The sequence below is a fragment of the Hermetia illucens genome, chromosome 1 (genome assembly GCF_905115235.1).
Source record: "Hermetia illucens chromosome 1, iHerIll2.2.curated.20191125, whole genome shotgun sequence".
Classification (NCBI taxonomy): Eukaryota; Metazoa; Arthropoda; class Insecta; order Diptera; family Stratiomyidae; genus Hermetia; species Hermetia illucens.
The window spans coordinates 209302825-209424720 of NC_051849.1; the positions used below are offsets into that span (position 1 = coordinate 209302825).

The 121896-nt window shown below is 42.5% G+C and overlaps 1 protein-coding gene across 1 annotated transcript; it reads right to left on the minus strand.

Annotated features, from left to right (window-relative positions):
- Positions 1-19597: 19597 nt before the first annotated feature.
- On the minus strand, positions 19598-102126 carry LOC119661130 (sialin). Its single transcript, XM_038070329.1, has 9 exons — positions 101263-102126; positions 77163-77269; positions 45646-46059; positions 44192-44275; positions 40066-40152; positions 34236-34519; positions 21448-21580; positions 21143-21384; positions 19598-21078 (listed from the first exon to the last, which is right to left on the minus strand). Exons 2-9 carry the CDS (start codon positions 77200-77202, stop codon positions 20887-20889), a joined length of 1476 nt encoding a protein of 491 aa, XP_037926257.1. The 5' UTR covers positions 77203-77269; positions 101263-102126; the 3' UTR covers positions 19598-20886.
- Between the last annotated feature and the right edge of the window lie 19770 nt (positions 102127-121896).

The following is a 121896-nucleotide window of genomic DNA, read 5'->3' on the forward strand; positions in this document are numbered from 1 at the left end:
TAAAAATCAAATTTTACAATAAGTTATCGGGAAATGGTCAAAAACCCGACAGAATTCACTTAGTGGCCTTAGTGGCAAATAAAGAAATATAAAAGTAATAAGAAATATTTGATCGCTTCAAAAAATACTTTTAACTTAAATTATTGCTCTTAAAACTATCATAATTATATATTTTATATTACACATTTTTTCTTTTTTTTACAATAACATCCATACAAAGAAAACAAAGAATAATAACGTATGTATTTATAAGTTACAGCTGGAGACAAAATCAGCACCCGTTCAATATGTACATATTTACAAAGCCCCACCAAGAAACAAATGGCAGAACTGAGCACGGCCACCGCTAACCGGCATCCCGCAGCCACCAGTACCAAGATTTCTCTTTTTCATCCCGCTTAATGTCAATTGCTCTCGCTCTGGAGTATCTCCAGTCGAATCCCGGAGCCCCCACTGTCAAATTCGGGGGGTATTCTATCCTTTTGTCCGTGGCCCGTCTACGTATATGATACATAACCGGATCACCGGCAGAATTAAGAATTAGACCATTCCTGTCAAGATACACGAACGCTTCGGGAGGAATGAAGCCTGTCGTAAGAGTTTTCTCGAAATACCCATCATTTGGGTAGAACGGCTGCGAAACCCATGGGTTCTCACCATGCGAAGCAGATCGCACTATATGATTCCGAATCAATCTGACGATAACTGTGTCGATTCTTGACACAGCAGCAGCTGCATACATCACTTCATTAGTTATATAGTGCTCATAGTTTGACGAAGCGGTCCTATTAAGCCCCGTGCAAGCACGCAGACATTTCCTTTCAAAGATCCTTATTTTCTCCATTTGGCTAGCACTCAAATTAAACCAGATAGCACACCCGTAGGTGAGCACCGGTCTAACCAAAGTAAGATAGCAAATAATCTTAACCTTCCGACTAAGATGTGGAGCATAAAAGAGTCTTCGGAGAGACATGAATGCCTTGCGAGCGCTCTCTAGCGCGACTTTAACGTGCTCGTTAAATTGGAGACGCTCGTCAAGACGCACACCCAGGTATCTAACGCACTTCTTATGAGGAATGCGCTCAGAACTATCTTCGTTCGCGACAATGTGGAAATCTCTCCAATTCCTTTTCAAGTTCCTACTGGCATACGCCAAGGAATTTCGAAACAGAATCGTTTCACACTTTTGCGCATTGATTTTCATCCGCCAACTGTTCGTGAAGAACTTAATATCATTGAACATCTTCTGAAGTTCAACTTGCACCTCAGTTACCTTCTTGTGCGCCGTGTAGGCTATCAGATCGTCAGCAAAGGCAACCAACGACCTTTTAGAAAATTTATTAAAATCGAAAGAATTGAGCAATTCGCCGGCAAATACCGCAAAAAGTGTAGGCGCAGTCACTGTCCCTTGCTGTAATCCATTCAGAACATGAAATTCTCTGCTAGTAGTGAGATTTCCGTCCGTAATGACAAAGCACTTGCCATACAGCATACTACACATCATCGCTACGAGGTGACTGGGAAACTCATTCTTCAGGAGCCTGAAAATCAGTCCATCCAACCAGACGGTATCAAAGGCTTTCTCCATGTCTATAAGGCAAGCGCCTACGCACTCAGCATTGTTAATCCGCCAGCAAATATCAGACGTTACCTTCGTTATTGCATGTATTGTCGAATGTCCAGATCGAAATCCGAATTGGGCGTTCGGCAATAATTCCTTCTTCTTGATATGCCCGTTCAAGGCTTTCAATACCAAAACCTCAAACACCTTGCTGATGTTAGGCAGCAAACTGATTGGGCGGTAGCTTTGAGGGCTGGATGAATCCTTCCCTCTCTTTAAAATCGGGAATACTCGGGCTTTCTTCCATTGTCCTGGAAAGAAGGAATTGTCAATAAATTATTGAACAAAATGCAATAATTACGAATGGCAATGTCTGGTAAATGCCTGAGGACCACGTTGGGAATGCCATCCATACCGGATGATCTCTTATTGTTTACTCTTCTGAATATGGAAGTTAACTCTACACATGAGACAAAGTAATCAAGCAGATTATCACTCGGTATGAGATCAGCCTGCAACGCAGAGCTAAATTGGAGAACTGTGGTGCCGTTCAGGCTATATTTGAAATTGTGGACATCTCGTTCTACAATTTCCGAAAGTCGCGTTGGCTCTAAGTCCATTCGATTCAAAGTGCTCCCTATAAGTTCAAGTTTCAGAGCATCATCCATCACGATGTAATTGCCTTGCGCATCAGCAGTTACACTATTTGTGTCTATACCTGAGTCAATAAGGTGTTGTATCTCGCTGCCACCGACTTTAATTCTCGGTACAGTTATTCGTGACTTCTTCCGGAATAACGTATTTATCTTAGTAAACATGGAATCTGGATCGCTTGGTGAAATACCCTTTAACTTCTCCCGCCACTGGGAGTTCACTTCATTTACGTAATGTTGACGGATAAGATCCCGCGCGATCTTTAGAAGTGATTTGAACTCAACCAATATGGGATGATGATAGTCCCCATATCTTCGATAGATTTTGTTGACGCGAGTGAGCAGAAGGCTTTTCACTTTTTTCAACCGTTTTATGGCTGCAGTTTCATATCCTTCCATATTATTGCGAGGTTTAATCTTAGGGACGACTTGTTCAATTGTTTGCAGCGTCAAGTTCTCCAGCTTGAGAAGATACTGAAGTATTTCCTCGTTGCTCAAGTTCCTGTCACCTGGTGCAATTGTACTATCGTTTTCCCCATCAAGAGGTGGGCATTCCTCTCGATATCCCCGAATAAACCTCTCTTGGAATTTCTTCCAATTTGTTTGTTTAAAGTTCAGCCTGTCGACGCCACTGTCCATCGGCAGAAGGCGAACTCTTCGTCCATCAAACAGAACTTCAATAAAAATAGCGTTATGGTCGCTATCGTAAGGAAGAGTCTGTAGTTTCCGTTGAGGATTCCTAAAATTAAAGTTCAAGCGCGCGTCAGCAATGCACAAATCCAGATAGGAATTTGCCCTGGGCCAGGTTGGACTGTCTGACCCATATAATTCGCATTTATACTCTATCTGGTATTGCTCTATCCAAGATTTGAGGAATACCCCTCTGGGATTGTTTGTGGCGTTTAGCCACGAGGTATGCTTAGCATTCAAGTCGCCAGCTATAATATAGTAATTATGCAGCCTATTCAGTTCGAGTATCGTAAACAGAGAATGGAATTCCTCCCTGAACTTGGCTCGGTTGTTTCCCACTGCATAGACTGACAGAATGTATAAATTCCCTCCTCTAGGCAGTGAAAAAAGAATACATGAGACTTCGATACACTCAAAGGTTTCAAATTCAGGCCTATTAATATGCCTGAAACGATATTGGCGACCCACAAGTATTCCGTTACCACCTCCCCCATCACAATTTCGTCTATCGTTCCTCACGAATTCAAAATCCTTGAATGTTATCGAATGCCTCGGATTGAGGTGGGTTTCGGAAATCAAGACTATGTCAGGCTGTTGTCTGGCAGCGAAATCAAGGAGCTCCGCTCTTCGATGGATTCCTATGATGGAATTCACATTAATCGCGATGATCCGGAGACCATCCAGTGGTACGGCTGTGACTGCAGACCTAGCAGCGGGCATGCTGTTTGTGTAAATATTCTGTTATGCTATTTATTTTTGTATTGTGTACGTGTAGTGTATGCTGCATGTTTTCACGCATGGTTAGTATTTTATTGAGGATAGTGTTCATCCCGCCACTTGCATCTTGTTGGGGCTTCTTAGCTCCCCCTTGTCGAACTACTTCTGCAAATGGGATCCCCGAGACGATTGGTGCCGAAGGGACGGTACTGTCCAACGCCGCTGACACCTTCGTCCTTTGGGCCGATCTCGGTGCCTGCTGCCTTGTGACCTTAACATTGCGGTATGTAGGACATCCACGGTACGAAGCCGGATGCCCTCCGCTTCCGCAGTTAACACAGAAAGTTTTTTCCTTGCCATCTGCTTCAGTCAGCGAAAATTCAGCTGCGGTATGGTCTTTCCCGCACTTTACACATCGTAAGGTCATTTGACAGTTCACTGCCGAGTGACCATAGCGCTGGCATCTTCGACACTGGACTATTTCGCCCCTTAGCAGGCGCTCAAAACGAATGGCCTGGTAATTAAGCGACCTGATGCCGATCAGATCGCTTCCCCGGCTCTCCGGGCTTATCTGCACGAGGAAGTGCGGCAGGATTCGCTTTTCCAAAACGGATCTCCTCGTACTAAACCGTGACACTGAGAGGAACTTGACCTCAGTTCCCGTCTCCCGGAGCATTTTGAGCACCTCATCGGGCTCTTCCTCCGCATCCAAGCCTTTCAGAAGGAAGGTTTCCTTTGGAGTGTAGGTGAAGTGAGGAGCCTTCACTCGCTCGAGGACCTCCCGTGCTTTTTTATAGTCTGCAATTTTATTACATTTGACTTGGGCTCTCTCGGCCCCCGTCTTTTTAATAACAAAATTTGAGAGCCCCGCGCTCCTATTAAGTAGAGTGGCTAAATCTCTACCACCTAATTTATAAACATTAATGGGGGGCACCCTTTCCCCCTTTTCTTTATTTCAGGTGCTAATTGTATCCCCAGTCGGACCATTTTTTAAATTTTCACTCGTACTTGCATTATTTTTTAAATTTTCACTCGTACTTGCATTATTTTTTACATTATTTAACATTTTTTCTTGAGTTTTGTTTTTTTTCTTTAATTTTTTGGAAACATACACCAAAAACTCACCCAATTTTCCATCTTCACTACTGCAACTTGCCGGGTTAGCATCCTCTTCTGGGACATTTCGATCGCCACCGTTGTCGCTGACTCTCGTATCGTCTGCTTTACTGCTCTCTATGTCCTCCATACGGACAGATTCGCTGTCGAGAACTTGTTCGCCCTCAAGGCAGCCCGGTTCCTCCATGATTGCAAAAGTAGTCGAAGATAGCTTAACCTTTTTTCTGGCTACCTTTGGAGACGGCGGGCCCGCCTCCCCAGCCATTAGCTGCTCTGTAAGCTTTTCATTTTTTTTTATCAATGTTGTCATTTGCTTTTTTAAATCCTCGAGTGTCTTCGCCAGTTCGCCATTTCTTCTTTCAAGATTGGCTATCCTCACTTTGGCTATTTTCAAGTCTGGATCCTCCTCGTTGCGGACTCCACGACCGATCCGAGTGCCTCTAGGCCTTATGGTGGGGGCCGGTCTGGTCCGCCACCCGCCGGCGGCTCGCCGCTCATTCCCGCCAAGCCAAAAAAAACGAATTTTTTCTCAAAACTTTTTAAGGAAAAGTAACTTAGATAACAACTGAAAAGTAAATTAGTTTCAATTAAGTTTTAAATTATATATTATTAATTAGGTAATATAAGTATCTTTTTATATTCTTGATAAAAGTTAATTTAATTTCAATTTTAAATTATTTTTATTAATAATATCAATTTGTAGACACGTCCGTTCTCTACAAAAAATATGGTCTTGAGAGTGATCCTGCTGCTTTTATCTGGCCTCGCACATTGGTCAGGGTCAGCCTAGTCAGTCTTACCAGTTTCGTCGGGATACCGAATTCTCTCATTGTCTCGAATGCCGATAATATAGGCTGATATTGAATTAAATGACTCAGGTCATCGATTGGGTGACCAAGAAAATAAGCCGTTCTATTTTTCTCCGGAATTTTAAGGCCTTTCTGAGAATCTCGAAGGACCCTTATTACAAACTAAGGTGAGTGAATTACTCCTATAAAGAACTTATGGTTGTAGCCTGAATTATTTATAAAGTTTTCCATACCACATAATACAGGTGTCGCCTTTCTAAACGAACTATGAACAATTCAAACTCCATAATTCAGCATTTCGTAACCTGGAAACATGAGGTCCATTCCCCAACGCTTCTTACAAAACGCAATTAATTGCATAGCAAGCAACCTCCCCCTTCCATTTCTTCATCTTCAAACAACTTACATACAATCTATGCATGTGCAAAATCGATAACTATCCCTACACCGTATTTACCTTCTCATACGGTCACCTTAATTCACCCCCAAGACATTACTATCGGAACGTCATCCCTCTCACTGTACTTGGCTCCCATTCAAATAACAATTCTCCAATTGCATCCCCAAAAAGTCACAAGGAATGAGTTGGTAGTCTGGAACGTGTGCGTCCAAAGCCCTTCTTGCCCTACACAAATCGGCAAGTATACATCCAGCTGTATCTAAATATATGCATATAATGTAATGGCACCCAAGATTTACATCCCTTTCTGCATAAGAATACCCTCAACCCTTATTGGTTAAATTATAACTTAGTTTGCACCCTCGGGCAACGAAGCTGTGACTAGTACCGCTCACGTCTCTCTCACCTCCTATTTTTGATCCAAAGCGAACAACAAACCCTGAATTGCACGTACGCTAGAAGCAATTTAATGGGGTGCTTTTCACCCCTTTTTTGTCATATCGCTTTATGTATGCAACCAACAGCAATACGAATTATGAACATGCGCATTCCACACCACTTTAAGATGTTATGGATGGCATTTGTTTGAAGGGTTGATCGGGTTGAGGTCTACTCTCACCCCCTTTTTAAATATTATATATTCTTATTTTTTGAACGAGCATATTATGTAAATGTAAGAAAAGTGTTGCCAAGTTCAAAGTCAGGGGATAAACAGAAATATTCTCCAGGTTAAAGAAATCAAATCTTGGACAGTGGAAGAATACATGCTCTGGGTCCTCTGGGACTCCATTGCAGTTTGGACAATCGGGTGAGATATCTAGTTTAAACCTGAACAGGTATTGGGGGTATCCTCCATGCCCCGTGAGAAATTGGGTAAGATTTTAATTAATCTCACCGTGGCATCTCTACAATCATTCCTTGATGGCAGGGATGAGCCTGTGTGTCCACCGACCCTATTCCCGAACGTTCCCAACGCTCTGGCCATCTATTATATTTAGAGATCTCTCCCTTTCGGCGTTCTTCGTCTGAGAGGCGGGAGAGATAGACTTCGCATTGTATATATTCCTCATCTCATCTGCCAGATGTCAATAAGCATCATTCCAAAGATGACGAATGCTGCATCATCTGAGACCGTCCTGAATGCCAAGCACACCCTTAGGGCTGTTTGTTAGCGTTAAATATAACCGACAATGCTTTTCCGCAACCTGGAGCTGCATAGAGTAGGATCGAACTCAGTACCCTAGCAATAAGTAACCTGGAAGCATCCCGTGATCCTCCCAAGTTCGGGATCATCCTTGCCAGGGCCTCACTTACGGTGGATGCTTTGTCATAAGTATACTGCACGTGTTGCTTGTAGCTAAGCTTCCCATCTATCATCACTCCCAAGTATTTGATGACAGGCTTAAAAGTGGTTCCCAATTTTAATACGGCCATAATTTCTTTTACGGCGCTTGCTGATGAGGACCGCTTCCGTTTTTTCCTCCGCAAGTGTCAGATCGGAACTCTCTAGCCAACTCTTAACAGCACTCAGCATCTTCGAGATCCTTTACGACTACAACCAGCGCTATACCGTAGGCGTAACCGCCTTCCTTCGGAAAGGGAAAATTAATAGCATCATTGTACATAATGTTCCACAGCAGTGGGCCCAGTACAGAGCCCTGTGGGACACCCGCGAAGACAATGTACTCCTGGGGTCCATAATCAGTGTCATACCAAAGCCTCCGTTCTTGTAAATAGCTGTTGACAATAGCTGCAAGATAGGCGGGAATACCAACCTTCGCCAGAGATTCCCGTATTAGGTTTCAATTGACCGAATTGAATGCATTTCTCACATTCAGGGTCACCACCACGCAAGCTTTGCAAGCTTCTTTATAGGTGCGCCCTTTTTGCTTTTTGTCGATTCTGCCTACTGCCCTCTGAGCGTCTCTTCTGGCTCAGTAATAGGCTGATCGAAGGCTGGCCAATTCAGTATTCCACCAGTAGTTTGGTGTTCTACTGGGAAATGAGCACCTCCTAGGCATGGACGCGTCAGACGTTTTGGTGATGCATTGGGCCACATGGACAGCTTTTTCAGTAGAGGCCTGCTTTATTAGATTGATCTAGCCATACCTCTATGAAGGTCTGCTCATCCAGAGCTTTTGCAGACCAACCTGACATCTTAATCGATTTCGGACATCACGGTCTTCCGTCCGGTGACTCCACCCATAGTCCAAAGAAGATTGCCTGATGATCGTTGTGAGTGTAGTCCTTGCTAACGCACCAGAACACATCACGTGCCAGTAGAGAGCTAACAAAAGTTAGATCTACGATTGAGAGAGACCCCCATTTTCGAAGGATGCTTACACAAACCTTGTTGGCCAAAATTATATCCAACTGTGCAAAAGCGTCTAGTAAACTGCGGCCCATTGAGCCCCAAGCGTTGAAGTCACCAGCAATCACCCTTGGATATGACCCCTTGCGTCGAGAACAAGACTGTCATGCATTTCCTCGAATTCGGACAATGTCAAACTTAGTGGGGCGTAACAGCTATACACATATACCCCATCTATATTAGCCCACACATAGCCGCTGGCTGTCTGACTCCCAGTACATTGTATGGCTTGTCGACTGCATGCCCATATGGCCGCTCCACCAGTCGAATCTGTAACCCATACGTCACCGTGACGGTTTCTATGGGGTTCGCAGAATGTCAATTTCCACCTGGGATTCGTAGGTGATCTACTCGAGTAAATCCTGGGCGACCTTGCAATGATTGAAGTTTATTTGAATAAACTTCATTTTTTCATTGAAGTCAGCGCCTTCCTAATTTCCGGCAATATGCCGGTAATCAATTCCTTCGCACAATAATCATTTGGGGTCCCTATCGCACTCTTTGGCAATAAGGCCTTTCTCCTCATACCGGGCCAATCAAAGCCGCTGGTGCATGCCTTCGCGAAATGACCAAACGCGGGGCACTTGAAGCACATCTTTAGAAAAATCTGCTCTCTCAGATGGCAAAAAACCCATCCGATTCGAACCTTCCCGGCCGCCAATAACTTCTGCGTTGTGTCCACAGGTAATCGCAATGTGGCCGTTTGAATATTGCCATAAGCTTCCCGCAAAGTCACAATGAACTCCTCCGCAAGTTCCTCCAACTTGAACTGTTCCATCAAGGCAATGCGAATTCCTCCTTTGGATGTCACTTCATCGAAATCCTTGCAGTGTATATAGACCTCATGTTTTTGGGTCCGTACTGTGACATTCTCCCCAAGTGAGTTCTTAACCTGAGTTCGGAAGCCATCAGTTTTCCCAAAGCTGGTTTTTTTCAGTTTAAACATGAGGTCACTCCTCTGGGTCCTTCGAATCTTGCTGACATTTCCGCCTAGATCTTTTAGGTCGGGGTCAGCTTGGATCTTTTTCAGTATCTCTGCGTAGGACAAATTTCTCTTACTAGAGATCACAATTACTTCTGGGCGAATTCGCACTTTTGCCTTTTTCTTCGCCTATTTATCCATCCACCGTTTTCATTACCCTTGGATTATATACCACGGCATATACAAAGCAACGTAACAGTTTCCCGATAAAATATTCCTTTACTCAAATTTAGGATTTTTAAGATGAAAACATTATTTCCATTCTAAACAACCATCAAAAAATAGCACCTACGTTTACAAACGTATATATGTCCGCACATTAAAAACATACATCAAAAATAATATAAAATAAAACTATTAAAGAAAAAGTTTCGGATTATACTAAAGATTTTTTTTAAGTTTTGAAAAATGCAAACACGAGTTTCGGACCCAACATGCGTCCTTCTTCAGTGCTGGCTCTGATTAGTACAAAGCCAATAGTTTTATTTAAACAAACTATAAAAAACAAAGGAACTGCTTTATAAAACCGATAATATTAAAATTTTTCTCACAACTTAGTGAGAAACGTCAACTATCTAAACGGTAACGTTCTGTACTGCAGTGATACTAAAACTGTTCTTGTACATGGTTTAGATACACACAAACGGCCTAGTCGAAACATAAACCATTCATTATTGCATACAAAACCCGGTTACGACGATTTATATTCCAGATGAACCAAAGTGAGAGATAGTCACACACGAAACAAAACGTTCGAACATAATATTTTAACAGCTGAAAAAAATAAGAGGTATTGAATCAGTGTTTATTATAATAGGTTCCACCGGCTGGATGGGCTTCCAAATTCTGTTTATGGTTCTCCATACAAGTTTTGTGTTTATGACCCAAAAGGATTTGTTTCTATGACCCCAAAAGCCCATTTTAGGTGAAGTCAGAAATATAGTTTTTGTAAGCACAGTTGCGAAAAATTTTAGCCAATAGGGGAAAATTCTCTTTAACTTAACTAAATTTCAACTATGGCGACCAAATATTTTGAACGTCAATTGCTTGCGAAAGTACCAAATAAGAACTTTAATTTGTTACCCGACACAAATTCATTTGGAGAGAAAAACAACCAATGTGCGAGGCCAGATAAAAGCAGCAGAATCACTCTCGAGACCATTCAACATCAACAACGGTCTAAGCCAAGGGGATGCCCTGGCCCTGGAGAAAAGGATTCACGATGCAGAAGTAAATGCGAGAGTCACCATTCTCTTCAAGTCCACCCAACTACTAGCCTACGCTGACGATATTGACATCATGGGGAAAAGAACCCGAGATGTAACGTCTACCTTCATCTAGATTGAGGCCCTAATTGGCGCGAGATCTTGGGCTGCACATTAATGACGGCAAGACGAAGTACATGGTGGCAACGTCAGCGCCAAAACCGAAAGAACAAACAACATCGAGTCGTACTGGTCAAACGAAAACAATAAAGACAGGAGTCTACCACTTTGAGACCATTGAAAATTTCTCCTATCTAGGGTCGAAAATCACAACCGATAACAGCTATGACGATGAAATCCGCGGAAAGTTGTTGGTAACTAACAGAGCCTATTCCAGCTAACAATAACTGTTTCACTCGGAACGTCTCACCATAGGGTCAAAGCTCTTACTGTACAAGACTATGATCTTGCCAGTCCTTATTTCTTCCTCGGAGACCTAGGTTCTTAGCAAAAAAGTCTTGGCGGCGTTCGGGAGAAGAATCCCCCAAAAAATGTTTAGGACCTTACATGCGGATGAACTTTTCCGTAGCCTACATATCTACGAAATCTATAAGAAAAGTTTATAAGGGCAATATATATTGTAGAAAAGGAAGACGAGGCAGGCCCTGCCTGATATGTAACGATGACGTAGGTCAAGGCGCCGAACGGTTTTAGGGATATTGAGTTGGTGGATGTCGGCGCGGTTGTTGTGCCGTTGATGGTGAGATAACGAGAACGCGCTCTGTAAAAGAACACATGAATTCTATTACCAGCCTCAAGACTGGTAGGTTGATTAATTTTTCAGTGGTTTCTCTTTAGGTATCCCACCCCAAAAGGTTATTATATTAATCTCCACAGGTCTTTGGTAAGGCCCATGATAGAATATGCTCCTACTTCCACTATGAACCCTCCAAAGTACCTTGAAAACAAACTCAAATCAATATCTACTTGTATCCTGAGAAGATCTTTGTGGTTGGCCAGAATCCGCCCCTTACACCAGGTCTTTGCTTTGGCCAAGAGCCGCCACTCCGTTTCAGAAGGCCTTTTTTGGCAGCCAAAGAAATCCTTAAATTATAAGAAAAGAATCCGAAAACCTATCAATTGGTGGTGCAAAAACCTGATGCTGACAACTGTCTGTCCATGACCTATGAGTTTTTCCGAAGCCTGCTTGATACTGAAATTCTCAAAGCTATTTCCACAACTTCTTTAGGATTACTAACAAGCTTTAGGTTATCCTGTCGTATGACTTGGGTGTCGCTGATAGTGCCCATGTAGCGGTTGTAGGTGGCACAGCTGTGGAGAGCCGTAAATCAAGAGGTTTTCTGGTGCTTGCGTAGGACACTACTTTCAGGAGGGAGGAGTTTGCCTGCGCTATAGTTGGTCCTGAGGGGACGCATTTCTCGCGTGCGTTATCGCATCACCTAGTGGGTAAAATACATGCCCTTGCTTCTGATCCCTTTTTTATGATAAGTCAATGAAAATTCTATGGTACCCGGCTGATGCGGATAAATGCAACATTTGAAAAGTTAAGGAAACCAAAGAACGAACAATTTTTTGTTGTAATAATCCTTACATCGGTTTCGGGTTAAGTGTGGACGGTATAAAATGTTTTTTAATCTTAAACAAATCTTCTTGAGCAGAGATCCCTGCATGATTGATAACCTTTTATATTTCTTTAATGAGGCTAGAGTCAGATTACAACACATAGGGGCTCTTTTACATTTTAGCGGCACAGCATTTTCTACCTTCTCTTTCCCTTTTCTCTGCACCGACCTATATGTACCCCTGGCGCTCCAACGGGATCACTGTGGTTAATAAGTTCGCGAAGAGGTATCAGACCCACACCGTGTTAGCTACCTGTGCCTAGCTTCTACGTGTTCATGCGTCAAGTGCCTACCGGGGTTTCTGGGTTTGGGGTGATGCCCGTTTTGCATGGAAGCCGCAGCCAGCCGGCTGAGCCGTTTGTATGTAAGCCGCGGTCAGGAGCTCAGCACTCGTATACCCCGGATTCCACGATGCATTCCGTTTTTCGGATCTTAACATTTCGTATATTGGAACCTAAACACAACCTATTTAATCATGACCAACCACTAGATTGACTTAAAGTGCTCACCTATATTAACCCCTATTTCTTTCTTTTTCTTCAGCCTTTGCCCCGTTCACAAGCGGGGTCGGCGCGTCGTCATCAGTCTCGCTATTTGTTTCTATAAAATGCCTGAGTCGGATGTAATCGCAGGGCTTTTAAGTCCCCATTCTGCGTATCAAGCCATTCCACCGAAGACGCCTCCCTCATAATTTTTTTCACGATCGGTGGAATCCCCTGTCGATCGCGGATATCCTCATTTCGGATGTGATCAAAACGCGTGTCTCCCACTTCACTTTTCGGATCGTGCTAGAGCAATTGAACGCACGAGTTCTGCTAGCACTAAGTGTTGTCGTAAAGCATACCAGATGCGCTCGTGTGGCACACGGTAAAACGCCTTCTCCAGATCCAGAAATGCAATGTAAAGAGGGAGATGCTTCTCACGGCGTTTCTCCATGAGTAACCGCCCAGAGTGTATTGCGTCAGCAGTTCCGCAGTTTTTGACAAATCCGGCTTGGTTCACGGTTACTTCAACGATTTCGATAATTTGAACATTCTGCTGGACTACTTTTCTTTTTCCATATTGAAACAGTGGTACTTTCTTTCCAGTTAGATGGTGCTCTACCTTCCTGAATAACCCGATTAAAGAATTCACTGAACCCCGGCAAACCAATGTGATACAGCGTCTGCCGGTGCCACCACTATGGAGGTTCTCTTCGGCTACTTGGTTTTGGTTCAGCCGACAGGCTGAGGACCAGTTGCGCTGACAGTTAAGTCCTTAGGTGTTTAACGTAGGTACCTGTCGTGAAGACTTAATCCTACGGTCTTCTTAAGACACGGATTGATTTTGTGAACACAATCAGAGCCCCGCTGTGACAAGCAACAACAGTACCAGTCTATGCCAAGTGCATGGCTTAGCATTCATACTGGTGGATGCAAGACCTGCCTAAATCTCTACCGAACTAAGGAGTACGGCACCCGCGTTGAAACGCAACACCACGCCGAGGCCCGAAGGTCTCTTCTCGCTTGAGCATCACCACAGCCCCCATGAAGCTCCCACTAGGGGGCCAACCGCAAACAACCGAGCTGTACTTATATACGACAGGAATTCTCCCGAAGTATATGAGTCCAGGGGCTACCCCGGTTCCCATGGGACCATTATACCCCTGGTAAGGTTTCGTGGCCGAAGCCACTTCAGATGAGTCCCCGTGCAGACTCGGGTCTGATCGCCCTAATTATGCCTTGGAGTATTCGCCTACTGCATTACGGCCGGCAAGCCAATGCGATACAGCGTTTCCCGGTGCCACCACGTGGAGGTTCTCCTCGGTCACTTGGTTTTGGTTCAGCCGACAGGGTTGCCGCCACCTCTGAGATCCAGTTGCGCTGAGGCGGAACTGGTCCAAATGTCGGCAATGATTGTGGAAGTGCCATCTATCAGTCGCGGCTCGACAGTCGGTACCGTTCTTGTCATTAACGCAACAGAAGTGTTCAATATCCTGTGTGCGTTCGTTTTGGCTTTCGGCAAGTCGATACAGATTTCTCTCACCATCCCGAGTGTCCAATTTTTCCTAAAGATTTTTGTAAAGTTCCGCTCGGGTGACTGCGATCACTTTCTTTGCTTCTCGGTTGGCATTCTTATAAATTTGCCAATTGGCATTTGCCAATTTTGGTAGAGGCGTTTCTTTTCACGGACCTTCATTTAAACATCGTCATTCCAAAGCTAAGTATCTCGGTTAATGTACCACTTACCTGGTGACCCCGAAGGTTGCAGAGGCCGCTTTATGGATCGTGCCTTTTATTTGGTTCCACGATTCTTCCGCATTCGTAATGGTCGGCAATCGGGCAATGATGACATAGTCATCAGCAGGCACGTTACGGGTCTTTTCATCGAGAAGTTGTGCAATAACCGCGGCTTCACGACGGGAGCGGAATCTCATTCGCCTCTTTCTGAATTAATGTGCTCAAATATGCATTCCATAATGTGCAATTACCCTAATGTTCGCCGCAAATAGAACATTATTGAATGCATTCGGACGAATTGATCTTGACAGAAGGGAATGATTTACCGCATCCGTTGGCGTATACGCATGTGGCTGCAACATGAACTCCCGTAGTTCAACCGAGTTCAAGGCGAGCATAGCGACATGGGGACCGGCTCGTGGGTGAACAGCAGATCAACGGCCGGTGGGATTTGAAAATGGTCACTCGCACCTCGAACAGCCGGGAAGGCGACACTGTGAGGAACGATCTCCGAATGCTGAAGCGACTTTCACCTGTGCCCGTTCCGCGTAACAGCCAGTGATTTTCGGGGAGAGGATTTGGTTCTTTTGGAAGAATTGGAGATTTATAGTGCGAGAAGCGTTGACATGAGAATAAAAATTTAAATAAATTTGTGGAATTTGAGTTTGTTGGTAGCCAGTGTGTGTTTTGCGATTCACAGTGCTAAGCGAACACGATTTCAGATGGCCAGATTTCTCGAAGAAAGTACTGTAACCAATTAACGATACCACTGTATCCACCACTGCTTCTTTTTGGACAGACGAAATCCAGACGAATTTTGGGAACGGACAGTAAACATTAGCCTTCAGTTTAGTGCATTTTATTCGACTAAGTGCTCGGTACGATGCTTTACACAGCCTATTCCGGCCCACCCGCCAGCCCATTCCTCGGATTTGATTCAAGGAAAATATCTTTCAGTCAACCTAATGAAGTGATATTATTTCCAAAATCAGAGGCCAAGTGCAGACATTTTGAATTAGTATAGAATCAAATATATGCAATTAGTGCTTTAGTGATCCAACTATTTTATCAACAGGCAAAAACAAACGAACAACAAATACAGGCTACGCTGAGCTCGGAGTGAAACCAACATGTAAGTTTTATTTTGGATTAATCTAATTTTTTTTTCAAATTTTGATTTAATTTAATTTTTTTTTCTTTTATATATTTTTACTTTTCATTTTCATCTTTCTTTTTTTTTTTTCTTTTTTTTGATTAAATGAATATAAAATGAATTTGAGATAATTTCTTTTGATTTGACCTCCCTCTCTCTTCCTCCTTGATCCCGCAAAACCTTACTAGGGACAATAATGGCCTGAGGATATCAAAGATGGCAGGGAACCTCAGGGGCCGCACCTCAATAACAATCTGAGACATAATAAACAATGATCGGGACTGTGATCCATTGTAAATCTTCCCTCTTGATCGCGGCACTCGGGTCCGGAGATTTACGGCTCCAGGCGCGCGGTCGAACCGTTTTTTTTTTATTTTCCAGTTCTTATCATTAGGCCGTCACGAATTCCTTTGTCTGTTGTCTATTTTTAGATCCGGTGCGGACCCACGCATCAGTATAGACACGTTAATTTCGTAGTAATGACAAGTGAGGAATCAAAGCGCTCAAAGGAACCTTCCACACTCCCGAACCTGGCTCGCACAGAGGCGTGTGAGTACGTGTCAACCGAGCACTTTGATGGAGCTTCAGTCTTTGTGGCCGGACTTTCACGGTCAATTTCGCCAATTTTTTAGGTTTCTGGGATAGCTCTCCTTCTAGGTAATCTTCCGCCACTCAGGATGATCGTCTGATCCTCCTATTTCCATTAGCTTCATTACAGTTGCCAGAAGGCATCTCTGTCGGCATCAAATCGACCTGTCTGCGGTGCGTACGCGGTGAAAAAGTGAATAGTGCGATCAGCTGATATAATGGTGAGCTTCATCATTTGATGGCATCACGAAAACCCTCTGAGATGGCAATGCCAACAGTTTACAGCTAGGAAAGTTTACAGCTATTTTTACCGCGTTCCCGTTCTGTGCCGCACCTTTTGGCACCAGACCATCAGGTTGTAAAGCGCAGATATCAATGAGCCTACTCTGAATGGTGTTGCCAATATTTGAACCTGATAACGACGGTCTGCGGAGCCTCCATGTCCAGGAAGACATCGAGGCGCGGCAAACCTTCCATGTATTGGTGGACAGTGGAAATCGCAGAGCTCCGGAAGGAGTGTCATAGGCTCCGCTACTTAACACAACGTCTAGGCGACCGGGAGGAGGCATGTACCATAATGATGGAGTACAAATCAGCCAAAAGGAGACTCCGCAGCGCAATAAACAAGAGCAACGCTCGCTACTGGCAAGATCTGGTCGACGAGGTGAGTGGAGATTCGTGGGGACTCGGTTACAAACTGGTTACCCGAAAAATCGGGGCTCTGCGAAAACCCTGTTCACTTAAGGCCGAGCAGATAGACCGCATTGTAAGGGCACTCTTCCCTGCGCACCCCGTATGGGATGATGATGTCGGCGCGGAGAGCCCACTTTTTTCTATAAAAGAGTTGGAACAGGCAGTCTTCTCTATGAAAAACAAGAAGGTGTCAGGACCCGATGGTATTCCAGCAGAGGTATACAAACTGGTATTCCAACACCGGCCAGACCTACTGCTCGGCGCATTCAACGCTTGTCCGAAAGAGGGTATTTTCCCTGTTCATTGGAAGGTGCGAGGCTTGCGCTGATCCATAAAGGGAAAGGCGATCCCGAATTGCCGTCTTCATACCGCCCACTATGTATGCTTGACACTGCTGGGAAAGTGCTCGAAAAGCTCATCAGTAGTAGACTCGCTGAAGCGATACGCGCTGCCGGAGATTTATCTCGCCGGCACTTTGGTTTTAGAACAGGGATATCGACAATTGATGCTGTCATGGAAGGCGTGGATGCCGTTCGACGAGCAGAGGCACATAGCCGCCGAATTCGACGAGTGGTGCTCCTCGTAACACTTGACGTCAGAAACGCCTTTAATTCCGTAAGATAGAAAGACATTATAGGCATACTAGACAATACTTTCAACGTGCCGAACTATCTCTTACGGATATTGAGGGACTATCTAAGGAACCGCTCCCTGCTCTATGAAACACTAGAGGGTCAAAGGTGGATGAAGGTTACGTCCGGGGTAACACAGGGATCCATCCTAGGGCCGGATCTCTGGAACGCTACCTATGACAGTCTACTTAAACTCGACATGCCAGTAAAGTCGCGCCTGGTCGGCTATGCAAATGATGTCGCAGGGCTTGCTGCTGGACGCACTGTCGAGCAGGCGCAAAGCAAACTCGGCATATTGGTGCGACGTGTAAACGGATGGATGACTACTCATGGTTTCAACCTTGCACTGGAAAAAACCGAAGTAGTCATCCTGACTAAAAAGAGAATTCCGACCCTGCGTTCCATATCGTTCGGCGAGCCGATAATCAGCGGTAAAGTACTTCGGGTTGACTCTTGACTCAAAGATGAGCTTTTCTGACCAAATTAAAGCAGCAACGAACAAGGATGTGGCTGCAGTTTCGGCGTTAAGTAGCCTAATGGCAAACATTGGGGGTCCTACGTCAGCAGGTGACGTCTCCTGATGAGTTCACGCATTCTGTCCTGCTCTACGGCGCTCCACGGCCGTGATGGTGATCGGGAGGGTGATCCCCGTTGCCCTTCTTGCTAAGGAGCGTCAGGCCATATACAAGCGCAGGGGAGATGAGCCAAGGGAGGTGGTTGCTCGCGCGAGTGGCAGCTCCCGTGGCAAAATGAAACTAGAGGCAGATGGACTGCGCGGCTCATCGGCAACTTAGGTGCGTGGCTGAATCGGAAGGATGGTGAGACTGACTATTTTCTTACCCAATTTTTAAGTGGGCAGGGGCAGGGTTTTCAGTCTTACCTGCACAAGATTGGAAAGACGCGTTCTCCGGATTGTATGTTTTGCAATGGAGTTGTGGACGATGCCCACCACACTTTTTTTTCTTGTGGAAAGAGGGATGGGGTTCGTCAGCAGCTCTATTTACACACAGGGGATCTCTCTCCAGACAACATTGTTGAAGAGATGCTGAGGAGTGCTGACAGGTGGAAACGTGTTGCCCATTACGTTCGGGCCCTTCTCGTTGCTAAGAAGATAGAACTCGACCGGTTGAGGAACCGGATGGCAGGGGGTTCCTTGAACTGACAGTTCCCTTCCTCCTCTCCCCTCCCGTTGGTGGAAGAAATTCCCTGATTTGAAGGCTCCGCAAGACGGGAGAGTTCGGGGACAAGCCCGAAGTAATGTGACAAACGGTTCCAGGCTAGCTCTCTGACGATGGGGAGGTGTTTAGTTAGTAGTCCGACGACGTACCGAATCGGGAGTCCAACACTGTGTGCGTAAATGCATTCACCTACCCTACCCCAAAAAAAAAATATTTAGCGTGCAGATACGTATTTTTTTTGCTCGAATTAACTTGCTTGCGTCCTGACGCCGTCCATGCGTCAAGAACCCTTGCCCATTTCTCGACAGGACCGGGGACCGTCCTGCGCGTCGACTACGTGCGATGCCCTAGCATTTTTCCGAGGCTTGTTACTCAATCCGATCATATTGTTTCTAATGACATTGATTGCACTTTCTTTGTCGGCCTATCGCGGGACCTGTTACCAAGAGAGATTAAATAGAATTTAGTATAATGGAATAACTCCAACTATACTTTATTAATCTCTTTCCCTGATCTCAGTATTTTATTTTTTATGGAAGTAACACATGGAAAGTGACCCCTACAGTCAATCGAAGGCTCTGAGCCTATCTGCATCGTATCGGTTAGTCGTATCAATCGGCGCACAGGCCTGGTAGCCGAACGCAATCTGATCGGAAGGCGGAATTGTCAATGAATAGGAGAGACGATAATTGCATTGCTGGCTACGCCATGCTATAGAATCCACTCTCCCGAGATGACCGACAGGTGAGTGGCCCCTAGAGCACTTGAGGCAGGACAGTTAAGGAGAGATGTAAACGTCTCGGAAAGTCCTGGGGGGACCTAAAGCACATGGAGAACCCAAGAAAGCGACGACGACAAGGCGCGCATGACTACGCCCTTGTGGTTAACAATAGTGAACTGGTGATGGTCATTTAATAACCTCCTGCATTTCTGATCATTAGAAGTCAGAGGATGACTTAAAATATTGATTTTCTGAATTGATACAAATTTTACAAAAGAATTCTTTATTTGCTTCATTTCTAGCTACAGTCTACATCCAACTGTATAATTTTTGAAAACTTATAAAAACATTGTCAATTTCTTGCTTCCATTCACTGCAAATGTGCATTACATAATATCATTAATCATTGGAAAATACTTTTTAACTATCAAAAATATTTGTTAATTTCATAATTTATTTCCTAACCTAAATCAAATACTTAGAATACTTTTGCATATCTTTTTTGTTCATTATCGTACTAAAAACTTAAGATATATTTGTTTCCGAATTGGAAATACATTTTTCTATGGTTTTTTCATCAATTCAAATTTGGTGGTTCTCGTTGATGTTTAAATGTTATAATTTGTGATGGCTTCGCAGTTTAATAGTCTACGGTTGAGATGGTGATTTCAAATTTTTCCAAGATTTGAGATTTGTTGAAAACTAGATTTGTGACTTGATTTGGGCAGTTTTACATCCGTTGCGCAGAAATAAATTAAATATACAATAAATTTAAGCAAAACTGCCTTTGTCTTTCTGTGATAGTTTCTTTGCGTCTTTATATTGGTTCATCTTTTACATAATCCTTGCTAAATCTTTTTTGATGCGGATTAGATAATACTATCGCAATGTCTGGTATATTCAGGCCAAGTTGGCAAACTATTATAAAGTTACCATATCTAATTTGATGTCCATATAAAATTGGCCGAATATGTAAATACTCCACAAATAATTTCATCTATCTTTTGCCAACTTGAAGAAAATGCAATTTAGATACAGATACTCTTAACTTTTTTCTCAGAAACGATATAAAACATGTAATTTCCATTTGAAATCGCTTTAAACAAACACGTCAGAAAGTCGCTGCTATTAACCCGATTCGGGACAAAATTACACAAAACAATATAAATTATTTTAAATATTAAATTAGAAGACTGAAAATGCCATCCGATGCCGACTATTCTCAAACAGCCTCTATCACTATTATCAGTTCCTTCCATCTTGTCTTCCTTCTTTGAATGAATCTTAACCTTCTTTGAGTCAATCTTAAACTTTTCTTGTTGAAGTGATGCTAATGCGGAAGCACTGTTGCGACTGCATCATTTAAAAATAAATCCATTTAGAAATATTCTTTCCCTATTTACAGTAAAATACTATTATCGAATAATTCCTGGGACGGAGGAAGTACTCGATTTTGGCAAAATGAGTTGAGTCGTGGTATCAGCCTAGAAAGCATGACGAATAGATAATGGTCAATGTCCTTTAAGATTTTTGGAATACGGTTCAATGGCATCTTTTATGTTGTGATCGATTTGTTCTTCAGAGGAACACCCTCTTCTGTGTCAATATCACCGTTTCGCAAGGTCTTCTCTGGGGGATTGTTCCAGGGTTGAAGCTCGCCGGAGCCGAAGAGTACATAGACTGAAGATCCGAAGATATAAGTAGCTGCCAGAACCCAGAACACTATCTGCCATTGATGATATGTTTGCTGTAACATAAAACAACAAATTAGTGATTCCAAACCTTGATTTATCTAAATATCCCCAACTTACATTCTGGTATGTCAACGCCCCCACCATGTAGGCTGACAAAAATCCACCCATTGACGACAGAGTATTAGCAAGTCCGAAGATAGTTCCACTGAAGTTTGGAGCGATATCTAGACCGTTGCTTAGGTAACCAGCCGTTACAGCACCGTTGAGGGTTAAAGCTACGGTGAATATGACGACAGACCAAGCTTCTGTGTAACCCAGATATACTTGGGCGATCATAGTTAGGCCAGGCAGGCAAACCGCTGTAATCGGAATAAATTTGAATTAGTAAAATCAAAAAATCCGGTCGATATTTTTAGACTCACCAAGTCCAGTAAAGATTTTCCTTGTGGCAGTTGTTGTAAGCTTTCCAGTTGCTCGCAGGTAGTCAGCTAAGTATGAGGCCGCAACTGCCATCACATATTTTCCCAAGTATGGTAGAGATGATAGCAGTCCATTCTGGAATAAATTGAAGAAATGCGTTGAATAGGCTGAAATTATCTTTTTTGTCATAAATATTGAAATCAAAGCTCAATCTTGAAGAAGTTCTAAAGGACTAAAAGTAACGACATCGTTTTTCTCGTTAGTAAGAACTCCTGCTTCTCGTAAATACCGATATTTCGGGAACATCTCATTCCCGTCAGCAGTGCTTGGTGTTGGCCTCCCTCAACCATAACCAACCTTGGGCTGCTAAGGAAAAACCTTGAGAGAACCAGAGGGGTAACGTCAAGGTGAATGGTAATCAAACACCAAGCCAAGGGATGACTACCTGTCCAGCGCCTGAACGGTGAACAGAGGCTATGGACGCGAATCAAGAACCAACAAAAATTAAAATAAAATTTCGAACGTAACAAACCAACCCCAATTGGAGACCACCCTAAGCTCGTCAATGAAGAACCTGAATCTTCTTCTTCCTTTTCTTAAGCCTTTGCCCCGTTCAAAAGTGAGGTCGGCTCGTCTTGATCGTTTACACCATTTGCTTGCTCATAGGCCTAATTAGGGTGAAATCCAGATGCTTTATCGCCACCTGGCGTATAAAGCCATGATTATTTCGACAAGCCTTTTCGTCGTTTTCCATCGACTTTGGCGCTCAGACCAATCTTGGCTTGTAAGCTCTTCTCAGCGCGAATTACAAAACATGTTCATACCATCGAAAACGCTTCTTTTGCAATTTTTGCACGATCGGCACAGTCCCATAGTGGGAACAGTAAAACGAAAATCGACTATATTCTCATAAGACGCCGACATTTTACCACCGTCACTGATTGCAAAGTCGTTCCCTATGAGATCATCGCACCTCAACATCGGCCGTTGATTGCCATCCTACGCCACCTAAGCCACCGATAAAACAGCGTAAGGAACGCACTGGTCCGCCGCTCATTAAATGGTGGCGATTTCGTTAGAAGAAAGAAGAAATGATCTCATTATGAATGTGGAAGAATCGAGGAACCAAATGAAAGCTTCGATCCACAAAGCGGCCTCTGCAACCCTCGAAATCACCAAACCAGGTAAACGGCACACCAACAGGGATACTTGGATTTGATGGCGATGTTGAAATGAAGGTCCGTGAAAAGAAACGCCCCTACCACAAGTTTTTCCACGACAAAACGCTGGCCAATTGGCAAATTTATAAGAATCCGAACCGGGAACCAAAGAGCTTCCACAATCATTGCCGACATTTAGAGCAGTTCCACCTGTCAACGCAAATCAGATAACCCGTTGGGGAGTGTCGTCCCCACGAACTTGAGGAGGGCGATCAAATCGGAGTCTGCAAAGGACTCATCTGAAGTGGCTCTTGCCACGAAGCCTCACCGGAAGTTATCTAGTACCATGGGAATTGAGATGGCCCTCTGAGAGCCTGTGCTTCAGGAGAATTCCTGGAGGATGTGCTCTCAGTCCGAGTATTGGCCCCTTTGTGGGAGTTCATGGTGATTGTGGTTATACCTACATACATCGTGGGCAGAGCTCCTTGGAGCTCAAGCGTGGAGTTGCGCTGCACAACTCGGGTGCCGCACCCCTTAATCGCGGTAGAAGTGTTAGGTAGGCCTTACATCTATTGGTATAAATGTTGAACCTGCACTCAGTATAAATCAGTATCGCTGTGCCAGTCATGGCGGGGCTCTAATTGTGGTCTCCAAATCAATCCGTGCCCGAAGAGGACCGCGGGATTATGCCTACAAGGCAGGTATTCACGTTAAACCCCCAGAAGCTTCTTGTCAACGCAACTGAAATTGAGGAGACAATAAAACGAATGAAATCGGGGAAAGCAACAGGACCTGACGACATTGTATCTGAGCTCTGGAAAGCGAAGGCTTGGGACCCCACACTGTAGCTCAGTGAATTCTTTAATTGGGTTTTTCAGGAAGATGGAACACCATCTGACTGACAAGAAAGTATTACAGTTCCAATATGGAAAAAGAAAGGTTACTTTCTCATACCATGAAAATTTTTGAACGCATTCTTGACAACCGTATTCGCGAAATCGTTGAAATAAATGATCTCAAGCAACTTGTCCAAAAATGGAATGATCGCCTCATGCATCACGGTCTCAGATTGAATCTAAATAAAACTGAAGTTTTGATGACCGATCCCCATGAAACAGGCACAGTCACTGTCACTGTCACTGTCCACAACTGAACGATTTAAATACCTCGGATCAACACTATCAGCCAATGGAGAACTGCGTTATGAAATTGCTTCACGCATTAACGCATCCTAAATGAAATGGCGTTCCATGACTGGTGTTCTTTATGATCGCCGGATCAACAAACGTCTTCCAAACGTCAGGACGTCAGAACGTCTTCCGTCCTGACGCTCTCTATGGTGTTGAGTGTTGGTTGACTATAAGAGACAAGGAACGGCGTCTTGCGGTAATGGAGACGAAGATGTTGCGTTGGACTAGTGATGTAATACGTTTTGATTACTTCCGAAATGAAGATATCCGCGATCGATATGGGGTTGCACTGATTGTGGAAAAATTGCGAGAGAGGCGAGAATTTACTTGCCGAAATTGGTCTGAACATCGAAGTTGATGGTAAACGACCAAAAGGCCGACCGAAAAAACGGTGATTTGATACGCTGGATAGGAATTTAAAAGCCTCCTTATTCCATCCAGGTCAGGCATTTCATATAACCAAATGGCGAAACCGATCACGACGCGCCGACCCCACTTGGCTGAAGAAAAAGAAGAAGAAGCAGCGATCCAACCCTGATTGAGAGGCAACCCTAAGCTCGTCGATGAAGAACTTCTTCTTCCTTTTCTTAAGCTATTGTCCCGTTCAGACGAGGGGTCGACTGGTTTTGATCGATTGCCCAATTTTGTTCGGTCATAGGTCTGATCTGAATTTAGTCAAGATGTGAGAGTCTGGCGTATCAAACCACCATTGTTTCGGCCAGCCTTATGGTCATTTACCATCGACCCTGATGCTCAGACCAATCCCGGCTAGCGAATTCCCTTCAGTGTGAATTACATGTCCATATTGTCCAAAATGCTTCCCCAATTTTTGCACAATCGGCACAACCCCATATCGATCACGATTGTGATTATAGCATGTTACAGCACTCGTCGAATGCAACATCTTCGTCTGCATCACCGTGAGGCATCGCTCATTATCTTTGATAGTTAGTAAGTAGTCAGGAACGCAAAGGACGCCAGGATGAACGAGACTGTGGTAAATTTTCGATTTGAAACGTTCATTGATATGTCCATCGCAGAGACGGTCAGTTGTAGAACGCCACTTTATAAAAGTTGCGCTGATGCGTGAAGCACCTTCACCGCAGCAGTTCACTTTTAACTGATAGCATTGATCCAAGATATTTAAATCACTCAATTCTAGGCAGATCACAACCGCTGACAATGATGTTGCCTGTTTCCTTTGGGATGATCGTTAAAAATTCTGTTTTATTTAGTTCCAATCTCTTGGTGTTTCTTCATGAATAACCGCGCAGTGAATAGGAATATGCCACAGTAATTCCGTAATTTCTGACAAATCCAATTTGACTCACGGTTATTTGAACGACTTCGCGAATACCATAGTCAAACGTCCGATCAAGATCTTCAAATGTGGATCAGCAACGGAATCGGACGGTAATTCGAAAATTCTGCTCCGAACATCGAATCCTTCTCCCTCGACCTTAGGCAAGAACACAAAGTTGAATGCTGTCCCGAACCTAGATGGCGATGGTACCCGGATAAGTCAAGATGCCAGAAAGCTGGGTACTTGTTCCAATATTGCTCGCTGATTAGCACTAGGTCCGTTTTTACCTCCACAGGGAACTGCGCTAGCAACTGGTGAGCGGTTGCACTCGGATGCATGTTAATTTGTAGAATGCAGATTATGTTAGTAGCGTCCTAGCCGTTTCTAATTTCGCCCTAAAGATTAGACGTTACCCCGAAACCACAAAATGTGCAACGCTTTCACCAAACACACCACGATCCAGGCAGAGAACGCAATTTTCGATTTCATTTCAGGTCTTCGCTTGGTAACCTACCTGATCGCATCTACGGTATGCTGTCCTCCTTTCGAGTCCCTTGCAAGTTGCTTACCTGTATCCATAGTAAAGACCCCTGTAGCACTTGGTATGAGTTATCCGTAATCGAACCCTGCAAAGTACCCATCCAATTTTGATTCTCCCGCTGAGTTTCTTCGCATATTGTCCGGTGACTTCCAGCACAGCGTGTTTTTGGCCTCGAGAATTCACACATGCCTATACCGACATTCACGCTTTGCGGTCTCCTCTACCTCAACCTTTTCTATAAGGCAGTCTAGATCAGGGATTTGTAGAGAGTACATGGGCACTAGACTAGAGACGAGAGCCTTCTCTCCCAGTGTGACCTTAACCGCTTTGCAGAACGTACTCTTGTTAGTCGTCCTTGGACCTAGCTCGACGGGAAATTCGCCACTCTTTATTTTCCGTATGGAAGACACTTTTCCTCCATTGTCTTCTGGTTTCATCTTATAGTGGATTAGTCCTAAGGACTTCCGCAAATGTCTTGCCTTTCGTCGGCTTAATGAGCATAACCAATGGTCTAGTTCTTCTTCGTTTCCTCGTCTTTTCTTTTATTGGATTGTGGTTTGTAGCTTGCTTGTCTTTGGATAGACGGGTCTCTGGCGACGTAGCGAGTTCCTTCCTTTTATCCGTCTTTATCTTCTGTTTTGGTTTTGGTTTTGGTTCCTTCAGGCAGGTATTCCTCTTTCAGCTTCTTCCCCAACTCGCTTTGCAGTGGACTATCTGCGATCGGTTTGGCGCTTGCAGTGTTCATAGAGAGAAGTGCGTCCGTTTCTGTTTTCCAGGGTCTTCCGCTGCTGTTCACTTTGGCCTGCAGAATATGTTACGTACGCAACAACTTTGCCGCCCAACGTGGGGGCAGGGTTGTTTCGTACGTAACAAAGTTGGCGCCCAACGTGGGGCCACAGTTGTTGCGTACGTTATAGAGTTGGGCCCAACGTGGGGTCCGAAAGACGGTATTCCCGCTATCTTTTAGGGTTTATGCCCTCCGGGCTTGTTAGTGTTAGGATCAGAGCTTCCTTCGCTTGCGAGTACTCTGATGCCTGAACGAACCTATCCTATCGTCTTGTAAATTCGAGCTCGACGCTCAAAATAGGGCTCTTCAGCGAATTCATCTGCATAGCTGGCTGAAACTATTGCCAATATGCCTGAGTGGAGGATGTAGAAAGAAGTATTATAGAATGGATATTTTCCATCCAAAACACAGAAGCTTCACCTTTTAAATGTTTGCCGAGAAGTTAGCTCAAATTATTGACTCAACATATTAAAATTAAGGTTCATTGGCGCGTTTTGTGGACTTTGTGGGTAACTGGTTTGAATCGTGACTAGCCAAAGCTGGGAGGAAGGCTGGAGTGAAAGGGACTTAGGCTTACGATCAGATTCCCCACAAAGAATTTCCCAACCCTATCATTTTGTTCTCCTAAAAAGCTTTGGGCTGATTAATGTACTTAGTCGGCGGGTGGTCGTTTACTTTCTTCTTCATGGGAGATTTTGTTTATGACTACTAACGTTTTGTGGGAGTGAGGGAAGAGCACAAATATCGCGAACTTTTACAATAAATTTTTTGTTGATCAGTTGAATTCTTTACATTGCTACTATATCGTCGTGGCTTCTAATCAAGCTTCAGTAAACATATACCTGCTGGAGGATGAGCAAGTGGAGTCGAAGCGGGCTGAAGCAGTGCCCAAAATTCCCATTGGGCAAGTGGTCGCCCGACATCAGAAGGAAATGGGAGCTTGAGCCGGCTTTGCAGCACCGTCAGTGGACCTACCATCCAGCGCTGACGTAAAAGCCCCTCTCATCCCCTCTTGGCAAAGACACACCGGACATAGCCTGCACTCTCACAGATCTTCTGCGCTCGTACAGCCGATTAAGCGACTGCGGGAGAAGATTCGAGAATTAAGTTCCCACCGGAGCACACACCGTATCCGTATCCTCCTCCGTATACCTCTACTCCTCATGCTGGAGCATCGCATTTACCATCTGCAAGTTCGGTTCGAAGACTTACTACCGATCTATGCTATCGCCCGGACGACCGCGTGGGTAAGATAGTATCCGGATGGGGCCTGAAATTCTCTCTCTCTCTCGAGCCCCTGACTCGATGCCGATTGACAGTTTCTTGGATCGGGTGGCAATGCTGACGGAAGATACCCTGGGAGGACAGTTTCACTCTTTGGGTCCGCATCTCAACTTGTTGTTAGCAGGACTCTTCGAATGGAATTGGCGCTACCGGCGGGGATGGCAAAGGGTACTTTAACCGCTAATCTTTCATAGCCCTACCAACCTAACTTGCAATACCCACATCATTGCAAAAACTTCGGTTAAGTCCACTTTGGAAATTTTCTATGGAAACACTAAACGACTCTTCAGAAACCAAAGTTGAATTAATTTTATTCCTCAATTCCAATTGGCATCTATGTTAGTTCTAGATGTTTTCGGTAGCAGCGATGTGGCGGTTATTATAATTTCTCCTTACCTTCGCAAAGTATGAATTTGATTACCTTTACCCTTTTGAATGCTTTCACAAAGTATTGATATATGAATACGGCCATAAAGAGACAATTCGCCCTCAGGATGATTAGCTGGGAGCTCTATATTAATAAAATATCTATTTAATTTTATTAAATTTTCTACTCCACGCGGGGGGAGTCGCCTCCTTTAAGTAAGCATTTGCTTCTCGACAAGCTGACCTCAGGACGAATGCCTTCGAGCAAACAACCTTCAGGCAAACCGCCTACAGGTAAACCACAACCCCCAAGTTGTATCAAGGTTTAAGGATCATCCAAGGCTTCTGCGATTAAGGCAAACTGAAAAGAAAGCGATCCTCTGATGATGCCAGCTCCTCACCTTAGAAGGCTCGGTCGACAACGTCTAAGCCAAGGCTATTAAAGCCGATGGATGCGTCTTATATCACGACAACAAACCCAGGTTATGACAGTGAGAGGTGAGAACAACTCACGAAGGAAAGCATTCTAGTTCATCGCCAACCAACCAATGCTTGAATCGGTAGACATATAACATAAATTGTCAGGATTATACCTTGGCGTTGAAAATACAATAGTGCGGACAATTCACTCAGGCGCTACATTTTCTCCTTCCCCGAAAAGGATTTTTGAACTGCTAACGTTCAACAAGCTTCCTCTGGCTTCCCGATGAGGAACATATTGGCGTCTAGGCTCTGGAACAACTTGGCGTCTATCGAAAATGAGATCGAGCTGTCGATCCTCAACTTCGGTAATGGACCAACTTCTTCATTACTGTCAGGCGAGCGGTCATCGACATCACGAGAGCATACGCCAAAATGACAGTTCTTATCGGAGAGATGCAAGTATAAAACAATACCAACCTCTCAGCTTGATTTGATTGATTTCGTAATAGATATGGATCCACCCCCATCAGCACAAAATCCACGAAAAGCAGTTTGACTACGTACAACCTAAATTTAAACGCCCGAGTTACCAATACTGGGTAGCATATCAAATCTATTGCCAACATTGAATAAAAACAACCTGGATGATTACAAATAGTATGAGAATGGCTGTCAAAAAAGCTGCCTCCTTAGTAGGCTAAAGACGCAAAGCACTATAATGGAACTCGGAGTTACCAAAACAAAAAAAGAAGGATAGGGGTATTCATCAACCAAACTCTGCAATCTATTTCAGATGTTGGCTGGGCACAAAGAGGCGCAAAAAGCTTGACTGAACGATAATAATGAAGATGCTTCTACAAAGATACTAACTCGTTTGAGGCGACCTTGAAGTTGAAATGGATTAATGTCAAAGAATGTAGCCATTAGCTAAATAAGCCACTTTTACAGAGCCAAAACTCAGAAACCGCAAATCATCTACTTGAAGTGCACTTCCAAGGGCTCCACCGAAAACCTGGATTTTGGTATACCAAATAGTATCACTTAAGGTTCGTGTGACACATATACGGTTCCCACGACTTTTAACAGCCTATCGTTAAAACGCATCACGCATCACTCACCGTCAAAACCTAGACGGAACCATGCGTGTGTGATTGGCTGTTTCGTTCCTTACAAACGAATTTTAACCGTACTGAAACCTAATAAAACGTATTCGCGTCGAAGGAACATTCGGCTCTATACGGTTTCAATTAGGTGCCGAATAGATGCCGAATTGAAACTTAGAATTGAAACTTAAAAACCGTTCCCACTGAACCTTAAATAAGCAAAATCGGATGGAACCGTATAAGTGTGAAGTCTTAGGGTTTATATCTTCCCTAGGAATAGAGGGATAATTAATAATGCCTCGTTCACGGCGATATATAGCGCGGAAAAACAGTATGGAATCGATCCGCTACTAACCAGTTGGATTCTTTACATGCTGAAATGGAGGAAAATTCACATATTGATCGGATGGTCTATTGTAACAGACTCATAGTGGAGGTTAAGAAGGCTGAACTAGTCACGTTCGCTAAGAACGTTAGGTACATTTTTATGTGAGTTCCAACCAAGTCTGCTCCGAAGGGTGAAGCTACAATGGGCTATGCAGCCCTTGAGAAATTTGAATTCCTACCGATTTCTTTGGGAGAATAAAAGGCGTCTAAAGTGTTATTTTTATTGTCCCTGAAGAAGGAGACATAAAAACCCTATTAAGGCTCTTAACACGACATGTTCTTCAAACTATCAAATTGGAAAAGGTGGAATTGTATTCCCAGCTATAGGTAGCCAATGTGAGAAAGAAGAGGAGATGGGCCTGCGTTTCATATGGAGCTACCTCGCCTCTTCAGACCCTGGATGAATATACATCTTAAAAGTTCTTTTGTACGAAGAATTTGCGCACTCTTTGCCTTAAGAGGTCCTTCTTAAATTTAGGAAGGCCTGCGAACGGCGTAGATGAGAGGCCGCTGAATAAGCGATTTTGGGGGCAGTACAATAAGCCTAATAAAGAAGTTGGATTCTTAGGGCTAAAGTTCCCCTCCGGAATAGACTGTTCCCGAAATCTATTGCGATAATTCTACCCTTCAAGTGCACGTTTTCAACTACTAACTATAAGCTAAACAAATCCCCCGTCAAACCTTATCGGTAATCAATAGATCAGACATCAAATACAAACAAGATTACGTAAACTACTCAAACATATTGTAGTCATGAAAACAAACAGGAAAAGCAACGCAGCTTCCCATAAATTCTGCGACTTGATCAAGTAATTGTGATACAAATCAATTAACATTAACATTGAATCGCAATATTGACTTTCAACTCTCCAATGTACAACAGTATCGCTAATTATTCCGGTAAGTACTATGTATTAGATAGTTGATCTCTACTAATGAAGCGCAATAGACTTAATCGTTTTTAAATGTAGGAAACAATAGATCATTTAAGAGCTGGAAAACGTGGAAATTATTAGATACAGTATGAGGTATTTTGCATAATATCTATTATTTTTGCAATTACTGAAAAGCAATGGCAGATAAAGCGTATTTTTTTTAATAAAATAAAATACAAATGTCAGGTACTTCGCAGTTAAAATATAAACGTTTCCTCTATTCATAAGTCGAATATGAGAGGTAAATTCCCTCCCAGAAATCGCTAATAGTCTTCAAAACAACACAAGGTCGGCAAATTTGCAAAAATTATTTAGCGGAGACTGAAGAAACTAGAGGCTACTAGAGCTACCCTAAAAGAGGGAACATGAAAGCTCTAGTAAAACTTTCAACAGAAGACTACCCTCTCAAATACATACCTCCTGAATAAAACTAAGCGATGCTTCCCTCCAAGTGAAAGTCAAAGGGATATTGGAAGTAAACAAACACAACGGTAAACAGTGGGACCTCCATGTGCTGACACTAGAAACTGCTAAAACAGGCAACAACATTTTCCACTATCCGAGGAATAAAAACCAATTACATATATCATCACGGGATGGCAACCTAAGCCCTCTAGTTTACGGCATTAAGAGGGCTGAACGTTTTACGTCGGAAGGAAATCCCTCAAAACAATTCTAAACGCCCTAGTGTGTTTCAATAGCTTCCGACTGCTTAGGCTCCCTTTTGAGTTCCGTTTCTCATCCGTGTAACCAGGTGGCTAACGTTAGCCTCGCAAGTCCTACCATAAATCATCTTCATCGAGGTCAAAACGGCTGCACAGTTAAATTCCTTAATAATGCAAGAATTATATTATTCGTGGCCCGACCTATAAGAAATCCCAATTATTATACCGAAAAGAATGGTTTCCATCGATTAATCCGTTTTTAGTCTTCCTAATAAATCAATGACTGTTGACCGCCTATTTCCCCATAATGTAACAACCATGACAACCAGATCACCCCCGTATCAAAAAAGTTGACACTCTTGCCCTCTTTGATAGGTATAAGCTTCCCACAATCCCCTCAGCCTCGACTCAAACCTTCGAGTTCATCAATATATCAGCAATTGGTCAGTAATACAATGATAAACAACACTAACTCAGAGTTCCAATTTGACAGGTATTGGAATCACTTGGTCCTTATCTTGTAAACCACAATATACTTAAGGGTTTATGTGGCAATACAAACTCATCCAATAACCATCAACATTTCGTAAATAAAGGGCGATCCCAAAACAAAATTCAGTGGCAGCTGTCCCCACCGTACAAAGTTGGTATCCTACAAAGGTTCGTTCTCTCCACAATCTCATATTCAACCACGGTTACTCAAAAATCCACGCACATACCCAACGCAATCAAAGACCTAAAATATGCCAATTATCTCATAATGTCACTACAAAGGAGAAACTGAGTTAAGTTCAGATTTAAATGAGCCTCACCGATACTTCATCAAGTGAGAAAGTACCTCAAACCACCTAAAAGGTCGTAAAATAAAGATGAGTCCAAAAATGACAGCCAACTTCAAAAGCATATCCGACAGAGTCCATCCATCTTGTGAGAAGTCTCTAACCTACTGAAACTATAAAATCTATTCCTTCCTACATTTACACAATCAAGAAGGTACTTTACTATATTGTCTGTGCAAACAACACGTTCAAATCGGTTTATCTCATTTTCCGCTAGAACAAGCCTGTCCCACAAAGTGTCACAATTTTCTGCTAGAAGCAATCAACTAGACCACAAATCATTTTCAGTTGCATCCTGTAGGCCGATATTTGCCCTCGGAAATTAGGGAGATTGAGAAAACCAGGTCGCGGTAAAGATTTTTAAAGGGTATACCATTAGTTGTCAAGCAGACACTGCTGTGTCGAAAAAGTAAGATCAGTGTTCAACCTAAATCGTGCTTCCATTTTAACTTCCCTTACCTTTTTCATTATAGTTCTCCCAATTTCCCAAGAAGGAACTCCAACATTCCATTTCCAACCATTTAAACTCAAAAATCAATCATTTTATTTTATAAAAATCTACCACCGCCAAGATTTGTTTGTAAAACAAAACTTTTCCCAAAAATTTCTGAAACCCATTTATATTAAATATTTATATACAAATGTCCAATTTCAAATGTTTCGATGTTCAAATATTATAACCGGTCAAAAGAGAATATTGACCTTGCATGCATCTAATAAAAATGCATTTTGCACGTAACTAGCGGGACCGAGACCGGCTGATCGGTTCACAGCGGAACAGCTGGGCCGGGGAATTGACGATTTATGGATTGGCACTTGAGACGGGAAGTTTCGGAGCGAAGCTGATTGATGGGAATGCGAAAAGTCAAAGTGTGAATTAGGTAACACTAAGACTGTCATTGGTATAAATATCAAAGTTTTTCTAGCCTTCTTCTACCTGTATTTATGAGCTAACAATTTTTTGAAGTTTATGTGGTTGGGGCAAACAACTAACTTTTAATTTTTGGTTTTTATTGGTGTAAATCCAAGTCTTATTTCTATCTTTGTTTGCCTTTTTTCAGGTATATAATGGTAAACCCATATTTCATCATTCAACAAAAGCCTCTGGCGAATCTCCAAGCCAAGATATATCTGAGCAGGACAAGTAAGATGTACTTTCATGACTTGTGTGGATGTATGTTGGTCCCTCCAAAGCTCCAATCCTCCAAAAGATCCCTATATTTTTCTCTATGATGAAATCTCAAGGACACTCTTCTCTTTAAAAAAAATATTTCTCCCACTCGTACACCCAAATTTGGGAAGGGTATCATTGTCGAATTGGGTTCTTGATCGAGCTAAAATTTCTGGGAATCTTACTCCTCAATCTAAACAGTTACCTACTGAAGAGCAGACGTGTTAGCACTAATGAAGGGAACAAGTGGTTCCCGAAATATCGGTATTTGCAAGGCCAATGAATATCACTAGCGAATAGAAAAGAGCAAGCCTTAATTATTTCAAAAAATCCTCTATCTGATCTAACTACAGAGCAAAATATTGATGCCACTTTGCAATTAAAAAATTTCTATAGTTGAAGTTTGAAGGATATTGATTAACCAGTGGTTCCGCAAAGGCCAGAAATTCGAAGGAAATTTTCCTTTGGTGGCTAAAGGCTTTTTATATTAACTCACGGTACTATATTTCGGGAACCAACTGCCCCCATCGGTGCCTTTCATGGGAAAAACAACTCATTGATGAAGAAAATCTCATATCTATTGTTTTTTTTTTATTTAAAGATATTCTACCTATGATTTCTGAAATTGAAACTTACCTTCTTAATATTAAAGTGTAGAATATATTTCATGTACGTCGGTAGCTGATTCACAACAGTAAAGTAACAAAATACTGAGCATCCGTGGGTAATAACAATAGCCCAAACTGGTCCAGCGGTCAAAAGTTGACGCCATGGTACATAGCTTGGACGTTTCTTCGATGTCGATGTGCCAATTGCCTCTTCAATTTCATGCCGTTCTTCGGCTGTAATCCTTGGATGGGTGGCTGGCGACTCATAGATGAAAGTGAACCATGCCAGTGACCAAACTACACCAATACCACCTTGAATGAAAAAAAAAATAATAAGTGTTAGAACTTTTATGAAAAAAATGAAAGGGACATATGTGTATGCATAGGGCGGTCATGAATGGAACTCCACATCAATTAGTGGTAATCGGGATCAACCCAGTAAAGAACGCAGAAAGAAATTAGCATACAAACTTCGAAATTATCATATCAAATCTTCTTAGGCAACTTACAAAATTAATAAAGATAGTGCGGAAAGATTTCGAATGATTTATCAACTTCTAGACGATCTGCGAATTGGCATGTCGATTTCCGGCTTTACCTTTATGTACAATAATCACTAGCCGTGCCCTTATATATCAAAATTCTCAATAAATTACTACTGCAAGAAACCAGTCGTTTTGGATCACTCAATTTTTTTTTCCTTCCAATGCATCATTTCTTCTTATCAGCAGAACTGCTAACCCCTTTGAATGTATACCTCCCTCTTCGATCTCAGAATGGCTTCTTCCCCACCAGACGTTTTGACTTTTACATCACGTGGGAATTTTCACCTTTTCGTAACCGATGGATGTACACTCTTCTTGAATGCAACTCTAACCGCACTCAACTGATTTGTTCGGCTGTAACCATCTATATGTTCATCCAGTTGCTCATAATGACAGCCATAGCATAATAAAAACGGTAAGGAATTGTATGTAAATAAATATTTTTTTTTTGTTTGGTAATCTAAGTATTGCTGGTTTTAGCGGGGTTTAAAAAAGACTAGATATCAAACTTCATAATTCTCTTCAGGATAATGATGTTTCCTTCACTCGAAACCCTGAACCTTGGTGATTCATGTATGAAAGGTTTTCTGTATTCCTAACATAAGAATACTTGAATGACAATCCTATTTATACGTTGCTCATACTCTGTGGGTAGTTTGTATATAACACTATTTACTTTAGTGTGATGTTCACACCTCATGTAACAGGTCACAATCAATTTACACGAAGCAGACAATTTTGGCCTTTATAGCTTCATTAATAATACTAGGGCTTCCATCGAACCTTCCGTTTAGTACACGGAAAACAGACAGACAAACATAGCACAAGGCGGCGCAATCTATTATTATTGTGTAGTCCCCTTTTGCAAAAGGGGTGTCTGGCTCAGTTTTTGAGCTGAAGTTTGTCAGTGTGGTATGTCCTTGCAGCAGATAGTTATTTTTTAGTTATGGAAAGAAGGAAGAAACAATAGTAAAAGGCTGACCTGTAAAATCTTTAAGTAAACTTTCTTAGAAATATTGCTAGATCAACCCACTAAAGCTAGAGCAAGTGATGCCTCTATGCCTAGGAGATGTATATTCCCCAGCAGAAGACCCACCTTGTGGTGAAAAAGTAAACTCACCAGTTTCCGATCAGCTGAAATAGCCATCTGAACGGCACAGAGATTTGACCGATCGGGGTTGAAAAGAGTATGAATCAAGTTGGGTATCCAGCCTAAGGCGGATTATTTTAAGGAGTTCTGCTCGGAAGGTGATATAAAATAGGTGGGAGAAGAGCTTATAGAATTGCGATGGAACAACTTAGAGACTGCTCATCTTCATATACCACGTGTACTAATCTAACTACGGGGGATCCACAATAGAGTATGCAATAAGAAAGCTCCGAGCTTAGACAGTATACAGAAGGCAAGATCGAACATATTGGTTAATTTATTCAAACCTTCCATGTTTTGGAGAATATCTTCGACATTGCTTCAGTTTGTTGAGAGCCAGTTCCAATTATTGAGAGCCAATAAGGCCTTTCATCATATCAGCAGTATAGGGTTGGAAAAGCCTGCCGAAAAAGATATTTACAGAAAGGTTAGTACCTAAGTGAAGGAAGATGGTGGGACTCTGAAAAGTACTCCTCTCCCTTTTGCGTTAATGTGATTTTGTACTCTTGAAAGCCAAGTGGTAGCAAATGCCAACCCAGTGTCGGATTGCTTCTGACGACTACAGCAAGGCACTCTCTCCTAACCCGGGAGCCGGTTTCTGACAGACTTCTAAATGCTAGATTTTAGTCCATGTTAAGGAGCATCACAATTGTACAATGCTACGCACCCACAGAGACTTCCAATATAGTGAACGATGCTTTCTACGAGCAATTAAACGCATTTCAGGGAAGGTTTCTTAAAGGTGACATTATGACCGTGATAGGTGATCTGAACGCCAAGGTCTGATCTGACAGCACCTTGCTCGGATACATGATGAGGAAACACGGTCTTGGTGATCGCAACGGCAATAGTGGGAGGTTTGTGGAATTCTGCAACTTCACACGCGTCGTCATTGGTGGCACATTGTTCGAACACAGACAGGGCCTACCATAAAATCAGTTGGATTTCAACTGACCTACACAGTACCTACGCCGTGACAAGAGGGAATTTGCTATTGCGCTGGTCAAGAAAGCGGAAGATACCGCAAATCGCAATGATTTAAGAAGTATATACCGCTTCACGAAAGACCTTGCATGTGATCGCAAATCTTTCGATGGTCCTGTGAAAAACGTCAACGATCGACTTCTTAACAACAATGGTGAACAACTGAAGAGATGGAAAAAACACTTAACTGTATCATATCCAGCGAAGTTCCTTCTCTTGTGGATGAAATGGTTAGTCACCGGAATATGCAAACTGTTCCTCCAAGCAAAAGAAAATTAGTCTCAACCACCAATGCAATCAAACGGAGCAAAGCCGCTGGACTTCAAGATCTCCCGGCAGAGTTATCCATCGCCGCATCAACAGCATATCTGCTGCTTCCACTCGTACGGAAATCTTGCGAGTTCGAGACTTTTCCCAGGGAGTGGAAGAAGGGGATTATCGTGAAGATCCCAAGGAAAGGGACCCGGTTTCAGGATGACAATTGGAGGGTTACTTGCATGCTCTCCGTCGTTGCAAAGAAAATGGCTAAAGACTTTCGCTGTACCTGCCCTTGATTGATTTCGAGAAAGCTTTTGATAGTGTAACCGGAGAGTGAATCTGGAGTGCTCTATGCAGGAGGGGAATTCCGGAGAAACTAATAGCTGTTATCAGAGCGACATACGATATCGCAAAATGTTACGTGCTACATCGAGATAAAATCTAGGAAGATTTTAAGGTTCAAAGCGGAGTTTGCCAGGATGGCATCTGTCACCGATATTATTTCTCCTTCCATGGCGGTCTTCATGCTTTATGGCCCGGAGGACGTGGATGAGTTCAAGGGACAATGATATCTTTCCTTAAACACCTTGACTACGTTGATAACATCTGCTTGCTTTCTTACCGGGTCATAGACCTTAGTAAAATGGCTCTGGATTCGGAAAGAGAGGCAAATCGAGTTAAACTGAAGATATACACCAACAAAATCAAGGTTCTGAGTCAGACGGATCGTCGCACTCTCCCTATCTTCATCAATGGCCGGAGGGTAGAGGCGCTGCAATGTGAGACCGTTTAAAGAAGATTCACGGGAGCTCAACACCGAAGTAGCGCAACAAAATTCATCACGACTGAGCAACCCGAAACAAACCCGCCTGAGCAGCTCGCCTACCTGTCGATAGTAAGATGACAGCCACCAGGCCGGCGCAGGAGCTGCGTCGAGTCATCCTAAAAATAGACCGACCGCCGGCCGCCTCCAAAGAAACGAAATTTAATAAAAAGTTAAGGGGTGAAGGGCAACCACATAAAGGGTTGATTTGGATGCAATCGCGAGGCTTTCAAACCACCATACAGCGTATCAAGCCAACTATGATTTGGTCGATCCTTTCATCGCTTACTGCATGAATTACATGACCATATCATCGAGGACGCCTCTCTCGTAATTTTTCCACGATCGGTGCAACCCCATATCGATCGCGGATATCCTCATTACGGATGTGATCAAGGCGTGCCACCCCACTAGTCCAACGCAACATCTTCGTCTCCATTATCGCAAGGCACCGTTCATTTTCATTTATAGTCAGTTAATACTCAGAACCGTAGTGGATGACAAGGTGGACGATATTACTGTAGATTTTAATTTAACAAAGCTAGATATACTTAAACAATTGCTTCATGTAGAGGATCAAAGGTTGTCAATAATACTACATAGCAGCTATGTAGTATGATATCTTAAAATTTTCAACTTTTGAGCCCCCTTAATTTTTTTTTTTCAACAATATCAGGAAAATCAGTATGATTGATGGTATTGTGGAATTTTCAACACAACTAGCTAAAGCTGAAATCAAAACATCTTCCACCAGTTGCTATTCCTCTAGAGTATTCTACTTCTCATAATTATTCTTCAGTCTTTTCAATCATTCTCAATCTAATCTTCCAAAAGTTTTTTTTACGACTGGAACTACTCATATAAAAGATTGGCACTCACATGACGAAGAAATCCCCGGTCTCAAGTCGCGTGACCATATTATTTGCTAATTTCTTATTTACAACGTACATATTTTTGCGGATAGAAAACACCTTGAATTTGAAAACTATAGATATCTATCTGAAACTCATGCATTCATAGACATACTATATTTGCTATCCTTCATACCATAAGATGTTTACAACTTTCAAAGCGTTGATACCCGTAATAGATACAATAACCGGTTTTTAAAGACAGTCATCATGAATCAAGTACCAACTACTCAATGAATAAATATTTGCGCGCCAAATAGCAACTATACCTAAACAGGGGAATAACGTTCATAGACCTCAGATATTTGAATCTAAATGAATTCGAAGCAGGTAAGGAATAGTTGAGCGTTTTTTGTCAGTTGGAAATTACTAGAGTTCGCAGAAAGTATACCATAAAAAGTAGTTCAGACTTAATAACAAGCTTTTCCCTACAGGTCTGTGTAGCAAGAATATATGTACATAATAGAATGGGTCCTAGAATGATTATTTATAATTATATATTTTGCTCAATTAAATTCCTTTGAAATACATGGAACAGAAGCCAAACACAAAAAAAAATCAACCTAACCAGCATAATACTACTACGCAATTTTTCCCCTTTAATTTTTCGTTTCATAGAAAATATTTGCTTAAAACGTAGTAAAATTGGTTGTGAAAAAGCATCTCGAAAAATTAGATTAAAATCTAATACCTTTTTACTAAATTACCTGCACGCCATATAATTACAATTCGCCACAATGAAAATCGAAAATTTAGGTTGAAAAACTGTGACAAAGATCATCAGAGCGAATAATAAATATTATTAGCATATCATTTTGCAATAACAACATGTTTAGTCACTAAAAAGAAATCAATCCGGTCAGTCGGTATCTGATATCAAATATTATATAAGATTGCAATTAATCCGCTTTAAACTCCTATCATCAAATTACATTGTACACTCATAATTGACTCATCACCTATTATCATTGTTTACCTCAGAAATATAACGACGGGAAATTAATATTAAATTTTATAACTACACAATGGGATCTAATAGCTTTAAATTGAAATCTAAATCCCTAACAATTCACAGTGCTATATTCTGATTTTTAGTTTTCAGTTGTATCTATGATTATCTTGTATAATTCTTTTCATGGATAAGGGTTTTAGGTGGATTAAATGGTGAATGACATAAAACCTCTTACCTGTGACATAGAACACACTGGCCCAGCCAAGAGAAGAAATTAGAAAACCACAAACTGGCATAGTAATTGCAGCTCCAAGTGATGATGCTGAAATAAAAAAAAAGGATTATTTTGATATGATTTATCTCTGCTGAAATTGAGGGAGAAATATATGATTGATATTGAAACTGTTAATATTTCTTAAATGAAGCTAAGAAAGATGACCGAAGTCCTAGATTGGTTGATTACCGTCTGGCACTTGAAATCGGGCTCCCAAATTGGCCAACCTATTGCACCTACACCAGTGTGGTCCAATAGAAGTGGGAGGGGCCCCTTCCCAAATTACGGCGATAATTGCTTATCAACATGTTTATAATTGATATCAAAATAACTCCACTTTAAAGAACCACAGTTGCCCAGACTCGAAAAACAACGACTGCTGTAGGGAGAGCAAAGAAACAGAATCCAGCCGGCTCAAGCCTTCAGAGCCAGCGGCTAGCATTTAGGAAAGCAACTCCTCTACACTGTTACTAGAAATTCCCTTGATGGCCCCATCGACACGCCACCCGTATTGTCATTACCCCTGCTTAGAGTACACCAGCGAATCGTGGAAGATCGTACGGTCCGGCTACACAGTGTGGATCTAAGAAATCTCCTCCATAGACTACGTACACCCCTTTGGTCCGCCGGTGAAGAGTAATGTATCATAACCTTGCAACAAGTCACCGGTCTTCCACTCTACCTTGATTGGAAAATCCACAGCAAAATTCCTCTTAAAATTTGGCATCTTCTTCTTCAATGGCATAACAGGTTAAATCAGTCCTTGATCTCCAGGATAGACTTCCTCCACCCATCTCGATCCTTCCATCGCTTTCTTCAGTTGGATAAGTTCAGCAGTCTTTTGCTAGCCTCATCCACTGAGTCCTCCCATCACTTTCGTGGCTTTCCCACTGGGCGGCGTCCTTCGGGTGAGCCTTTGTTAGGTTTGTAATCTGTAATCTGTTCTACCTGCCCGGCCTACAGTAATGTTGTTAGTTTTGCCAAGTCCGATGCTGCTAAGTTGTCGTAGAACTGGTACAACTCATGGTTGTATCTAATTCCCCCGTCAGCTCCATCTTTTACGGGTCCAAGTAATCGATGTACAACTTTATGTTCGAATGTATCGATGAACTTCCCTAACAGTAGAACAGGCCGTATTATCATCACCAACAACGGCGCAATAACTGGTATCCGGTGAAGGCCGGCCTTAATAAGGAGCTCCAGATATCCCGGTTTTGCGCCGATGTTCACCAATTCGATATCCTTAAAAGCTGTCTGGCGTCTTGGCCTACGCCGTCGGTCTCTCGTTGATGATTATCTACCACTGATGGCCTCTTTTCGCTCACCCTAAGATAGTTTAAAAAAGACTACAAAGCTCCTTTGTAACATTTGACCAGAATGTAGTCTCCATGCCGCACACTTAATTGCGTCGGTGATACCTCGTATAAATGGCAACTCATACTTCATAGACTTCAAAGCGTACAGCCTCCTAAGGACTCTTCAACAAGTCTTCGCCATATTTACGTTTGTTTTTACCTAGTTTTTTTTCTAATTATAATGATATAGGTTTCCTTAGTCCGTAAACTTTCATGCCAATTTCCCATCTTTGATGGGACACTATTGTCAATGTAGAAACTACATACTCGAGACAAAGAATTAAACCCGGCTTTTTGAAAATTAATCCTAAGTCTCTTGAGTTATAACCATTCAGTGTCGGACATTTTGTGCTTGCAAAAATCCCCTAGAGCGGACGCGTGTGAGATTCGCACCCACTAAAAGCCATTCCCTGTCTCTCTATCCCCCCCTACTTTGCAGAGTCCGTTTGCCTTCAGGCACTCGTATTTCTCGTCCTTTCAGCTTTCCTCCTCCTTATTGAAAAGGAACCCGTAAGTCAGTTCTTCTTCGATCGCAGCATCAGCGGAGATATAGTTTCTGGGCTCACGCTGGCTTCCAGTGATTGGTTCAGGTTCCTTCTATCCATCGCCAACCCTGAGCAGTGAAATATCACATTTTTTGTGCTGCTTAAAGCGGTAAAGGTACAATCTGCAGCAACCACCGCATCACGTGAGAAGCTGAGTAATGTCGTAGTAAGTCTATCCATGTTTCCACTTAAGCCTCAACCAAATGTGCAGAGTGAGTATCTGTATCCGCCATCTTTCGTCGGCTCGACCCATCTATGCTGCCAGAAGTAATGTGACTCCAACCTTGTGCGTTTTATGTGCCCCTCCATATATCTGGCATGGTATAGTATACTCGTTTCCTTCGCCAAAATGTGGCTGAGATTATGCCAGCCATCATCAGTATTGACTCATATGATGTGGTTCTAAATTTTATCTCCTTCCGTCTCTGAAAACTTACAAGCACCTCGCCCAAATAGTCGAAGCGTAAAGTAGAATGGACCGGACCCCTTGCGGTTGAAAGCAATCTTCGACAATGTTTCAGCCCATCGACATTAAGCAACATTCTTGCAATTGTCACAGGAGTACTAGATGCACGTACTCTAGTGCTCCCTAAAGATCAGTTTAGCGTCCACTATCACCCCCAGATATTTGATAAACCTCTTAGAGAGGAGGTATATCCATCGACCTCCACTGAAATCGCGTTCTTCTTTCTGCAGTTCGTTATTAAGAACGCCTTCATTCATTTATCCGCCTGAATCAACCCGGTTCGTTCCCGAAAGGACTTTATCCTTCTCACTGTCTCTGCCGCATAGGCCTCCACATTCTCTAAGTGCTTTGTTGTAAAACAAAGCCGACAATCGTACCGTCTTCTGAGCCAGGAAGCACATGTACTCCAATATACATAATTTTCCGCAGCATACAACCCAAGTACGGAGATCTGTGACAATACACTCTGTGGGGCCTCATCTCTCCCGTAATATCCAACCAACATTTTCCGCCGAGTAAAGAATATTCCTTCTTTTCGGAAGGTCTCGAAAGTGTTGACGAAAAGTCGGGCCTAATCTTAACTGATATCTTCAAGCCTCTGATAAGGACGCCATCCAAAGCTGGTGATTTATTGTCTCCAACCCTATCATGCATTTCCCGCAGTTTCTCTTTGGTAACTGGAGATACCACGCACTCGTTGAGCTGGACGTATATTTGCCTTCCGTAGCTTTGGTGGTGAAGAAATTAAGTTCTTCTTGAAAGAGTTAGGTGGTCACACGTTTTTCGATGGTCCTATGAGCAACGTTACCGGTCATATTGTCATCCATAACGACAAATAGTTTAGGAGGTAGATGAAAAACTTAACAACAGTTCTCGACCGAATAACCTCTTGTGAAATTCCATCTCAAGTGGAGGAAATACTAGGTAGCGTAGTATGCGAATCTAAAATGGAAGATTGCCAGGATTCCGAAGAAGGATGCTCATATTGAGTGTGACAAATGGATTGGTGTCTAGCTCGGCTAAAATTATTTTAAAACGTTAACGTTAAAGAGGATCTCGAAGGCTCGGTCGCCAGAGCAGGCGATTTTTGTTCCAGATCCTCCTGCATTGACCATAGTAACAAACCTCTCCGCTGAAGAGCAAGTGCCTCTTCATCGATTTCAAGAGGATTCTCATCATCGTCAACCGAAATTGTATCGGCAATGCTCTACGCAAGAGGTTCCGGAGAAAGTAATGGTTATTTTCAGAACGATGAGCAAATGACTCTGAATTTAAAGAGAGAGACAAGCAGAGTTGCACTGAAGAAAAATACTAACAAAACCAAAGTTCATGGTCAGACAGATCATGGCACACTTCTTATCTGTATTAACGGGTAGAACATCAAGAGCATCGATCAGTCTTGGCAGCTTCGTTTCTGATGTTATGCTAGATCCGCCTTCGCTGTGTTGTCGAAAGGCAGATACCTCAGCAATAATTTCAAGTTGATGTTTTCGCACATCTTTATTCCCTCAGTTACTGGTTGATATGTTAATTAAAGGGCATAAGTGGTAGCGTATAGTTCACACTTTTAGACCGAGTAAGCAAGGGAAGCATCTCCCCCATTTGCCCCCCTCCCCTCTTAAACCTGAAGAGATTATTCTTCTTCTTTGATTCTTTGAAATCCTATTCAAAAATTTATCAAATTATTTGGAGATATCTCATTCAAAGGTTTGTTTACTTACCCATCATGTTTGCAATAAATTTCGATCTTTCCATTGGAGGAATCCAGACAGCTGTCATTGGGTGAATTGCAGGCCATGAAGCTCCTATAAAGGTTAGGAAAGTAAATTTTATTATATTTCATTTATTACGTATTTAGAAAATTAGCATATTATTGAGAATAAAGACATAAAAGTAACGAAATGGTCTTAGCTGGCTAAACAACAACAAAGCTAACATAACTAGCTAAAGTTCAATGTAAATTGTCTACTAAATAAATATATTTTATTCGCTTCATAAGGACACCAACTTCCGATCCATATTTCTTTTAATTATAAATTGTCATTTGCTCCAATGTTGTCCGACTTTCAACTACTTTGAATAATACTGCAATATACCCGTATAACTGGAAATAACTTCGCAAAGACTACACCTATCACTTATCAAGGACAATATATCTATTTTATTCGACAAATTTTCATAAACAAATTATCCATAATCTCACTAAAACTGGTCTTCTTCCGATTTCACTTGCATCCTCTACTTCTAATAAAAAACCCATTCACAATCGTTTCGATAAGAATTGATTAGGGACGTGGTCTAAATTGAAATTATATAACATTTTCTACAAAGTTCTAGTTGAGGAAGGTCTATGCAATCTGCACGCAAACAAGAAACTCTTTCATTTAATACAATGTCGACTAGAATTATACTCGGGATAGCTCCATGAAACTTCTCGATGGACAATAACCCTTTGCTCTGAAGACGCACATAAATTAAGTCTTGACGAAGTTGGTTCAATCCAGCTATTAACCGAATAAATTTAAGCAGCATCGGTTTCAATAAACCAGTGATGAAGATCGAAATGGAGAAAGTATATATAATTAAGAGCGTTTGTGTTGTTAATTTATATTATAAGAATTAATTAATTGGTATATTTGTTATATTTGTTAATTTGAAATCACATCTTATTTTAAAATTAAATTCTTTCGAGAAATTTCTATCTCAAAAGAATCGAAGGATAATACCAAATATCAGTGAAAATATATAATAATAATTATATAAACCAATAATTAGCAGTGAAATTATTTCAAGGATTCTATTACTATGTTATTTTCATTATATTCATTCTCAATATTTTATCAGTTTTTTATATTTCGTCATATTATATTTCGAAGAATTTTAAAAAGTAAGAGAATTAGCATTTTGCTGCATAAAATAGTACTAATTCAAAGAATTAGCAAAGTGCTAATTCTTTGAATACGTAAAATATGTAAAATAAAACTAAAATTGTAAATATAAGATGATTTTCACTGAATGTAATGAATAATTGTTTAAAGGATCAACAAGAAAAGGATGAATACTCTCAGGATATACTCTTAAATGAACTATGTCTTTATATGTATTGTTACTATTTCATTATCTATTTCAAAACAACAGTAACGTAAAAAAGTAAAATAAAGAAAAATCTACTCACCCAACATGAATCCCAAAAGCACTCGAACCATAATCAATGCAACATAATTCATCATAGCAGCAAATGGCGTCAACAGGGTCAAAATACTAGCCCAAAGCATAGAATGTCCAAAGACACGACGTCCTCCAATTAACTCAGCCAACCTTCCTCCTGGCAGTTCAGTTAAAATGTAACCCCAGAAGAAGCTGCCCAGAATGAAGTTCTGTTGATACTCATCCCACACAAATCTCCCAGATACCTCGTCTGATGTATTTGGTGGTGGTATTGTACTATTTCCATTTGTTAATCCTAATTTTGTAACATTTGTTTTAACCATTGCTACAATTGCTATTGTGAGATTTACACGGAGGGCGTAGTTTAACATGAAGCCCGTGATAACCATGAGATTCAGGACTTGCCGACATGTTAGGAAATCTGGAAGAAAATTAAGAGAAGTTGATTTTAGTAATTTTTTTATTATTTAATTAAAATAAATGGTTTTAATTTAAACTAAAAACTAAAATTAATATTTCTAATTTAAATGTTATTAAATGTTTGTAAACATATACAAATTTACTACTTGTTCATACAACATAACTATTTTACTATAACAATTTATGATACTGTCTTGCCAATGAATAATTGAATTATAAATAGAAAACAATCAACTAATTGTATCCCAGGAGCTATGAATGACATACTACGTATCCATGATAAATTGAATTAATACTCATATGATTAAATGCAACAAGGATACACGTTTCAGACACACCCAACACCCAGTCAATGTCAGGGCTCTCGTCCAATAACCTTCGTAATAAACATTGAAATATCTAAACCATAATTGGCTGTATCATAAAATTCGTCATCATCATTTATCAATTATTCGGCTTGAATAAAACAACCCGTTTATTAAGCACAAAGCCATGAAGGTAATTTAATGATAAACTTATATTTTCTGTGTTGTTTATAATAATAAAATTATGCAGGCCCTATTCCTTGTTAGAATTACAGAATAATGTGGAATGCACATAATTGTTCCCTTAGAATTTATTTTCCCTAGTATAATGTCTTTATTAAGATTTATAAATGGTACTACTTTTTTGTCGCAGCTATTCCCACATAAATATACTAAATTTCTTAAAATGTATCTTTATTTGATTACATTTGTAGAATGACAAAACTAAACGTTTTATATGAGACTCATATTCCAGGTTTCAGAAAATATGATGAATCTATTTTTAGATCAGCCACCATTTACCAACTCAAAGGGAAATGTAAGAAAAATACAATTTTACGATTTTTAAAACCGCACATACGGTCTCGGGTGCATTGGTGTGCCAGTGAAATACCGGAAGCTGATGGCTTCAGATATGGTAATTTGATTTTCTTCAGATGACTAACAAGAAACTGATGATATTCTGTTTTTATTATTGAAACTTTTTATTTCTCCCCTTAATACACTTCGGGAAACGGTTATCTATAAAAAACCGATGAACCTTCTTCTTTTTCTTCAGCCTTTGTCCTGTTCACAAGCGGGGTCGAATGCCTGATCTAGATGCAATCGCGAGGCTTTCAAATCCCCATCCAGCGTATCAAGCCACCGTTGTTTCGGTCAGCCTTTTGGTCGCTCACCTTCGACTTCGATGTTCAGACCAATCTTGGCAAGTGAATTTTCGTTGGTGTGAACATACTATCGAAGACGTCTCTCTCGCAATTTTTTTACGATCGGTGCAACCCCATATCGATCGCGAATACCCTCATTTCGGATGTGATCAAAATGTGTCACGCCACTAGTCCAATGCAACATCTTCTTCTCCATTACAGCATGACGCCGTTCATTGTCTTTTATAGTCGACCAACACTCAAAACCATAAAAGCGACAGGACGGGCGAAATTGCGATAAATTTTAGATTTGAGACCATCGTTGATACGTCGATCACAAAGAAAACCACTTGTGGAACAATGGTGTGAAGCTACATTTATGTTGTTATGTATGGAGTAGCAAACCAGACAAATGGGTACCTCTGACCAGAACAATTTTTGATAATTCAATCGAATTTGTACGGTGTATCCCGGCAATAGAGCCTCGAATATTGGGCCTCTAGCTCATCCAAAATGGTTGACTATGCTAGCAAAGCTTAGACCAGGGACTTGACGCAACTTCAAAGAATATAATCGAGAGCTGTCAAGTTGCATGATCACGGCGGTAAATTCACGAATGTTCGCCGCGGGATGACATAACCGCCAGTTTGTGCTTTCATAACTTCAAACGTTTTCGACATGCGTTGGAGCCACAATTTGGATATATCGACGTTGTTGAACTTGACCACAGAAAGTTGGGTAACATCACTGAACGCCTGTGATGGTTACTCTATCACCTTCCCCATTTCGAAAAAAATAAGGACCGATCATGCCACCATACCAAAAACTACACTAAACTGACAATTTTAGTGGATGCATCAATGCTTGGTCGAACACTTCTGGATTGTAATTGGTGCATTAATTGCAATTTTACATGTTTCCTTAGTCACAGAACCACCCGAAGCTAAGATGTGACTACCGTGCCCAAGGCTGAATGATCCGTGAGGTTAATATATAGCAATGAACTGTGGGTACCCGGTGACCACACTTCAACTAGCCTCGTCTCAACAAAAAGGGGCTCCGCCGAAATAAACTTATTTTCCCTAGTAAAACAAAGGCAATGGCCCAAACCCAAAACACAAAACAAAATAAAATCATAAAATAAACTTCGATCATGACGATTCAACTCTGAGCGAAGGGGCAACTCAGAGTTCTTCGAGGGAGAACATGGCACTGGCACCCAGTCATTAATGGACGAGCCTAAGCAGTCCCCTTCTGTCAGTACTCTTGATCCGGACTCCAGTCAGCGCACCGCCTGAAGCTGAACTCTTGCCTACGAGTTAACACCTGCATTCGGGCCACAAACAGCGACCAACCTTTACGCAAGCCGCCTCCGGGTGAGCCGCTTTCGGTGAAAACCCCTACAGCAAAATTCCTTTGGGTAAACCGTCTCCGAGCAAACCGCCTTCGGGCAAAACACAACAACCGGATAGTGCCAATCTGGAAGGGAAAGGGGCGACAGCGGTCTTCTGACAAGCCAACTCGTCGACTCAACTGGGCGCAAAGGGGCAAGTAATAGTCATGTTTTCACGTGCAGCCACAGCTATCGAAGTCGATGAATGGACCTTGTATGACGACAACAATCCATCCGATTACGATACCCAGTTGTGCGAACACAGGAAGAAACTCTTCCTAGTTGTAAGGGCTGCATCCTCGCAAGGTATTAAGATTCGGTTTGAGTCGGTAGGTGTACACCGTAAAATTTTAGTGGCCCAGACAGTACTGCTGCTCCTTCAACGATATATAAGAGGAGGCCCCATTGACCCTGAAGAGGGTTCCCGAACTGTCATGGTTTAAAAGGTGCTTTCTCTGGCTTCCAGAAGAGGAGCGAAATGCTGCGGGGATCTTAAAACAACTTGGTGTCCAGAATTACCTCAACAGCTCCTCCTGAATGCTGTTTTCCAGCAAAGCAGGGGAAGGAGCAGACAGACAGGCGACAACTTTCCTCACTATCGGCGTTCCTGACCAGATCTTAAGAAGGTTCGAGAGCAAGCGGGCTACCGGCTCTTTGACGGCTCTGGGGCTTCTAAAACGTGCAGCCTACGACATCTTCATCTGAATCGCACATGAAGTGTCATATCTCGTCGGACCAATAACTGCAAGACATGTATATACCTCATCCAAGAACCATAGATTTCAGGTGAACAAATTATGGATTAAACTTCAGACATGCTGATTTATTGCATGCCAATGGAAATTATTGACCCCCGCTCCTGCATGATGGTTTCAAAAGACCTCAAAACCATCTTGGTTAATGACCTATGTGATGGTAACAGTCAAACTGGCCGAAAAAGGATAAGATAAAGAGACTCCATGGTGATCTACTTATTTCCCTTATGACGTAGACGAAGTTCCTAGTGGAGCATTCATCAAGGCTAACCAATACGCCGAATGTAAAGATATGGGAATAATAAAAGAATGTGATATTAAAAGCCCACCATATATGATAGAGAAGTTCTAACATCAACGGGAGAGGATTGAAATTATTAAGTATCTGGTAGGAACCGCAGGAATTGCAGATCCTCAATTTGGGTTATAAGATGGATCCACCTCCAACTACCCCATTTCGAAACAGGGGGGAAACAGGGTTGAAAAAAACCTTGAAACGTTTACGATTGTGGTTCTACTACTGGCCTAAAATCAGGTCAGGGATTAAGTAGTTGAAAACTGCTAATCAAACTCAACGTTTGTATATTGGTCTGGCCGATCCTTATCCCAGATCCCGTCTGGGTAACTTTTGTGCCACAAGTGATCTAAACACTTCTTCAAAGTTCACCTTCGTAGAACTGATAAAGTGGTTCATCACAAATGTGATTGTCATATACCGCGGTTCTCTGAATTCGTAGCATCTGAAACGTCTATACGCCTTTATAATCTCCATGGGCGAATCTCCGGATTGTGGGTTGAAATAGCCAATAGTTAAAGATCTCTGGTGCTTTGTGGTCCTTCGAAATATCGGCTTTAGATGATGATGATTTATGGTCTGCTGGACGTCAACCTGGAATTATGTTCGAAATATAAATTCCCCCGTAGAATCCAAGTCCAGAGACGGGGAAGAGGGTTGTATCTGAAGTCTCTACCTCATAAGATTGTTAAAATTCGGTGTCGACGTCTCTTCGGATCCTAAAATACCAAACTTGATGAAGTCATTGCAAAGATTGGGTCAGTATAATGACATGGAAAACTTTTTGAGATACTTCGCTCCGAAGATACATATATCGCAATGTCGTCCGTACTGTCGCCCTCTATGGTTCTGAGTGTTGGTCGACTATAAAAGAGAATGACCGCCATCTTGCGGTTGTGAAGGCGAAGATGTTATGGGGTTGCCCCGATCGTGGAAAAATTGTAAGAAAGGCATCTTCGATGGTATGGTCTCCCAATTTGTGCTAAAGAGAATTCACTTGCCAAGATTGGTCTGAACATCGAAGTCGATGGTAAACGACCAAAAGGCAGGCCGACATAACGGTGGCATGATACACTGGATGGGGATTTAAAAGCCTCGAGATTGCACCCAGATCAGGCATTCGATAGAGCCAAATGGCGAAACCGATCACGATGAGCCGACCCCACCTGTAAATGGGACAAAGGCTGAAGAAAAAGAGGGGGTCGTTTTTCGAAATTTAATCGACTATATTGCCAAGGAATTTGAGAGCAACATGTTTGGAAATCTCAGAGCCACTGTCATGGAGACAACCGCTAAAATTATGCAATGTTTTACGCAATAGGATTCCACCATGAACAAAAGTTGACAATTCTACCACAGGTGACATACGGGTATTAAAGACTATCCCTAAAGGAACTTTAAAACTGGCAGTGATGATTTGGCGGAAAAAAATCTTAGCGGAGCAGCTGTATACTTGCTCCATTGTATACGTCTCCTACCCAAGAGGTGGTTTGCATAAAAATGGGCCCTGTTGTCAACACAGAACTAGGTGTGCTGAAGTGAAAGTTAACGCAAAAAAAAGATAATGAAATCCTGGCCTGAAAGAGCCGATTTAATTCTGGCAGCTCAAAAATTGAAGCGTCCTCCTGATCACGAGCCGTGGAAAGAGACACACGATCATAATGGAACTCGGAGAACATACGGTCACCATGAAATCAACTATGAAATATTTTGGGGAGGTGAGCGGCTTAACAGCGGACAGGCGGCTTAATCAACATAGGAGTGGATGATCCAACCCAGACAGTTTATAAGAGCAATATATATGTCAGAAAAAGGCGACCTGGCAAACCCTGAACCAGATGGAAGGTGATATCAACCAGGACGCCAGGCAGCTGTTAGGGATATTGAAATAGTAGACATCGACGCAAAACCGAGGTACTTGGAGTTCCTTACTAAGGCAGGTCTAGACTATTATCATTGAGGACCTGGAGGACCTGGAATATTTTGAAGATTGGCCGGTCTTCAAACATATTATTCAAAAGAGATCGGAATGAGAGAGAAATTAGGTCTGGGTGAATTGGCAGATCATAATAGTACCTTCTACAGATCCCCGTAAGGGCATTCTGGCTTGTCAATATTGACAGTTCTATGTTGTCTAAACAGTACCTTTCTCAGAATAGATTCGTCGCTACCGCATTGAATTTGTCAATGTTTTGAACTGACTAGCAATGTTATCTGCATTATTTATACATAACATTTATTGGTAAACAATTCCTAGGAATAAAACAAATGTCATTGTCAAGAAAGTACCCAAAAAACACAAGCATCCAAAACCTAACCTAGAAGACAAAGTCGTCCCATATTGTGCAAGGTCAAGATATTTTTCGGTCTCACATTTTACATATTTAATAAGCTTCCATTGAACTCTTTTAAATTTTTTTCTTTTATTTTGATATACTCGTAATCGGACCGAATAAATTCTTGTCTGACTCGTGACCATTGCCAAGATCTCGTGATGCTTTTTAATAGCTCAAGTAACCACAGTAATTTGCATAAACATTTGGCAGATGAGATTTTTTTTTAAACTTTTTTCCTGGCTTTTTTGGTCACCCCCGATTCTTGGAAGCTTTATTTTTCTGGTTTTGGATTTAGGTGGTAGCTATGGGAGCTAGTTGATTTGCATATGCCTTAATGGTGGTGTGAGTAATGAAAAATTGATGACTTTTACGCTTCGTTTGGTAACAAGTTGAGTGGATAATAAAAGATAAACAGAATTGATGGAGAAAACGGTTGCAAGGCGTGGGGTTTGAGTCATCTGATTGATGTTTTAATCGATTTAGGCGCCGAGAAAGACTATCGAAACTGGTTTTCATCTCTTGCTTCGTAGAGGAGATGTTAATTAATTATAACGAGCCTCAAAAAAATGTCGGTCATTCCCCGGCTTTAATAGGTACATTCAATCTTTCATTCTTGCCTCTTCGACTCTTGACCACATCCCATGTGACTTGAATTACGAGCTTACGTGGAGAATCCAAGCTCAATTCTTAATAAACCTTCGTCACTCGTTTATTCGAAATATCTTTTTCCTGTTTTTGGTACTTTTGAGGAAACATGAGGATATTGGTAACATTTTATTGGATGTGAGGTCATACACGTGCGGAAACCCTTCCACTTGACTGTATGATCCTAGGACCGCACTCAGTAAATAATGGACTGCAACAGCTAGGTGGAACTGCTCCCTCCCCTTGTGGGCACCGCGAGTTGGAAACTATGTGGAGGAGCAGAGAGAATCAAAAGTGGTTCGGGCGAACCTGAGGATTCAGGTGGGCTTTCAAGTGCAAGCGGTGATCAAGTATCGTCACTCCAATATTTGTGACCAACACTTGACAGGAGGTACTAGACATAACTCTAGGAAATACTCTAAAGATCGGGCTGGTCAGCAATTGGAGGGTATCGGATGAGCCCTCCATGTCTGATCACAGAATAATCAGATTCGACATTGAGGGTAACTCCGAAATAAAAAGAATAGTAAAGATTCCCATGAGAACGGATTGGGAATCCTATGCAACGCAATTGAGCAACAACATGGCCCACCTTCAAGGGGCCGGTGACATCAGGAGCGAACTGGAACTAGAAACAGTGGTGGAAAACCTCAACACAGTCGTCATTAACGCATATGAGGTCAGCTTTCCGGCTAAGACAGTTAAGTCATCAAGGGATGTACCATAGTAGAACAGGAACCTGGCCAGAATGAGAACAGAGGCACGAAAACTCTTCAACCGAGCAGAACAAACCGGGGACTGGCAGAGGTACAAAAATGCATTGATTGCGCATAGCACCGCGAGCAGAGAAGCAAAGGGAACAGCTTAAAGGAATTCTGTGAAGAGATCGAACAGATCACAGAAGCAACCAGGTTTTACAAGGCTGTAGCCAAAGATGGGGCAATATCCTCTGTCTGTTTGAAGAAGGAAGATGGAACATTTACCGAGAATGACGATGACAGAGTACACCTGCTTCTCAGAACTCATTTCCCGGGGTCCTACCCCACAGCGACAGGTGACAACATTCTGCCTGACAACCCCAAGCCCACAGCCCCAACAACGAATAAACGGGGAAGAAAGGAGAACTGGAAACTAGCAAAAGTGGTATGCTCAGAAGCTAAGGTAAGGCGGGCAGTGGGAACTTCTTATCCGAACGGCAGTGTGGGCTTAAGGACGCTTACTGCTGTGCGGACGTATTAAGCAATCAGTTTTAACTAGTTCTGCACCGTGTTGACGCTAAACTTCAAAAATGCATTCAACTCAGCAAATTGGCAACAAAGAAAAGACACATCAGTTGAAATAAGTGTGCCTATTGTCACAGCGGGTGGGGGTAATAGAAGACTCGATAGTACGCTCTGAATGATGTAAGATGTTTCGTTAGAATGAGGCCGAATGTCGATAGGCCTAACATGTCCGGAGATTACTCATTGGTTGAGATTCATACTACTGCGTACGTTACTCACATGGGGAGAATTGCTGACATGCCCACCGAACCAAAACTAAAATAAATTCAGTTTATTACTTGATATGTGAGGTTTTGCACCACTTTCAGCAGCACACCAGACGGGGCAATGTTTATGATATTCATAATCCCAGTCGACCCAATTGTGTCTACCATTCCAAAGAAAGCGTATTCATGGGTAACAAGCTTAGAACAGTGGAGGGATGCTAGAGGTCTGACGCACTGAGAGCAAAAGTTATGATGAGATGGTCAAATCAAAGGACAATGGGTCGCTTACTACTGTACAATGCTCTCCTCATTGAGTGACCTTCTTCTCACCTTTTCGATTTACCTTTATTACTATATGTCTATTGTCATGTATAAAACGCAAACTGAATAATGTAATAAACTACAATTATTGCATAAACCAATTACGCTGATGCATGGCCTCAACCAATGATAACGATAAGAAGTACAACGATCAATGGATTGTCAGTCATGGACGCAAAACCCCTGAACTTTGAACATTCATTCCGCTCCAATTGGCAAAGTAATAAGGGAAACTCCCATAAAAGAGATAAGAAATTCAGAATGACGAGCCCCTTTGACCTACAACTAGACACCAACATATACGAAAAGAATGCTCTCGGGGAAGTGTTTAATTATAATGTATGTTGTACTTTCCACTATCGCAACTCATAATATTTTATTTGCAACTCAAATTACCCACAACATGTCTTTAATGGTTGTTGCGGAATGATAGATAGTAGATACATCCGGGAATTGAAACTTTTATTCAATATGTATGGTCAAGTGCCACAGAGGCTTGAGTCACCAGCAATCAATATTGAATGCAAACTACTAAATGAGCTGAAGATATAGTTGACAGTTTGATTTGCATATAATAGAAATGGCTTTAAAATTACTCGTGGATTTGATAGCATTAATGTTGACCTATCTGACTTGGCTGGATAGACAAAACTACCCTTCACTTTCCCCTGATCACCATACTAAAACGACTGAGGGATTAATAGGTATATCAAAATTGAAATGTACAACGCCAAATTTCCATTTTTGATCTAGAAGACGGGACACTCAGGATAAGATAAGGAGGCGTAGATCCATGCTCTTCAACCCCAATGAAATTCATAGCGATCAACCTCTCCACTAAGGAACTAGTGTCTCAAGTTGGGTTTTCTTTATGTCATTATGAAATAGTTTAAATTCTCAACAAAGCCTCTGGAAACGGAGGGGATAAGGGTAGGGAGGCATCTGAAATGGACTATTGTTATATCACCAAAGTATGGTTGAATTTGAAACGTTATAAGGAGGGTATGAAGGGAAAAGCGTGAAATTCTCTATCTCTAAACCCGTTGAAAAATCACTGCAGCCACCCATCGCTAGAAAGTAATGGTGCCACAATAGAAAAGAGGATATTTTGACATCGTCAAGAAAAAAATTGGTTTGTCTACCCCAGGATAGGGAGGGGGTAGGGAAGGTATACCGGAGGAAACGGAAAGCCCCCTCTCTAGTTCCCCTAAAAACTAGTGACAGTCAACCCCAGATGTACCGAACTGGGTACTTGCCCACACAAGCCCGGCTGAAGAGTGTGCAATACCCTCTCAAATTCTCAACTCGTTATTTTTTTAGGTACAATACGCAAGACTGAGACTGCTCCAAAGATACATTTTTGGTCAGCAAGAAATCAGTTGGTCCAATCGAATTGGTGGACCTCGGGGCAAAACCGGGATGTCTGGAGTTCCTTATTAAGACCTAGACCGAATACCGGTTGTTGCGCCGTTGATGATGATGATGAAGAAATCAGTTTCTTAGCATACTTGGTCTCAAATGTCGGAAAGCACGTTCTTTTCTTGCCAAAATCAAAAGGATTCCTGGATATGGTAAGCTTTCACAGGAGGTTCATACCCAGAGCAAAAGCAGTACGGGCACCACTCAACGAGACCAAAATCAAAGAAAATTCACCAATTAACTGGACCTGCGAATTTACCGCAGATTTTGAAGCTTCAAAAAGGGCATAGATATAGTTCTAACTAATCAACTGTAGCTGAGATTATTGGTGTTCTTTGTCAAGGAACCAAACTTTGAATATGAACAAGGACCAAGTAAATGCTATGTCTTCATCCGTAACGGTGCAGTCCGAAAAAATCACGACAACTAACGCATCAGGGCATATATCGGTTGATCAACGGAACGGACATGTTTTCTAAAGTGGAAGTTGTCACAGTGGCAATCGACCGACTCAAACCAACTTGAGTAATAACCGACGGCACCAAAGAGAACTAAATCTCGAACCGACGCCCAGAAACCATCGTGACAAACCGCCTCCCAATAGAGATATCCTGAAAATTGGTGAAACTTTCCTTTAACAATCTGTAGCGGCGAAATCAATGCAATCCGGTCGACGGATTATGTTCCCAGATTGTTACCAAACAGAACTTCAATAATTTGGTTAACCACCAGCAGTTCAACACTAACATCACGTCAAATCCACAACTAACATCAAGACATGGTCAGCTGAATCATCGCAATTTCTGTACACTCAATCACTGATAGGGGAATGCTCCGGCGGTACCTAGAACAAACAAGTCAGGAATCGCCTCGAATACTTTAATTACCTTTCTTTTCTACCGGAATAATCTGCCTGTAAGTTACTGATTTCTCAAATCTAGTGCTCTGAGGTGGCGGCGAAGAAGGCGAGGCAACAATACTGTCATCTGGACCAAAACCAAGTAGCCGAGTAGCAGCTCCAAATAGTGACACCGGGATACCCTGTACTCACTATGATTTGCTGGCCGTGATGCAGTAGGCGAATGCTCCAAAGGCCTAATTAGAACGACCAGTCTGCACGGGGACTCATCCGAAGTGGCAATAGGTCACAAAACCTTACCACGGATATACTGGTGCCATGAATTCACATGTCTCAAGAGAATTCCTGTCTCCGCTAGTGGGAGTTTCATGGGAGTTGTGGTTACGTTCAAGCGAACAGAGAACTACGGGCCCCGACGTGGTGTTACGTTTCAACACGGGTGTCCTACTCCTTAGTTCGGTAAACATTTAACTAGGTCTTGCATTCGCCAGTATGAATAAACTGAGGCATGCACTCAGTATAATCTCCGCGGAGCTCTGATTATGGTCACAAAATCAGTCAATTAGTCAAGTAGACAGTGGGGTCAAATCAACTCGAGAGGTACTCAGGTAAAACCACAGAGACGTAATGAAACTTTCAAATCTGATGTTACATATACATAACAAGTATAGTAACTTGGTCCAAAAGGCTCTCATCATTTTCACCTCGGAGACGACCTTGCTGTGATATGGTAGCCTACACTGAAAATATCCTAAACACGGATTTTGACTCTATGGGGTCGCAGATTTCGAATCCTCCCATCAACTTTGAGCAATCATATAGCGGTCAAGGCACGGACTTTGGAAGCTTCATCAGATTCATATCAGCTCGTGTAAAAATCTGTGTAAGAGAAGCTCTCCATTTCACTGGCAAACCTGGGTTTATTGTGTATGGTGTGGCTAGTCAGAAAGAAGTACAACAACTCCCATAATCCACCCGGAAACCCGACTATGGCCGGACTATCGGTGAAACTGCTGCCTAATTCTTCTCCAAAATGGAAGAGAAAGACTCGACAGGAGGAAACTTCAGCCGTAAAAAAGAGAGGACCACAGGTTAAATCTTGTCTGTCAGAACCTTCTTTTCCGCCTTTACCAAAAAAAACTGGAAGAAAAAGAAAGCTGGTGACGTGAACCCTACTGGTATAATACCAGTATGGAAAACTGATCCATATAGACCGGACACCGTGAACCTGAAAAGGCTCTTACCCGACGACAGTTGAAGCTACTGCCAAAGAAGGCACAAGTTCTTGGAAATGATATCCACTCATTAAGGAAGCGGAACTGAGAGATGACTTTTGAATCGTGGTTGTAAAAGCAATTAGGATGAAGATTAGGTCAACTACTGGAATATGAGACGAAAGAGGAAAGAATTCGATACGAGACTTCTATAGAACAAACTGTGATTAAATGAAAGGGGAAAGGGAGACTTCCTGACTGTGCAGACTTCTTAGAAGGGATGAGCTAGAAAACCGGATGGAATTTTCACAAGTTCCAGAGTCTTTGCCTTCCAGAGATGAGGGGAATAAACCCGCAGCTCTCCGAAGAAGCGAAATATCTGGAAGTTATATTAAACAATGATGCAACGAACTCTCCCAGGCTATGCGCTGTTCAGGCGAAATTTTACCTTGACATAGGGACTTAGACCTCATATAATAATAGAAATATGTTCCCATCATTAGGATGATGTTCGTTCTACATCCGTAGAAGGTGAAAAGATAGAGTTGGCGCTATAAACTAGCCTCACTGCAGAGAACTGTGTTTCTGGCTATTACCGGTATCATAAGCACGACATCCGGCATGCTTATTTGTAACCTTTGGATATATATTCAAGGGACTGCAATGAGAGTAACTCACAGACTAATTTGTTTAGATTTATGGAGAAACAACTGACCAGGCGCAGAGGATTGGAATAGTTATCACAACCTATTGAGAGAGATTGGGTAGTCCTTTGATCACCTGAAAAATCGTGCAGGAATATAAAAACCGATTGAAGTCTCTTATCTACATTGGAAATACCCCGAGTACACGGCTATTGTCATCTCGGATGCCTTAGCAAAAGAGGGTCGAAATTCTCCCTTATCAGGACCGGAACCAACAACCAGAATATAACTAGTACTTTCTAATGGTGCTACCAGAGACTGGGGCCAAGTTTACCTTCAGGACAAGTGGCAAAGCATGAATGCTGCTCGATACACCACACTCTAGCTGTTTGAGCAAAACATCAAGCCGATGTGAGACAAAGCCGACTTAAAATGCGGAAACTTCGCGAAGATTCGCCAAAATCTACGAACGCCTCACACAAGTTTTTTCAGGGACAATACAATGGGCCTAATATATGGAGTCTGAGTGCATGGTCCTGCGGTTCTCAAATTTTAACCTAATTAGACCTAACCTACCCAAACAGAAAAGTCGCCAACATTAATTCAAAACTATTAATGGCTTAATTAAATAAAATATTGGGTTGGGGAAAAAGAAATGTCGTATTTGTGATCGAAATTTGACGCCTTATTTAACATACTTAAAATTATCCGATTTAAGTCAAATATGCACCGTTTTGTTCGCAAACTTGTTGCTATTTAGAAGGCAACTTCATTATCCTCCCTTCCGCCTTATAAAACCCCCCCCCCCCCTTATTTGCAAAAAACTCAGACAGCCAGTTTTCGCGAGCCTCTTTTGAGGCCAACTTAGTAGCATCAAGAGCGTTTTGCATGGACCGGAAGAGATGGTAATCACTTGGTCCCAGGTCCGGACTATACGGTCGGTGCGATAGGACATCCCATGCGAGCTCCCGTAGCTTCTGGCGGGCCATCAAAGATGGTTGAAGCCGAGCGTTGCCCTGGTGGAATACAACACCATTCTTATTGACTAATTCTGGCTGCTTCTGGTCAATCGCCTGCTCGAAACGGTCGACTTGCTCACAGTAGAGGACCGAATTGAGGGTCTGGCCACAGTTGAGGATCTCATAGTGGATGATTCCCTTCCGATCCCACCAAACACACAGCAAAACCTTCCTGGCCGTCAATCCGGGCTTGGCGATGGTTTGGGCCGGCTCGCCGCGCTTCGACCATGATCTTTTTGCTTGAGATTATCTTACGTGATCCACTTTTCATCATCAGTCACCATCTGCTTCGAAAATGGGTCGAATTCGTTCCGTTTCAACAGTGCATCACAGGCGTTGATTCGGTCCAAGAAATTTTTTTGCGTCAACTCTTGTCGCACCCAAACATCCAGCTTTTTTTGGAATTCAATCTTCTGCAAATGGTTCCAAATGGTTTCATGGTCTATACCCGGTTCCTGGCCAATCGAGTGGGTGCTCACATGCTGGTCTACTTGGATGATTTCGACGATTTTATCGGTTTCTACGACGATTGGCCTACTAGTACGGGGTGTATCTTCGACATCCACTGCACCAGAACGAAATCGATCGAACCAACGCTGCGCTATGCGAATCGTTACAGTATCGGACTCATAAACTTCACAAATTTTTTCGGCCGCCTTCGTTGCATTTTTACCTCTCAGTTAGTAAAAACGTAAAATATGATGAATTTCTTGCTTGATGGACTCCATCTTTGACGCGCTATAACTTGAAACGGAAACGTACGATCACAACACTGTCAAAGAGACACTTGTGGCGCAGATTGTCGTCTTCAAATCGCCGTATAGTATGACCCGATGCGATAAGTACAACACAAGATATGTTTAAGTGTCGTCATCTATTGACAAAATACGACATTTCTTTTTCTCCAATCCAATATAATGGATAAAATCGACAATAAAAAATTAGCTTCCTAGAAATGAATGTATTATTCAAGATACATTTAATATAGGCATTGTTACGCAATTTTAAGATTTAAATTTGAGCTGAAATATATGCATACCATTACCGCTTGCTAAAGGAGATAAGCCAATAATAGTACACCGTTTCGGCGATGATCTAAAAATATGGCAACACCCACTCGATGGGACCGTAAAGAAGTCAATTTCCCGGCGCCACACTTTCACTTTCCTCTGCCCGCATACTCTTGGATGATACCTAAAATTTTTGCGAAAATTTCAACAAAAAAAAACCCGAAATATTATATATATCACGATATCCCTCATCCAATTTTTCAAAAATAAAAATGTTCAAAATAGCAGACAGTCAACAATCTTTTCTGCATAAATCCATAGATTAAAGATAATTATTCAGACTAGGTATATCATAAAATGTATAAATTTGCATAATGTCCCGTATACGAGGTATGCAAATTGCAGCATTCAAAGTGAATTAATTGAATGAACACTCATTGAACTATGAGAAACTGTTACACCCTTGGGATCGTTGAAAATTGTTTACATAAAACTAGTAAAACGGGCGTTTCTAGGAGAAAAAACTGTACTGATGTAATAGATACAGGATTTGTTGTCATCTAAGATACGCCAATTGGAAGCTGCAAACTACAAAATGCGATTAAAGAAAGAGCGATTGACGCACCGTCTATGACTGCATTAATTTGTTGATACCAATCTGTGGATTTTCCAAACAAATCTGAATTTCCTATGGTAGTAAGTAGTCCAGACCAAACTATGATTAATTTGTTATTTATTCGCACTGCGTATTGGCGGAAAATGATGCGCTACGGATTGAAATCGAGTCCGAAGCTAGAAGAATCTATTTTTCGCGGAAATTCACTTCCAAGGGTATTATTTGCTAAACACATGCAACCAGTGATTGCGAAAATAAGAAAAACAAGTTGGAGGAAAACAACTTCTTATTTGGATAGAATTTACGAGTACTTGAAATTATGCACGATTAACAATCCAATAAAGCCGTCCCATACTCATTACCTATGCAAAACGATTAATTTTATATGAGCAGATAACGTTCACTATTATTTGATATGAGGGAAAGATTCATTAAGTTAAGTTAACGATTCCAAGAGGATATTTTCATATATAATAGTTAATGCATGAATCTATCACGTCAGCGAAGTTTGCCACGTGAACCTACAAAATGCTTCGCCATTAGCAACCAATTAACTTGAATTAAGATATAGGAGGGAATAATAAAGGATGTGGCGAGCAATCTCTCAACAATGGCGATAGTGACTAAGATCCTTAGCCCATTAATTATGGGCTCATACACCATGTGATTTCTGGCGCCCTATTAAGGTATTCATCAAAGATGAATGGGTATTCGTGATAAAATATGATTGACTATCGAATAAAAACGGCGACATAGTCTAAAGATATCGTAGGCATATCTAGAAGATCAAAAAAATAACTCTTGTAAGCTAGCCATGAAGTGAACATTGAAGGTTTATATATGTACATGGAGAGTGATTTCACAGGATAGGATCATCCACAACTCGTAGGCAAACTCCGACCCTGAGAACAGGATGATTTTTTATTATTCCCTGAAAAAAGAAAAATCAAGCAAAACAGATCTTTGCGGAGTCAAATGTCATTAGACTATTGGAAAAATCAAAGCTTGATGTCCTTTTCTACCGTGAAGAACGATTGCCAGATTGAAAACCAATGCATATATGAGCAGCGTAAACCTACGATGTGCGGTCAGAGTCCTATCGGTTTGGCATCAATCTCAATACATAATCATGCTAGGGTCAGTCCATCACATAGCACCAAAACTCACTTTTTATTCGAAAATTAAGAAAATATTTGTCAGCCTAGCCCAGAAATCGCTTCGTTTACATCAGCAGTTTGACACAGTTGACTGGCTCGAGACTAATCGTGTAGCGTACGTCATCCTCTTGCCATTCACCCCTGTTAACCCATTGGGGAGTTCCGTCCCCACGTACTCAAGGAGGGCGATCAGACCCGAGTCTGCAAGGAACTCATTTGAAGTGGCTCTGCCACGAAGCCTCACCGGAGGTTATCTGGTACCATGGGAACCAGGATGGCCCTCTGAGAGCATATGCTCCAGGAGAAATCCTGAAGGATGTGGTCTCGGCCCGGTTATTTGCGGTTGGCCCCCTAGTGGGAGTTTCATGGTGGTTATGGTTATGCCTACATCGCGGGCAGAGCTCCTCGGAGCTCAAGCGTGGAGTTGCGCTGTACAACTCGGGTGTCGTATCCCTTAGTTGCGGCAGAGGTGTTAGATAGGCCTCGCATCCACTGGTATGAATGCTGAGCCTGCACTCAGTATAAACCAGGACCGCTGTGCTTGCATGGCGGGGCTCTGATTGTAGTCCCAAAATCAATCCGTGTCCGAAGAGGACCGTGGGATTAAGCCTTCATGGCAGGTACTCACGTTAAACCCCCAGGACTTTCGTGCCATTCACCCCTCCTCAACCACAGCTACGCGCCATCGCTCGTGATTACTTGAAATGCCCTTCAGCTCTTCCACGACTTAATGAGACGCTCGCACTTGTCTTGCACTTTTTTGCGCCAAGCGCTTTTGAGAAGACCCACTTGTCGGCCATCTTAGGAGATTGGATTCCACTGCATGGCGTAGCCATCAATACAATTGTCGCCCCTCCTTAAGGTGCAACCTATCCACTACCACATCCTATGTGCCGACTCCTTAAAAAGCACGAAAAGTCACCATAATTGAAAGCAATTTGTGCATTAATCTTATGGCATGCAGAGGAACCCCATCATTCTCTCGGATTTTTTTCGGAGGCGCATTTAGTTATCGACATGCTTCTCTTTCCTTACAGCATAGCATTTTTGTCATTCCTTAATTCGAAAACATAGTACCTCTACCCCCTACGTGAATCCACAATTGTTAAATCGGCTTACTTTCCAACACTTAATTTCAAGTGTCTCATTTACTTGTGGGTGAATTATAGATATACATCTTTGTTTGGGAAGTAAGGAATCCTATGACCGAAGTGGTTTCTGAAAATGTAAAAATGTCAGGTACGTTCTACGTAATTCAGAGCCGTATAGATATAATCCGGGCTCGAATGAAAATTTTGTGAAAAATTAATGCGACTCGAATGAAAACTATACGAGCCCTCCTTCTACCTCCTTCTTTCAGTAAAATTTATATTCTGGTCCCCGAAAAAACTACGGTCCCGGAGGAAACACCTCAATATATGTGTATTTACCAATCCTCAAGGTTTTATTTGTTTCTTCAGTGAGTATATTTGAGTGCAGAACTATCCCATTTGTATGTAGCCCACCAATATATAGAAGCAGCTTCATGATTTCTCGGCTGAGTAATGTCTGAGAATGGGTGCGTTAAAGAAATCATCACTTTTGATCCCTCCCACTCCCCGCCTTTCCAACAAATGTTAACACCAACATGCGGGCTTCTTACACAAAAACCCCTGCGGAATTCGGCAATGGTTGCCTAACACAACCAAAGGAGACGACGGCAAATAGTTGCTCTATCTGCCGTCATCCTCAACCACGTTGCTTCACAGAAAAGATCTGGTCGAAACCCGGCTTGGGAAGATTGTTTTACAGCCAAGATTCGAAACCCAAAAACGTGTCAGAGATTCATCCAGGTACCAAGTACCAAAAAAAAACATTTACAAAAGTGAAAAAAGGAGGAATCCCCCGCCAAAATATCGGTCAATGCTGGAATAAAAGGAGCCAACAGCCAAAGGGATCCGAGCCCAAGTTTAACTTTGGTTACATCAAGGAAGGAGCGAAGCGAAACAGGGAGAATAATTACGTAACGAAACCATCAACAAGCGCTGGCAATAACAGCAAAAGAGTAAATGGCCTACGCTGATATTTTACGTAGAGTTGAGGTGTACCCTAAGCTGAAGGATCTTAGCGACAATGTAACCCGAATTAGGCGAACACAAAAAGGAGGATCGCTGCAAGAACTTCTTCTTCTTCTTTTTCTTCAGCCTTTGTCCCGTTCACAAGCGGGGTCGGCTCGTCGTGATCGGTTTCGCCATTTGGCTCTATCGAATGCCTGATCTGGGTGCAATCTCGAGGCTTTCAGATCCCCATCCAGCGTATCAAGTCACCGTTGCTTAGGTCTGCCTTTTGGTCGTTTACCATCGACTTCGATGTTCAGACCAATCTTGGCAAGTGAATTCTCGTTTCCACGAATTGCGTGACCATACCATCGAAGACGCCTCTCTCGGAACTTTTCCACGATCGGTGCAACCCCATAACGATCGCGGATATCCTCATTTCGGATGTGATCTAAACGTGAGACGCCACTAGTCCAACGTAGCATCTTCGTCTCCATTACCGCAAGACGCCGTTCATTGTCCTTTATGGTCGGCCAACACTCAGAACCATAGAGAGCGACTGGATGGACGACATTGCGGTAAATTTTAGATTTGAGACGTTCGTTGATACGTCGACCACAAAGGACACCAGTTGTGGAACGCCACTTCATCCAGGTTGCGTTAATGCGTGAAGCAATTTCATAACGCAGCTCTCCATTGGCTGATAGCGTTGACCCGAGGTATTTAAATCGCTCAGTCAGCTGACAGTTTTGTTTAAATTCAACCTGAGACCGTGTTGCATGAGGCGATCATTCCATTCCTGAACAAGTTGCTCGAGATCATTTTTGCCATCAGTGCTAGGAAAACATCATCTGCATAAAAGAGTGTGTAGGGCGCTAGGCGTTGGATATCCCGTGTGACGGTGTCCATAATAAGGACAAAGAGGAGTGGTGGGAGGGCGCTTCCTTGATGATCTCCAACAGAGACACGAAACGGTTTTGATACACCGGCCATACTTCGAACTTTACTTTTCGGATCGTGGTAGAGCAACCCAGCGCACGAGTTCTTCTGGCATGAAGTGTTGTCGTAAAGCATACCAGATGAGTTCGTGTGGTACACGGTCAAACGCTTTCTCTATATCCAGAAAGGCAATGTAAAGAGGGCGATGCTTCTCACGGTGTTTCTCCATGAGTAACCGCGCAGCGTGTATTGCGTCAGTAGTTCCGCAGTTCTTGACAAATCCGGCTTGATTCACGGTTATTTCAACGATTTCGCGAATACGGTTGTCAAGAATGCGTTCAAAAATCTTCATGGTATGGGAAAGTAACCGGATCGGACGGTAATTTGAACATTCTGCTGGGCTACCTTTCTTTTTCCATATTGGAACAGTGGTACTTTCTTGCCAGTCAGATGGTGTTCTTCCTTCCTGAATAACCCGGTTAAAGAATTCACTGAGCCACAGTGTTGGGTCCCAGCTCTTCGCTTTCCAGAGCTCAGATGCGATGTCGTCAGGTCCTGTTGCTTTCCCCGATTTCATTTGTTTTATTACCTCCTCGACTTCAGTTGCGCTGACTGGTGGAACTGCTCCAAATGTCGGCAATGATTGTGGAAGTGGAGGATGAGCAAATTCTTCAGTTGAAATCTGCTCGAAGTATTCTCTCCATCTATCCGTTGCGGCTCGACGGTTGGTAAGCAAAGTACCGTTCTTGTCATTAACACATTCATCACACGTTCATCACGGCTTTTAGCAAGTCGATACAGATCTCTCTCGCCATCTCGAGTGTCCAGTTTATCGTAAAGATTTTTGAAATGGTTCGCTCGGGTGACAGCGACCGCTTTCTTTGCTTCCCGGTTGGCATTCTTATAAATTTGCCAATTAGCAGGCGTTTTATCGTCGAGAAATTTATGGTAGAGGCGTTTCTTTTCACGGACCTTCATTTCAACATCATCATTCCAAAGCCAAGTATCTCGGTTGATGTACCGCTTACCCGGCTTGGTGACCCCGAAGGTTGCAGAGGCCGCTTTGTGGATCGTGTCTTTCATTTGGTTCCATGATTCTTCCACATTCGTAATGGTTGGCAATCGTATGAGTGAGACCGTTTCTTCTTTCTTCTCACCAAATCGCCACCATTTAATGCGCGGCAGGCCAGTGCGTTCCTCACGCTGTTTTATCGGTGGCTTAATTCGTAGGATGGTGGCGTCGACTGAGGTGGACGTCCTAGCATTTCTCCGAGGCTTGTGACTCAATCCGATCATCATGTTTGTAACGACATTGTATCCATTTTCTTGGTCGACCTGTTGCGGGGCCTGTCACCCAGAGAGATCAGGTAGGATTTAGCAAGAACTATCGAAAAAAAAGAAGGATTACGATGATTTACAAAGAATATTGAGGCTTCACTCGGCGGGCAAGCGACCGTCCGCATAAGTCGGCCAATGGTTACGATAGAGTGTAAGGACCTTAACGAGGTCACTACCGAGGAGGAAATTTGTGCGGCACACTGCAACTGGAGGGCGTGCAAAAAACGGATATCAAGAGCAAACCCCCCCCCCCACACCCGTTTATTAGCCGTTTAAACTCCGAATTGATTTTCATTATGTCGATGTACTCAGCCGCGCTTTTAACATGTCCGGCTTTATCCTTCGTTCCTCTTATCAATTCGTCGATATATAATACATTCCTCAGTCATCCTTTATACATCCTTCGTTCGTAATATTCTTGAATATGCTTCGGTCCCCTTACCATAATTGTGATTGCAATGCAATTGTCTGGCTTTCCTTAACCTGACATCTTTGAAATCCCATAAATCTAACGCATGTGTCCTTTACATACTTTATAATGGCTTCATGCACAACTCTGTAGCCTCCGAAATTCACTACTGTGACCCGTCACACAATATTCGCAACCTTGATATTTTTAAGATTTCTTTCGCAGAGCTCTACTGTTATTTCAACTCTCCCTTGCCTGGAATGTTGCACGATTATAACCGTTTATAGCTTGGTCCTCTGGCTGCATCCCTAACCTATGCCACCAATGAAAAATAGAAAAATCGAGATATTCCAGGCTTACCACGACGGAATTTTATTTGGGCTCTTGGTCCTGGATGAGACTTGGATTCATTACTTTGATTCAGAGACGAAGCTGAGTCGATGAGCTAAGAGCCACAATCGTCACCAATGCCTAGAAAATGCAAGCCTTACAAGCTGGGTTTGGGCATCCTTTCGCGTAAAACATAAGGAGTCGTCTTAGTTAATTACCTAAAAAAGAGGTTCCCGATGGTCCGGAACAGAGAGTTTAACCAAATAACATTATGAAAATTTTCTGTTTGGGATGAGTTCTCCTGCGCCCACCATTTATTTGATGGCCGGCTGCACATATTTGAGAAGCAACTTACTTCTACTATTCAGCCCGCCATCAAGTAGACACTGTGCTCAGGACAACTCATCCCAAACAGAAAATTTTCATAATCTTATTTGGTTAAAGTCTCTATCTCGCTATCTGGCCAACTAGACGTACTGAATTCTGTTGCATGGTTTAACGAACAATGGAATTCAGAATAGGTAAATGTCTCACGCGATATCAGATTATCACTACCAAACGCGATCCAAACATCACTAAACATTCGAACTCTTGTGATAAGAATATTTCATAATGTCTTTACCGAAGTGACATCACATTTCAGGACATCACTAAACATCACCGAGTAATAATGTAACGTGTCGCTCGATACATCACTCTTTTCCTCCTAGTACAAATGTGCATGTCGCTTACGAATCTGTTAGTGTTAAGATTTCCTGCTCTCTTGGCTGTCTTTGGCATGAAAAAATAATATCGAGTTTGTGTGTTATAGTTTTAACTATGGGGATAGATCAAAGTTATAAAAAAAATACAATTCCCGTTCAAAAGAACCATAATTCTCAATTCTCTGTATGTAAAAATATCTTATCTTATATGGGAATCTTTTTTTTCTTCCCCTGAAATGAATGAAAGATGATATTCGTGATATTACTTTGTAATATATCTTTTCTCAAATGTGATGTGATATCACATCACCTACTAAGGTGTAACTAGCAACCATGCATTTCGATAATTAGAAGAACAAGTTGGTAGCAGGTCGCACCGTTTGAGATGAAAGTGTCTACCACGTTTGTCGTGTACGGAGTTTTCTTTTCAGACAAACTGCACCAGTTTTTTAAAACTAGTCAGCATTTTCATCCAGGGCAGCAAAAGCTGCCTCAATTCACGACCTTAGACAATTATAAAAAAAAAACTTGAGCCAAAGATAAATTGGAAGTCTAACCCCATGCAAGGACAGCGTAAAGCTCGAAGTAGATTTCGCTGAAGGCAAGCCAAAAAATTCAAATCATTAACCGAACATAAAATAAGGCGGTCTGACTATATACGCAAGGAAGTATCCTCCTCCGACTAAGTCTCAAAGCTACCTCTAAATTCGTTTTTCATGACTCCAAAAAATTTATACATTTTGTTGTTTAGTTTACCTGAAATATTGAACAATTGTCAATCATTCGTCTATGTCTCTTAGTGGAACTCCTGGCATATCTAATAATAGATAAAACACTATGATCTCTTAAAAATCAATATCTTCTATTTATAGTCATATGGGACCTTCAATGCATCTCGGAAATATACTAAGAACATTTTCCTGCTATTGACGGAGAAATTTCTGTCTATCTTCTATTCAAGATGCTTTTATCTTTTCTATTTTCACTGAGTCATTGAACAAAACCAGCACCCACTCCTTGGCATTTACGTCAACCCATCAACGGACTGTTTCAACATAATATCATATAATAGTGTTCATGCATGTAGTACATACATACGGATTGTATATGTCTGTTGCACAGTATTGAACCATAAACAAATAACAAACTCAAATGAGGCCACTGATTCCAGCGAATTCTTCGCTTAATTTGCAAAAATAATTAGGCTAGACATTGACCAGATCCTATCTCCGATTCGATAGAGGTTAATTGTCATTCAACAAAAAAAGAAATTTCTTTGTAGCTTGAATATTTTCGAGTCAATGTTTAAGATACAATTGAAATCTACAAATTGTTATTAGGACTTTCTTTGACGCAAACACCGATGGCTCAAATGGAAAACTGCCAAAATATATGTGTGTCCACCTTTGAGAAAACTTGAATTTTCTGTATGTACATATCATGCTCTTTCGCTTTTATATTCCAAACTTTTTTGAAAGATTTCCAATTGAATCGAATTATATCTTCAGATTCAAGACAAACTTTTGCATGAAAAGGAAATAAGGAACACGGTGAGGAACGCTTCGTCCTTCAACGCAGTGCGGCTCATAAGCAGCATCAGCAAATCCGGACTTTGTTCGCAGTAAATTTTCAAAAATTTGGTAATGCACTATTATTATCTTTAGTTGAGCAGGTATCATAACGGAGAGTATTTCGGAGCCTAGATACCACGCACATGGACTACCATATTTTTTCAGATTTTTTGGTTAGGTAGTTGAGTAATCCTTGAAGTAATTGAACCCTTTTGGACCTCCGAACTCCTCCCCTTTGTAACCAATGTCAAATTAATATCTGGTCCGGATACTAATTGAGATCTTTCATTTGATACCCCACAAGGCTATATGGACAAAAAGTTTGCACCCCTATATCAGATATATGAGAACCCCCCTTAAGTTCAACGTACAGCAATGTAATTCACCGCATGTGTAGGGGTTCAAAGTTCTAAGCTTTCCGCCAAGTTTTATATCAATAGTGTGAACGTTTCTGAGAAAAGGGTGTGTGACAGACAGACAGAGAGACAGTGGGCCAGTGAAAACCAGGGCTGATCCGTGAAAAAGTTTGAAGAGTATGCTATTGGGAGGCCACAATCCCAATGGTGTGGCTACACAAAAGATGGAGCAAACGATGGGACGCATAATGAGAGCATGCGACGCTGCTAAAAGGCGCTCAAACTATTGGTGGAATGAACAGATCGCGGAGTTTGGGGATGCATGTTTTCGAGCTTGAAGGATCTGCCAACGGTCTAGAGGAATACCAGACTTCGACCAGAAACGGCAAGTATATGTGAACCTTCGGGGTAGGCTTAAACAGGCTATGCGGACCAGCAAGCGAAAATGCTTGAAGGAGCTTTGCGCATAGGCAGACCAAAGAGCCTGTGGAAGAGCGTACAGAGTGGTTATGAAAAAGATGAGAGGACGAACCCCACAACTGACCTGCGCGCATCCTCTGCTGGATATCGTGATAGCGCTCTTCCCCCGGATAAAGGGGAACGCAAACAACATAAGCAAGCATTATATGTCTACACGATACCTACGGTAACTGAGGAGGAATTTGCGCAAATTTGCCGGAGAATTGGTGATAACAAAGCACCCGGTTTGGATGTTGTTCCCAATAGGGCTCTTAAATTCGCTATTAAGACCATACCCGATTAGTTTATCGCCGTATTTGAAACATGCATGGTAGAAAGAGTTTTCCCCGACCAGCGGAAGAGGCAAAAACTAGTTTTGCTCCCGAATCCGAATAAGCACCCAAGAGATACGATACGGATGAAGGATCCAAGTAGTACATCGTCACCGCAGGAGTACCATAGGGCTCATTGTTGGGTCCTCTCCTGTGGAACGTGATGTACAATGGGGTCCTTGTTCTTCCCGTGCCAAAGGAAACCACGATAATCGGTTTCGCAAATAATCTAGCTGTGGTTGTCGTCGCGAAACAACCTGAAGACATTGAAGTGAACGCTAACAAAACCATTAGCGCCATAAAAGCGTGGCTGGATATTCAGCTTGGCCCTGCAGAACAAAAGACGGAGGCGATCTTGATTACCAACTGCAAGAAGAAAAATACGGTTAATATTCTTGTTGGTAGTCACACCATCACTTCAAAACCGTTTATCAAATACTTAGGGTAATGATTGACGCTAAAATCAATTTCAAGGGACAGCTGGACTACGCCTCTGAAAAAGCGGCAAATATCAGCGCATCATTAGCCCAGATGATGCCTAACATTGGAGGCCCAAGATATAGTTGCAGATTACTATACGCGGCACCAGTTTGGGAGGAAGCACTAGCGCGAGAGAGAGAATAATCGGAGGAGGGTAAATATGACTTACTTACCAATTAGTGGCGCTAAGGTTGTGCAGCACCTTCAGAACAATATCAGGCGAGGCAGCGTGTGTTATTGCGGGAATGATTCTGGCAAGTGAGACACGCTACCTATACTAGAAAAGGAAAATGAATCCTCCTGAAAAGGATACAGAATACCGAAAGGCGACAAGGCGTGAGTCGCTGGAGAAGTGGCCGCAACAGTAGGGTGACTCGCAGAGGGGTCGCTTGAGCCACACTATGATTCCTCGTATTGAGGAGTGGATACAGCGGCGGCATACGATAGCGAGATTAACTACCATCTGACGCCATTCCCGTCAGGACATGGTGGTTACAAGAAGAAACTGCACCAATTCAGGCAGAATGATTCTCCCTTTTGTCCTGAATGTGGTTACTGACCTGAGGACCCGGGGTATGTTATGTTCCACTGTCCACGATTTTTCTCAGAGAGAAAGAGCCTGGAAGACCTCCTGAAAATTAACTTAAGCCCGCAGAACATCGTCGAGGAAATGTTGGAAAAGTGTACAGGAGGAACTTGGAAAAGCGGAGCGCGCAAAGAGGACGCGAAGAACGGAAAGTTTGGTCGCTTAAAACGCAGTCCACCCCGCGAATTAATGTTTTGCGCCGGTTTCGCGGGGAAGGAAGAAGTAGGAAGTGTGGGCGGTTTTAGTGGGAAAGAATCCTACACGTTGCTGCAACCTGGCGCGGCAGTGGCTTTGTAGGATTTCCACCTCCATCCATAGAAATAAAGATAGACAAACAGTGAATCGATTTTAATAAGGTTTTGTTTTCAATAAAACCTTAAAATTGAAAAAAAATTGAAATTCGTCATAAGAAGTATTCCCAGACCAAATTCGATGTACTAGGATCTCTTTTATTTGAAACTAGAATGTTACCAAATTTATGCATATATACGGGTATGACTCCGTAAATGAAGTTAATTTCACCAGCTGGGGAAAGTAGACCTCAGCTAACGTCTTCCCGTTCCGTATCGTATTGAGGATAACGAAGGTGCAATGTCTTTATAGCAGAAAGGGAGTAAATTCGGCCAAGCTAAGTGCGAAATATCAAAAGGCCACCAGGGAAAAGCTGTACAGGCCATGACAGCAACGGTTGGATACTCCGAAAGAGGCCGTTGGACCCATATACTAATTCTATGTGCGGTAGTTATAGTATTTGTACTGCTTAGAATTGGACCAGTCCCCCAACTGTCCGAAATGGACCGCTACAATCAGAAACCAGGAATTACTAAGTTCTAATGTCTGAGATTCACGAATGAAACGAGGTTAAGTGCCGCCCTCAATGTAACGGACCCATATTCTCTTGGAGAAGATGGATGACGATTAGAAACGCGAAAGTCCCCTGAGGATATGAGCAAAGAGGTGGGAGTGGTTTTAGTGGGTAAGAATCCCAAGCACGGCTACAACCGGGGGCGAAGATTCAAGATACCCCCCCCCTACCCATTGTAGGTCTGCGGAACGTCAACGCCGATGCACTCCAGCAGGCTAGGGACGGTTGCAAATCCGAGCCCAAAAACGATACTAGAGACGGTAGAAGCTTTGTCATAATGTGATGTTACCCGACTTGTCTGCTATGGCCTGATTTCCGAAGTGAAATTCAATTCTAAGAAGTTTGGTTCGCTGATGGAATCCCGCCGTTACCGATAATTGGGTTGCCCCTTGATTATCGCAATGGATCAATTCCTCCGATAGCAATGGGACTATGATCTCGTCGATGATTTCCCTTAGGTACAACGATTTTTTTGATGCTCCAGTTAATGCTTTGTATTCGGCCTCTACCGTCGACAGTGCCATTGCTCGCTGCTTCTTGGATTTCCAGCTGACAATAGCCCCCGTAGAATGAAGACATACCCAATGTAAGTTCTTGAATCGACGGAATCGTTTTCCCAATCTGCGAAAATTGCGTTCTGTATTTAGGGTTCATCGTTGGAATCGGCCAACGTCGGACTCGGTGGCATGCGCTGTAGAGTATACGTTTTCATTCGAAACTTTTACAGCAGCTCCTCGATGTATCCTTCCTGATACAGGCTTATCTTGCTCTTTTCATGCTTGAATGCGATTCCTAAACAGTATTTGGCTTCTCTTAGGTCTTTTATCCGGAATTCTCTTGTCAAGTCTGCCCTTCAGTTCCTTGATCCATTCTGGATTATTTGGTGCTATCAACAGCTACTCGATGTAAACTACTACCAGAAGTGTTTCCTCCGTGGTCCTGTTTTTGAGCAGTTACAGGCCAGAAATTGCGGGTTTTGGCCCCACTGGGATTTCCATGTACAGTACAGAGCTTTCGTCCTCTCCAAAAACCCTCTAGCTGCCCACGGTTGATGTTTCCTATGGGTCAAACTTGTTTTTCAACACTACTCTGGCCCCGATTACTTTCCCCCTTTCCGGGCATTTGAGCTCCTGAGTCTCGTGTTCTAGATGCAACCGTACCTTTACTACTAACACACGTTTCCACTGGGCAGATCCAGTCCCACGAATTACTCGCTCGAGGTCGAAATCGGCCATTAACGCTCACTTTTTCACGAGTTCTAATCATCATCATTATCATCAACGGCGGAGCAAACGGTATCCGATCTAGGCCTGCCCTAATAAAGAACTCCTGGTTTTGCGCCGAGGTCCACCAATTCCAAGTCCGTATCTTTCTCGATGATTAGTGTCAAGTCCTCTGAGTTCCTTTCGTTTCGAGGACCGTTTATCTTCCAGTACTAGTGAGGTTTCGAACGCCCTCCCCAGTTGAAGACTTCATTCGTTAGATCTGCTTCTGGTCTTTTCATCCCGTGACAAGCCCTCCTGACAAGATGCTCTTTCAGATGCAACTTCTGACGTACTCACGTACTTTCATGGTTATCCCGATTTCCTAGACTTTAGCCTACCTGACCTTCTTCGCCTCGTAATGGCGAATGTTCTCTTCAGTATTCCTTGCACAGTCTTCTGCCTTCAACGATTGGTTATGATCATGTCGAACGAACGCTTTCACCGTTCCATAGTACTCAACCAATCTCCCTTCAATTGGTCTCCCCCCTGAAGTCGTCCAGGTCCCTTCTCCACTCTCATTTGTTTGGTTCTAATTTCAATAACTATGGTTCGAAAGAAATAGCTCTTCCGTGGCTCCCATTGGGGCACCGGTTCCTTAAATAATTAGCTGTCGTAATAGCCCCTCCCCCAGTAAATCGTTGGAAATTCTTCATGAATCCATAGACATCTACCATGTCAACGATTCCTTCCTGCTTGCTTCTCCACATACTTCTTGTATGTCCTGAACGCTTCGAATACACGATCCTTGCTCTTCAGGAGACACAGCACGCACCAGCCGCTATAGTCATCAATAAAGGTCACGATGTATCTGTTCTCACCCTTAGACTTTGTTCCTGATGGTTGACATAAGTCCTCTTAAGGCTTTCGCTGTAACAATTTTCGCCGTCAGATTTCCAAAATGACACACGTCCCGTCTTTCCTCAGAAGCTTTACTCCTTGCACTCGGTTTCTCGACAAGTCTATAAATATATCCATGTGTAAATGACCTAACCTTGCATCCGACATACGCAAGACTACAGTTGCTGCTGTCTTTGCTTGTTCCCGGGAAGTTATTCCCCCTATTCGATCTGCACTAGCCTCACTGGTGTACCTGTGCCTCGTGAGGTCGCTATCCAAACACCAGCTCATACTCGAAGGCACCCTGTGGACCACTTCCGAGTGATCTAGGACATAATGAGTCTCGTTTTGCTATTTAGTCTCCTTAACGAAGTTTCGTGTCCGCTTCGCACATTTGTCCCCCGAATAACCAATTTTTCCACAGACATAACAGGATCCATTCTCATTACGCTTCGGTTTTCGCTGCTGTGTGTTGCTGTCACACTGACTGCCAAGATATGTATACTGCGTTGTTATCTTCCGCCGGATTTGCAGCACTCTTGCTCCTATACTCGTCAAATATCTTATCGGTAAGCACCTCAACGATCAGTCGTTGGTAATTTGACAGAATTGTACATCAAAATCATGGCGAATTGTTTTACTCGCTTCACCCCGAATACCTAATTAATCCACTTCTGACCCGAATTCGCATACATTTAAAACTGAACTTTCCAATTACAAAAAAAAAAAATATATTAAAAATGTCCCCAGTTTACTACATTCTTAAATCCATTAATCGTCAGCGTCCTATGAGGAAATGATTCTATCATTATTCTTGTGCTATTGCTGGCATTATGGACAACTGTATAGGCAGTAAAATCATTGGGCAGCAATGAATGCGTGCGATCCAAACTGTTCCAGGCTTATCTACACTCAACAACTGAACCAGAATCATTGGGCGAGCTTATGAGATCCCAGAGCTAAAATCTTCACATTTAAGCTACAAATGGCATAACTTAAAGATAACCAAACTCCATATGATGCAATAAATATTACTATAAGATTGGGAAGTTCTTGTTCATTTCTGAGACCATATTATTTGTTAAGGGAAAGTCGCACCGCGTCCTTGAAGAACTATTGTGCCCCTCTGAGACCATAAGACGTAGAAAATTCAAATCGGAAATGAGTCCTTAAAATAGACGGAGAGACGAATTTATAATAGAGAAACATATCACTAACAGAAAGCCTAATAGTGATGATGATAGTTCTTCAAGTAGGACCGTGAACCGTTCGCCTTGCAGAGACTCATGTAAATCACTTGCACCTTGAAATCGGACATACCACACGCCACATCAGAAAGATACCTTTCCCAATGAAACTTTCAAATATAAAATTGCTTTTCTAATTCCGCGAAAAAAAAACTAGAAAACTAAATTGACGTAGACACGTTACCCGTGAATAGAATGAAGAAAACAAAAGCCTTTGCCAAAAATATTTACGCATAAAAAATATCGTGCAAATGGTGGTAATTTTTTTATGGAATTGAAACGCATGTGCTTTATGACGACATAGCAATGAAACCAAGTGAAAAAAATAAAGTTTTTTGAAGGAAAGCAAAAATTACGTATTCATTTATTTGTTTGCATCATCTATGACATTGACACCATTAGAAAGTCACCAAACCTTGATTTTTCGGACTCGTTTTTGTCAACAATGCAACAGTTTTTTTTCATGTTTTTGATCCAGTTTTATTTCTATTTATTTATTTTTTTTTATTGACTTTCTGCGATTTTTTTCTTTTTTGACTTTTTTACACTTTGAAGAAGCGATACGGAATCAGGTTCAGACTTGGAAATTCTTTTGAAAAAATATCTCCGCAATCATGTGACCACAACAATCTCCACACGAGAAAGCTTTCCTGCAATAAATTTTGGACACACCCCTCTAAAATGACGCCATGATAGAAAAAATAATAAGAAACAAACGTGGGCATCTAAAAGATTTGATTGTAGAAAAAAATAGGAAATAACCGTTGGCATCAATTTCACATTTCTAATTCGATAATTTTAGCTACCAAAAATATATATTGTTCCCATGCCGTAGAATCTGGTGTTGAAAAATGACAACACACGTAAAAATCCAAAGATTTTTAATAAAATTAATACGATTTATATTTAAAAAAATTCAAGAATTGTAGTGGGATAGTTTTAGATAAAAATAGATCTAAGATAAAAATTTTTATATTATATATCAACAACAACGAAAAGATACTCACTTGCTAATTTATAAAGTCCTCTTTTTTCGGTATTCGCCATTTTGTATACTGATTTTCACTTAACTAAGATTTGGTATTCGAGGAGAATATCTAAATTGACGCCCGTTCTGTAAAGAGAGAAACCATATTATTGGAAATACTATTTTAGGAAGTTGATTAATAAAACTAGTTAAAAGATACAATTTTAAACACCGTTTCCTACGCTAGGCAAGTACTTTTTATTTCGCATATATGCACCAATATTTCAGGAACAACTTGTTCCTTTATTCAATGAGAATCAAACCTTCCACTTTGAACAGCTAAAATTCAGGCAAAGTACCAAACACTTGTATTATTAACCTTCCTCCTGACACTAAAATGGCAATCCTTCTGAAATTTAATGTGCTTCATCCTCAAAACTGCCTCGAAGGAGACTGAGGGCCATGTGTCCCTTTATTGCGCTACATTGTTTAAAATCCAGTAGAACTGTTGCCTCCCTTACTTACTTATAAGGTTTCTCCCTTCCTCAAGATGTACCCTTCTTCTCTGTTCCACCTTCCTCAATTCATTTGGAATGCAGCTGATGGTCACTGCATTTCATACTTCCTCCGACTATAGAATTTCAGTGATTAGAGCCTCATTTCTCAATGCCCCCTTAGATCCGAGGGTTGTTCTTCTCTCTTCCGCGTAATTCTCGAACAAAGAAACAAGACAGGCTGCTGTCACATCTTATACCATATATGGTAAATAGATCCTGTAACAGCCGCGCTCTGTGATAACTACGTGAAGTGATAATTTATTTAACCACCATTGTTCATCAACCAGAACTCATTTCGATCTTTTGGATTAGTGTCCACCTTCCTTTCTACTCCTTTGCCAGATAGCCAAGGTGATACCAAAAGGTATTGTTCTCGCAATACCTTGAACCTCGTTCTCTGGCCTCATATAAGCGATTGATCTTCACTGTGAAAATGCCGATCAGTTTCATTGTGGCCAATACACACACTGCGTCTTTCAATGTCGTCCTGTAAACCCATGCAACTCCAAGGGACTTCGCAAATGTCAATAATTTTCTTTGAGACTGAGCCTCTACTGCTCCATTCCAAGCAGTTGCTGAGCAAGCACTTGGTTACTACTGGCATAATGCACGATATTCTGGCGATCATCGTTCCTGCCAATGAGTGGTTTCTCAATGTCAGCGTTTCCTTTGTCACTAACTAAAGACAGCTTGTTGAGGTTTCAATAAGGTCACACATTCTCCCATTTTGATTTTAAGGACTTCCTTCTCCCCCTAATCTGATAAGCACTACTCCAATTGTGTGATCCGCTTGTTCCTAGCCGCTTATATCCCATTGCCCACGATATCCCTCTATCTGCCACACACCCTTTTCGGAAACGGTTATACCTATTGACACAAAATTCGATGGATATATTGGAAGTGGAATCATTTAATCTTTAAGGAGCAAGAGCGGGGATCCTCAGCCTCCTCTACACCGAATGTGAGATATCAAATGGAAAATCTAGATTAACACTTTTCGAAACAGTTTTTAATCTTGACAAAACGCAAGACTCGCTTTTACAAGTTACCCACCAGAACAATCTAGGTTTCTAAATACCCCATTATGATATATGCTAACATGAAGCTAATAACATTACATTTTTGAATTTTCTAGAGATTCCTCGTCAAGTTCAGGATCTCCGCCACTGTGCGCTTTGAGCAATCATTCCTTCTTATCGCTTGGTTCAGATTTCAGCTCTTCGTTGCGAACTTTGACCGTCAACCCTCCGGAGACTCGTCCCATCTGCATTGTCAAATCCTGCAACTTTGACTTTTCCACATTCCGATGTTCTATGAACCCTTCCTTTCCTCCTCCATGGTACGGCTAAATCCTCATGCTTCAACGTGAGTTCCTATCATATAAACTTAACCCCATGGTCTTTTTAATGCACGGGTTGATTTTATTACCACAATCAGATCCCCGTTGAGGCACGCACAATGGCACCAATCTATGTTGAGGACATGGCTCAGTATTCATACTGGTGAAAGCAAGACCTACCTAGATATTTACCGAACTACGGAGTACGGCACCCGAGTTGAATCCGAAAGCCTCTTGTCCGCTTGGACATAACCACAACCCCCATGAAACTACCACTAGGAAGTCAACGGTTTCAACATGACATATTAATTCTTGGGACTATCCTGGTTCCAATGGTACCAGAATACTCCCTGCAAGGATGAGTCCCCATGCAGACTCGCGTCTGATCCCCCTACTTAAGCTTGAAGCATTCGCCTACTGCATCACAATCAGCAAGTCAAAATGAGTACAGCGTTTCCCGGTGCCACCACGTGGAGATTCTCCTCGGCCACTTGGTTTTAGTTTGGCCGGAAAGGTTGCTGCCCCGTTTTCCTCGGCGCCTCCTCAAAACCCCTCTTGCTAGCATTCAACTGACATTATGCCCGCCACCACTACTACTGTCTAATCTAGCATGGTCCTAGAAGCACTGCAAACCCTCAGACTCATAAATCGGTAAATCGAAATCAACTAATTCCTTCACTAAGAGTTTGTAAGCGACTCCGCCCCCACAAGTGATGCAAAAGCAGCATAGATCGCACGACTCCAGCTAAAATCAATCTTCCACAGTGTTTCGGTCCGCCAATATTCGGCAACATTGTTGTGAATTCCGCAGCGGAACTAGCTTTCTTTTCACAAGCATGCTCCTTTTCCTCCCAAGTGTGCAATAACTGGCTAAAAGAACGGTAAATCCACCGACCCCCACCTGTGTTCCTGTTTCTAAGGTTCGTTATTAAGATTGTTTCTATTTTTTCATCAGCTAGGGTTAGCCCGACCTTTTCCAACCAGGTCTTCCCCGCTCTTACTGTCGACGTCACGTAAACTTTCACATCCTTTGGCTGCTTTGCGACAACGAATTCAACCGGGTCATCAGCAAAGCCGAAAATTGTAGCCTCCTCTACTATATGAGGCACAAAGCCTCCATTATACATGACAGTGCACATCAGGGGACTCCATACCGAGCCAAGTATCCTAGTAATGACGATGCACTCTTTGCAGCCCTCCTCCATTATGTATTAAAGACTTCTCTCTGAGAGGTAATTGTCAACTAAATTCGCCAAATATCCAGGAACACCGATATTAGCCAACGTACCTTTAATTTGGCTCCAGTTGGCAGAATTATATGTAATTTTGACACTCACTACCATGCACGAGAACCGCCAGAATATAGCGCGTCTATTGCCACATTTACCAACCGTGCTTCTTGCATCACATACCGTCGCTCCGACAGACCACTGCCTCTTTCGACGATAGGTAACAGTCTGTTGTAGGTAACGCACATTGCTTCCTCCAGGGAACTGTAATCCTGTACTTTACTGTTACAGTCTTGAATGAAGTGCTGTAACACAGTTCAAGGCCCAGATCCAATTGGATTGCTGCGCCAGTATTCGTCAAACTCCTTCTTTTGAGCACGCCTGCAAGATGTTAGCGAATAGATCAGACCTTGCCTTCCCTGCCAGCTTCAAACCTCTGTGGGTATATCAAGAAAACCTGGGGTATTATTATTAACGATCTTACCATATATATATATGTCCGTAGCTCCTCCTCGATACCTAGAGGCACACGCACTCGTTTGCCTGGATCACCGTTTACCTTTCTCTGATTGTGGTCAAAAAATCAATCCGTGTCTTAAGAGGACCGTAGGATTAAATCTCACGACAGGTGCCTACGTAAAACACCATGGGCTTCACTGTCCATCGACCCTTCGAACACTCGTTCCATCTGCGTTGATCATCCAACTCTGACTTTACCACATTCCTGTGTTCTATGATCAACTCTGTAGCTCTTGCTCGGTATAGCACACACATTTCTTTCGCTAGAATGCTAACTGAGAACATGCCTACCACCACTAGTATGTACTGTCTCATCTGAAATGGTTATAAAACCGTTGTAAACTCTTCACTCACTGATAGTTTGCAAGTGCCTCCGCCCTGCGGGTAAAAACAATCTCCCACAGTGTTTCGGTCCGAAAATATTCGGCAACATTTTTGCGAGTTTCGCGGTGGCACTATCTATCTTTCCACAAGCATGCTCGCCGGTAAATTCACAGACTTCCACCTTGGTAGTGTTCTTCTTTCCAATAATAATAGTAATCGTTGGCGCAACAATCTGCGACCTTCCGCTACAACCGCCCAGCGCTCTCTTGAGCCATCCGGACACTTTTCTTTCTAGGTTCGTTATTATTTTCTCTGAGATTCGTTAGTAAGACTTTTTCCATTTTCTGCTAGTCTTAGCCCGACCTTTCCCAGTCTAATCTTTACCGCTCTCACTACTGCCGTCGGAAGCCTCCACATCGTCTGGGTGCTCTAAGCCCCTAGTAAAGCTTCCTTGCCCGAATACATGCGACGGCAAACTTGCAATTTCGTTGATCCACCAATAGCAGGCGTTGCCTACTGGAGAGCAGTCGCTTGCTGGGGATAGTAAGATCGCATACTCACCACAACCATTGAGTGATCTGTACTACTTTCTCTAAGGTCGTATGAATCAGGGATATGTCACGCTTAAGCGCAGCACAGAATGTCCTTCAACTAACCCCACTCTGCAAAAGCTCTTTTTCGAGCTAGATTCACCCTTAATCTACATGAAAATCGCTTGGTAGTCACTGTGATTGTAATCGTCACTAACTTACCAAGCAAGTTTTCTGACTAAAGCGGTATATGTGGATTCCTTTCACGGGAGGGTTCTTCTTTGGGGGCTTATATAACTCTTTATCAATTACATCCCCCAATCGCAGGCAAAATCACATTTTATTAGTTGCAGACAACACCACATTCATCACTTAATCATTTAATTATTTAATTAAATTCAACGAATACACCTTTAAAATCAACAATCAATTAGGGGTCGCAGTCGTAGACAGACGACAGATGACGTCACCGGCGCTCTCCACTCAGTTTAGACCTCACCACAGGAGTGAAGAGCAGAGTGCCATGAAGGGGACGGCAAATGTCATTTTTGGAAAAAGAGAATAATTTCAAAACTTCTGTATGACCAGGGGTATACCTTTGGATTTCTGTAGCTCCAACATATGGTCTCCTTTCTGAGACCGTCTAATGCAGATTAAATTATCTCCCAAATCGATAAGTTCTCCTTTTAATCTCCTTAGAATATCAGCGCATGATTCTTCCCTGGTTTGGAGATTATGGTAACCTACCCCAGTAATTTTCTCATTAACGCAAACCTGCTCAATAAATATAAACGATTCGTTTTGAGAATGAAGAGGGGTCCTAAGTCCGCATCAACTTAATGCAGGACCGGACCAATTGAGGAGCAACTTACTCCTTCTTTTCTGGTCCACGGACCCCTCGCTGGGCCTGCACCCAAACTTTTTTAAAAAAAGTGAAGTGACGGCGGCTTTACGTCGACGATTTGCCTCTGTCCTGGTAAGAAACCGTAAAGCCGCCGTCACTTCACTTTTTTTAAATATAAACGATTTTATTATGGTAAAACAAGGTCATATTTGAGATTTGGCAAATAATTCACTTCATTTCTCCGAACAAATCAAATCAAAAACATCTTTTATCTGAAATGTTTGCTCATTTTAGTTGCTCCATAAATTTTTCATTGCCTTATGCAGTCTTCACTACCAAAATACATACACAAAATTGAATTTTGTTTGCCATAGATTTCATCAATATTGAGGTAATATCACATCATACCCAATATCCCCAAGGGTATATGGTGTGTCCACTTCAAGTGTGGATTATACGGTTTAGTGTTTAATTACCAGAACATCCCCCCGCCCCCCCTATGACTTCATCAAAATGTCTGGTCTGTTTTTCACAAGGATGGTCGCCGCCAGAAATGCAATTAACGCAAAGACTAATTAAATTAAAACGTGAAAACTATAAAGGGCAGGAAACGTTAATTGTTGGATATCAAAAGATTGGAATTATGATGTGGGTTTTACTGGGCATAATTATTATAACTTTCCGCACTTCTAGGTATGATAAGTGCTAGAAAAGAAGTGCTAAGACTATCCTGACTTGGAAGAACTTGCTTTGATCTCAGAGAACACAGTAGCCATACATACTTAAGCCATTAAGGAACCCATTCGAAATAGTAGTCCTTCATCAAACGTTGTAACCATCAATCAATGGTAATAACAAATTGCATTGCCTTCAAACAACACTCAACTTGATTTATTAGCCCTGGAGTCCTTTACGTCCTTGCATTCTAGTCACCTAACTTAAGATTTTCTACACGTACTGACCTTAATTTAACACCAAACAAAAATTTGATACGAATCCAAAAGATTTATATCCACAGATACATTTGTTTTTTTTTCTCTTAGTAAAGTTATTTACATACGCACGTTCGGATTTTCACTTTTTTCTCTCGTATTTCTCGTGAACCCATAGTACGTAATGTCACCGGCTTCAGTAAATATGACGCAATCGCTCCTTGGCTATATATATAAAGCACATAAATATTGAGTACGTGCAACTGCATTACAATGGCGCTCTATGCAAGCATTAAAGTGATTGTCAGGGAATCCGAAATAAAATAAAAATATGCAGTGAATACAGAATATTTAAAGAACAATGAAATGTCCCATATTTCGTATGGAGTGTAGAAGTTAGCCAACTTTTTTAATTGATTATAAAACTGAAATGACATTTTGTAAAGAGTTAGAGTTAAAGAGGATTAAGACCTAGGCCTATTTCTAATACCCCCTAAAAATGGTGCCTTTATAGCTCAAGTAGTAAATCGAGTTTGAATCCGATGAGTACACACATTTCATTATGAATTTGACAAGGTTTCGTCAAACTCACTCTGTAGTGATAGAGTTTTACGTGGATGGGGAGTAGTTTAACTAGATACTTCTAGTTGTACGATTCGGTTAATTGAAAGCAACCTTTAATAAAGAACACTGATAAAATGAGGATCATGAGGCCAAACAATTCTTGATCTCGCAAAATCTCTGGAAAACTCCCTCAAGGAAGCTAACAGGAAATAACCGAACCGAAAGTACATCCTCTAAGAATTCTCCTGAAGCATATACTCTGAGACAGTCATCCCGGTTCCCTTGGTACCAGAAAAGCTGCGGTGAAACCTCGTGAGAAGAGCCACTTCAGATGAGTCCTTCGCAGACTCAAATGCTTCTGAAGTGACGCAATACCCTATCCGATTTTAAAGCGAGGTTGGGCAAACAGTAATGAATCCAAAGCCCTTATTTTCGCTCATTACCTACGAACTATCCTAGAGTGCACCCCTTCAGTAGTGATCATCGTTTCACCAGAATACCAGAAATAATATATCCGAAGGACGGAATTCGACAAAGTCGCAAATAAAGTACTCAGATCATCTTCTTCTTCAGCGTTTGTCCCGTTCAGAAGTAGGGGCGGCCCGTCTTGATCAGTTGCGCCAGTTTGCGGGGGCAGGCATTGAAATCACCAACCAGCGTATCAAGCCTCCGTTGTTTCGATCGGCCTTGTGCTCGCTTACCATCGGCTTCGATGTTCAGACTAATCTTGGCAAGTTTATTCTTATTAGCGCGAATTACGTGGCCATGCCATCGAATACACGTCTCTCATAATTTTTCCACGATCGGTGCAACCTCATATCGATTACGGATATCCTAATTTCGGACGTGGTCATGACGTATTATGCCACTGATCCAACGTAACATGACGACGCAGGACGCTATTCATTGTCTTTTATAGTCAATCAACACTCAGAACCATAAAGGGCGACAGAACGGACGACCCGGTCGTATATTTTAGGTTTAAGACGTTCGTTGATACCTCAAGGGCGCCACTTCACCCAGGTTGTACTAATGCATGAAGTATAACGCAGCCCTCTCTTGGCTGGTAACGTTGACCCGAGGTATTTAAATTGCTCAGTTTTGAGCAGATCACTGCCACTGACCGTATATTACCGGTTTCATGGCAATCGGTTGTCAAAAATTCAGTTTTATTCAGATTCAATCTGACACCGTGTTTCATGAGGCGTTCATTCCATTTTTGGACAGGTTTGCTACTGGACGGAAAACATCATCTGTATAAAGCAGTGTATAGAGCGCTGGGCGTCCCATGTGACGGTATCCATAACAAGAACAAAGAGGAGTGGTGAGAGGACGATTCCTTCATGAACACCAACAGAGACACGAAGCGGTTTTGATACGCTTACCACACTTCGAACTTTACTTTTCGGATCGTGATAGAGCAATTGAACCCAGCGCACGAGTCCCTTTGGTACTTGATGTTTTGCATGTAGCACACCATCAAACGCTTTCTCCAGATCCAGAAATGCAATGTAAAAAAGGGAATCCTTCTCACGATGTTTCCCCATGAGTAATCACCAAACGTGTATTGCGTCAGTAGTTCCGTAGCTCTTGACAAATCCGACTTAATTCACGGTTATTTCAACGATTTCACAAATAGGGTTGTCAAGAATGCGGGCAAAAATCTCATTGTTCCTACTATACCTACGCATCTACTTCCATTGTATGTATTCAACTAAACACTCAAAATCCTTAATCCTCTTTCGGATAGTTTTTAGTTAATATCCTAGCCTTCTTTCTTTCCTTGTCGTCACTTCAATTTACCTTCCAATCAATAGCCAAATTTTTCTGATCAATTCGTCCACCCAAATAATGTTACTTCCTTTCCCTTATTCAGGTATTACAGTATTCATGGACTGCCGCTCCACCGTCAATGATCGCTTCCACCATTTGGTTTTGGCCAATATTCCTGATAATCACTTCTTACTCTTTCCTACTGGCTCTGCTTATCTTAAAATCAGTGATCCCTGTCCCCTCTTCCAGGTTAAATCAGTCCCAGGGCATCTAAACTCCACTTCCATGCAGATTTGTTTACTCCGGATATATGTACTTCTTTCGACGATTCTATGTGGATACCACAGTATGAATCTGGAATGCTCTTCAAACGAAGGATAATTTCCGGGACTAACTTTATGACCCTTCGATTATGAAAACTTTAATTGGACGAAGAGGTTCTCAATATTTGACGAACACTAAAGGCTGACTCGACTGACCTGAAATCATGGCATCAGCCTTTTCATTGTCATTTGTCCTCCCTTCTCTACCCTCTCCCCTTATCATCTCCATTTATATGGTACCGAACTAAGGACATAGTTAAAAGCATTGCTGGAATTCCTAGTCTCTTTTTTGTATAAGGATTAAATCGATGCAGCCTTTGACGAGTTTCCTCTACCCTATACGAAATCGTAAGCGTCTTCAGCTTTTGATTCATGGTACCTGGATTGTAAGAGGTACCTGACTCCCCTAAAAATTTGACTAACTGCTTGCCACATATCCACACTGTACCCAATCAGCGTGCCTTATAGACCATGGTGTACTTAGTGCTTCGTTTACTTAACAGTATAAGCCATCAACAAACCTACGTCTCCAAACAAACTCGTTTGTATTTTTGTTTTTCTCAACTTGCTTCTCGGAGAACATTTAGTTTGATTGCCAAATCAGAATGGATGCTATACATGGGTAACTTAGCTTTTCAACAAATCCAGAAGTTAGTCAACTCATTCTGCTTTCAATCCACAGTTGTGGGCGCTATTTTAAATTATCGTCAGTAGTATGTGCGGTACTCCAACAAGGTAATTAAAAATATCCCACAAGGGAAGCTGACAACTTGGAAGGATTCAATGTCCCCTTCCTCAATGCGGGGATGGGAAAACCCTCATCAGCACTGTGGTCTACGTTCCCCATATTAGGAAGAACTTTCAAGTCGCAACATACATGGAGGATCTCTTCAAAAAGTCGTTCGACAAAAGAAAGCCAATGAAAACGCAGACGAGCGCCACTTCTTTAAATCCATCAGAACGCTCTACCTGTTTAAATACATACGCCTCCCAATTCAAAGCAATATTTAAAGTGATATACTTAGCAATCACTCAAATGAGAGCTCCATCTTTTCCTCCATTACCACTGAAAAGTTGCTGCCAATAGGAAGACATGAACAAAATTGTAAGAAAATCTTCTTTTAGAGCAATAGACAAGCTCCACTCTAGCCCTTAGATCGAAAGGCCCAATTTATTCTGCTATGAGTCTTTTATCTTTATCAGTGATATCTCCACATACAATCCCCCCGCCCCCTAGTGTACAAACAATCCAAAACTATTCAGTCGGATTTTGAAAGCCTGCAATAGGGTTGAAACCGCAATAAACGATTAAGAATTGAAACGCAACTATTTATTTTTGCCCCAGTTAAAGGAGAAAATCAATATTTCAGGCAATATAGAAAGACCAAGCAGCCTTGGGCCTGAAGGTGTACCCACCGCCTTGAAATCTTTCTCTTCTTTGACCTTTGTCCCTTTCAGTAACGGGGTAGCCTCGCTTTCGCGGTCATAGGCAATTTCTCCACAATGCCCGGATCCTGATATTGACTGTAGACGTCCTCATTGTGGATGTGACGAGTGCATGTTACGCTACCCATCTGAAGCAACCGTTTTGTCTGCATTACCGCGGGGCGGAGTCTATTGTCTTTGGTAGTCGACCAGTGAATGACACTGGGGTACATTCGTTCGTTGATATGCCGATTGTAAAGAACGCCAGTTATAGTGCGCCATTTTATCCAGGTTATCTTGATGTTTGAAACAATTTTATGACGCTGGCTCACCGTTGGCTGAGAGCGTTGGTGCCAGATATGTACTTAAACCGCTCGGTTCTCGACTGGTCGTTGGCGCTGACAATGTTTCATTCGCGTCGGTCGTCAAAAAATCGATTTCATTCAGATTCTGTCGAAGACCGTGTGGAATGAAGCAATCGTTCTACTTTTGAACCAGTTTTTTGAGATTAGCTTTGTTGTGAGGCGCTAGAAAAACATCATCTGCTTGCAGCAGTGTCTAGGCTACTGGGCGATGGATGCCTTGCGTGACAGGGTCCAAAAGAAGAACGAGGAGGAGTAGCGAGAGGACGCTTCCTTGATGAGCATTAACAGTGAGACCGAGCCCTCTTGATATGCTTACTACAATTAGTACGTTACTCTTCGGATCACGATAAAACCATTGAACCCAGAGACAACTACCTCGGGCAGTAGGTGCTGCTGCAGGTCATACAAAACAGGCTTGTGTGCCATGCAATCAAACGCGTTTTCTAGTTCCAGGAATGAATGCAATCTAGAGAGGGCGATGCCTCTCACCGTGCTTCTCCATGAGTAACCGTGTAGTGCGTATTATGACAGTAGGTCTACAATATTGGTAAATTCGGCTTGGGTCACGATAATTTAGACGATACCGCGAACGTGCTTATCAAGAATGGGTTCAAAAATTCTTCATAGTATGGGATGACAATTGAACATTCCGATTTCTTTTTTGTATAGAAACAAAACCTAATCCAATTCAGTAAACTGTCTCTGTCCATCTGTCATATGCACTTTTCTCGAAAACAACTACACCTATTGTGACGAAATTCCACGCATTCCATTTTGCATTTTTGGAGTTCAAAAGGAGGTCCCTGTAAAAGGGAAGAGAGGCTACAACACAGACTGTAACAATCAAACAAGGTTTCGATTAGTACGTAACCATGTCCTAAGGAATGTTCGTGTGGGGATTGGTGTAGGAGAGCAACTTACTTCCACATTTTTTTGGCCACCAGTCCTCCTTTTGGGTTTAGCATCCAAGGAATAAATAATCAGAGACGAAGGCACTTTACGATTTCCTTCAGGGCAGAGAAACTCATCAAATACTGCCTCACCTCTGCCCTGGGAGCAAGATGATCACAGTCGTTTACAAGTGTTAACACTCTTTCGTTTTTTTCCATACATACCTACTTGAAGCTGTCGTATATTTTACGAATGTGATAAATGCAGAACAAACATCACTCTAGTGATATTTTGTAATGTTGGCTGCTGAATGTAATATGTGATGCTAGTAATGTAACATCACATATATGGTAAGGGTATTGAAAGGTGTTGTGTATGATATTACCTAATAATTACTTTATAATATCGTTTTTCTCAAAAGGTGATATTATATCCCATCACCTACTAAGGGTGCCACTAAAACCTCTACTGCATTTAAGATCATAAACCGATCCTTGATATCAATTCGGTAAATGGTACCTGACTTTTCACACCGTAGGTTAGGTCAATTATCTTCAGCAACCTCATGTACACGAGACAGACCTTTGCGGCAAAATCGTAAAAAACACCTTTCTGAGTCTTTGAAGTTTATTTGTTTCTGTGGACTTACCAATAATATACAAAACCTCCAAAATGTCATTAATGAAGTTTTCCGAATCGAAGATTTCTATCCTAACAGAACTTGAAGTTTCCCTCAACACCATTCAAAGTAAGAAATGCTCAGTTTATAGGATGTTTTGCGCATATGTCTGCCGCATTAGTTTGCCAAATACGACTTTAGGTATGGAGTGGAATTGCTGCACTATTTGCCACTTGTACTTGATCTATTCAGCACTAATTGAAGCTATCAGGAGTTTTACAGTCCCTGAAGCCCTCAAGAAACATCTTTATGATATAGCCCTAAAGGAAGGTGCACAGTCCTTAAGCAATTTCTAGAAAGAACTTAGTCTTCGAATGGAGGAATCACTAATCAACGACCTCAACTAATTGATTGCAGGTATCACTATCTTTGCAATTAGGCTTTGCCTTAAACATTGATCACATCATTTCACATCATCTATAATAAGTTAAAGATAAATCAACTAAAATTATTGACTCCAGCCTCCATGCTTTTCCAGAAACCCAAGGCAAAATATCACACCAGACCATCTAATGAAGTGTGAAAAGCGCATTATAAATGGTATTAATTGGTAACAACTACTCCACATCGTGTGCCTCTTATACAGGGTGCGGCAGCATAACTTCCTTTTTTAAAATGCGCGCCACTCAGTTAGTTGATGTCATAGCGGAGCGCTAGTGGTCTCGTTCAAGAGGGGATACTGTAAAGTTTTGTCCCGACACGGTTCAGTCGCCATCATGCGTTGGAATAGTGAGGAGCGTGCCTTTGCCGTTGAGGTTTACTTTTCAAGCGGATGTTCGGTTATTGCAACACAGCGTGCATTTCGGAATCGCTTTAATTTAGCCCCGTTGGCTTCCGGACCTGACCGCAAATCAATTGTTACATGGGTCACTACATTCAGACAAACTGCAAGTGCGACAAAAGGAAGAACTGGAGTCCATCGGCCCGTTAGATCACCTGAGAACATTGAAGCAGTGAGAGCGTCAATGTTGCGATCGCCACGGCATTCTGCGCGCAAACACGCATCTGCCCTTGGACTAACCGATCGTTCTGTGAGAAGAATTCTTCGTGATGATCTTCATTTTCATCCCTATAAGATGGCGATAGTGCAGGAACTTTCAGAACGTGAGTTCAATTCTCGAATGAACGCGTGTGAGCTTCTTCTTGATGTCGCTCCCGAGGGTGCTATTGTTTTTTTTAACGATGAAGCCCATTTTCATTAGTACAATCAGGCCTGACAAGAGGGATGGAAAGGGATCTTTTCCGTATGACCCCGGAGTCTTCTCGGGGGCCCGGAATATAAATTTCAACGGGAAAGGCTATTTTCCTGCTCCAAATTCTTAAAAGCTATTTTCGGATTCTCCAGCAATTTTTGGATCACAATCTGGTCCATTCTCTGCACGGTTTTGCGTTTGCCCTTACAGTTCCACCGTAGACTTGATTGGTCGCTCTTTCTTACATGAATATTTTTAGCATATATAGACCATATTTACCATCAGTTTTTGTAATTTTTCAAAACACTTTGCAATAAATTCATAACTAGGAAAGATTTCAACACCAGCATGAACATTGCAGATCAAAGCTACCAACTTCAAAAATTTAGCCGTTATGAAAGGCTTTGCCCATAGATGTATAGACAAGTAGCTCCAACATGGGAAAGTGCCCTCCAATCTTCCAACAAAAACATCAAACTAGCTTCAATACCCATATTCCACTCAATAACAAAGACCTGAAAGAAGCTAATAAACATATTTTTGATAGAAATGATAAATCAAGCATACCTAATCCCATTTGATTGCCCATAAAGGACCGGATCGAACATTTAGCCAACAACGCGCTTAAGATGCAAGTGCCAGAAATACTGTTAACAGGTCGCCTAACCAAAACTATTTGCTGCAACAAGACGCTTCAGAGTTCTCTGCTGCACAAAAAAATTTACTATCTTGCAAACCTGGAGCCAATGGGATCATTTAAGTGCTCACTGTGGAAAACAACTGAAACACTGGAACGCCCCAAGGAGATGAAGGTCTTGGACGATAGTTTCCTCCGGACAAGAAAAGAATCCCCGCCATGAAAAGCAGACCTACACCCAAAAAGAAAAGCGACTGACGGTTTCGTCCAAGGCAGAGGCAACTCATCATACGCTGCCTCACCTCTGCCCTTGGAGCAGCGTGACCTAAAGTAGCGACACGACATGAGTATGAATTATATTGAAGTGAAACCCGTCGTAAGTTGAGACCTGAACCAGGCCGAGGTGAATTTTTTGTTGAGTATACTGGGAGTCCTGAGTCCGCATCTACTTGATGACGGACCGGACCACTGGGGAAGCGACTTACTTCTTCTCCTGTGGTCTACGGACTCCTCTTTTTTGAGTTTAACATCCAAGTTTATCAAAAAAGGTCCGTCATCAAGTCGATGCGGCCTCAGGATTCCCAGCGTCCTCAACAAAAGACCTATACCTGTTTATGTCGAATGAAGGATCAGCCTTGATAGCAGTGGATACGCAATTAAAGGGTGCGGCCCCTCTCCACACATTGAACCCACAAGATATTTTGCCGCAATATGGATGCAATGGCAACCACCATAAAACTTCTATGGTACTTCCAAAAATTCTCTTGGAGCATATATTCTCAAATGGCCGCCTTGGTTCCTATGATGGCAAAAGCCACATCAGATGAATCATTTACAGATTCTCACCGACCTTCTCGAGAACGTGGAGTAGGACTTCTCAGCGGACCAAAGATGATTATTAAATGGAAATTGGGCAGGAAGACCTTCCTTTAGCCCAATATCTACAATCCTTACACCAAAGTTACCATAGAAATTAACTTTCAAGCTTCTTAAATTCAAAGCCAAACGTGTTGCCTAAGAATCTCTCTTTTGATAATTAAGGAACTTTCACGAGTCCAGCTGAGATGCTTCTAATAAAGTTTGAAGTTAGAAAAATAAATTATTTAATACAATTAGTGACCCCGCAAGTGAACTCAGTTTTTGTTTTGCCGTGCGAAAAGTGGAACTAACCAATCGAAATGCTTCAAGGCGTTAGTAAATAGTACAAAAAGATTACAACAAGTGTTTCATTATAAATAAGTGCAGCGTACTCCGCATATATTGGTTCGTCTTTGGAAGTACCTTTAAGAGTTAATAAATCAACGAAAAGTCAACTTTCCGCTCCATTTCTTCAACAATCAGGAAGGTTATTCAGGATCAATATTTGGTGGAAGTGCTTTTACAAATGCAGCATCAGTATCCGTCACGAAACCACTACCTACAAGTGCGTCGCCTTTAGTGCCGTTGAACTTTACAACAGTTGCCAAGGTGACATCAAAAACTGGCTGTTCTAACTTGGACTTCTGTTACACCATGACAAGAACCTTTTACTCCAGCCCCCAATCTAAACCGATCACCCCATTGGTTGCCTCAGGACGTCTGAAGATCTGAGAATCGTCGACGAAGCCGACACTTCAAGAACTCCGCGAAAATGGTATAACGCAATAGCAATAATTAACGATGCAGTAACATCATCAGCAGCAATATAATCAACAAGCGCATCATCAACAGCCACGAGCTCTCCATCATCAACACCAACATGAAGATCGTAAATTTATATTATTAAAGGTTAAGCAACAGTCGGCACTTCCTTCTCTTCCGCTCTTTCTCTTCTGTCTCTAACTCCGCTCGTTCCACTTGCGCGTTCTTTCTTTTGGGTTGTTCGCTTCCGCTAAACAGTATCCTCCAGAATAGAGGCAATTCCTGCGGTAACTGCCGTGGCCATACGGATGCCGCGTTTCGGCGTAGGAGCTCGACAGTATGGTTCCTCCAACTCGAGGCCCAATTCACTTTGACTGGCTTCACAGCGGATGGCCATCCTGTCGTGTGCGGATTCGGGGTCTCTGGATATGCTGACCGTCATTGCGAACAAAATGGTGTCCCGCAGCAACTTAGAGCAGATAGCTCAACCACAGCTGATGGTGGCAGCATTAAAAGCTCTCTCTGAAACGGCAGAGGCCGTCTGTGCTTTGCGTTCGGGGAGTAGGACTAGATAAAGTTCTAGATCCGCCTCCCGAAATGAGCGATCGGTTAGTAAGTCACCGGGTCCTCCGGCAAGTACCGGGGCATAGCGGTAGCATCGTAGATTCACTGAAAAGACTACAAAGTGTACCAGCCGCTGCAATTTCTCACCAACTAAATTGGACTTGCCGGGAGTTCTGGCGACTGCTATTCGAAATGCAGCACCACGTCGCCTCACAATCCACGCAACTACCTGGTCGATACAGGCGCTGAAATTTCGGCTCTTCCCGTGTCCCGGCTAACAATTTAATACCACAATAATTGAAACTCGTGGCAGCAAATTCTTCGTCGATCCGCATGTATGACTACAAGCAGATAGACTTGAGTTTCGGATTTCGACAAACGTTTTCTTGGCGCTTCATTATCGCGGACATCGGTATACCCATCTTAGACCCGGATTTCATGTGCCACTATGGTTTGTATACATAATAGGCCTCTCATTGACCAAACAACTTCCCGTAGGTCATCAGGAAAAATCTCATCCTGTTCACCCAGGACTCTTCCCATTGTTTTTGAAGACATTGCATGTATTCGAGCACTTCTACAAAAATACCGGAACATCACTACCGAGTGCAGTCTGTTTGAGCCTGTTTAGCATGATGTTCAACACCACATCAACATTACTGGCTCCCCAATTTTCTCTAAGGTGCGCCCATTACCACTGCATAAGCTCGCAGTTGTGCGGAAAGAGTTCAAAGAACTTCATAAGCAAAGTACTTGCAAACCATCCAACATGGTTCCTAAATCTAATCCAATCTGAATGCTCAGACCATTCTAAACTGCTATCCCATACGACTCATCCACAATTTTGCCCACTCTATCGTAAACTGCCGTATTTTCTAGACCTTGGACTTAGTCAAGGCATACCATCAGATCCCTGCAGCTCCCGAAGACATTCCGAAAACGACAATATGCACACGTTTCGGACTCTTCGAGTTCACTAGAATGACTTTTGGACTGCATAAACCTTTCAAAAATTCATCCAGCAAGAGCTGATAAATGCTATACTTCTGGCATTCCCTCAGCAAGATGCACTCCCAGTCGTATTCGTCGATTCCTCAAACTTTGCCGTCAGTGCTGTCCTTCACCAAAAAGTGCATCAAATCTGGCAACCGTTGATCTTCCTCTCCAAACAGCTCAACCCCGCTCAACGGAACTACAGCACCGTACCTCGCAATTAAATACTTCCGGTATTCCCTTGAGGGCAGGCCGCCCAAATTATTCACGGATCATCGCCAATTTCGGCACTTTAGTTTTATTAGCCGGTTCACTTCCGATATTCAACCCGTGTCTGGAGAAGATAACGTGGTTGCTGACACTTTGTCACGTGTCACAGAGGTCAACATTCCCGCCACTGTTGATTTTCCGGCAAGTGCCGAAGCACAGAAGGACGACGCTGTTCTTCAGAGCTTGAGAACCATCTCCAATGCACATTTAGGGAGTTTCCTGTCTTTGGCCGAACATTCAGTTTATACTGCGAGACCTCAGACAAGGGACCAAGGCCATATGCTCCGGCCAATCTCCGAAAGGAAATATTTCACCCCGTTCGAGACCTAGTGCACCCAGGCATTCGGACAAAGAATCGGTTAGTCACCGTAAAGTATTTCTGGCCGTCCATGAACAAGGATTTTTGGGCCAGACAGTGCATCGCATGTCAAAATTGCAAAACAAAAGAGCATGTGAGGAAAAAGGTAGGAGTGTTCCCTTGGTCCAACAAGTGTTACCACACCATCTACATCGACATCATTGGTCCTCGCACGATTTCAGGTATTGCCTCACAATCATCGGGGTAGGTTCACGCAGTGGCCTGAGACAATACCAATGAAAGACATTACTGGATAATCTTGTACTGAGGCCCTTTGTCGAGAATAGATTCCGCGCTTTGATATAATAATATATATATAATTATAATCACTGGCCAGGGAATGCAATTTGAGTTCTCCCTTTTCTCAGAGTTGAGCAAACTCCTCGACTTTAAACATTACCGGACAACCGCTTACCACCCGTAGTCCAATGGGATGTTCGAAAGGTACTTTTCTCACCGAACGCTGAAGGCCGTTATAATGGCCCAAGATAACCCTTCTTGGTCGCAGATCTTGCCACTCGCGAAGAGTTTGCTGCAAGTCCCACGGAGCTGGTATACGGGGAGAATCTGAGACTCCCCAACGACGCTGTTCTCAACATCAGCGCGGGACTCAACGCTACTGGTCTGTTGCGGCTGCTCAAGGGCGCAATGTCAAAACTGAAGCCGCCACCACCTGCCACCACGCAAAAACCGTGGTTGTCCTGCGCAGGGATCTCAAACCCTCTACGAACGTGCTAATTAGGAAGGACGCTACGTCGAAGCCGCTTCAACCACCTTATGAGGGCGCAAGTGCGAATCAACTTGGCCACGACATAGGAAAACAATTTTTGACAGAGAAAATTGTTTTTCAATGTCAGTCCGAGGCAAGAGACTAGCCAGAGGAGAGGATGGACTCCTCTCGGACAATTAATTCATAATTAATAATTATTAATCTTGGCAGTCCTCTTGTATTCCTCGGAAACTTGGGTTCATAGCAAGAAAAATTGCGAACTCGTGGCCGCGTTCGAGAGAAGAATCCTCCGAAGAATTTTTGGCCTCCTACATGAGAATGGACGATTCCGTAGCCTACATAATGACGAAATCTATTAGCGATACCGTAACCATCCGGTTGTGGATAAAATCCGGCTCAATAGGTTACGGTGGGCGGGTCACTTAATCCGTATGGATCAAGATGATCCACTCCGAAAGTCTATAAAGGCAATATCTATGGTAGAAAAAGAAGACGAGGCAGACCCTGCCTAAGATGGAGCGATGGCGTAGGTCAGGACGCCAGAGAGCTTTTAGGGATATCGAATTGGTGGACCTCGCCGCAAAACTGGGATGTCTGGAGTTCCTAATTAAGGCTGGCCTAGAGCGGATACCGGTTGTTGCGCCGTTGATGATAATGATGATGTCGAGCAACTTTAGTAAATAACACTAGAAGAAAAATGGGAGAATCCACAGAATTTACGTAGTGTTGAAAATCTTCTCAATGTAGTCACGCAAAATATCACTGAAGCCATATCACCTTGAAGTAAAAAATCACATTACCGAGTGTAGCTCAAACATCACAGCTTCACTGAGCATTAGAACATCACAGAATATCACAACATTACTGCATCACTACCCAGTAGAGAAGTGGTGATGATATTGCTCTTTCGGTCAGTAATGCTTTGTAATGTTTGTGCTGATGTGATATCACATTAAAAAACGTAACCAAACCTCATCGAGTAATATTGCAACAGATCTTTCAATACATCATTCAAGCCTACTTGACGCTGTCATATATTTTACGATACGCATGTGATAAATGCAGGGTTAATATCACTCTAGAGATAAATAATATTTTTTTAATATCGGCTGCCGATGCTATGATGTTAGTAAGATAACATACTGTGAGGTAATTTTTGTGATATTACTTTTTGAAATCGCTTATCTCAAATATTGATATGATATCACATCACTTACTAACATGATATCGAAACAGACTCCCATACTTGCTACCTATTCGGTGCAAATCTTGGTAACACAACGGAGTCTTCATCGTAAATTGGGTCAATATGATGGATGAGCGAGACAGATCTTCGCTTCAAAAAAAACTTAACACGCACTTTTAAGGTTTATTTGGTAAGCCCCTAGACATACCAGTAATATAATCTAAAATGGTTATCCATTTTACCAAATTCGGCTTTGGGTATACTGTGAAATTGCTGCACTATCTAGCACTAATACTTGATCTATTCAGCAATAGTTGAATCCATCGGATGTCTTGCAATCCCTTAAGCCCGCAATGAATGTATATAGTCTATAACCCTCAAGGAACTCCTCCTGCTTCGAATCGAGGAATCACTACTCAACGACCTTTCTCTTCCAACGACCTAGCTCTTTCCTCTAGTTGCAAGTATCACTATGTTTACCAATTAGGCTATACCTTACACATCATTTCACACACATTTCGGCCGGTCGGTCCTTTACCATCGACTTCGATGTTCAGACCAACTTTGGCAAGTGAATTCTCGTTAGCACGAATTGCGCGACCATAACATCGAAGACGCCTCCCTCGCAATTTTTCCACAATCGGTGCAACCCCATCACGATCGCGGATATCCTCATTTCGGATGTGATCAAAACGAGTGACGCTGACAGTGGTTGTTCCTGTTTCATGGGGATCGGTCGTCAAAAATTCAGTTTTGTTTAAATTCAATCTGAGACCGTGATGCATGAGGCGATCATTCCATTTTTGGACAAGTTGCGCGAGATAATTTTTGCTATCAGATGCTAAGAAAACATCATCTGCATAAAGCAGCGTGTAGGGCACTGAACGTTGAATATCCCGTGTGACGGTGTTCATAACAAGAACAAAGAGGAGTGGTGAGAGGGCGCTTCCTTGATGAACACCAACAGAGAGACGAAGCGGTTTTGATACACCCGCCATACTTCGAACTTTACTTTTCGGTTCGTGGTAGAGTAATTGAACCCAGCGCACGGGTTCTTCTGGCACTAAATGTTGCCGTAAAACATACCAGATGAATTCGTGTGGCACACGGTCAAACGCATTCTCCAGATCCAGAAAGGCAATGTAAAGACGGCGATGCTTCTCACGGTGTTTCTCCATGAGTAACCGCGCAGCGTGTATTGTGTAAGTAGTTCCGCAGTTTTTGACAAATCCGGCTTGACTCCCGGTTATTTCAAAGATTTCACGGTTCTGGACTACCTTTCTTTTTCCATATTGGAACTGTAGTACTTTCTTGCCAGTCAGATGGTGTTCTCCCTTCCTGAATAACCCGATTAAAGAATTCACTGAGCCACAGTGTTGGGTCCCAGCTCTTCGTTTGCCAGAGCTCAGATGCGATGTCGTCAGGTCCTGTAGCTTTTCCCGATTTCATTCGTTTTATTGCCTCCTCGATTTCAGTTGCGCTGACAGGTGGGACTGGTCCAAATGTCATATTTTATCGGTGGCTTAATTCGCAGGATGGCAATCAATGGCCGATGTCGATGTGCGGTGGTCTCATAGGGAACGGCTTTGCAATCAGTGACGGTGGTAAAATGTCGGCGACTTATGAGAATATAATCGATTTGGGTTTTACTGTTCCCACTATAGAATGTAAGAAGATGAGACTATCGTTTGATGAACCATATATTCATAAGTACAAGATCATGAGTGTCCGCAAAATCGATTATACGCTCGCCAACCTCATTGCGCGGTCCAAACCCCTTTCCCCCATTGCACCTGTTACCGTCTGCCTTTCACCCACATGACCATTAAAGTCGCCGTCAATGATGATATAATCGTCAGCAGGCACGTGACAAGTCTTTTCATCGAGAAGTTGCCAGAAGGTATATTTGTCGGCATCAGGTCGACCTGTCTGTGGTCCGTGCGCCGTGGAGAAGTGAATAGTGCGATCAGCTGATATAATGGCGAGCTTCATTAGCCAATCATCAAATTGTTCAACTTCTTTAATGGCATATCACCGAAACCGTCTGAGATGGCAATGCCAACACCATATTGAGTGTGTGGGCTACCAAAATAGAGAAATTTATAGCCACTTTTACCGCGTGTGCGTTCAATATTGCAGCTTTTGGCACCAAACCATCGGGTGTCTTGCAGAGCGCAAATATCAATGCGCCTTTTCCGAAGGACTCTTGCGAGTTCTTCGATCTTTCAAGTTAAGGTGCCAACATTTAGCGTGCAGACACATATTTGTTTTGTTCAAACTCTTCATTCTCTCAACAGCCAAGAATCTTGCAATAGGTAAGATTAAAAAACAGCATTTCATAAGAAAATTAAACCTTTATTGGAGTTCGCTAGCAATATACCATCAAAACCTGTTGATGGCCACTTATTATATCGTATCAAAATTAGAGATTAGTATACGATATATGTAATATCGCTGGAACGATATCAGCTTACAATGTGATCGCGTCCTAAACACCACAACATCTCTTAACATTATAACATCGTTTAACATCACAACATCACCCAATAAAGAAATGGTGATGATGTTACTATTTTTGATAGATAATGTCTTCTAATGTCTGATGTAATACCACTCAAAAGAGATCACTAAATATCACCGAGTAATATTGTAATGTAAATATGTGATGGTGTCGATATAACATCACATATACGGTACGGGTAATGAAAGTTGGTGTTTGTGAATTATTTGATAATATCACTTTTCTCAAAAAGCGATGGGATGGCACATCCCCTACTAAGGAGAACAGTGTACCACTACAACCCCTACTGTAATTAATGAAAAAAACCGATCCTTGATAATATATTCGGTAAATGGTACCTGACTTTTCACAAGACTTTGCTATGAGAAATGAATTTTCACCGTAGGGTAGATTAATTATCTTCAGCAGCTCCATGTACGCAAGGCAGACCTTTCCGACAAAATCGTAGAAAATACCTTTCTGTCTCTTTGAGGTTCATTTGTTTCTGTCGACTTAACAATAATATACAAAACCTTCAAGATGTCATTAATGAAGTTTTCCGAATCGAAGATTTCTATCCTAAGAGAACCTGAAGTTTCCGACAACACCAATCACAGTAAGAAATGCTCAGTTTATAGGAGGTTTTGTGCAAACGTCTGCAACATTAGTTTGCCAAATACGACTTTGGGTATGGAGTGGAATTGCTGCACTATTTGCCACTAGTAATTGATCTATATAGCAGAAGCCCTCAAGAAATGTCTTTATGATATAGCCCTATAGGAACGCCCATAGTCCTTAAGCAATTTCTAGAAAGAACTTAGTCTTCGAATGGAAGAATCACTAATCAACGACCTCAACTAATTGATTGCAGGTATCACTATCTTTGCACTTAGGCTTTACCTTAAACATTGATCACATCATTTCACATCATCTAAGTTAAAGATAAATCAACTAAAATTATTGACTCCAGCCTCCATGCTTTTCCAGAAACCTAAGGCAAAATATCACACCAGACCATCTAATGAAGTGTGAAAAGCGCATTATAAATGGTATTAATTGGTAACAACTACTCCACATCGTGTGCCTCTTATAGAAAATTAGAAAATATCACGGATTTTCTCACACGTAAGTAAACAAGGCTCGTTATCTAGAAAGCTAATATCTCCATTACATTGATCATAATATGGATTTTGCAGCATTCCGAATCATAGAGCGATTACCACCTGTCGCTACTTTCGATTGCGCTGCTCCCAGGGCAGGGGTGAGGCAGCGCCTGAGGAGTTACCTCTGCTCTGGACGAAACTGTCAGTCAAGATTTTTGATAAGCTTGGGTGTTTGACCCAAAAAGGAGAGTCCCCCGTGGACCACAAGAGAGGAAGTAAGTTGCTTCCTAAGTGGTCTGGTCCATCATCAAGTGGATGTCGACTCAGGACTCCCAGCATCCTCAACAAAAAAAATCTGAATCAATTAAACCATTGACGGTGAACAGGTGATGCGCATACTTCATATTTCTTATCAAGACGTGAAACTTCCTCAGGAAAAGTCAGTCCACCAACATTTGATAAGAGCAATCGATTTAGAGGCTATCAAACTCTTTAAAAAGTAGTCCCAATTGCAACATTCACTTCGCGAAATCGATTGCAAATTGAAAACGTGCAGACCAAATTTGGAAATTTTAACATTTCAACTGAATTCAAATCACCAAGCACTTGGCATAAAAGACCCCACAATCACGTTCCACTTTTGACCGTGCGGTATGTCGTGCGACAATAATTTGCAAAGCTAATTTACTCACCTTTTCCGCAGGTAATTGTTATTCGAAATTATTCTGTGGTGATTTGTTCGATATCTCTCTTCGCAACCCCAGACGTTGTCTAGGGGAGCCAGACACAACGTAGTAATGTATCACCAACCGCGACAACAGACAATATCTGAAAGTCTTGAATCTTTAAATTCAATCCGAGCGCACTATCTATATATGTTTCGGGCCACTAGAGAGTGTGAATAGTTTCTACAGTTACAGTAATCAGTAGCGATAGATACAATTTTGTAACGAATATTAGTTTTTAAACGGTTCTAGTTTCGATGTCGTCGTTTGTATCTTTTTTACAAAGTATCTTTTGGGTCGATATTAATTATAGATTCTCAGAGTATAGTGTTAAGCGATTTTAAGTAGAAATCTCAAACACATCGACAGATAAACTATTTACGGAATGCAACTGAATCACTCGCGCACGGCGACACGATACACAAATTCAGGGATAGATTCGAAATAATTTAGGCGAAGATAGTGTGAATGGAAGACTCTCCAAAGGACCCTTCCTGCTGCACAAATCCTAGTCTAAAGCTGCAGCGCTCACTCGAAAGTCCTGCAGTACTAGAACAATACTACCGATCCACTATCTACCACTATCTAACTATCCCTTATTGAATCACTCACTTCATTGAGTCAAAATTTAAATCAATACATTGAGCACAACCACCCAACAGCTGAATGAACGTTACTTTGCAAAGGATGCAATCCTCCCCTAAGTTCGTTATTTAAACCACTTCTGGGGGTACTTTTCTATAGTGTAAATTCTATAGGAGTATCTTTCAGATACTTTCCAATTTTCCTTGATATGAACACGACTCGAGCTGCGAACAAACTAACTTCATTTGCACAACGGTTGGGTCTTTTTCTCTGTTCATGCGTCCGCCATTGAATCGAGTCACCGCCGCCACGATAGCGTCATCATCAAAAGCAATGAACTAGAAGCAGCCGGCAACATTCTCTTGCCCAGAGCAGATACGTGGCTGGGAAAACACACCGCCAACTATTGGAGATTTTTAATTATATCATTTGAATGAGATGAAACTGTTGAGATTCAGCAGCATCTCTTGGCAACATGGACCAGTGCCAACTAGTATGGGATGATGGTAGCAACTGTATCCAACGGATGCAGGCAACCATGGGGTTCACTATTGCTAGAAAGACTATATTTGTAAAAAATCCTGGATACACTTAAAAGAGTTGCCCTTTAAGCCATGGATGCCCAAATTATATCATTCATATTCCTAAATTTCAGCTCCACGTTACTGTGCTTTTTATGCAATTTTAGGATCACAAAACTAACCCCTAAGGACTTTCCCAAGTGACGTCATTAACATCGTCTAGCAACAAATGCAATCATATCCCAACGGCTTTAAAATAAACGATAATACTATATGCAACTAAGATACTCGCTTATAGGTCTCTTATCTATATACACATATGGGCTTGTATATAAGGTGGACATAGCACTGTGGATATAGTACTGTACATAATACACAATCTTACCCACTGCACTACTCAACCTTGAGAGAAAAATTCAAATCAGTATCACCACAAATACACTTCTATACTATGTATCTGGGAGCAATTTCAGACTCAGATGCCGGCATCAGATACTCACTCTGGCAACATTTCATAGATGAAAACGTTGCGTGTACGGCGGAGCTATTCAAAGTGAAAATGATGGAATATCTTCTCGTGCATGCGAGAAAAGGGTGTGTACAGTACAGAACATCTGGATCTGAGATCATCTGGCGATCGACTAATCCATCCTAGAAACCGTACACATGCTCCTGGAAGGCAAAAGGATGTGATCCTGGAAATGAGATGTTTTTGATGAATTGATTGATGTGATCATATAGGGAGCCATGTGAAGTGCGGAAATGGAAAGATAAAATGAAAATTACCTCGAAGAAAGGGTACTATTATAGATAAGAATTGATTCCGGGGAATTTTATTATGAATGCGATTCATTCCCTTTATAAATTTATAGAAAAACCACCTACGATAATACAGATAGTGCTATTTGTGGAAGATTAGAACCAATTATAGCAAATTTTACAAATTCTTTAAACGAATTATCAATTCATCATTAAAATAATCTATAAGGGAACTTTCGCTAATTTCTAAATCTTTTTCTGCTGAAAGTTATGCCAAAAGGTCATCCGCCCTCATAAAAACCAGGCCAAATAGCAAATGGAAATCTTCAAGAAAGATTCGGGGAAAATCCAATGATTTACGTTTGAATCATTTTACACTCAATATTCCGAATCGATAGGAACTGACCTATGTACATATAAAGGCAGAAGATTGCTATTCCTATTAGAGCATCTGATATCTGAGAAATTATGAAATTTCATAAACATAATCTTTAAAAAAAAAGTCGGGAATCTCATCCACAACAAAAACCCATGAAAATAATGTTTTTTCCTAGAGAATCTCTCATTTGAGATTTCTTTTTATTTTCCTGGGTTATACGTATAAGTCACTGACTTACTTCAATGGTTTGTAGTACCTCATGAAAGTGGGAGAATACGTACAAAAAATAATGAAACGATTACAAAACGTTTCTATGCACTTTTATCTACAATTCCCAAAAAATCTAAGAGAATTGCAATAAAATATCTCTACTTGGTCTCCCATCTAAATATAACTACTCTCAACAACGCTTAACCTCACAAGATTAGAAGAGAACCAGTTTTTTCCGTACCTGAAAGAAAACTAGTTCAAACTCCGCTTGTTAGATTTTTTCTTAGTAATTTTCAATAAAATGCAATGTGATTTAATGTGTGCAAGTGAATGAAACTCCGCCATGCTATTAACATAGTATGCTGATCCCAAGCCCAGGTAAAGGAGGAGGGTTTGAGGCAACGTACTCTGTACTATCCTCAGTAAAACAAAAATAAAATGCTGAGATCAGGGAAAGAGAGAGAGTATAGTTGGAGTTATTCTACTATGGTAAATCCTACCTGATCTCTCTTGGTGACAGGCCCCACGACAGGTCGACCAAGAAAATGCATAGAATGTCGTTACAAACATGATGATCGGATTAAGTCACAGGCCTCGGAGAAATGCTAGGGCGGCCACCTCAGTTGACGTGGCAGGACGGGCCCCGGTCCTGCCGAGAAATGGGCAAGAGTTCTTGACGCATGGACGGCGTCAGGACGTAAGCAAGTTAGTCCGCACACAACGAACAAAACAAATACGTGTCTGCACGCTAAATGTTGATACCCTAACTGGAAAGACCGAGGAACTCGCAAGAGCCCTTCGGAAAAGGTGCATTGACATCTGCGCTCTGCAAGAAACCCGATGGTCTGGTGCCAAAAACTGCGACATTGAACGCGAACGCGGTAAAAATGGCTACAAACTTCTCTATTTTGGTAACCCACACATTCAATATGGTGTTGGCATTGCCATCTCAGAGGGTTTCCGTGATGCCATTAAAGAAGTCGAACGATTTGATGATCGGCTGATGAAGCTCACCATTATATCAGCTGATCGCACTATTCACTTCTTCACCGCGTATGCACCACAAACAGGTCGACCTGATGCCGAGAAAGATGCCTTCTGGCAACTTCTCGATGAAAAGACTTGTCACGTGCCTGCTGACGATTACATAATCATTGCTGGCGACCTTAATGGTCATGTGGGTGAAAAGGCAGACGGTAGCAGATGCCATGGGGGAAAGGGGTTCGGAGCGCGCAATGAAGGTGGCGAGCGTATAATCGATTTTGCGGACACCCATGACCTTGTACTTCTTCTTCAAACATTTTATAGTGGGAACAATAAAACGCAAATCGACTATATTCTCATAAGACGTCAACATTTTACCACTGTCACTGATTGCAAAGTCGTTCCCTATGAGACCATCGCACTTCAACATCGGCCGTTGATTGCTGTCCTGCGAATTAAGCCACCGATAAAACGGCGTGAGGAACGAACTGGCCCGCCGCGTATTAAATGGTGGCGATTTGGTGAGAAAGAAGAAACGGTCTCATTCATACGATTGCCAACCATTACGAATGTGGAAGAATCATGGAACCAACTGAAAGACACGATCCACAAAGCGGCCTCTGCAACCCTCGGGGTCACCAAGCGGGGTAAGCGGTACATCTACCGATATACTTGGCTTTGGAATGATGATGTTGAAATGAAGGTCCGTGAATAGAAAAGCCTCTACCACAAATTTTTCGACGATAAAACACCGGCCAATTGGCAAATTTATAAGAATACCAACCGGGAAGCAAAGAAAGCGGTCGCTGTCACCCGAGCGAACCATTTCAAAAATCTTTACGATAAACTGGACACTCGGGATGGCGAGAGAGATCTGTATCGACTTGCTAAAAGCCGTGATGAACGCACACAGGATATCGAACACTTCTGTTGTGTTAATGACCAGAACGGTACTTTGCTTACCAACCGTCGAGCCGCGACGGGTAGATGGCGAGAATACTTCGAGATGATTTCAACTGAAGAATTTGCTCATCCTCCACTCCCACAATCATTGCCGACATTTGGAGCAGTTCCACCAGTCAGCGCAACTGAAGTCGAGGAGGCAATAAAACAAATGAAATCGGGGAAAGCAACAGGACCTGACGACATCGCATCTGAGCTCTGGAAAGCGAAGAGCTGGAACCCAACACTGTGGCTCAGTGAATTCTTTAACCGGGTTATTCAGGAAGGAAGAACACCATCTGACTGGCAAGAAAGTACCACTGTTCCAATATGGAAAAAGAAAGGTAGCCCAGCAGAATGTTCAAATTACCGTCCGATCCGGTTACTTTCCCATACCATGAAGATTTTTGAACGCATTCTTGACAACCGTATTCGCGAAATCGTTGAAATAACCGTGAATCAACCCGGATTTGTCAAGAACTGCGGAACTACTGACCCAATACACACTGCGCGGTTACTCATGGAGAAACACCGTGAGAAGCATCGCCCTCTTTACATTGCCTTTCTGGATCTAGAGAAAGCGTTTGACCGTGTACCACACGAACTCATCTGGTATGCTTTACGACAACACTTCGTGTCAGAAGAACTCGTGCGCCAGGTTCAATTGCTCTACCACGATCCGAAAAGTAAAGTTCGAAGTATGGCGGGTGTATCAAAACCGCTTCGTGTCTCTGTTGGAGTTCATCAAGGAAGTGCCCTCTCACCACTCCTCTTTGTCCTTGTTATGGACACCGTCACAGGGGATATCCAACGTCCAGCGCCCTACACACTCCTTTATGCAGATGATGTTTTCCTAGCATCTGATAGCAAAAATGATCTCGAGCAGCTTGTTCAAAAATGGAATGATCGCCTCATGCAACACGGTCTCAGATTGAATTTAAACAAAACTGAATTTTTGACGACCGATCCCCATGAAACAGGCACAATCACTGTCAGCGGCGGTGATCTGCCCAGAACTGAGCGATTTAAATACCTCGAGTCAACGCTATCAGCCAATGGAGAGCTGCGTTATGAAATTGCTTCACGCATTAACGCAACCTGGATGAAGTGGCGTTCCACAACTGGTGTCCTTTGTGATCGACGTATCAACGAACGTCTCAAATTTAAAATTTACCGCAATGTCGTCCGTCCAGTCGCTCTCTATGGTTCTGAGTGTTGGCCGACTATAAAAGACAATGAACGGCGTCTTGCAGTAATGAAGACGAAGATACTACGTTGGACTAGTGGCGTCAGACGTTTAGATCACATCCGAAATGAGGATATCCGCGATCGTTATGGGGTTGCACCGATCGTGGAAAAGTTCCGAGAGAGGCGTCTTCGATGGTATGGTCACGCAATTCGTGCAAACGAGAATTCACTTGGCAAGATTGGTCTGAACATCGAAGTCGATGGTAAACGACCAAAAGGCAGACCTAAGCAACGGTGGCTTGATACGCTGGATGGGGATTTGAAAGCCTCGAGATTACACCCAGATCAGGCATTCGATAGAGCCAAATGGCGAAGCCGATCACGACGAGCCGACCCCGCTTGTGAACGGGACAAAGGCTGAAGAAAAATAAAGAAGAAAGAAAGTAGGTTAGGACTAGCAAGAATACAATCGTCAAATATATTACCCTTTAGCATACTTTCCACCATAACTACAAAATTTATTCTTCTGGGATAGTGTAGGGAAGTTTTTTTTAGTAAATATCTAAATCTCCTCTACCATAAACTCCACATAGGGGAGCATAGCAGGCAATGGTTTCTAGCTCACCTTATTATTTTCCAAGAAGTTTTTGCACGCACTGTTTTACGCCATGTAGTTGTAGAGAGATCCAATCGTCAGCGACCCTGGGATAGTGAGTTCCACTAAATATGAAAATGTTTGTATATCTCTTGTTTAAGCGTATTGTAGTTTTGACTATTTCAATATATATGCAACAACAACTACAAATGTCGACACTATGGCCGGCTTCCGAAAGTGCTAATCGAGACTTTACATTTGATACCCCACATGACTGTACTCAGTGAAAAAAAAATTGTACTTCCTCCTTTTGCGTGTACGATGACATTGAGTTTAAGGGGGGGTTCATGTCGCTCTATGAAGGAGGTTCACTTTATGGAGGAAGTTCACAGTTTCCGCCTTCCTACCCAATTTCATGTCACTCAATATGGTCGTTTCTGATAAAAGTGCAGTAACCAAACAAAGTAGCCAACAAATTTGGTGCGGAAATGTAAGAGGTATTTCTGGAAGGCACTTTATTATCCGAAAGTGCACAAGGAAAAGTTTTACTGGTCGTCGAAAACGGCGTTGAGCTTTCCGAAGACGAAATCCCGATTCCTTGTGGAATTCAGAAATCGAGAAATTTCGGAAAAACTGTCTCAGAGCTAGGAGATGCTACCAACGTAAAAGAAACCGACCTGAGTTCGCGGAACGAGGAAAAATGCAAGAAAAAAGCTGCAAATAACTATCATGAAGAGCGAAACTGACGCTGACTCAGATGAGATGGTACATAATACAATAGTAGTGAAACGCCCAGACGGGATCGAGATTTACGTGAATAAAGCTACATGGGAGATCAATTCCTGGTTAAAGAATTCCGACCTATTGCACCCTTAAAATAAAACACAAGTACTTTTTTTTGGAATTTGGGAGTCCTAAATCCGCATGCACTTGATGCCGGACAGGACCAAATGGAGGGCAACTTGCTCCCACTCTTTATAGTCCACGGACTCTTCTTTTTGAGTTTAACACCCAAGGTTCAAAAAGTAATAAAGAGACAAAGACGGCTACGGTTCCGTACCAGGGCAGGGGGCAGCTCATAAGACGCAACCTCACTTCTACCCTGGGAGCAGCCTGATCGAAGCGGGTCACAGATGTTATACGCTCCCTTTTATAATTCGCAAAATAAGACAAGGGTGCAAAGTTTATTCAACGTAAATCCGCGCACAGTTCGGACCAAAGCTAGGCCGGGGTAGACACTTTTTTTGGGATTTGGGAGTCATAAGTCCGCATCCAATTGATGCCGGACCAAATAGAGGGCATTTTTCTCCCCCAACACAAGTAGTTCTAATCAGCAAGAAAAGGAAGAGAAGAATCGTGAAAATTAAAGTTAGTAAACAAATAACTTATTCCCAACCACCGGGAGTAATGATCGACAAAAGACTTAGCTCCCAAAACACATTGAGTGTACAGCAACTAAAGCGTCCTGCAACGCTGTAACCATCTCAAGAATACTACTGAATATTGCTGGGCCAAGACAATGCCGAACTCTCCCTCTTTCAATGGTAGTTAGTTCTGTGCTACTCTACGCAGCTCCAGTATGGGCATCCACACTGGAAAATAAGCTAAACTGTAGGTAACTAGGAATGGCGTATCGGCTGACAGCACTGCAGGCATGGGCGTGTTTACCGAACAACATCAGGACAAGCAACATGAAGATTACAGGAATGCTCCCCATAGACATCCTAGCTGACGGAAGCTACCGTCTCTATGATAAAACTTATAAAACTTTGGGGGGGAAGTTGTTAATCTAGCGCATTTCAACGCCAGCTGGCGCGCCGAAAATTTATCGCAAAATTGCAAAAGAGATAGGACCAGTGGCAAACTGGTTATTGGACATACCGCATCACTCCAGATATTCGAAGATGGATTAAACGAAGCCACGGAGAATTAAATTACGAGCTGTCACAATTCCTGAGGGGACATGGAGGTTATCGCGCATACCTACATCGATTTGGGCACTACGATTGACCATACTGTCCAAGAGTATATAATATGGCTAAAAGTGTGAAACATGTTGTGTTCGATTGCCCAAAGTTTACTGTGCACCGGACAAGACTAAAGGCTATCGCAGAAAGGCGCTTATCACCTGAAAATATTATAGAGTTGGAGTAAATGGAGGCTTGGGAACAAGCCGAAAAAGTATTAGGAACTATTCACAAGCAGGAAGAATTCCGAAGAAAAGAAGAAAGAGAGAGAACCAGAACGAGCAGAAATTAACAACTAATCCAGACCGATGACGCAATGCTTTGGAGCAGGCATAGCAGGTACCAACAGTAGGTTTCGTACCTTTTCTAACTTCCAGCGATGCAAAAAAATACGGTCAGACAAAATTACTACCAAGCAGCTCAAGATCTCAAGCTCTCAAGCTCTCCCAGATGATAATTGAAAGCAAATAATCGTCATTGTCTGCGAACAGTACAAAAATAAGAGCGAAAACACGAAGCGAGCGAACAACGAAGATCCTCCTATTGGCTTCGTGAACGACATTGCAGACGGTTGTTGCAGGCCTCCTTGATGGGGTGGAGTTTGGACGAGTTTGACGCCAATGAAACAGTTTACGATACTAAGTCCTGCCTGGAGAACACATGCCTATCACTGGCAGAGCATAAGACAGAAGTAATACTTACCACTAAGCGAAGGAAGAGTACATCTATGAAGATCAAAATTGGAGCTTTCTCATTGGCAATTCCCAACCTACGTTCAAGTAGGTAGCCTCCTTCTTTCAAAAGTGGTTAACTCGACCCCAGCCCTCAGTGTGAGCGGATGCACTGGAGAAGAAAGCAAATAAAAAAAAGGGAGCTATCGTCTCAATGTACTCTGAACATGTTGCACGTGTCGAACAATATTCAATGAAACGGCCTGTTTTATAGAAGGAATGACGCCGATTGATATTATGACGAGAGAAAGACAACGTTTTTATGATCGAGCATACCTCATCGGAGAACCTTTTGCCAGTTGGCGGCAATTCGCAAGGAGTGAAACTATCGCCGAGTATCAAAAGAGGTAGAACGAGTCAGAAAGACACCGATAGACGCACAAAATCATATGGGACGCATCGAGCGACTCCTTGACGAAGTAGATTCCGACGTAACACAAGCTTTGAGCGGACACGGAGATTATCGAGCTTAGCTCCACCGATTTGGATATGAAGATTCCCCATATTGTCTAAAGTGCCTAAACATTGCAAAAAACGCAGAACATGCATCACTTCGGTGCCAGACGTTCGCGGAAGACGTTACAACTAGGGAGCCTTTTTCTTCCGAAGAGCATGATGAATCATACGTTTAAAATGAAGGTGATATGAACTGCGGTCGAAAAAGTAATGGAAACCATGCATGAGAAGATTTGACAGGAGGAAGTCAGCCGGAAAAAGGTGCGAATAAGGAACACGAACGTGAACACGAGTGCAGAACAAATTCTGATCCAGCCCCGCCACGTAGTATCATATGAGAGGCCCGCGGGAAGAATGGAAGGAGAAGGAGCTGGCTTTAGTGGGCAAGAGCCCCACGTAACCATCTGGCGGGGCGAAAAGTGGATTAGATTAGAAGGCTTCCACCTTCGAACGAAAAAAAGACGGACGGACAGACATTGAACACGTGAAATTTCCGAGTAAATCGGATGTGACAGATGGACAAACATTAAATCGATTTTCACACAAAACCTTAAAAAACTACTTTCTTGATCAAAATTGGTCGGAGAATTCTCAATACCAAAATCAAGTTGAGGCAAGCTTGTCACCTCACTTAATTAGTTAGATGTTAAAACCTCTTAAAGGAGTCTAAAGCCTCAATTTTCCTCAAATTTGCTTTACATTCCGTCGAGATAACACTCAGATTCACATGAGTTCTGGAATTAGTTGCTGGATTGCTGCTAAATAAATTGGCTGGTTGCCTTGTCCTTTAGTCAATCATAGTTAGTTAGAAACATTAAGACAGTTGTGCTCGCAGTGTAGAAAACTACTTTGCTTATATTGCATCGTTTTTTCGATTTCCAACCAGATATCAACTTTCTTTTGCATCACCCTCTCTACCACTATAAAATCCACACCAAACGGCATGCGATTACCCAACTTCTATAATCCTTCGCCGTTTACTCTCTCTGCCTGTTCCCCATTTACTAATCACTCGGTTACTTTTTGTCCACGCATGTAAAATAATTTTCACTCGCTAATCTGAAACTGTACAGCCAATCGTCTCAATGCCAGCAACAGCACGAAGATAATGTAAACTCATAAGCTCTAGCACGAGGAGGTTTAATGGTTTTTGGGACAATAGTACACGGAAAAAACACTTTTAGAAATAATTTGTAAAACAAAAGGTTGAAAATATTAATTTAACTAAATAAAGGCCCAGATTTAAATTATAGAGACTAGGCACTTTGGTAGGAAGAATCTGGAAAAAAATATAAATGTGTGTACAATAAACCATATTCTGTGATATTTACAAAGAAAGTTAGTTCACATTTTATTTTCACAGGATACCGCCTTCATTCGTATATGAACCTTACTTTATATAGGCTTCACTATTTTGAAAAACTAAACATATAAATTCACATCGAGAAGCGCTTTCTTCACCATTTTGAGAAGATGTTCATGCATCTTTTTGTTGATCAGAATTTCATATTGCGAACAGGAAAAATAATCAAGTTGACACGGTGCATTGAAAATAAATTCAATTTAATCAATCACACTCAGGTAAATAGCTAATGCTTTTAAGGGGCCTTATCATTTTGTAAATTCAAAAAAAAAAATTTAATGTCGTTAGATTTGTATGCTAAAAAAAAATATTTTTGAAGAAACGATTAATATCAGTTATCGATATTTGCTGAATAAAAAATTTTTTATTATGGAGGAGACCATGTTGAACTTTAATTCCTAAAAGATTAATGCGTTTTGGGATTGGGACTCGTACCATGCTAACATCCCTGATAATATTCCTGCAAACTATATCCCCCTCACGCTAGCTTGTTTTTTTAAGCACAAAAAATATAAATCTAATACCTACATCTATTTCATAAAGATATGTATCTTACTCTTATGAGATACTTATGATTAAGGAAACATATAGATAGGCAATGACTAAAAACAACTTGACAATTTTCGCATCAAGTGCATGTCGCTAACCCCTTTAATCAACTTTCATCTTAACACAATTCCCACGGAAACAAGTTTCATTAAGTTGTATCTTCTTTAGTAAAACCAGATAATAACAAGTCGAACACAAGATAAATCCACACAAAGTGAGACCCATTTGGTTTGATTGAGATATTTTCACTGGAATTTGGAATAGCGCCTGTTTCAATAAAAATGTAAAATTAATGACTTTATTATTTAGATCGACGGAAGTGCAATAGATGCTCCACAAAAGAATTAAAAACTAGGCAAGATTTTTTTGGGGATACTTTTTGAACTTTCAATGGACCTCTCCTCAAAATTTAGATCTTTTTTGTCCTTATCAGATGCGTGTGTGGCTTTATTACGTATGATCATTAGATGCACCCAATTCATTGCTCATTTAAATAGGGTATAGTCCGCCAAATACTTGAAGAATAATCGTTATTCTGTGAAGTCATTGGGGCATTACTCTGATACTGATAATCTGCAGAGTTTTGTCTTCAATGATGAAAGTGAAACAGATTCGCTTGCGTGGAATTCTACGGTACAAAATCCAAGATTTGATATGGTAATTTCTACAGAAGTCGGTCATTAAAAACGTAGCAGATATTGAATATGGGACGGTGATGTTCGAGCCTTCTTTCAGGCTGTTCATTGAGTGAGGGTTATCTGCAATTTTGTTGGTGATTAAATGAAACTGGTCAAGACTGGTAGCTTTATGGCCTTGATATGGAAAGTCACGTAACACTTTATATAAGAAAGTTTGGACAGCTTGGTACTTTCCACGACCAGTTATCTCGCTGTTAGGGTACTATCCTCTCACATGCTGAAGGATGGAAAGTGTTCGTATACCTGTACCTGTATGTCTCGGAAATCTCACCTCAGAATAATCATCAAATAGTTTTCATGCGTTAGCCAAATCAAAACACTGATCAGTGCATATCTTGATTGCAATGCTTCCTAAGGAATGGATGATTATAGCGTACCTCACAACTATAATGGCATTCCATCCCACAACCTGCGCGTTTCAGTACTTCCGAGTATTTGGATTGTGCAAAGTAAATCTACCAGTCTAATACCCATGATCTTGCTGAAATAGCTAATGGTAGCATCTCTGACTTGAACCTTCATTTCTGAGTTATAAGAGGCTTCCTCCCACCTGGTTTCAAGCATGCTTTTCTTGGAGGAATTTCTCCCTTGCGGGCTAATTTTCAATGCTGTTAACCACTGGGGCTACAGTATCAAGGACTCCAGCCATTTTCCAACATTTCTCCGACATCCTGCTAACCATTCATCTTAACTCTCATTCGACACATTTGATTAGTCTTAGGCTGGTATACCCTCCATTATTCTTCTCAATCCCTCTATTGTCGAATTCCTTCTTGTAAACGTCGACGTTAGCGGCGATTGCGATCCCGAATACGGAATCTCTTCCTAAAAAAACGTAAACAGAACACCTCCCCTGTCCTAGACTTTTATATGCAGACGATGTAAAATGGTTTTCTGTTGTCGGGTCGCCTACTGATCAGTGCAGCCTTCAGTCAAACCTTGACATATTATGTCAGCGGTGCGTTGGTAACAATTTCCCACTTAATGTGAAGAAATGCTACTCCTCATGCTATTCACCGAAAACTTCTCCTCCGACACCCGTTTATTATCTTGATGGTCAGCTCTTAGCCGTGATTGTCTCTTTGAAGGACCTAGGTGTAACCTTTGACAGTAAACTCCGATGTTTTTTATGTACTCTGCCGCGCTTCCCCTATAATATCTATAATATCCCATTCAACTTCAAAATAGTGAATGAACCCACCTGTGACACTCCCTCATCATACTATATTTTCGATACACAGCTTATAACGGCGACTTCCTTCGCTCAGTATATATTCAATGCCACCCCGGTCGTTAGCTGATTATCAGTTCTCCAGATACGCAAGCATTCCCTCAACTATATTTCGGAGTGCTACCAGACGACAGCTGAGTAGGAACTTAATGTTTCTCCCAGACTCTCTTCCATTCCATAAATCTCTCTATATTCAGACCTTGAAGTTGATGTGGTGGCACATGGCAGGTGCGAACCTGAGCGCCATTGTGAATTCGCCTCTCCCTGCATTCAATGACCGTAGAAACAGCCAACAGCCTGACATGGGACTGGAGTGGCAAATGTCAAGAATGACATTTTTTGACATTTTAGTAAAACATAATCAGTACGGTTATTTTCCTTGCTCTTCCTACAGCTTCCGTTCCAAACAAATATATGATTGGGAAAACGGTCCCCTAAAGTAGTGACCCCGACCTGAACGCACTATGTTAATGGACGTTCGAGTGGTCGCCCACCGGGACCCTCATCGGCCTCGACGACTTGCTAGTACCATCGCGAAGACGAAGCTCCAGCACGTTTAACACAACAAAAAACTAGGCTCGCTGAGTGCCTCGGCGACAGCTACACAAACCGCAATATTACGTCGCCTTACAATCTTCGACCCCCTAAGAAGACGTTGCTTTCTGGTCGACACGGGCACTGAGGTATTGGTTCTCCTTGTACCCCGTCCGAACATCCTAATTCCTCAAAATCTACGACTAGCGGCCGCGAACTCGTCTCCCATCTATAGACAGGTGGACGTGAATTTCAGACTGCGCCGAACGTTTCCGTGACGTTTTATTTTGGACAAAATTTTCATCGTCATATTAGGCGCAGACTTCCTATGTCACTATGAGCTGCTGGTGGACTTGCAGAACAAAACTTTGATAAACCCCGCAACCTCATTACGGACCTCAGGGAAAATTTCTACCTGCTAAAATGACACTTTTTCGATAATTTTTGAGGACGTTGCCGACCACCGCATTCGCGCATTCCTCAGAAAGTATCGCAATATTACTACGGAAAGTAGTTCCTCCAAGCCAATTAAGCAAGATGTGCAGCACCACATAAACGCTACCGGCTCTCCAATCTTCTCAAAAGTGCGCCCACTTTCACCCTAGAAGCTTGCTGATGGGAAGAGAGAGTTCGAAAACTTAATGAAACAGGGTATCTGCAGACCATCCGATAGCTGCTGGACCTCTCCTCTTCATTTGGTCACTAACCAAACGGTGAATGGCAGCCATATAGAAACTATAGGCGTCGGTCCAGATCGATATCTCATTCCACTCATCTATGATTTTGCGCCCTCGCTAACGAACTGCTGGTTTTACGACCTTGTATCTAGCGTATCACCAAATCCTTGTCGCTCCCGAAGACATTCCAAAGACGGTCATCTGCACACCTTTCGGACTCTTCGAGTTCACTAGGATGACTTTCGACTTGTGCAACCCTACACAGACTTTTCTGAGTTTCATCCACTCTGTCTTACGAAACTTGAACTTTGATGTCCCATCCTCTTCAGAATCTGAGCACTTGAAACATCTGGAGTGCATTTTTCAACGTCTCCTAGAGGCCGCACTTGTCCTAAACGTTGAAAAATGCAGATTCCTCCAGAAGCAGGTACCATTTCTCGGCCACTTAATAACCCCTGACGGTATCCAAGCTGACCCTAACAAGGTTGAGGCGATTAAAAGTTGAAGGATCTGCGAAGGAGTTTGGGCATGTTAAACTTCTATCGTCGTTTCTTGCCCAAGGCCGCTTATCACCAGGCGATCCTGAACGCCTCCCCCGAAAAATATTTTTCGCCGTCCATGAACAAGGACGCAAACTCTTGGGCCAGACAGTGCGTCGCATGCCAGAGGTGCAAGATCAACAAACACGTACGGAAGGAAGTAGGTGTATTCCCTAATTCAACCAAGGGCTTCCACACCATCCCTCTCGACATTATCATCCCTTTGCGAGACTCGCACGGATTCAAGTATTGCCTCACAATCATCGACAGGTTTACGTGGTGGCCTAAAGCAACACCTCTAACTGACATCGCGGCACAATCATGAGCCGAGGCCCTCTGTCGAGAGTGGATTCCTCGTTTTAGTGTTCCAGCCATAATAATGACGGACCGGCGAACGCAATTCGGTTCTACTCCTTTCACGGACTTAGGAAGGATCCTTCGCTTCAAACGGTATAGGACTACTGATACCATCCACTGCCCAGTGGTATGCTGGAAGGTTGGCACCGAACGCAAAAGGCTACCTTAATGACTCGCGACCATCCATCGTGGTCGAGGTCCTTGCTTTTCATCCTCCGCCAGCCTCGTGGAGATGGTTTACGGAGAGAAGCTGCGCTTCCTCGCCGACCCTGTGCTAGACGCAGGAACGCATTTTCGAAGATGCGGCCAACTCCACCGTTCCGACACGCGACAAGGGAAGTCAACACCCCAAAGAACCATGAGACGTCTACGCAGGTCCTCATTAGGATGGTCGCTCCTCGAAGCCAGCTACAACTACCATACGAGGACCCCTTTAGAATTCTGGAACGAAGCGCGCACTCCTTCAAGCTCGACCCTCGAGGCGGACATTCAGTTGGGTATACCATCGAGAGCCGGTAGTAGCCACGCAACGAGGTGCGTCCCCACGAAATTAAATTAGGGCTGGTCCGTGAAAACCCTTGAAAGGATGCATTCACAGATATGCTATTGGAAGGCCAAGATCCCGATGGAATGACTTCCGAAAAAGTAGCACAGATGATGAAGCGCATAACGAGATCATACGATGCCTCGCCAATAGGCGGTCAAATTGGTGAAACGAAGAAATCGCGGAGTTCCGGGCTGCATACTTGCGAGAATGAAGGATCTAGCAAATTCGACGAGAAACGAGAAGTATTCGCGAACCTGCGAGGTAGGCTTAAGCGGGCTGTATGAACCAGCAAACGATTCTTGACCAGCAATCGAGAAGTCTTAAAGGAACCTTGCGCGGAAGCAGATCAAAACCCCTGGGGAACAGCGTACTGGATTCTGATGAAGAAGATAAGAGGGCGCACACCAACTGACCTGCCCTCATCCTCTTCTTGATATAGTGATGGCGCTCCTCTCTCCATATAAAGGGGAACGCACAAAATAACACACAAATAAGCGTTTGACATCTTCATCACACCTGCGGTAACAGGGGAGAGAGTTTCGAAAATTCGCCTGAGAATCGATGACAACAAAGCTCCTGGTTTTAATGCTATTCTCAATACATCCTTTAAACTCGCTGTTAAGACCAAACCCGACTAGTTTATCGGCGTAGTTAAGGCATGCATGGTAGAAGGAGTTTTCGCGATTGGTGGAAATGGCAATTAATTTTACTTCCGGCCCAGTAACCAGGACATCCACCTACCGTCCGATTTGCCTCATAGACATGGTAGGAAAGATTTCCGAAAGGGTGATCTACAATGGACTTCTGCCTATCATAGAATATAGGAATAGCCTATCGGAGCGACAGTTTGCTTTTCGTCAAGTACGTAGCCTCTGATAAATATTGTACCGTGATAATACTGGACGTTAAAATGGGTTCAATTCACCCAGCTGGGAGGGGATAAAAACTGGTATCCCTAACTATTATATATTTGACTGAGCCTCGAAAGTTATCTTTCGAAAAGGACACTTTGGTACGGATGAGTGGCCTAAGCAGTACACCGTCACAATCGAAGTAGTCCTCTTCGGTGTACAACTGAATTCTTGTCCTTCCCATGCTAAACGAGGCCTCGATAATCGGTTTTGCAGATGATCTAGTCATGGTTGTCGTTGGGAAACCATAAAGATGTTGAAGTGTATGGTTGTGAAATTACCAGCGCCATTAAAGTGTGTTTGGAGGTGATTCAATTTTATCTTGGGGAACAAAAGACGGAGAAGGTATGATCAGTATTCGTGTTGGTGGTCACATCGTCATTCCAAAGCCGGTTATGAAATACCTAAGGGTGATGGTTGATGCAAAGACCAATTTCACGGGACACCTGAACTATGCCTATGAGAAAGCAGCAAATAAAACCGTATCCTTAGCATGGATGATGCTTAAAATTGGAGATCCAAAATATAGCCGCAGATTACTTATGGCTAGAGTAGTTCGCTCCACTCTGTTATACGCAGCACAGTTTTGGGAGGAAATACCTGCGTGTAAGAGCAATCTGGGGTGGGTATACATACTTACTACGTAGTGGCGTTTAGGGTGTCCAGTGCCTTCAGAACAATCTCAGGCAAGGCAGCGAAAATGATCAAGGTGGAAATTCTGACACACACACACTGTCTTTACGAGAAAAAGAAAATGAATTTACCTGAAAAGGATACAGAAAAGGGGCAAGGGTGACTCGCTGCAAAAGTGACAACAATGGTGGGATGACTCGCAAAGGAGTCGCTGAACTCTCACTCTGATTCCCCCCTGAGAGGAGGAGCCTGAAAGAGTTTCATAAAATCAGCAAAGTCTTCAGAACATCGCCGGGGAAATGCTGAAATCGGAAGCAAACTGGTGTGCTTAAAACTCCGCAATCAAAAGAATACTGACCGAACTTGGAGAAGCGGAGCGCCCATGGAAAGCCCGAAAAGCGGAAGGCTTTGTCGCTTAAAGCGCAGACCTCCTTGCGAAGTTATGATTTGCGGCGGTCTCACGGGGAAGGAAGAAAAAGAAAGCAGGCGTGGTTTTAGTGGATGAGAATCCACACACTGTTGTAACCTGGCGAGGCGGTGTGTTTGTAAGACTGCTACCCTCAGAATGACTTCTCGGAAAGGACTCTCGACTATGAAGCAGATGAAGACCCAAGAGAGTACGGCATTACAGAGAGGGATGCCACAAGGTTCGACACTGTGACTTCGGCAACATAGAATATAAATATCAAAGCTAATAGTCTAACAACCTGTGCGGAGTTGCCGAATATCCCATCAGGCGCGTCCCTTCGTGCGGATAAGGGAATGCTCGGCGAATGTGTCATGGGCATGCACATGCACGCATCCGGAGATGTGCGTGTATGGGCATGCTTATGCGCAGGCCGGGTAGGTGGGAAGTAAACGCCCACCCGTGGATAAAAATTGGCTATGGGAAGGACACCCAGAAATTAAACCAAATATGGAAGAGGAGAAAAGTAGTTTTTTTACGGTGCAGGGCTTCGGAAGTCCAGTGCCGGCGGTTTTTGGGAGTGAGCAAGCGGGCTCCCGGGCGTTGATATCCAACGACCGCAGTGCCTCAGTAGTGGGAAACTTGGCTACTGTGGCATCTAATGCTACAAGAGATAATGGTGGAGTGGAAATTAGGTCCACACCGGATCCTTTTAGGAGGAGTTCGAAGCTTGGGAGATCACCACCGAGAACAATGGTTCTTTTTGGTAGTCGAGATTCGTCGCGGGACTCTGAAAGAAATACGAATAGTCCCTTAATCGAGATCATTCATTGTGGCGCAAGGCGCGAAAGCAAACGGGAACATACCGGAATGGCGTTCGTTACACTCGGGGAACGAATAAATCAACTGTGCGAGTTCATCAAGGAGAGGCGGAATATCCACCAAAATATTCCAGCCTTGATAAGAGGCATTAAATTGTCTTATATCAAGGCATTCGAAGAAAAGAATTCCCAAGGGTCAGTTGGCAAGGTCACACGGAAAACGCAGGTGCCGCCTCCCCGTGATAAAGCAGGCGGGAAGACAGGAAAACGGGCTAGAGACGGTACCAGCGAGCCTCTTGGACCACAGCAAGTCCCGAAGAAGAAAAAAGCCTCTTCACCAAAGAAGGCGGAGCCGGCGAGAGTACTCGCGAAAGTCGGTAATCTCACGATTGCAGCCACAACACCTACAAAAGTGGAAGAAACCAACGCACGGAGGCCCCAACAATGGACTAAGGTGAGCAACAAGAGGAAAAAGGACAAAAAGAAGATCCGCCCAGAAATAATGATTATTTCCAAGAAGGGAAATATGTCCTATGCCGACATCCTCCGAAAGGTGAAGTCAGACCCGGAATTGAAGGATTTGGGGGATAGTGTGAGCCGTATCAGGCGAACACAGAGAGGGGATCTGATGCTGGAGTTAAGTAAATTCGCCGACAAGTCGGCTGATAACTTCCGCGGGAAGGTGGAAAGTCTACTTGGAGAGGAAGCTAAGGTAAGAGCTCGGAAACAGGAGATAGTGGTTGAATGCAAGGACCTAAATGAAGTCACCTCACGGGAGGACATCTGTGCTGCGCTAAAGCAGCAGTTCAACCTTGGCGATATAGACTAGAGTACCATAAAAAGGATGAAGAAGGCATATGGTGGCACACAGACCGCTATTATTAGTTTGCCGGCGGAATCAACTATTAAGTTAATTACCGCGGGCAAGGTAAGAGTAGGTTGGGTCGTGTGCAGGCTCAGGGAGCAAATATCTCTAAAGAGATGCTTCAGATGCCTCGATTTCGGCCATTTTGCGGCGGCATGCACTAGCCAGCATGATAGGTCGAGGAGTTGCAGGAAATGTGGGGAAGAGGGCCACCTCATCAAATATTGCACCGGAGATCCACGGTGTATATTATGTAGTGGGAAAGAGGGCGTGGACGGCCGACATATTGCGGGAAGCAGCAGATGTCCGGTATATAAGAGGGAGCTGAACCGCACAGGCAAATGAGATTGATACAAATCAATCTCAATCACTGTGAGGCAGCTCAGGACCTGCTCTCGCAAACCATTCGAGAGTCGAATGTCGATGTCGCGGTTATTTGCGAGCCGTACAGAAACTACGGCGGTGCGACTTGGGCGCTGGATGCGTCTGGCAACGCCGCAATCTGGGCGTGCGGAAGACAGGCCATTCAGGAAGTCATGGCCCCCCCGGCAGCCGGTTTTATAAGGACGGAGGTCAACGGTGTCCATATTTACAGCTGCTACGCTCCTCCTAGTGCAACCTTAGCACAGTATGAGGAGATGTTAGACAGTCTGGTGTTGGACGCTAGAGACCGCAGCCCTAAAATCATTGCGGGCGATTTCAACGCGTGGGCCCTGGAGTGGGGAAGCCGATCGACAAACACCAGAGGTCAAATTCTGTTGGAGTTATTTGCGGAGCTGGACATCGTGCTGGCCAACGTTGGATGCGTGCCCACCTTTCGAGGAAGAGGGTCGGGTTCGATCGTTGACCTGACATTTGTTAGCACTTCACTGGTGAGGGAGATGGCTTGGCAAGTGAGTGAGCACTACACCCACAGTGACCACCAGGCCATCTTCCTCCGCATTGGGAACCGGGGAAGCAGTCAACGACACTCTGGAGGTGGAAAGGCTAAGGCGGTTGGCTGGTCTATCGGAGCTTTCGACGAGGAGACATTCCGGGCCGCATTGGAGGGAGCCTATGATCCGGATGGAACAGCGGTGGAAAGGGTCACACAGCTGTCTCAGCGTGTAATCGAAGCATGCGACGCTATGATGCCACGACGACGTTTGCACCA

Excerpts from the sequence above, each read along its gene's own strand:
- LOC119661130 (XM_038070329.1), bottom strand. The coding sequence starts at position 77,202 with ATGGCGAATACCGAAAAAAGAGGACTTTATAAATTAGCAA. Across the intron at positions 40,153-44,191 it reads ATTTATTGCAAACATGATGG|CATCATCACTTGGAGCTGCA; the intron begins GTAAGTAAACAA and ends TTTTTATTTCAG. Across the intron at positions 34,520-40,065 it reads CAGTGTGTTCTATGTCACAG|GTGGTATTGGTGTAGTTTGG; the intron begins GTAAGAGGTTTT and ends TTTTCATTCAAG.